Raw genomic sequence first — 139,126 nt, 5'->3', positions numbered from 1 at the left:
TCAGGATTAATCATACTTTTTTCATATTTAAAATTCTGCCATTTTGAATTTGCAGAGCATGAATCCTAAGAACATAATTCATCACACTTCAATAAGCCTTATTGTGCTTGTTCGATAAATTTGTGATATTCATTAATATCTAGATGTATAGATTTGAGATGAAATGTACATCATCCCATTTATTTCTATATCTGCTTTATCCAAATTACAATGGTAGGGAAAATGGGTCCAATACAGACAGATAAAAAAAAAATAATAATAATCCCACACTCATAAATACCAGTCAATAATTAACCTGACAAGCATGTGTCTGTGCAGCGGGAAGAAGCTGGCATACAGGGTGAAAACACAAGCAAAGCAAGAGCATGCAGACTCCCCAGAGGAAGGCCCCAGACTGGATTTATACAACCACCTGCCTCCTGTAAGGTGATAGTACTAATTACCACACCACCGCACCTCCCTGAACTTGTATTACGTAAAACAGCCATTCAAACTGTCACACATTACTCTAATCTGGTGGTCTGGAAAGAAAAATGGATTCATATTTTCTTTTTACAAATTAAACTTACATTTATTCTTCACTTCAATAGTTTTTTCAGCTTATTGAAAACCAAACAAAATGCCATGGCAATGGTAATTAAACTTTAATGTTTTTATTCGTACTCTTTAAATGTGATGTAAATAATCGCATTTGTTGATTTGAAAAATGTTGTCTATATTGTCCAGTATGGACTGCATATTTCTAGATTACATTGTAAGAGCCCCTCATTTCTCTATAAGAGCAATTTAAATGTATTTCAAGCTGACAGCGTTTCAGTTTGACTTGAAATGTGCAGATTGTTACGGTACTTCATTTCACAGTGGCAGGAAGGAACCGCCCCCTGTCACTTTGTGAGGATCAACTTTCTGCAATAGTAACCAAGACACCCTGTACCAACCCTGCCTTGAACCCTACCACTCCAAATTTAGACTCCATGGACACTGGGACAAACCTGATGTTATTTCAGTATCTGAGCTTCACCTCCATTTATCTGATTCACACTTTTTATTCTAATCTCCTGTTGCATTCCTCATATTTGTTTCTCATGCTCATTTCTAGTTTTATTCTTTCTCATGCCAGGTCCAACTACTGGCTTTTTGTCTGCATGCTTAAAATGTTGTCTCCTCCTCCTAGTGTGTCTTATGAGAACTTATTTACCACCAACTGTGCCAGACGAATGTTCCATCTATTTCCATTCATTATGTAATTGCAAGTTGATGTAAAACTCTGGATATGCAATTCAATTCCCAAAAGATCATTGTGGATTTAATGCCGTCACACTTAAACTGCAGAGAAACAACAAGCAGCTCCTATAGATGGGAGACATTAGGACTGGTCATATATCTCAAGCAAGAAACTGGGCTTCCAAGGGTGTGGACAGGCCCTGCCGATTTCTGCAACGTGCAGCACGGGACACACGCCAGGGCCGTCGCAATGCTGGCATGCCTTTACATGTGCAGTATAGTTTCCGTGACCTACTATTCATCCTGAGCTTGAAAAGTCAAACTGCTGCTCATCCACTGTCGAGGAAAACTGAAATACTGCAATAACTCCAGTTTCAGTGTGCGTGTGTGCGTGTGTGTGTGCGTGTGTGTGTGTGTGACACTCACTTTATGTGACACTGTCAGCATGGCGATCCCACCGCCTGATTTATGGTTGGTATGCAGCCCTACTTTAACCACCTGTGACTGGAAGATGTGAGAAAGAGGCCTGCATTAAAGGAAGGAAGAAAGAAAGAAAGAAAGAAAGAAAGAAAGAAAGAATTCACTGACTACACCATGGTTCTTTCAGTATGTTGCGTTCAGGGCCCAGTGTCTTGTTCAGAAAAGCACTGAACAAGACTACGATTTCACCACGAAGAGACTCAAAACAACTCCAAAGTGACACACGTGACCACAATGACAAACACAATGATGACGCAGCGATCCTAACTAATTAAAAAGACACACAACACCTCCCAAAGAAAACCCACACAAACTGAAAACTTTAAACACAAACTTTAAAAACAGACATGACAATTGCAATACTGTAATTGTGTGTTTATTTTTCTTGATACTTCCAAGTATCAAAAAAACGTTTTGAGTATGCTCATATTTTAAGTACCTCATTGTATTTTGAAAACTGAACGTCGCTACTGATCATATGCAATTTGGATGAATTTGCAAATCTGCATTTTTGTGGATATTTTAACATAGAAAATACATTCAATTTAAGAAAATAAAGATTTCCATCATGTAAGTTTTGTAAATTCTACCATTTACTTTCTGAATGTGGTGTAGTTGTTAGCACTCACGTCTCACAACAATCTCCAGATTGAATCCAGGCTTGTGGGGCTTTCTTTGTGCAGTTTGCATGTTCTCCTTGTTCCCTTGTGTGGGGTTCCTCCTGGTTCTCCAGTTTCCACCCACAATATAAAAACATGTTTTTAGGGTTACTCGATGACTCTAAACTGCATGTTGATGTGTATGCGAGTGGTTTTTTTTTTAATCAGTTTTCTGTATTTGTGATGACTGGTGACATCGTCAGTATCAGCTGTGAGCCTCTAACGATTGATAGATTATAATTGAAAAGAAACTAATGCTTTGAGCAGTTCTTTGTGTCTAAAAAAACAACTTGTAATTTAGACACATTTTGATGACTCTTTCCATACTGAAAGACACTCAAAAGCACCACAAACGGCATAATAGAAAGACAAAAAAAAGAGTCACAATAACAAGGACAAAGCAACATAGGCAACACATATGACCTTGATAAAATCTTACACCATAAACAACCTCAAGAAACACACACTTCTACGCGATCGACTTAAATGAACAGATACATGGTGTGATTGTGTACTTGTATTTTAACACGCGCACTATTTGCATTAACTTTACCTCACCTCACATTTTCAATGACTCGGTCAAAGCTCTCCTTTTTCTCCTGCCAGGCACGTTTATAGAACAACATATATACTATGTATAACCGGGGAGTCGGAATGGCTGCCCTAGATAGTCCAGCAGATGCTGACGAGGTCTAAAAGCGCAGCACGGGTTACTAAGCGCTCATCGTTACTAAATCCGAGGGTCCTTGAACGCATCACCGTCTGTGTCCTGTGTCTGCTGCTGTAGAGGGCTTTCTCAAAGCAGCAGGACAGTTCAGCTGGATCAGAGTCTGCAGGGTCCTCAGGACAGCTCAGCTGCAGACAGACTGCGGGGTCCACAGGACATCTCTCCTCCTCTCAGCTTCACCTCTGATTTTAGTTCAATAAAGATCCAGCTGCATCCAGATGACCGTGACCCAGGAGAGACCCATGACCTACTCCAAAATGAGAGGGGTTGTGTCATTTCTCTCAGGTAAGGATAGGAATAACTTTTCAAACTTTATTTATTCTGTTGCCAACAACAATATACACTAACTGACCTCTGTGGATTAAGATGTGTACTAAATACTAATATGGTATTTAAATTATGTTTCTATGCATGTTGCGTTTAAAACGATTTTAAATTGCACTCAAATTAAGTTTCATGACCTCGGTGAAGTATTTGAAAGTGATGCCAGGCATTTGCTGAGTGACTACATCTGTTGCAATCTTATGTAAGGGTCCGACCACCTGCCATCTCTTACAGCTCTGCTCAAGGGGAAGAAAGTTGGCTTGAGTGACTTCTTACACAAGCTTGTTTCAAGCCAGCACATCTGCCAGGAGTAAGTTAGTAAGACACAAAGAAAATATCCGTTTGTATTGTTCTGTTCAATCTTGTTAAAACTACGTTCTGTGTGTGACTGAAGTCTGGACACTCAGAAAATCCTGCGAAGACAAAGCAAGCTGAGGAAAGGGAAGGAGGAGAAAGCTCGTCCGGTGAGTTGAGGGGAAAAGGTTTTTTACAGGAGCGTGCCAAGTGTCGACAGGAGATGAAACTCAAATCTGACCTACTGACTGTCTCTCTGTGTCTTCTTGATCCTCAGTGCTCGGCGAACGGAGACGCCTCACAGTGAGTCATTCCCCTCAACACAAAGAAATAGAACGAATTCCTGTTTAGGAAATATATTTACCTTTCTTCATAGCCAAAGAAGTAATTGATGAATAGTGATATTGAAGTGGCCGGCATATTTTATAATAAGAGCAGAAAGTACAGACTACAGGAGGAAGGCAGAATGTAAAACATGAGCAGTGACATATGTAAAACTCAGTAGAATAAATGTTTCCCGGCAGGCTCAACCTAGAGCATCCTAACTAGAAAATAACCAGAACCATCTTAAACTGGGAAGGTTTCAAACTTGATCTGAATTGTGGAGAAAGCAATAGTCTCTCATACTGAAACTGAGAGCTGATTCTAGGTGAGAGGAGTCTGATAGCTTCTATCTCCCACTTTACTTTGAGAAGCACGTGAACCTCCAGTGAGCAGCGTCTGGTTGACAAGAGCTTGTTGAGAATCATCTGTGCAACATTAATGAAATAAAGCCTCCTAATTAATTCCTCACTGCTTCAACAGGATGAAACCATCAGACTTCGACTACCTCAAAGTTATTGGCAGAGGAAGCTTTGGAAAGGTGGGATTTGTTTTAATTAAAAAAAATGTATATTATACTTGCAAGTGTGGCCTTTTGAATCCTAAATGGAAGTTAACTGGGGAACCCAAACTTTTACAGGTGCTGCTGGCAAGACACAGAAAACAAGGAGGATACTATGCCGTGAAAGTGCTGGAGAAAAAGATGATTGTCAAGAGGAAAGAGGTATTCATCTATCTGCCCTTCTGTCCTGCCATCCGTCCGTCCGTCCGTCCGTCTTCATCCGTTGTTGTGTCGCGTCTTTGCAGCAGAAACATGTGATGGTTGAGCGGAGTGTGCTGCTGAAGGGACTACAACATCCATTCCTGGTGGGACTCCACTTCTCCTTTCAGACACCAAACACACTCTACTTCGTCCTGGACTATGTCAATGGAGGGGAGGTGAGTGTAAATAATTCACACGTGTGCCGGTCAAAACAAAAGGAGAAGCTTAAATGTCCAGACTGTTTCGAGTATGCTTGCAAAGAGTCATGGGGGCGACATGACCTTTTTGCACGTCCATCAACACTGGGATGCTTTCAGTAATGACGTGTTTTATTTGTCTCGTTGATTCTGTTGTGTTGCTGCATTTCTCTTTTCATTGCTTGTGACCATTTGTCTATTCGGCCTCAGCTTTTCTACCACCTGCAGAGGGACGGGTCCTTTTCAGAGTCGAGAGCCGCTTTCTACGCCGCAGAGATATCCGCGGCGCTGGGCTACCTGCACTCCCTCAGTATTGTGTACAGGTGTGTGTACACACCTTGAATTTATTTGTTCTAAAAAAAATAAGAAGAAGAATATTTGCACCATTTCTTTCAACACTATACTATAAAACAGAACCTTGCAGCCACAAAGATTTAATGTGAAGAACTGGAATGTGTGGATATTTTAAAGGGAACGGTTTATTTCGGAGTTAATCTTTTTGACTGTTAAATTGCTCTGAAGATTGAGTTTTAAGATTCTGGCATGATTAAAGTATGTCTCATCTTTTGTACTTTAAGGTAGTTTTGACACTTGTAGTGCAGCTCACTGTTCCAGACATTAATTACAAGGGGAAAAAAAAAAAAGTCCAGTGTTTGGTCCATTTTAAATTCTTTAGGAGAATTCCTTCAATTTATCCAACAAACCAAGTCCTTTCTTCATCACACACGAATTAAGTACACGTTCCGCACCGAAACAACAGTTTTTATAAGATGGAAGGATAAAAATAAAAATGTAGAACACACAATAATGAGAATAGAACACTATGTGACAACATTGACAACAATAAAGAACATTAAGGCACACAAAAGATAAATAGATAAATATAGGTAGACCAGTGTCAAATAGTGCAAACAGTACATTCGAGGGAATTTGCACCCACCCCTTGTGTTTTTTTTCTGTTTGTGTGCAGGGACCTGAAACCAGAGAACATCCTGCTGGACCGCGAGGGCCACGTGATGCTGACTGACTTTGGGCTGTGTAAAGAAGGAGTTGCTGTCGGTGGGATCATGCACACGTTCTGTGGGACTCCGGAGTACCTCGCTCCAGAGGTGCTCCAAGGCCACTCCTACAGCCCAGCAGTGGACTGGTGGGGACTTGGGACTGTGGTATTTGAGATGATCTCTGGACTGGTGCGTTTTAATGTAATATGATTCTTTATTTTTCTTGTTGTTGTTGTTGACATTTTTCATTGCATCGCTATCTGATTCCTATTCTCCCCCTCAGCCTCCGTTCTACAGCTGCAACAAAGCCAGAATGTTTGAGAACATCCTCCACGCCCCCCTGCAGCTGCGCAGTGGAGTATCTGAAGCTGCCGGCTCACTTTTGAAGGGATTGTTGGAAAGAGACGCCTCCAGACGCTTGGGGGCGAGCCGTGACATTGTGAGCGCTCGAATGATATACGAAGCGATAAGCTCACCGACACTCAATCACAGAGGGGTTAACTTTTAACATGTCCTCAGGTGGAGTTGCAGGAGCATCCTTTCTTTGCCTCCATCAACTGGGACGACCTCGTGGCCAGGAAACTCACCCCACCTTTCAATCCACAAGTGGTACGAGTGCGTCACATATCAGCAGCTTCTTAAAGACAACGCACAGTTGACCCCTTGTGTTCCCCACTCCCCCCTCTCCAGACGAGCCCCTGTGATGTGAGCTACATCGACCCGGAGTTCACGCTACAACCTGTGCCCGCCTCAGTGGATGGGAGATGCCGGGCTGCCGGGGCCAGCGAGGCCTTCCCAGGATTTTCCTTCATGAATCCAGCGGAGAGCGCGGCAGCGGTGCCCGTTTCATAACATCAACAAACCCTTCGGGGAGCGTGTTCATTCAAATATTTATTTTCTATGTCATCAATTATTAAATCATGTCTATTTTTACACCCTTGAGGAAAAGATTCTTGCAGCATCACCGCAATCCGATGCAAGTTTTATCAGTTACTCTTTAATTAAATGATGATATATTTTTAGAAAACTACTGTTATTTTAGTATCAATTCATAAGGACCAACCAGGTCACTGTGACAGACGTTCTCACACAGTCAGAACAAATTCAATGACTTTATTTTTAACACTTTATATGCAAAAAAATATATGAGTCATCTTATAAATCTCCATACTGCTGTTTACATATAAAGCGAACAAAGGCACTGAAAACTTTTCAGCGACTGCACAAAGCTTTTTCTATATGACATTCACATGAAAACACCACGGCGCCAGATGCTTTGCAACCATGAAACACAAGTCCGTCCCGAATCTGACTTCATGTGCGACTGTGAGCAGACTTAGTGGCGAAAAGGAAACAACCATCACTGGAGAAAGTAACGGCAGTCACTTGCAGGACGATAACATCTGGTCTGATCTCTTCTGCCTCACTTCACGAGGCTGTTTATGAAAGCGTTTACACACAAGGCCGCCCTCAGTTCATCAGTAGACGCTGAAGGAGGCGTAGGTCTGCTCACTCTGGCATGCGAAGTAAGCTATCAGTTGACCGTTGCAAATCATCAGAAACAGGCCGCTACCTATGGAACAGAAGATAAGTAACGGGTTGAAGAAGAAATAACAAACAACCGGACTCAAAAAGTTACAGCTGATCAATTATTGATAGGTTGTACATGATGGTTGTCTTACCTAAGGCCAGCCACCACTGCCACACTGTGGGAAACTCCAACATCACTGCAGCACAGGGAGCAAAAAGAAGCCATTTCACAACATCTTTAGTTTTAATGTGCACACGATTCGATCTGCTGTTACCTTCCTGCTTACCCAGGCTGGTGATCATTACATGCAGAAGTGTGACAGTGAGGGCGTAGTCCCAAACCCGCCTCCTCACCACCGCAGCAAACAACAGGCCGCTACAAAAGTAGGTGAGCTCCAAGGACAGGAGGTTCACTGAGAGAGACGCAGAGAAGACAGAAGATACTATATCTGTACAAAGTACACACTCACTGCTGATTGCTTCACAATTATCTCGTGTGTTCACCCAAGTATTTGGAGTTGGATTCAGCAGGTTCGGTCTTAAAGTCGAAGGGAATGAGCCCGTCAAAGTGATTCAACCTAAATGAAGAAAAACAACAGGATTAAAGTTTAAAGTTTAAATGAATCTCACTGTAGCTCTGGCATAATGTACTCGGGTCTTGACATTTGGTATATTTGACACTTTTAGATCTGCTGCAAAAAACGCTTCCCATGGTAATGAAGGAGCTGAAGGATATTTTTCAATCGGAAGGAGAAAATTGATGGATCACTTTTCACAGGCAAGAGTCACAGGGTTGCTTTGTGCAACAATGAAAACTAAATAAAGAGGAATTTACACAAGAAAAATTAAAACAAACTACAATGAAAATACAGAAGACACAGCTCTGATTTATGTTTACTTATCAAATTTAGTAGTCCCTAAGAAAGGACAAAAAAGCGCATGTGTCCTGGGGTTGATGGCCGCATTGTTAATCAATATGTTTATGTCTTAAGACTTTCATGCAATCTCATGGGGAACTTGTGGCTTTATTGCGTGTATTGCGTTTGCGCATGCGTGCGAGGGACTCTCACCTGAAGGCACCAAAGCACACGCTCCCAATCATGTAGAAAAGAGAGTAAAATATAACCAGACACAGTAGCAGGTTGAACAGCACGGTCTATACAGGGGAGGGGGAAGCACAAGGAGACGTTATTATATCGATCCCATCTGCCAGCAGCACATATTTTCCACGTAACACAACATGAACAGACAGACCGCAGCAAGTCTGTCGGCAGCAGAGTGGATTATATCTGCATATAACACCTGAAAACACGAGGCAGCTCATTATTTAATCTGATCGCTCATCATTCCCAAATCCGCTGCAGATTACAGAATATATTCTATCACGTTGTGTCGTGCTCTTACCTTAGAATCGACCGCTTGGCCTTTGAATGCCATCTCATGGCTTGCTCTGGATTTGTTTTTTCTATTAGTATTATTTCCAAATATTGCAGTAACAGCAGGAGGAGAGATGTTGGTGTCGGTGGAGGCAGACCGGCTTTACACGACCCCGCTAATCCCTCAGAAACTGGACTCCGTCTGCCATCTAGCGACAAACACAGGACACCATCAGCACCGCTTTTTTTTTTTTTTTTTTTTTTTTAAAGCCGAGCTGAACTCATTTCACCTCCGATCAGGGCGGCCTTTGTTGACTGGAAAGAAAGAAAAAATACACTTTCCCCCAAATGCACCAGCTCGTCTCCAGATGAAGTTATGCGCGTGGCTAATTAAGGAGAATGACTGTTTCCAAAGCCCGCATATTCTTTGGGAAACGGCCAGTATCATGCAGCCTTATCATAAAGGAGAAACACCCAGTGTGGGAGGGATTGACTGCTGCAGGTCTGCTTTGTGCAAATCAATTTTAAACCTACCCAACAAAGAATAAGTAAGATACCAATTCGATGTGAAATAACGAGCTGTCATAATATAATATATATGTTATGGGCGCATCAAAAAAATAAGCGCAGGGAGGGAGTGTCGTGAGAGAAAGGTGATGGCACGCCGTCTCCTCCACTGACATCTCTCCTGTTACATCACACTGGGAATGGGAAGTTTCATATTATCGTGGCGCAAAAACGCGGGTGTATGACCATTTATTGTTTTCATTGACACATCTCGCAGAAATCGGTTGACAAAATGACTGTAGATGTTTTGTTTTGGGGTTGTTGTATTTTTTTTTCGATGAGCCTGAAGCGGCTCCGGACTCACTGAGCATCACAAAACCAATTCAACTGGTCCGAGTTGGAAAATGTCACTTGTTCCGAGGCGGAGCTGGCGCTGCTCAGGACTTGGTGATGGGACAGTGTTTGGAAACTGGAAGGTAAACAAAAAAACAAAACAAAAAAAATAAACGGGCATAGTGTGAAGCAGCCGCTCCTCCACAGCAATGGAGACACTGCGGTCCCTGCGCTCCATTGATACACACTCCTACTCCTGCGGAGAGGAGGGGGGCTTCACTTCTTCACACTGTTTCGGGGCAAAAGGGGAATCCGAGCCCCGGTGCGGTGGGTGGTGTTTGTAATATCGGCTCCGGGCTGAGTTTTGGGCGTGTTGTTAGCGCAGACAGGCCCGGTATTGACCGCCTATAGTGGAGTGAACTTTTCCGAGCCCCAAAGTTGTCAGGCAGCGCATCTTGCGCGCATGCGCATCACTCTATCCAGCTCTAAATAAGAGTTAAAACAGAAACGAGGTGAGTTCCACAATTTACAAACAATACGGGGCGTAAATACTCATTAATTGCCGTTAACAGGGGCAAACGGAGGAAAAAACCCGACGTTCTTTTCGCTCAGGGTTAGTTCACATTATTTCCACTCTGATTTGAAACGGCGAGAATAAATCGTTTTTTTTTTTGTTTTTTTTTTCAAGTTTCTATTGCAGAAAATAATCAAGCAAAACAACGGTGGAGCTCGTCACAGTATCACCGCGTTATTGCGAGCGGGTGCGATTTTCCTGCGAATTGCGGGCGTTCGCGGGAGCGTTTTCCTCCTGTTATTAACCGAGAAACTTATTTATTACAGATTGTCCTTAGCTGGCTGCATCCAGGCACAATGCTACGGGGCTAGCCGCCTAGCATCCCCCTGTGTAAGTGGACGGAGCGGCGGCTAGCTGCCTGCTAGCTCCGCCGCAGCCTAGCTAGCTGACATTCCGTGACAAGGGGAAAGTGAAGGAAAACGGGCAGAGTGAATGAAAACACCCCGCCGGGAAATTGCCCCGCAAGCGTTCGATTTTGTTCGACGCGCGGCGGCTTTGCGCGATTTGTTTGAGCCGCTAACTTGAGTAATTAACATAGTTTAAGCGTGTTGGTGGCCTCTTCCTATGCTCCGCCATTTTGTACGAGACGAATGCTAATCATGGGCGCTCTTTCACTTTATTTATGGACAGAATAAAACTGAGACACGGAGAGCGGACTCAAAGTCAGCCAGGAGCCACCGGCCCCGGCTGTTGATCACTTTTCAAATGGTTGTGAGCGTGGCGCAAACGGAAAATGTCACCTTAATTCAGTGTTGAACCTGCGTCAGGACTAAAACGTTATATCGTATTATTAGACGGATTAAAACGCCCCTAAGTTTGGACAGTCGGCTCAGAAAACAGTGTTCTCCTCAATATTGATGAACAAATAATCGTCTCCGGCGCTCGTGACCAGGTAAACGGCTGTTTTTTGGAGATACTGTTAAAACAAGGAAAAGATGAACTTGTGTGGTAAACTTAAAGTTGACACATCTTTCCAGGTGCTGGTCAATGGTCTTCGTGCAGGTTAACTCCGATGAGGCCGTTTGTGCGTGCATTTGCCCGTTTGTTGTCCAGCAAAACAATATTATTATTGACTGTTTTGTCTGAAATCGAAGTGCATGGTGTACCCTGCAAGCCAGCACACAGTCGCCATCTAGTGGTGATGCTGCGCAGCGCTGTTTACAGGAGCAGGTCGACCTGCATGTCTGATGGGAGGCACTTCGTGGATGAAGCAGCTTCACTGTTGTTACCACAGACACACTCAACACAGCACATGTCCTCTGATCCCTGATTTTTTTTTCTACCCATATGCCTTCTTTAAATATTCATATGTCGGATAATATCTGTCTTGTTATTGCAGGTTGGTCATATCAGCGGAGTGGGAATGACTGACACTCCACCCAGTGATGGCCCCTCCCAGGGAGCAGAGTTTGACATGATGGGTGCTCTGGATTGGAAGGACGGTATCGCCACGCTGCCCGGCAGTGATATCAGGGTACGCCAGAGATTTGCTTTCGTGCAAAATAAGGGCAACGTTTTGAGCGAAAACACATCGTTTTTGCGTTTTCGTTAGAGAAAAGTTTTGCCATTACACAGCAATGTTTTGAAATTGATGTCCGTTTCCACAAAAATGGCAGGAACACTGAAAACTATGTACTCGCTTGGCCACGAGTGGGTGCTGTTGTTTATTCTTATAATGAAACCACACACCAGACCCGTTTATAACTGGCATTAACTTGCGTTTTGGGTGATCAGATCGCAAGTGATGAGCCCCGATGTTTATACTTTTCTGTATCGTGCATTCGTGTGATCTTCTTTGTCTATGTTCTTTTCCAGAGTTACTTTGTGAAGTTGAAAAGACTTTATAACCCAGACCGGCACTGTTGACATTTACAAATGATGTATTTTCCTGCGACGCCACAGTCCCAGGATGCATTTGCTACGTATAACTGTTCACACTACAAAGCCAATGTGGTCAGATGCGTCACTGATCACCTCGGGAAGTGGTTTGACTGAAAATGTTTGGTGCCTGTTTACACTTGTTTCTTGCCACTTGTGATCTCATCTGCATGTTACCGCCAAGTGTAAACGGGCCCACATGCCAGCACAGACAGTACGCTATAAACATTAACAGTGGGAGTACACGGATATCTGTATGGGCAGACGATCAAGTTGGATTACCATCAAGTCTACTAATGGACTGGGAGTCATGTCGCTCTGGAGGACAACATTTCTATCATTATCCATCTACTTGCGCATGTGTAGAAGAACTATTTACTACGGCCATTGTATGCATGACAGTAGCAGCGTTTCCAGCATCTATATGACAACGGAGTCGGAATGTCTTCAAAAAGTTCCAAGTTGCATTTTCAGAGGCTCGGAGCAGCGTGTAAACGGACACCCAAAACGCATCTAAAGTTCTGCATTTTGACTTGAAGACATTGTCATGGAAACAGGGCCATAGTCTTGGATTTTCAAGTGAGAGTGTTTACAAATAAATAACTAGAAGAGGAGATAGAATGGCCCCTACGTGAAAGTACAGCTTCATTCAGTGTTGATAAGGAAGACGGTGAGAGCAGTTTGGTTTTTATTTACAGTGTTACCATTAGTAGGTGAACCGATGAGGCAACATAAAGTCTAAAGATAAACGATCCACCTTCTTCACTGCTTCGTCCAACGTGGTCGCAGGGTCTTGGAGCCGGGTCTCAGCTGAATGTTGGCGAGGGCACGGAGTCACAGGGCAAACATGAAGAAAACACACATGCACACATTTACGTTTGTGGACAATTTAAGAGTAAAAACATTTAGTTCACACACGTTTTTTAGACTTTCGGAGGAATCCTGAGTATCATGGGGGTACGTACAGGGAGAACATGCAAACTCCACACAGTTCGCATGTTCGCAGTTCTGACTTGAACTGGGAACATTCCTATTTTCTTGAATATTTCAGGTTTTTGAAAGTGTTCCTGAAGTTGTTTTTTTTTTTTTGCCCAAGTCATTCACTAACCTCAGTAAACATGTCTTACTCATATTTCTGTCTTTCAGTTCCGCATGACTGAGTTTGGGACTCTTGAGATTGTCACAGATCTTGAGGTCAAAGGTCAGGAGGCAGAGCCCAAGCGTGGGACCTTGGACCCAGCACCGTCTCACACTCCCACCCCTCCACCAGAGAGCCAATCACAGGCCAGCACAGCTGCCTCTCCAGCCAATCAGAACAAGCCAGGCCCGTCTCAAGCCAAAGGTAGGGCATGTTAAATGTTATTATGCAGAATTGAGGTGTTTTGGTTTTATGCCGTACTGATGTTTCATGAGGTGCACGGCCTCAGTTTCAGTCCTCCCTGCTGTTCCTCTGCCCCTCCAGCTCCCGGCCCTGTGCTCTTGTCTTTAGAGGAGGGCCCCAGCACGGAGGGCCCCAGTGTGGAAGTCGGCCCCAGTGTTGAAGTGGGCTCTAGTGCAGACATGGGCCCCAATGGGGAGCCGTCAAGGTGTCGGGCCTGTGGCGGCCGCATGCCCAGGGATGCCCTCCTGCAGGGCAAGTTCTGCAGCTCCGCTTGTGCTCAGCCGTCCAGTGGCAGGTAAACTCCAGACCTGTTACCACTTTGTAGCTCTCTGCTTTGCCATTAGCTGTTGGTTTATCACCTGTTTTATTCATTTAAAGGTCATCTCCAGGAGAAGCCCGGGAGACTCAGGCGGTGGAAGGCGAGAGGCTGGGAAAGCGTGTGCGCAAAAAGAGGAAGATCTATATGGATTCTGGTGATGAAGAAGAAGAGAACCAAGATGAACCAGAGGTGAGCAGCGTCCGTCGCTGTTTCTCCCTGAGGGAGTCACAGCCCATTAGAGTACTCAGCACTGTCGTGTATGCACTCTGTTGATCAACTTGTTCCTTTTATTTGGCTTTCTGCAGGAAAAAGCCCGGTCTACCAAAGGAAGAAGAGGAAACAAGATGAGCAAACTGGGTACGTTAATCTGCTGATAACACAGAGGTCATTGGAGGAATTCTTTAGCCTATCTTACTGTGTCTCCAAATATTGTTAAAAACAAAAACTGTCAAGTGCTTTAGACTGTTGAATCCAAGGTCTTCAAAGACTTGAATGAAATCTTACAACTAACCTTCAGATTCCAGATGATTCTCTGACAGTTGTGGAAGCCTGGCTGCTCTCACATCTGGAGGTTGTGTTTATTTCTCTTTAATGACCTGTCGTATACCAATATGTCTGCTCACCGTTCAGTGACCGCCCCAGCAAGTAAGAAACGAGCGTGGAGCTGGCCCGCATACCTCGAAGAGGAGAAGGCCATCGCTGCGCCTGTGAAACTTTTCAAAGAGGTAAAAAAAACCAAAGAAGAGCCACTCGTCTATTAATCTGCCAGCTGAAATCTAACCAGAGCGTTGGTTCACCTGCACTGTTCATTTGTCTCGCAGCATCAGTCGTTTCCTCAGAGCAGGAACGGTTTTAAAGTGGGAATGAAACTGGAGGGGCTCGACCCGGCCCACCCGTCTCTGTTCTGTGTGCTCAGCGTCGCAGAGGTACGACAATATGCCATCTATATCTTTTGTTTGTTATAACGAAGGCGTTTCACTCACTGCACGCCGTGCCGTCGCTCCACAGATCCTCGGCTACAGAGTCAGGCTCCACTTTGATGGTTACCCAGAATGTTATGACTTTTGGGCCAACGCCGACTCGTGGGATCTGAAACCAGCTGGCTGGTGTGAGAAGTACGGACACAAGTTACTGTTGCCTAAAGGTAGGGGCAGACCGCACCGAGGAATGCATCCTGTCATCTGTCTAACTTTTGGGTGATTGTCCACTAATGTCCCGTCTGGGTTTTGTCTTGTTGTAGGTTGTAAAGATGGAGAGTTTAACTGGAGCATGTATGTGAAGAACTGTAGAGGGCAGCTCGCCCCAAAACACCTCTTCAAGAGCCTCAACACAGTGAGTTGTGTGTAAACGGTGCACTGCCATCTGATGGCTTTTTAACATTTCCGATAGTCATGTCATGCGTGTGTGTTTTCTTTCTTCAGTCCGTGACGCCATCTGGCTTTCGAGCGGGGATGAAGCTGGAGGCGGTCAACAGGAAGAACCCTCTGTTGATCTGTGTAGCGACCATTGCTGCCGTTGTTGACAACCGTTTGCTCATTCATTTTGACAACTGGGACGACACATACGATTATTGGTAAGCGCAACAGTGGACTTTTATAAACTGTGTGAAATCCCTTGTTCAATCAGGAAAAGTTTTACATTTACAGATAAAGAATTTCTGAGATCCGTAACAGTTTTATATGAATAACTGGGGGTGAATGACAAGTGGACGCTGCTGTGTGTCTGGTGTTTGACATATTTACCTGTTTTTGATGAAGGTGTGACGCTAGCTGTCCGTACATCCATCCTGTGGGTTACTGCAAAGAGAATGAGCTCACGCTGACGACTCCGGCTGGTAAGAAAAGCTCATGAAGTGTTATCTTGCACTGTTTTTTTTTTTTCTTTTTTAAAGATTTGTGTGAATGTAGATGGATCGATTTTGAATTGAGGCACTTCTATCTGAAGGACAGGCTGATATTAGTGCCTGTGATCATCTGTGGTCTACATCTCCTCTCCTCAGAGTACAAAGAGCCGGCTAGTTTCTCCTGGGAGAAATACCTGGAGGAGACGGGGTCGCAGGCGGCTCCAGCTCGAGCTTTCAAACCTGTATGTTTCCAGTTTTATACTGGTGTATCTCAAAAATAGTGAAACTTCACTATATTTGACATTTGTTCCACATAAACAGAAAATATTTAAGTCCTAATTACCTCAAATACAAGATAAAAAAAAAAATGCTTGCAACTTTTTAGTTATGATGTTAGTAATGTTGGTACACACTCGTTCAACTTGTGCTCATGGCTACAATCAAAAGATGACTCAGATATTCAAAATGAATAATTTACTCAATGTAAAAATATCTCACGAAACATCGAACCTTTCAAATTGAGATGCACCCACACACCTTTGACATACACACTTTTATAGACGAATGTATGCTCTGCGCACGATTGGTGTGATTGGTTTGTGCTCCATGTGCTTGCAGAGACCTCCACACGGTTTCCAGTTCGGGATGAAAGTGGAAGCTGTGGATAAAAGGAACCCAATGCTCATACGGGTTGCAACTATAGCAGACTCAGACGACCACAGAGTGCAGGTGCCAGACGTCTCCTCGATCATCAAGATGTTGTTGTTTTTTTCTACCTGCTCTGTGCTCAGCTTGTGTTAAATCTCTTGTTTTAACCGCCTCTTCTCTTGTAGATCCACTTTGACGCCTGGAGTTCAGAGTACGACTACTGGGTAGAGACCGACTATCCAGATCTGCACCCTGTAGGCTGGTGTCAGAAAACCGGACACCCACTACAGTATCCTAATGGTGAGACACACTTTATTTACCCTGCTTGCAACGCTGTCCTCATCCCTCCTGGTATTCAGGTCGCGGGTGAGTCAGCAGACTTTGTCTCTGCCTCCATTTAACTTGTGGATTTTGTGTTAGGAGAAAGCTATAATTAATTCAAAATGGTCCGGCGGTTGTTTGCATAGTTTTAGTCACACTCCCTCCGTTTGTATATTTTAGGCTCCAGTGATGTATTGACTCCCCCAGGACAAGGATGTCCTACCCCAGGATGCAATGGGGTTGGACATATAAGGGGACCTCGCCACGGGACCCACTACACGTGAGTAGAACACAATTTTATGCTCGTACTCTGTTACTAATTAATTCTCCATTCAGATTTCCAACCACACTCAAAAATGCCACGTTTCCTTCCCTGTTTTCCTCAAATCGTATGAGCTCTGCACATGACAATTCTAAAATATAACTCTGTCATTTACACTTGTGTGGGCTGCCAACAGTCTAGATGTGTTGCTTGTGTGTCTGTGGAGTTATTAATGGTCCTTTCCCACATGTATAAACCTGTTTTAACTCATCAACAGCAAAGTGACGAGGTGTTTAGTGACCGTCCCCTCTGCTTCCAGTCAGGTGAGCTGTCCTTACTCTGAGATCAATCTGAACAAAGAGGGTTTGCTGCCAGACCGCCTCAGCGGAGAGAAACCGCTGGCGCTCAGCGGACCTCAACCCCGCGGACGACGCCTGGACTGCAACACCAACTTCACCACACAGACACCGGAACAGCCCAACGGAGCCGAGGACGTCCAGAACAGGTCGGCCCCCGAAACCGTGAAACACAACGTCTAGACTCGATAGCAACACTTTTCACACAAGGCTTTGTGGAGGCCCGCCTGTGAGTGACGGTTATCTGTGTTGCTAGGAAACCAGTGGCTGTGGAAGTTGAGCGTTCAGGGTGCAACAGCCAGCTGGAGCCACTGAGTGGCGCCAGCGAGCAGAGTCAAAACGGGACCAGACCTAAGCGGTAGGTACCTGCCAAACATCTGGCCCTGACTTGAAGATGAGAGTGTTGAGAAACTTGTAACTCACGTGTTGTTGTTTTAATCAGGACTGCTCCAGTTCCAAAATATCTGAAAATGCACTATGTCAAAGAGGAGATTGGTGACGGTAAAGGTGAGCAGGCGAGAGTTTGTGAGACGAATGCCGATTGTCAGACGCTCAGCCCCGCTCACAGCTGTGTCCTCTGGTCTTCTTTTCTTTCGTCAGCCTCTCCAGACAGCGTCTCTCTCCAGCAGGCCCTCCACGAGTCCGTCTTCTCCCCTGGCATCTCCTCCTCTCCTCCCCACCGGGTGGCTCTCTGCTGGGACAAACACTGCCAGCTGCTGCCCGAGGTCCTGGGGCTGACGGCCAAGCGAGTGGCCACTTGGAGCGCCGAGGAGGTCGGACATGCCTGCACACACACACACACACACACACACACACACACACACACACCGTGTCAGCACATTAAAAGCAGACATACTCCTCATTCACTCATCCAACATGAAGGGAACCTGTTGTTCACTGCATGAATATTCAAGACGAGCTTTTCTGCTGCTCAACGAACAGACTTGGCTTTTTCTTCTGCCTGTCAATTTAACAAATGTGGTTCGATAAAACGCAGGTGACGCATTTTGATTCGCAGATAAACATTGATTGATCGACACCCTCTGGCTTTGGCGGTTTGCTGTAGCTTGTTTGTTTGTTCGTCAGGTGGCCGCTTTCGTCAAAGGACTGCCAGGATGTAAAGAACACGCTGCTACATTCAAAACCGAGGTAAGAACAAGAAAACCCTGCTGTCTACTGGCAGTGACGGTCTGTTTACCTGAAACTTTTTCAATAAAACGCGTCTCGGATCAGTATTTTCATGGAAAATATAAATAATCCCCGAGTATCGGCCTTGTTAGAAACCCCAAATATTAGTGCGTGCTGCTGATATGAAAGTTTCTTCACTAAGTCTACTGGTTGCCAGTTTTCTTTGTCAGTGACTACTCGGAAAACTCTCACTCATTCCCTTCACAGGAAGTGAGTGAGAGGCACTTATTTTTCATTTGAGAACAAGCGAAGGAAACACACAGCTCCTTCTTTCTGTGTGAATCACACTGCCGCGAGAACCTGCAAAATGATGCATACGGCACTAATACATACAGATGGCGGCAATAAATAGGTATTGACTCGATCAGTCCAGTATTTATGTGTTGATGCTGTTTGGTGTCTGTTCTCCGGCGAAAAGCAGACTTGAAATATCTGCACGTTAAATAATATTTTATCTACCAGTGGCAGGGAGCAGATTTTTCAGATACCTTGTTACTGCGTCGGCTTTGCAGTTTTCTGGTGTTAGAAGCATACATTTAAATATCATTAACAAATCAAAGAAAAATTTGGCTTTGGGTGCAGCTGGAGGAGTAGCAGAACTTCCTCTCTTCATGTTTCATATCTAGTTTGATTCTTTGTAGATGCACAACATAAACACCAATGAAGTTTGATGCTGCACATAAATCAACTGCAAATAAGCTATTAATGATGACTTGTGCAGTTTTGCAGTTTGACTTACTAGACCCAAGGAAATGCACTTTAAGTCCTTAAGCGTGAAGAACTGGGGGGGAGGGGGGGGGGGGGGGGCGGAGTTAAACAAATTTAAAGATGGTCAAAATATGAATTTAGTCCGAAATCTAATAAACTCTTACTTAAAAAAAACAATGTTTCTCTTTAGCAAATAGATGGCGAAGCCTTCCTGTTACTCACACAAACGGACATCGTCAAGATCCTGTCAATCAAGTTGGGGCCCGCCCTGAAAATCTACAACTCCATCCTCATGTTGAAGAACGCCGACGAGGAGTAAGACCTGAGCCCACAGGGGTCTGTCTCTCTCTCTCTCTCTCTCTCTCTCTCTCTCTCTCCTCGCAGGTCCCTCGAGCTCCAGCTCCATCAACTAAAGACATTCGAGGACACTTTCCTAACAAGTTCAATGTGTGGAGTCGCGCAAGAGTGAAGCTACACAATGGAAAACAAGTGGAAGCCATTAGCCCCAGAACATTTTTATCTGCCCTAACTCTAAGCTCACTTCTCTGATGGACAGCTGGTTAACCCGGGGGGAGTCGTTCATGATGCCATCCGTGGGAATTATTTAACTTATATTGTGTTTGTTTACTGACTCATTACATACACAAAAAAACTACATGCACCTTCAAGGCTTTCTCAACATTGTACAGGCTATGAATTGGACTCAGCGTTAAAGTTTGGTTGCATTTCTTGTTTTCTGTGATCTGTGAAAAAAAAAAGGAGCTGAAGCTCAGTGCAGATGGAACAAATGAGGTTGTGTTGGGAAACTGTTTGTTTTTTTTGTTTTTTTAAACATGCAAAATACAATCGAGAGGTTTTTGAACATGAAACCCAAGTGAAGCAGAAGCACTATGTAGTTCACTTTTCCTCCTGTAGGAGGAGGAAGTGGACCACTCCACACGCCCAAAGGGCAAGGGTGTTTGATTTGGAGTTGGCTGAAGTTCCAGTTGATTACGGGATAGTTTAAACTTTGTGTGTGTGTGTGTGTGTGTGTGTGTGTGTGTGTGTGTGTGTGTGTGTGTGTGTGTGTGTGTGTGTGTGTGTGTGTGTGTGTGTGTGTGTGTGTGTGTGTGTGTGTGTGTGTGTGTGTGCGCGCGTGCATGCATGCAAAACTGACTGTATTTGAGAAATACAGATGTAATTTGCTGCCATCCTGTGTGCGTTGTTAAAGATGGAGGACTGTTTTGTTACAAGCAGGGCTAAGGGCTGAAACAAGAAAACTTGCAGTCTTTAAGATTGAAACAAGACAATGAACCACCTCCGTTTTTCTCCAGGAGGGGGGGGGGGGGGGGCAACCCATGAATATGAATGTTAAATAACAACCTTCAGTTGTTCTGTTGATATTGATCATTTTGTTGTTTCAAACAGCCTCGCCGTGTAAATACTATACAGCTACAAAAGGACGGCCTCGTTCCTGACCAGAGTTTACTCCTGCTTAGTTATGCAAAGGCCTGACATCTGCCTCCAAGAAAGGACTTAGTGGCGGGGAACTGCAAAGAAAAAGCAAACCTCAATCCCAAGATTTTGAGAAAAAAAACAAACATTGTTAGTGTCTTTGTAAATCTGCGTGTATTTCAGCAAGTTTGAATGTGTACATCAGCAACTGTTTATATGCAAACGGCTTTTTATTTATGTATTGTAATTTAAGGGGTAACGGTACGCCGTTCTGGCTCGGGGGAAGCCGTGGCTGTTTCAGAGGAACGTGTGAATGAGCGAAAATAAATGAGATGCACACTCTCTGCTGTCCTCGTGTGACCTCAGCCGTTTCAACACAGAGGAAATAAACATTTGGGGCAAGTTTTTTTTTTTTTCTGTGTGGAGATAATGAACTTCAGCAGCATGTGGGGTTACCACAGTTTCTATAAATGTTGAATTCACCTCAGCCGTTGCTCTAAATGTGTCTCCTTCAAAGTTAATCAGGGAAGTCACCAAGCATGGCCGCGCTTTACTGCAAGTCTTTTCAAAAAGCTTTCAGTTGTTGTTGTTTTTTGTCTTTCCTATATCCCAGTCTTGAAAACGGATTTGTTGATGTTTTGTGCTTGTCTCTCTCTTTTTATTTATTTGTAATTTTTTTCAAGAGTATTTTAACACCGGTAACTATGGCCACTGTATTTTTCATGCTGTGCTGCTGGTGGCTTCCATTAAATCTGTTCATTAGGCAACAAGAGAGAGCACAATCAATGTAATTACGGCAAACATAAAAGATTGCTGGAATCTGTGATCTAATTGGCTGCAGACATATTCAACCTATTATGGAATTTGAATCAGCATACATAAAAATTTGAACATTTTTACATTTGAAGTACTAAACATGTATAAGACAAGCCTGTATTTTATAGAAAACATCAGAACGTTTGGCAGCAGTTGGGTCACAGGCTTCACTCACCCACATGGTAAACTCACTCACAACCCAGTATGCTCTGGGGAACACAACTGGTTCATATTTCACAAGGCCAAACACATGAAACTATCAATCAGGTTACGTTCAGGCTCGGGAACAACATGCAGCTGCAGCACTTTGCCGTCTTAACTCTTCTATTCTCCTCCACTGAGTTTTCGATTTCAGCCGACTGGAGACCTCGGTGAATATCTGACCAACGTAACAATAGAGCTTCAATTCACCTACACTGTCACTCTATGTAAATTAAGGACTTCTTTTTTTTTTTTTTTTAAGTTGAAAGCTTCCTGTAGTAATATTTACAAGGGAAGGGCAATGGCTCAAAAACTACTGGTGACAGTTCATCCAGCCTAAAAACTTGTGTCAAATCAACCACAGTGAGGGAGCAGGTGAAAGACTAAAAGAAACTGATTAGAAATGAGAGGCTCTACACTGTGCAGATTGATTGTTTAACAGAATCGATTATTAAATCAGCTCATCTGCTCAGGAGCTCCACATTTTGGGAGAAACTGTTGACGTCATGTTGCTTTTTTGCACCACCAAAACACAATGCCAGGTAAGTTATGAATTAAACTGAACATGTTTTCTGTCGAGTTCTTGGTCTGAGTCTGATGTAAATACATGAAGATGTTTGTAGTCTTTTGAGGGAAGCGTTCGTCAAAGTCCAGATTGCGTCATGCTGATTTTCCACAGTTGCTTCAGGACTCGGGAGTCCCAACTATTTTTGGGAATTTCAAGGCAGAAGCACTAGAAAGAAAAACATGTGAAGCACGACCTATTACATGATGTGCAGTATGTTAACAAACATGTTTAACTTTTTTTTTTTACTCCAAACATAAAGACAACTCTCACTTGTCCAATGACTCGCGCACACAGATTTGCTAATATGTTGTTGTTTTAAATGAAACGAGATGTCATTTCATTTACACTCGGAAACCGTCAGTGCCAACACAGCTTTACTAGTCATGCAGCAATTTTGGGATTTATAGAAACACAGAACAGTAGTTTTCTGGAGCAGTTGTGAGTCATTGCCACTTTATCACCTTCGGGGTCGTGGGGTTCTGGAGCTGATTCCAGCTGGGTGAGGACAGCTTATGCCCTGGACAGATCAGTTTAGAGTCACCAATTAATCACACATGCGTGTTTTTGAAGGAAACTGGAGTACCTGTTGGAAACACATGCAAACTCCACAGAAAAACCCGGCTGCTGTGAGGCGAGAGAACTAAACACGGCTACACCATGCAGCCTCAGGTGTGCATTAATTACTGCATCTTTACAATCATTTTGCCAATCATACAATGTAAAAATCAATGTGCATCAATTTATACATGTTATGATATCCTGGTTTGGATCAGTCAGGTTTTTTTTGTTGTTTTTTGTAACCCTGGAGGCCTCTCTTCCCATATGACAGGTTTCCAGCCAATCATGACATAAGCCTGAGATAGAAGTAAAGTTTATGTCAGACTGGCTGAATGGTCAGATGCCCATGAGAAGCTCAGTGAAGATGGACGTTGATATGATGCTGTAACTCCATTAAATGATGGGTGTATGATCATTTCTCATAAAATACCATCATTGCTTGACTCTGGAACAATACCGGAACATTTCCTTTCCATGCAGGAGGTAAAATGACTTTAAGGACAATTTGATCATGCACTTAAAAGTGGATGACTATCCATCAAACGTGTACGTAAAAAAAAAAAAAAGATAGTTGTTTTGTATTAAAGCGGGCTGCGGGTTTTTTAGTTCTTCTATATATGGTCTGGTCAAACAAAACCAAAACACTTGCAGGCGAGTAATCCGCAAAAGAATAAATAAACTGCCCATCGTGGGACTGGCCTGGATCAAGCAGATTCCCACGACCCCTCCTCTACACAAACACACACTCACACACACACACACACACAGAAACGCAGCCTGCAAAGGCGCACAAGCAGCGCGGACAGAGAGAGAGAGGCAGAGCAGCTTTGCACCACTTTTACTGTTTTTTACTAGAAACGCTTCATTTCTTGCTCTGCTGTTTCGCTACACACCGACATTCAATCCAAGGATGGTGGTGGGAAGAGAGAGAGAGAAAATAAACGACATAATCTGAGAAGAAATTAGGCACAACAAAAAAAAAAAGTGTTGGATAATCCGCGGATCAAAGTGGAGGAGTGGGAGGAAATAACGCAACTCGAGGGGATTAATTTTGATGATGCCGAGGAGCCAGTTTCTGCTTCGGATTTACGTCCAAAACAAGGCAAGTAACCCTCAGTGACTGTGAGCAGACTGCGTTAAAAAAAAAAACAGCAGGAAGTGATTTACTGTAGTGAGCAACAGTGCCGTCGTGCAGGAATGAATTTTAACGCTAAAGACGCAGTCAGGAGAAGCACTTATGTGAGATCCAACTTGAACGGCTATTCATCATCTTCATCATCTTCATCATCATCATCTCTGCGTCCTGCTGAATCGCCTGTTATGTCCACTTGCTTAAATTATGAGTCCAGTTAAGATCAATTACTGAGATGGTGAAGAAGGTCCAGAGCGAGGTCAGGGATTGATGGTGGTGACTTGAGTGGTTCACAAACAGTTCAGTGAGGGATGAAGTGGGGGGGGCTGAGACGAGTCTGTTGCCCCACAGAGACACTGGGGGAGCTGCAGATGGGTTGGCATCTCATTACCTCAGCCACATGTCTTATTAAAGCTGCTATTTCCTGTTGTGTGCAATGCAGTGTAAACTATCTGCTCTCCAACACCCTCCAGTACTCTTCCACCGGCGCTCCGCATTCACAGCTTTGATGTTTGAGTCTTGTGTTTTTCTCCTTTTTGGTCCCCTCCACTTCTGTTCAGTCTGAAGCCAGAGGATGACAGCTGCCAGTCCGGTCTGCAGCCCCACATCCTCCCACTCCTCTCGCTCCTCGCCGCTTTGCCTCCCAGCATGCCACAGACACCTGAGAAAAAGCGAGACCCTCCAGACCAAGCTGCACCTGGATTCCGGCCCCGGCGTGTGGCTCCTGCTGGGCGTCATGGTGGTGCTGGTGGGGATGAGCGTGGCCGTGGCGGGCTACGTCTCGGCGGCCCCGAAGCCTACGGGAGGCCGCGGCAGCACCCATGTTGAAAGGATGAAGCTGGCCGGCCCCGTGGTCATGGGGGTGGGCCTCTTCATATTCATCTGCGCGGCCACGCTGCTGTACGAGAACCGGGACCGGGAGGTCCGGCAACGGGAGAGCGACGACGACCTTGAGGACCTGAAGGGAGGAAGCTGCTGGGAGGACTCCCAGGATCAGCCCAGCTTCAGCTGTCAGGAGGAGCAGGGGGAGCAGGAATCCTGGGCTGCCAAAGCCCACGTACTCCCCCTCTCAGACCCTCCACTCCCTCATCCTCTGCCTGGATCAAAGTCACACAACAGCGGTGGATCGTCACCGCCGCCTCCGACCGATGCAGGAGATAAACATAAGGACGAGGTGGCGAGAAAGGATGAAGACAAGGAGGGAAGGTCAACGCTGCTGGCCCGGGTTCTGCACCACCAGGAGCCGAGTCCTCACCCTCCATCGCCCTGCTTCTCCGTCTCTCGCTCCTCTGTTTACTCAGACTCCTGCAACTCTAGTGAAATCAACTTCAACATATGGACAGACTCTCCTGCACAGCCTCAACACTGACTGTCCAACCCCGCAGGGTCTGCTTCTACCGTCTCATAAAATATGCATGATGGGACCAACTTTAAAGTTTCGCCATGCAGACACAAGACTATGCACTCCTCAATAAACACGCGGGATGTTTGTTGGTATGTTTTAGTGCCTCTGAGTGGCGCAGTTGCTCTGAGTCACACTCTGTGAAGGGTGTTTTTGTCCTACATCGTTCTCTGACTCACTCGCATTTGAAAGATCAGAGCTCCACTGTTTCAAGTCCACTCTCCTCGTTGTCTTTCAACTTGACCACAGCCTAAAAAAAAAAAAAAAATCCCTAAAGCCACTACAAGTTTGACCATATTTGGACGTGAAGAAGGTTTGCTGAAAAGTTATTTGGGTACCATACTGGGAGATGGACACACACACACGCACACACACACGCACACACACACACACACACACACACACACACACACACACACACACACACACACACACACACACACACACACACACACACACACACACACACACACACACACACACACACACACACACACACACACACCTTCACTGCAGAGCTCCACTTTTACTTACTGAAGAGGTTCAGTTAAGAGGATGAACCAGATTAGGTCTCAAATGAGTCTTTATCTAATCTCACACATAGCATAATCTACGCTTTATCTGAGCAAACTGTGTTTCGGCATAAACAAGAGAAGCGCATAAGGCCACACTCCTCTCACTCGACACCTACAGCCATGCTATAAATACCAGCTGGTGCTCTCAACACAGGCAAGATCTATTCCTTTTTAACTGTAATTCAACATTTTCTTTGAAACTCCCGGTGTCAGCTGCTCAGTTTCTTTTTCTCTGTTCTCGTCCTGTGTGATGAGGCGAGATCCGAAAGAACTTCAATCGGATTCTAAAGAGAAAAGAGCATCGACTTTACACACCAAAAAAAAAAAAAAAAAAAAAGCAAATTCCGGTGAGCCTGCTATGAGATATTCCTGACGTGGCTCAGCCGAGAAAAAGCGATCCAGCAAGTTGAGTAATTGAAGCCTCACTCTCCCACCATCAACGACCTTTCATCTCTTCTCGCTTCATCACTGGATTCCTACGCTTTAGTCAAATACTCCATCCTCCATCTTAATCCTTGGCTTCTGCAGAGCTGCGGAATCATGAAAATAGGCCAAAAACAATGCGGGGTAAAAATGTTAGCAGGTACAATTAAGCCAAAGTGAGCCTGTTTTTGAACAGGCAGAGGGGAAAATGGGGGGGGGGGAATTTTTTATTTTTTAATTATCGCCAGCGTTTTCTCCCTCGCTCTCTAATTACACAGGGGATCAGTCTGAAGGTTTTTATGGGATGTTCAGGACTGCTGAGTATTTCCTTGTTGTTCGGGCCCATGCTGGGATACTGCCATCCAGATGACGACTGAGACCAACGTGTGTACAATAATTTGCAGCCACACGTTTCACTCAGCAGAAACAGCAGCCATCTGTCTCTCGCCAACATGCTCAGCGGACGGGCTCGTGTAGGTACGATATGCTGTTTTAAGATGGTGAATGTATATTTCAGTAGCTTTGGTGGTGGTGGTGGTGGTGGGGGGGATGAGTTGGAGAGATGTGTTGGAATCTTGCACCACGCTGGAAGAATCCTCCTTCGCACTCATTGCTCAGAAAAGCAGCTCCCTCCTCGCTCTCACACGTACAGCAGTCCTTCTCAGTGTGAGTCGGTCCCATGTTTACATTTGCACAGGAGGATGCTTACCAATTAATCTCCATATTGTCATTTTGTTATACTGATCTCCACTCACTTGCTGGTTTATAAGATTCCTAAAACGCAACAATCCTGCGATTAAATCCACAATCCATTAAGAATATAACATCACACCTCCCCAGAGCCCAAGCTGTTGCCTTCACATTGCTTTTGCAAGCCGGAAACTTACATTTATTACATTTCCTCGCATAGACCAAAACAAAGCAGCATATCTTAACATTTATAGATGTTTGGCTGCCAGACTTGTGGCCTTGTTGATCGTAAAAACGACAAAAGATGATTAATATTTATCATAACTGTTGCATATAAATTTTTAATCATTGCGCCGAGTCAGCTGCATGAATAATCTTTGTCCCCTTTCTTCACATACACGGAGCATACATGAACTTTGATTTATCACGTGCCAAGCCCGACGACGAGGTCACATTTGGATGTGAAATCTTGTTGAATCAGAAGCTACACCGATCAAACGAGTCATTCCAGCCCCCTTGTATGCAGATAAACCTCCGTACGCCAACTCAGGATTCAAGAAATCTTCTCATGTCTGCATCTGTGTTTGTGTGTGTGTGTTTGCGTGCTGTGTTACATAAGTCAGCATCGCAGGTTTTATGCTGCTTTGAAATAAAACTGAATCGAATTCCCTCCTCTGCACCGTGTGTGTGTATTGATACATATCTGAGCAGACGGACACGAAGGAATAAGCGGCATAAGCAGCTTAAGCAGTTTAACCCGCGCTGACTCAGGACACAAGCAACTTCTCTACGGATCCTTATGAGAGGGAGAGAGAGAGGAGGAGGAGAGAGAGAGAGAGAGAGAGAGAGAGAGAGAGAGAGAGAGAGAGAGAGAGAGAGGAGAGAACCTCTGATCAACATTTTTTGGCATTAGCGAAAAAGGATGTGAGGATCAACAAACTCAGGATGCCAGTTCGCAAAATATACATCACCTGTAAAAGCAGAAAAGAGGACGTCCTCACATCACATTGGGTTTTTTTTTTTTTTTTTCATCTGAGCACGAATTTGACCCTTTGTCTACATTTGGCATTCAGTTATTAGAAACACAGGCTTGTGTCACCGCCCTGATTTCATGTGCATGTTACACTGTATTCTGTGTTAAAGCAAGGAACTCAATTGATATTTCCTGACATTTAAAGAGGCCCAACCTCCTTCGGCCTGCCAGAGTCTCTCCACTGGTGCAGATTTTGTTTGTACCCGTTTACCAAACCCTTCGGTGGCTGTGATTGGTGCCAGGCAAGTAGCAGGTGCATTCCTTACTAATCCAATTTTAGCTGAGCTTCCGGACATCAGAACAGTCCTCATGGTGGAGTCAATGGAAGAGGTATCCCGCTCAACATGAGGCTACTACTACTGTGTTTTTTTACCATCATGATGCTCACATCTGCACAAGGTAAGCCGACGGAGTGGCTGTTCAATGTGTATTCTGTCTCACATCAGCAGAACAACTGCATCTACGTTTAAACTTAGTATCCAACAGCTGGCCATAAGGCCATAAAGATGCTTCAGATTTCTGGAACTGTTCCACATCTTCACCCAATTTCTCATTTATTCACGTGCAGCATAATAATAGCAGAATCAATGTACAAAAGATTCAACTTGTTCGTAATTCATATTTGTTGATGGTCATGCTCTTTTTAAGTGGCAGTTTCATGATAAAACTTATAAACGAACTCAGCATTTTTAAATACAGACTTCAGGAAAACAAGTCCGTTAATGCTTGTTTTGTAGTAATTTGTTCAGTTGATTCATCTGTGGAGTATTTTTTATCAGTTTTCTTTATTTGTATTCCAATTTGCCGTGCTAAAAGACAAAGAAAATAGACAAATCTTCACATCTGGAAACTTTGCTCAAAGTAGCTACGGGTTGAAATGCTGCAGTTCTACAATAAATCCAGCTTTCGTGACGATTCAATTGAACAATTGCTGGAGCATTTTTAGACTGGTTTTAAGAGGTGTTGATTTAACTTTATAGTTCCTCTGGAGGATGTAATTTAGTCCAGCCTCTTTAATATAAAAGGGTGCACAAAATGTTCACTGACACTCAACACAACAGTGTGACGTGCTATTTTAAATCTTCCAAAATCACTGTACAGCTGAACTCAACCTCAAAGAGTAATAGAGCCTTCATTAAGGAAGTATTTATTGCACTTCTGCTGAATTGCATAACCCATACCACATACCTGGCGAATGAGTATAGATTAAGGCCCTTCCGTCTGTCCTTCCCTCACACCTTTATTACCTCGTGGCTTTTCTCACGTTGAACTCCACCTCATTACTGCTTTGTGCGCCCCTTCACCTGAGCTGGCATTAGCTAACGAGATGAAGAGGGATAAGGATTGTGAGAGTAACTGAAAAACATCTTACGGATGAGGGGGAGCGATTAGTCCCTTTCTCTGACAAGCGCCAATAGCAGCATGGAAGCCAGCACCAATTCAGAGCAGCCAACACTACGTAATACTGTGCTATTAATCATAGCTTTTAATCAATAATTTACAACCAAATTTGTTCAACGTGTATGGTATTTGTTTGTCGTTCCCAGATCTTCTGTTACACACATTGTGTCGTTCTGAACAGTAAAACACAGTGTGAATAACTAATTGTTTGTCCTCTTCCTACACAAGGTTTTCCAACCAGCATTCTCTATTAATTCCAGTATCTCTCTGCTAAGTAAAAACATGACACTGCCCAAAGACTTGGAGCGCTTGCTGAACAATGCAAGTCATCCACTCTAAGAAACAAATTCCAGACTGCAGCAGAATAATCAAAACATTTCTGAGTTGCTGGAGTGTCTCAGCAGAATGCTCATGAGTTTGGCTTGGTGTGCTCAAACACCCAAAAAGCAAACATGTCCACATGAGGTCATCACCTAAACCCTCCAAGGTTTAAATAAGTTCTTCATCATTTTCATTTGTAGCTGAATACTTTGTTTCTTTGGCATGCAGTCCTTTTAGTCCTGTTATCTATCATCTGATATTGTATTCCTCAGTTTGGCGTCATCCTTAAAAAGCTGTGTGTGTGGTGTTGTTTGGGTTCAGGAGAGGAAGAGGAGCAGCTGGAGCAGCTGATGGAGTCAGTGGGACTTGAAGAGGAGGAGGAGTATTTGCAGTGTTTCCGCTGTGACCTGGGCTTCTGGGACACCTGCTACACCACTGAAACCAACTGCAGCCTCGGAGAGCGCTGCTTCACAGGCCGAGGGAAGGCAGGTGTGTAAGACAAGTCGTTGTTTGCAGAGAATATGCATAAAATCAAGCTTTGGGAGAGTGTGAAGGGATTTGGGGTTGAAGTATGAAAACGTCTCCTACTCAACACACTGAATCCTAATATTTTCTGTTGCCAGCTGACGTTCTGGATGTAAAGACCCTAGGATGTGTAAAAATAGAGGAATGCAACGTAGAGACCACCGTGGAGCTCTTCACTAACAACACCGTCTTCATCATGACTAAACACTGCTGCGACACGCCCTTCTGCAACTCCGCACACAAACTTCCTATATGCACATTGTTATATCTCACCGTGGCTTTTCTAACTAGCTGTAACCTCATTGGAGCCTCAACGGGATCGTAGATAGCAAACATTCATTTATTGTTGTCAAAGAAACATCGTGAACGGATGCTGAAGGGCCCATATGGTGAAGAAAGATTGCCAGCTTCACAGAACTTTTGCACAAATCAGTAAGAAAACACTAGATGATTAAGCAATAACACAATGTGGTAATGTATAATATGATTACATCAATTCAGTTGTTTTTGTAACCGTGAATATTTTGAAACGTGCGTACATTGTTTAACCAGTGTTTTTGCTACAATATAAATTATTGCTACTTGTGTAGGATAATAAATGTGTGACTGTAAATCTGCTGTCGTTGTGTATTCTGCATACTTCGTTAAACGAAACCAACAAACTGACCGCAGTGCTGCAGAAACAACATTTGCGGCAGGAGGGGCGTTTAGCTGCTGTTCAACAGGTCTCCAGAAGAGGGCAGGAGTTCATCTTTCATGAAACTTTGCAGATCCAAATCTTTGTCCTCCAGGTCTAAGCTCAGGAATTTCTCCACCACAGACCTGCACCTAACCGACACACACACACACACACACACACACACACACACACACACACACACACACACACACACACACACACACACACACACACACACACACACACACACACACACACACACACACACGTGTTTCCCACTATTTTAGGGTTTTTGCAGTTGTTCTGTGTTGTTAGCTCATGTGACAAACCTCACTGTCTGCTCGTCAGAAGAAGCTCTGTCAGTGCGTTTGATGGGCCTGCCAGTTCTGTACAGCTCAGACACCTGAATACATACGAAGCGTACTGTTAATCTGCCTGTGAGAAACCGTGCATGAAGAAATGTGTCTGTCTGTATGTATGTTTACCTCAACTCCCCTCCGTACAAGGCAACTTGGCAGGCCTGCCAAAGTAGCAATGTTGGCAGCGTAGCTGGACTGGCAGATCCCCTCCTTCAGCTGGTACAGAAACACTAACTCATCTCCATCCACCGCTGTCTCCAGGGTCTAACACGCGTGTGAAGCATAATGTGAAGTGGAGTCTCATTAACTAATTGGTTATTTTCAGATGTTGGCTGTCAACATTGTTCCGCAGCACATCGGTTTACCGTCATTAAACCTCACTGAACAATCACACAAACACCTCAGGCTGCATTTCAACATTGTTCAGGCCCAGATAGTATGCATCATTACCAGGAGAGACAGAAGGCTCAAGGATGGGAGCAGGCCCAGCTGCAGCACACTGTGGAAGTTCGTAGCCAGCAGCACGTGAGGACAATCCATGACAGCCTTTGTAAGCCAAAAGGAAATCGACGCAGCCAGCAAAGACAATCCGTCGACCTGAAATGGAAAATTATATCATTAGCTTTGTTTGTGATCTGGGATTGACGCTGCTCTCTGCCCAAATCTTTTGTCTTAATTGAGGCTAAGCTGTTTACAGAAAGCGTTGAAAGTCTGACATTGAGTTGCTGCCGAGGATAAACCAGTCAAGGCTGATTGTGCCTATTAGTCACGAGAAGAAGGTCTTCACCTACCAGATGGATTCCTTTTGCTTTGTTCGAACAACAAAAGCAGATGCTACTTCTGTGACTTTCGACGGTATTCACTCACAATGATCAAAACCTAATTAATACTAAAGTAGGCCAAATATCACAGTATTCATTAATGGTGTAAACATTTATTTCACATAAAAAAATTATACTTTCTCTGTAAGAATTCTGAAGTTGTTGTTTGTTAATTGGGCCACAAAAAACGAATACATTTAGGGAAAGAAGCTATCAAATAAACTCTTTTAACTCGGCCCAGAAAACTGTCTGTAGGAGGTAGATGCTGACACTTCTATATCTGCATGTCTAAACAGCTGCTGGTGTTTTTCTGCTAATGCGTGACACACGCTGAGGTGAAGTGAGGATCTGCTGGTGCCGCGTCTCTGAAGTGAATAATCGGTTGTGACTGGTGAATGACTGTAACTGCGCTGTGTGCCCTTGTTACGTATATGCAAAGTTCTTACTGTGTTGGTTCCTTTTCCAAATTCATCAATGAGAACTAATGAGTTCCCAGAACTGCTGTTGAGAGCCTGCGCCATCTGGAGAATTAAAAGACCAAAAACTGTTAGACTTTATAATGTTTGATTGTGTAAGTGTATGTGTGTGTTAGTATCTGCTCCATAATAAAATGTAGACAGGTGGAGAGGGGGAGTATGGTTATCAGAAATTCGTGGATGTATGCTTGTGTGAGACACCTGGTTGAGGTCGATCATGAAGGTGCTGATGCCCACAGACACAGACTCTCTGCTCTGCATGCGGGTGAAGATACCGTCAACCAAACCGATCTCTGCGTCCTTCGCTGGCACGTCGGAGCCAATCAGAGCCATGAAGACAATCAGGCCCACCTTCCAAAATCAAAGTACAAAGGCAGATTGTCAGAGAATGTATGGAATTTCAGAAACAAATTTGTGCAGTTCTTCAAATTACATTTTCGAACGCTCAACAGGATTATATTGGTGTACTGTTCATTTATTCACTGTTCGTTTGGTGAGATACATTTTCCTTGATTAATGTGGAATAAAAAATGAAAAGATGATTTTGTGTGTTTAACATTGTGTGCTAGGTGAGAGTGCTCCTCCTACCTGTTTGAGGTATATGCTTTTGCCAGATGAATTGGGGCCAGTGATAATCTTGACTCTACCCTCTGACTCAGCGCTCTGGAAAGAATTGGCCACAAACACTGGACTGCACAGCTCCAACAGCGGGTGCCTGGAAACGCCAAAATTCAAAAATAAAGTACCGTCTTTCACTAAAATATTTCCCATCTACCATTTCAGCTCCCACCTGCCCTGTGTGATTGTGATCTTCCTGTTGTTTGCAAGCTTGGGTGAAGTGTAACTGTACTCCAGAGAAGCGCCGCTCATGGCCATCAGACAGTCAAGCTCAGCAGTAAGATCCAGAACCTACACATCACACAATTGTATTATGCTGACTGTCATTAATAGAGCAAACCTCTTTGAAAGATATCTAAAAAAAAACAAAAAACAAATGCATTCCTGAGATATTTTACCATGCAAACAATATTGAGATGGAAGCTGCCACATTAACCATATTTGAACAAAATGAGAACCCAGCGTCTGACCACAAAGAACATTGCGTTTAGAAAACTAGTGGAATATTACTTTTCGCTACAGTATAAAGTATTCCATTTTGAACCTTTTCCATACTATGCAATCTATAAAACAACAAGGTTGGGTGAGTGTGGGCATTTAGTTCTCAAAACAGCGCGAGGAAGAAGTATTGCTCCATAAGGTTTAATAAGTTTGCAACCTTAAGCCCAAATAAAGCTCTGTGTGTGTGTGTGCATGTGTGTTGTTTTTTTTAGATTATTGCCAAATTGCAATCTGCCTAACAGCTTCCCGGCAGCTTCTAGCAAGAATAGTGTAAACACAATAATGCATCATCTGACCTGAATGTTCATTCTGCCCTCAGAAACAACACTAACATTTGTACATTTGTCTCCGCAGTATGGAGAATCACAGCGGGAGACTAGTTTCAGTGCATTCATAAAACTTATAATCAAGACCAGTTTCATAATTCAAAATGAACTGCTTAAAAAGAAACGCACATATAATCAAAACAAAATCCACCTACACACATTCAAAGCATCACTTATCATGCCAACACTGTCTGCATCAGAGTGGGAGTCATGTTTTGAAAACTGGAACCCGGACATGGCCAGTGATGAACACCAACCTTATAAAGGGAGGTGCTCCTCTCAAGGATTGCGTTTTGCAACTGCGTCATTACTGCCGTCTCCATGTCTGAGAAACAGGACGCTTATAATCAGGAGCATGTCCTGAGAAGCACAATCTTGCTGTAAAAATATCAGGAACAGAATTGGGAGCAAATCTGTCAGGCACAAGACCTCTGATATCACAGTGCAAGTCTCCCAGGAGGTCGTCCAGCTCTCTGGTTCTCTGGCTGCGGTAGTGCAGTCGGTCTCCTGACAAAAACTAGCCCACACAAACACATAAACGTGAAAAAAAAAAATTGACCGCAGATCACACAAGCACAAAGGAAGCAATTTCCTAAACAGACAAAGTCACAAACAAACCATGAAATCAAGCCCTTCTATCTGAAAATGCTCTTTCTCCAACATGTTGGGAAGCCGAGGCACAGAGAGAAGGAATCCAATCTGCAGGGAGAGTTTGACATTTATATAAGTGAAGTTACAGGCTATGTATGGTCTACTAGAGGAACGCACGACATGCATTGTGTAAGTGGGCACACGTCGGACATATTATTAAAATGTATTTATGGGAAAGCTCAGTCAGCAGTAGTGCAGAAGTTAAGCTCAGACCAGCGGGATGTAAATAACACAGCAAGATGGGATTCGAGCATCCAGATGTTCAAGTTCTCTTCTGGCAACATCTGTCAGGAACGCCGAGAGCCCCATCATCCTCCTCTTCTCTGAAAGCCAGAGAGCAGGTTTAGTTTACTTGGCATAAAGAGAGAGCAATCTCCTGCACTTACTCTCATCAATGGCAGGATCCACGTCTGGTTTGATGATGAAGCGGTTCTCCGCGAGGCTGCTTTCAAAATCCACCTGCATGTCTCAAACCATTGGAAGCGCCTGAGGTCAGAATGAGCTAAACACCGACACAAATGAGGACGTTCTCTGTAATCATTGGTGATTTTGTTCCGAGCTCACGACTTGTCTGATGAGGTAGGCGACATGGTGGAGGTCGTCAGAGAAGCCGTCGCTGATGTCACGAAACAGCTGGATCGATTGTGGCAGATGCCGCACCGTGTCCCTGATACACACTGCACTGCACACAGTCTGACAAACATCAACAAACACTCTTTTACTAGTTTCCCTCACACAGACAAAGCTACATATTGTAACCTCATACCTTGTAAAGACTTTGCCAGTCAGTCACTTTGGTGTTTGAGAGAGACATACGCCGCAGAAGAGTCTACAACAGAAACATACTTGTTCATTAAAAGGTACTATAAGTGGTCATTGATATAAAGAAATGAAAGTAATGACAAAAATCATTACTGGTATGTTTCTGATGTTCCGTAAAGATGACTGCAGGATGTTTAGGCTGTCCGAATTTCGAGGCGATGTAAAGAAGCGTATAACTTCTTGCCTTCTGTGTAACACCTCCAAGTCCTGTGTGGGCCGCAGAAACCACTGACTGGGAGAAGAAGGTGGAAGTTACTTACACTGATTTGAATAAAACAAACTTCTCTTTTAGATCAGTGCAGAAAGGGAGTTTTTATGAATCACTCTTCTATGTATCTGAGCGCACAATGTAGGTAAACACAGCAAGAAACAAAAATATCTTTGAAAATATTGCTGACACTAAAAACAAAGATGAAGCATTGCCTTGGAAATGATAAGAAGTTGATATGGTCTTTCTAGAAGTAAACAGTGAAACAAGAAACATGGAATTCATGTGACAGACTTTGTGCCTGCGGGAGTTTCTTTATTGTTTGACAAAAACCCGTCTGAACATTCAATTTTAGTTGCTTTCTCTTTTGTTTTTAATGCCCTCAGAATTCCTAAATGTTTATTCTATATACACAACTATTAACCATGATAACTGTGCACTCACTTTCTTTTGTTTAAAGTATAAAATAACTTCTCCATGGAATCATTGTCTTTCACGTATCATGCAGATCATGTTGTTTTAATATAGCTCAGCGATGAACTTGGCCTTCATGTTAGCAATTATGGTAATTAAAGGGTTTCTTTTAGGAGGGTCTAAAAGAAACCAGGTATTTCAACAAGAATGTCCAACTTTCCTTTGATAAACTAAAAACAGGCCCTTTAGTTTTTGTCTTTGTTTAGACAGAATCAAGAGGTGTCTCACCGTAGCAGTCTGGAGCCAAATTTGCATCGACAGCGGTTCATTATCCCTGTTACACACAAACAGCGAGCAATTTCCGTGAAAGCAGCTGCATAACACATGTAAATAATGTTTTGATTTGTCACTTTTGAGTCACGTACCATAAAGACTCAGTCCTTCCTTTTCACCTGAATGCAACTTGTACACCGAAGGGTGGAGCTCTGACTTGAAGATCTGCAGCACACTGAAAGCAACACAACCTTTTCCTCTCGATCTGCAGATTTTCATCTGCTTCAAAATACTTTTAATTTGTACTATTTACAGTACTCCATACATTATTGGAATACCTATTTTGAATTCAAACCTCGATCAACAGTGTAATAGTATAATAAAGCAAGTTGGCATAAAATGTTATCTAAATCATAAATCTAAACAGCCTCACTATAGATTTAATCATTCAGTCAACAATTGAGATCATCAGGAAATGTGTATTGATTTTCAGAGACAAGTGATGGACAAATCTGACTTTGACCACTTACCTGTATGTGTCTCGATCAATGCATACCACACCTTTACTAAAGTGGACAGAAACGACAGATTTTCTTTCATGAAAAAAAACACCATTTTTCATTCATAAAAAAATCTGAATCAAATCAAGCACATTTGGTTTACTGGTACTCAAACAGTAGATATTCTATGAAAACACTGTGCCACAAATACATTCCCACTGTGGCATGCTTGAAAAATTTTAAAACCCATGTAGCCTTGAGAAGAGCAGTAAAAAAAAAATAAAAAATCACTTCTCATTGAAAAAACGCTGCAAAGGTCCTCATTAGTGAAAATGTGTGATCACAGTTCTGAGTGTGTGAGTGCTTGTGCGTGTGCATGTGTGTATGTGTGTGACTACATTAATGTGTGTCTCACAGTGTGTAGGCGTGGAACTGCAGGATCGGAACTCCAACACTGCTGTCTTCCAGCTCTACTCCCACTCTCCTCCTGTCCAGACATTTTAGCAGAGCGCCCACTGCCCTCAGCTAACCAAAGTGTGCACGCACGCATGCATACACATACAGAGAAACAGAGAGAGAGAGGGAGAGAGAGAGAGAGAGAGAGAGAGAGAGAGAGAGAGAGAGAGAGAGAGAGAGAGAGTGCGAGAGAGAGTGAGAGAGAGAGAGAAGTTATGGACAGAACGTGATCAGCTCAGCTGAGTGATGGACAGGACGATATGAGGACAACCGGCCAACCATAAGGGGCGAGTCAAAGGAGATGCAGGATGAGAGGTAGGACATCTTGTCCCTCTCAGAAATGCTGGAAGGGAGGAGAGGCACATGGGCAGAAAGAAGCCTCTGCTTACCAACCTCCACACCTGCAACATTTAAAGGAGATGCAGAATTAAACCATTATTTTCTTTGATAAAAACAAAGTTATACAATTTCATACACCAAAAAATGCAAAGAAGGACTAATGGAAAATATGGATGAATGTCTATTTACCAAAGTCAGCATATGGATAAGTGACCACTTCTGGTTTGTAGTCGGGATTCAAACCTGAAATACAACCGAGAGCCCGAGCATAGCATTGCGTCACAGTAGTGCACTCAGAGGAGGTTACATAAAACACTGTGTAACATCTACAGTCTTATCACACAAACTGGCTAGAGTGTGAAACATCCCTCATCTCACTTCACTCCCTTGACCCAGAAACTGCGTGTTCCACACAACATCAAAACAAAACTAGTTCAGACATTTTTGACATTTTGTTTTATTGTCTCTCAGAGCTCACCAAGTTGTTGCAGATAACGAGTCATGCAGCGCTCCTGCTTTGCACTAGTAATGATAACATTGGGACAAACTTCCTGAATGACTGCATGGAATGATACGGAAAAAGAGGGACATAAATTAGTGAGGTAAAATGTCTTAAAATGAGAAATGATGTCCAGTAGACAGAAGAGGTGAAGTGTTTACCTCTGGCCAGCAGGTGGAGCTCAAAGTCATCAGGAGTGTCGAGCATGTAGTGCAAAGATGAGTTCCCACTGTCATAGAAGCAGAGGCCTACCTGTCCGTGCTGTGCTAAAACACTGAGTAAAACCTGTAACAAACAGTAAACAACGTGTGTGTGTATGTCACTGTTGGAAAAACTAAAAACTCCGCTGGTCAGTGACAACGTGTGAACTTACTACTGGGGAGTCTCCTGTCTCTTCATCATCTCCATCAATTCCAAGGGGGGGAAATATCATCCCTCCTCCTTCGGGATGACTTTCAAGAGCTGTTGCCATGAAGACCTAGTCCTACCAAGAACCAACAACATATTTCTGTTCAATTTATTAAACCTACAAAGCCTGGCCAGGTTCATGTTGGGCAGATTGCATTGCTACTTAGGCCTTTTTCAACATGTGCTGCTACAGCTTATCATTAAAGGTTCGTACAGCTGAATTTAGATTAAACACACTAAGTAATCATATAAAAGGGTATTAGGTATCCTAAGTAATAGTCCCGCCTTCTTTCAATTACTATTTATCAGGGAGGTACCTAGTTGCTTATTAGCTACTTAGCTAATTGAGATTAGCCAAATATAGTTGTTAGCATTTTCCTAATCAGCATTGCCTTACCTGCTCACGCGTTGAGTTAGAGCTTTTGATAGTATAGTATGGCCTTATAATCTATAAATTCAGTTCAGTTCAGTTTTAAGGGAAATTGTATTTAACTAGGTTTTCCTCTCCAGAGTGCCATGTTAAACGCTAAGTGCTAGCACTCTCTTCCCGTTCAGCCGTTGTCATGGCAACGGTCGTGGCCTTACATAGCAATACAGACCCAAAATAGATTATTATTCCTGCAATTCAAACAATGATAACAATACAATTTATCATTTATCATTCTCTTTGTCATTATTTAACATTCCAAATGTAAAAGAACTTAAGATATTACTCTTTGGAAAATCAAAGCATTTTTGCTTGGTATATAAAATAAATGATTGTAATCCTTAATATCTTAATACTTTTTATTCTGGGGTCTCTCCTCTTTGTACAAAGTGCAGGAAGGATGTGAGTTCCGATATCAATGGCATCTGGAGTTGCCCTCTTATCCTTCAGTGTTATCTAAAAGTCACAGAACAAATCAATAGAAATGTTAACAAATACATTCAAACAAATCAAACAAACATTTTTTTTTTTTATATACTGTCTCTTCTAAAAAGAAGATGTGTTCTTTTCCTGAGGGTTAAATCTAGGTCACTGTCTATTAACCAGTGGTACAGGGAGCTTTTCAAGGTTCAAGTTCAAGACTACAAGGAAATGAAAAGCTGTTTGAGAAGTTGTAGGCACCATTCCAAAATCTTCTCCCAAATGACACGGCAGACCTTGCAGGTAAAGGTTGCTTTGATATAAAGTGGCATCCCTGCAATTCTGAAAGGTTAGGAAGGTGTTATTTTTTTTCTTCCTTAACGATGCATTTTGTGCACATTTTGTCCAAGCCACAAAAAACACTATTAAACAACAACAAACTTTCAATGAAAAAATACAAACAACTTTTATTCAAATTGAGTCACTCATTACATATCCAAGAACAATATGGCAACTCTAAAAATTCACTTTTCATGTTTACAAACAACTCTTAAATAGTTTAAATACACTATATACACAACTGTTTTATATTAACAGCTTATAAATAAGAAATTAACTGAGCAATAAATACAAAAAACATTAATTGACATCAATTTCATAACAAGAAAATGCAGAAGAAGCTGATTGGATAAAAAGTGCTGTGATTAATCAAGAGATTGGTAACAGTATCTTTTGTTCTCATTGTGTGTTTAAAGCTTTAATGATGAGGAAGCAGGTAGCATTGGAGAACAGGGGGTAGAGGTAACTTGTCAGTTTGCCACTGCTGCCCTAAACACTGATGAATAGACAATCCAGATAATGCCATCAGGGCTGGAGGATCACCTGAGAATGACAAGAACCATTACATTTTTTTTTACTTTTATTGCGTTCTACTGTATCTTAATATACTTTGCAATGTATACATGTGATACTTACATGTTGTACCATTCAGGTAGCGAAGTCGAATGTTGGCTCCTCCTCTCACACTGCTCACGGCTGGGAATAGCTCCACTCCACGAGGAAGCTCCTTAAAGGCCACACCCAGGAAGCAGCCATCCACAACAAAGCCCAGAGTCCCTATGTCTGCATCCAGGACCATCAGGACGCTCTCGGGAATGAGGAGAGGTGTTTTTACCCTCTTTGTGCTTTGTGTCGTGCTGCGCTGTGGTTTTAAAACCTCTGTAGCCTCGACGAGATTCCTCCTCTTTTCTGGAGGGTAAACCTCCAGAGTTTGACCACCATGCCAGAGCTGATTGGTTTTGAGTTCCCAACCCCAGGACTGCAAGTCTCCACCCACCAGCACGTTGTACCCCGAGGCCTGCAGAGGACAGTCCTGCTTTGACACGCCGAGGACGGCATGACTCCCCCTGTGACAGGGGCTCCACACCACCTCCCAGACGTGAAGGCCACTCCTCACTCCCGTCTCCGCCCTCACCCCGTCGCTGCTGAGCTCCGCCGGGGAGCGTGTCACCTCCTGTCTGCAGTGCGACAGCGAAAGATTAGGGGAGCAGTGGACTGGGCTCCAGTGTGAGCGGTGGTCTGTTGGAGAAACTGGAGCGGAGTTCAGAGTGATCGCCAGACGAGAGGAGGTCGGGACAGATATTGGTTTGAAAGCTGATGACGGTGGTGGAGGGACGTCAGCCAGCCTGCTGAACAGCCACACTGATAGTGAGAGACCCATTGGTGCAACGGCTGTCGGGGAACTGTGAAGAAACACAAACACTTTATTTTGGACTGACAAACAATTATCAGTATAGTAAAAGACATTTTAAATTGTCTTTGCTTCACGTTTCATGATAACATGTCGACATTGCAGTAGAAATTGGAGGCCTGTATTTGTCGATCATGGAAAAAAGGAGGTTTACCACCTTCCTTAATCCATTACTTCTCAGGCTGTTCATGCCAGAAGGCTCAGGTTTTCAATAACTGTTTGAAGGTCTTTCACTTTTAAAACAGTTGGACCTCTCAAGTTATGGCTTGCTACATAACGGTATGACAAAGAAAACTGCATTTTTGCACAAAACCACATCGGCTGTTTTATACAGAAACACAATAGTCTAGTCTGGAGTGTAGACGGGTGTAGTGGTGAGCACTCTCACCCCATACGGTGACAATATCTCCAGTTTGATTCCAAGCTTCGGGGTTTTTCTTTGTGGAGTTTGCAAGTTCTCCCTGACCGTGAGGGGATTCTCTTCACTTTCCTCTCACGGCCTAAAAAAGATTAAAGGTTGTAGTGTGTGTGTGTGTGTGTGTGTGTGTGTGTGTGTGTGTGTGTGTGTGTGTGTACTCTGTGATAGACTGCTTCAGTCCAGACTGTACCCTATCATTGCCCACAGTCAACTGGCATTATGTGTGCTACCTTAAGTTGTGCAAATTGATTTAAAAGGCGGATGATGGATATTCTAATTAGACTTCTCGACAAGATTGAGCTGGTAAACAAATCACAAACTTTCACACTGATTAGCTAAATATAGTCAACAATTTCCATCAAACCCACCTGTGTGACTGTGGGATTTAATATGCACAGCTAGAACATGCAAACTCAGCCTGGGCTCAAATTAGGGATACGTCAGCTTGTACAGCTATCTAATGTCCATCAGTGTTCAAAGTTAAATTCAGGTAGAGCACAGACATATAAGAACAAACCTAAAAGAAAAGAAAAAGCCATCTGAAGGTGGTTTCTGTTATTTCACCAGTTTAGAGCAACAAGTAAAGCAGTGTCCCACTGAACCAAATAAATCAGATTCTTACCAGTTTGTGTGAGTTTCGTTCCGTCCGGTCGGTGTGAGCAAAGTGTGTCAAGGCATCCCTTCCCTGTGTCTGTGTTTATACGACTCTCTTATCTCGCGCATCTTATCGGTAACGTAACCGCTGCGTCTGCTCCGGTGACTGGGTAACGATGTTTCGTGGGTCGACCTCCGGTTCGGGAACAGCACAGTCCATCATCTCAGTCAGCGTGACGCCAAGAAGACCTGCAGTGACAAGGACGGCGGAGCCCTGACGTTTTTTTATAAACAGCAAGAAGAGAGGAAACGACGCGTCCGTCATCTTCAGCTGTGAGCGGATCCTCTTCGTCTAGCGCGTCCGGTAGTGGATGTAAACATAAACAGCAAAACACACGAAGAGAATAAGACTGGGGCATTTAATGAGTAAGAAAATGAATAAGAAATAAAAGCCGAAACGACTCATTATTTATTTTAGAGCGCACATGCGCACCAGTAGCAGGGTGCGCGACGAATGGGGCGTTTTTTCACCCTGCGCGCCGTCTTACAGGCCTTACCTTCACCCCAACCCATTTGGCACTGGATTATGTTTTGATACGTTTTTATGGCTGTGCATTTGCGCATGTTTTGCAAAAGAAGTTTCTATATATTGGTTATTCAATATTACTGTGCATTTTTTTTTCTTTGCTTAGAATCTTGACCGCAAATACTATGCAAATGTTTGATGTTTGACTTTAGTTTTCTGGATACCCATGCCAAATTATGTCAGAGGTGACTAGACAGGAGTAAAATGGGAAAAGACAAACAAATGTTTGTTAATGCAGTCATTTCATTACAACCACTACTTTTTATAATGCATTTTGTAAATATGAAATCCTATGTCTGTAGTGTATCATATATCATAGACATGATTGTGTTTACATCATTATAGAAAATATCTTGTTGTAAGAGCAAATCACCCTTCTTCTGTACTCAGCTATGAGCTCAAACAATTCTGTATTGCCCATAACTTGATATAATTGTGTTAGGAACAAATATTGTGAGATGGATGACTTCTAAACATTTACTTGTATGACAAATCAGTTTGACCACAAACTTTCACCTCACATAGGAGGAATCATCAGGTTTTTTTCTGGGAATTTCGGGGAGCTTCAAGGTGAGTTTCTGTTTTCTCCCTGTGAGCTCTTTTCAGATGCTCTGATTTCTTTCAGTCCAAAGACATGCACGCATGAGATTATATCAGTATGTATCACATCACATGCATGTTGATGGTTTCTACTATTTAGATATTTGGACATAACCAACATAATCCTCTTTGTAGATCACAAAGATCCTCCTCAGGCACATTAAGTGACCAAAAGAAAAAGTCTCTATTCATTGCCCCTGGTTGTCCTTTAATGAGTCACTCTCCCACTATCATTTTTTCTTTCCTAACAAGGCCAATGGTGTCCAATCTGTGTCTTATAATTAAAAGCTGCAGCTGAGCACCACTATCTCGTCTAATATTACACATTCACGTCATGTAGAAGTGCAAAAATACAAGTGGGTCACGTCTTATCCACCGTAAGTGAGAAAATCACAGATTATTTATCTGTAGCTACAGTGTATGTGATTATTTGAGCACTGACTGAATTGCTGCATATCACACGATATATAAAAATAAAATTTGTGTTTATGAAGTAGATATGATAAGAGTGAGAATTGTAGGTTGCACTGTAGGTGCCTTTGGTTTGTTGAAGTTTGACAATATGTTCAATTTGATTTCCCAACTTTAAAAATTTGCACCAACAGGACTCATAAAGAAGCTTTATCAGCTAAATTAAAAAGTCAGCTAATCAAAAAGAATTTACTCACAGACATGAATGCTTGTCAATTCTACACATCATACTTACTGATGTGAAGGAAATGAAGGAAATGTGAAAAAGAACTTGACCATGAATTCAGTCCTTCGATTTATGCTAATATAACACAAATCTGAACACAAAAAATGGTGTGTGCTATTTTCAATGAAGGAAAAAAAAAAGTCCCCTACACTTGAATGCATTTTAAATGAAAAGTGAGCTCAAGTTTTATTAATCCTGTTGTGTATTTAGACGATCAAACAAAACACTGGTCGTGGTGTTAGGGGTATAAATATCAATGTATCACTTTAAGTCCTCAAACGTGACTCTGTTGGGTAATGCAGGATTAATATGAGAATGGAAAAATCAGTCCCCTTGCTGCTGACCATCAATGTTGACTCATAAGCATGTAACATCAACAACTTGTATGAATGACCACATATATTTTGCTACACATACGCCATCAGAAATCTTTGCATAAATATTTTAATGTACAACAAAACACTGAATACATCAGACCTTCATTTTACCAACAAAACATTGAAGATATAAACAGAAATTAATTTGGTGCATAGATCTGTCCACCTACGAAAACAATAAAAATCTCTTCAGAGTGGCAAAAAGAAGAAAAGCCACTTGTGACTACAAAAACCCAACATGTTTGACTTCTCATTACATAAATTACAAAAGCTGATTACAAATAAGTGTGCACTCACAGGCTATATTAAAACAAACAGTGCAACTTTTTCACTTTTTTTTTTTAACACATTCAAAGACACATACATCAACATTACATTCATAATTGATAATGGAGTGTAGTTCATGTTACTGTGCTTGTGTGCATTACATTTGAAGGTAAAGTATATAATACACTGCTCTCTAAGTTAATTATTTTTGTTAAAATATTACTCATGATTCACAAGTCACATTTTTCCCAACATTTTTGGAAACAGGGTTGTACTTTTCTATCCCAAACAATCAAATGTGAAGAAAAAGTTTATATTTAATAAAGATATTTATCAATTTACTGAAATTGGCACTTTACATACAAAGTGAAGCAATTAAAAAAAAAGAAGCAACCATTGAACTCCTTCCAGCATATCCATCGATGTCTGAACTTTAAGTTTTACTTCATAATCCTTCTTTAGGATCTAAGCCGTTCACCTTGAATTACTCTACCCGAGGATACTTTTTCTCGTATTTTGATTTTTTTCAGTTCATGTGCTGGTATACATAGTCTTTAATGAGGTCTTGGACTTGTGGGCACCGGCTGGTGACCTAGAACACAAACAGAAAGATTAATGATAAATGGACATTCATTACAGAAAAACAACAGAAAGTTTAGATCTCTAAAAAAAGGGATTGATGATAAATTAGTTAAATAAGGCGGGATAGCTGGAACTCTGGAAATGACTAATCTAGTACAGTCTAATAATGATCATTAAAAAAATCTGTTGGCAGCCTGCCGGAAAATCGCCAGTGATGGTTTTCTGTGCAAATCTAATTTTGACAAGTCCCAAACAGATAAAGCCACAGGAACCACCTGTAATCTCCAACAACTGCTTCAACGAGTAATGAAACAATGATTACACTTATTTAAGTGTCTTGATGCAGTAATTTAAGGGTTGCTACAGACTTCTAAGAGTGCTGCCATGTTCTTTGATTCTTTCAGTTGAAAAGCTATATGTCAAATGAACAATCGTGTTCATACCGGCGGCAGGTGACTTATGTAAGAGACTGTTCATGATGTTAATTTGTTCTTATGTCGCACCTTTTTTTTTCATCTTGTAGAAAATGAGTCCACCAACAACAAAGACCAGCCCAAGTACAAGCCCCGCTGTCCCCACAGCAATCTTATTCCTGTCTGCTTGAGTGAGTGAATCTGAAAACACATTCATCACAAACAGCATATTATAACACAGATATTTGTGTCTGATGTTTATCTTGTTCCAAAAGGTTCCGATAAAGACACCTCACTGTCTTACCCCACTCATAGAGCTTGGGCTGCATGAGGCTGGCGTGCTCCACCATGCAGAGGATTTTCTCTCCGGGTGAGGGTATGACCTCCAGCTGGGAGTGGATTTGGTAGAGCCAGTTTCCATTGGACAGCTCCTCGGTTGTCGTCACGTCAGAGGACACCTCGTGTCCGTTCCTCAACCATGTCAGTTTGATGTTTTTGGGATAGAAATTATAAGCGCTGCAGACGAGCATCCCTGGATGTGAGCCGCTCGCCGCCTCAACTGACCTCAGTGTGACCGAAGGCTCAACTACAATAAGAAATCCAAAATGACTTGGTATGCAACATAATGTTTGGATTTACAGCAAGAAAAGTTTATGATTTTTTTTTTTTTTAAATATACAACTTTGCTAAAAACCACATGAAAAGAGACACTTTGAGAGTATATGTGCAGTGGCTTTCAGAGTTTAGAGCGACCATCCTCTGGGGGGCGCCAGAGAGCTTTCAACAATATAATTACAAAATCAAACAGCCGATCAATCAACAATGTTAAGATGTAAAGTTAGTACAGCTAACAACCACAATACAGCTCAGATTTCTATGTGCAAATTGCTAGTCTTAGGGTTTTTCAGTAATTCTGTCACTGGTAATAAGGGTATCATTACTCTGTGGTGTTTTGGTGAAGAGATTCTGTATTTTTTTGTACTCCTCTTAAACACAGAACTGTTATTGCTCTTATGAGAACTAACTCCGTGAATGATAAATGTGGCAGGCTGCCGTATCCCGAAGCATTGTCACACATTTAATCTGCTATCAGCACAATCACCTGGTTTCAGGAAGACGTCATAGATCAGCTCACGGTTTGCTTCACAATTCTTTTTATTCTTCATGGCTTGTTTCAAAAACCCTTCGCTCTTGTTAAGCTCGTCAGCAATCTTCTGTGTTTTCTCTGTGTTGCCCTCATATTTTCCCAGCGTGCTGTTAAATTGGCCAACAAACACTTTGTTAAAGAAGAGCTGCTCCAGATAAACAACCTCTCGCCTGGAATCGAACTGGCAACGTATCAAACCGTAGCCAAAGTAAGAGTCTGCAACGTGAAGCACAACAAACATTTTCTGATGAATGAATAAATGCTGGTGTGTCAGCAGAATCATGGGAGGTCTCGGTTTTAAAAGGTGACTTACCGACTGTGGAAAAGAACACAAACAACAGCCACGGCACTAAGAAGCTGTGAACTTGCATGGTGGCGAAGCAAAATCAATCTGGAAAAGGAAATAACGTGATTGTATTCACAATGCGAGAATGAGGAAGTGAATCCACAGACCAGCATATCTTCTTAACAGTAGGTGTGGGAATAAGGTGCGGTACAGCAACGACTGGGTTGGTCACAGTGACAGCTTATTTACACAACACAGGTTGAGTGCTTGGTTGTATGTATGATTTGATTGGGTTCTGAGAGGTGTTTGCATGTTCTCCAATCGTGCTTTTCCTCTGGGTAATCAATATAGAGCACTTTTCATATAGTAAATGCAGCACAAACTGCTTGACATGTTATAATCAGATCTAATTCCTACCATAGTTTGGTTGTTGGTTTGCCTTGTGATAGCCGTGCCCCATGTGCAGGGTGTGTTGGCCTTTGACCATCGGTGACTGGAATCGGCTCCTTCCCTCTGCAGCCCTTGGTTAGATAAAGTCCTAGAGGAGATGTATACTAAGGGTTTTCACCAAAATCCTTATTTAAGTAATTGCATATTCTCATTGTTGCTGGACTCCTGAAACATTCTGGCTAGACTTGTAGGATGTCAGCTGGAAAGTGAAAATACTAATGATACATCACATTTTTTAATCAATTTCGTTTCCAAGCAGAAGCCATAACTATGCCGGGTAATTGAAAAGACAGATATTCTTAGAATTTGAACTGCCTTACAGTGGTAAAGGTGTATCCAAGGGATAAAGTAATCAATATTATTACATTTTAGATGATATCATAATTATATCATGCCTTATATTATAAAGCATAATAGATGCATGGATAGATTACAAAATACATTCTCACTGCCAGTGACGGATCATTTACAAGAGCAGGAAGAAATAATCGGTTATCAGCTCATTTCATAATAGTATATAATTAGATAATAGCCAAAGAATAACACCTGGTATGTTATTATGCTGGAAGTGACTTTCTTACAGACAAAAGACAACACGGTATTCACTGAGTAAAAATGCAACGCCTTCCATCCTTCCCATGCATGGGTATGTAGACCAAGAGAGATGCACAAGTAATATACACACTTACACACCTGAAAAACGATTTGGGATCGCCTCTCGCTATATGCAGAACATGCACTGCATGGATAGCCTCATTTCATGAACAAATGCAGCTCAATTCCAGTAAATTTCATTTTATTTAGAGACTTTGTTGTGCCAAGAGTAGCCCAGCCTAACAAACGTTTCTGTATTATGGGAAAAAGCCAGAGTGTCGGGAGCAAACCCACACAGGCCCAGGGGGAACATGCAAACACAGAGGATCCTACGTCTATTTACTGTGAGAAGGCAGCGCTAACCACTGAACAACCATGCTGGAGTGGCCAGTTCATCCAAGAATGTTGAGCATTTCAAGCAAAACAAATTCTACACAATGACCAGATTGTGAATTAAGACATTGGAAATCTACTCTGTAAAGTATTTTCATGTGTAATACTAAATAAATATTAGGATATGTCCGATATGTTTTCATACTAACACTTAGATATTTAGTATTAAGAAAGAAATGGAATAAATCAATTTCCTGAAAGAACTTAGACATTTTATTCATATATCACTCTTTAGAAATCAAGTTACAAAGTGCTTCTCAGTAAAACCAAAACAGAATCAAAAGAAACCAAAAATTTCAGGCCTCTTTAAAAAGCAAAATGATCAAAGAAATCCCAACCCTCACAACATACTTGAGTATATCTCAAATACAAAGTGATGATGTGTTAATTAGTCCCTTTACGATACAAAATATTCCAATCGCGACTCCCAGAAATCCGAGACTCAGGCCCACGCCACAGTAAATATCCAGGCCCACAGAGTGACTTTCATGAGTGATATCCGATTCTGAAAACAGATAAGTAAATTCATTAGTTACAAATCAGTGCTTAATAGCATGATGCTTAAATCCTGCGAGACGTCAGCTATGCTTTTCCAAGTTTTTTGTTTTTTTAATGAACCAATGGTTTGAACCAGCATGGGAAAGTCTGCCACAAAATCTACTTCACTCTGTCCGATGCTTACATCCATCTATAATTTCAAGCTTATCATTAGTAATGTACTGAAGGAGGAATGATGCAGGAGTGTGTGTGTGTGTGTGTGTGTGTGTGTGTGTGTGTGTGTGTGTGTGTGTGTGTGTGTGTGTGTGTGTGTGTGTGTGTGTGTGTGTGTGTGTGTGTGTGTGTGTGTGTGTGTGTGTGTGTGTGTGTGTTGGTGCTGTGTTATGGATGGTATTTTGTCTTGTAATAGTAGTTTTGTACTGGCTGCTCATTCATGTCAATGCAAAGAGATTGCGACCTGCATTGGACTTTCTCGTAAATGTGAAAATGATATTTTAACACTTTGAAAAAGCAAGACAGCATCTTAATCACCCCAGATTCTTGTTTTGGGATTCTCCAAAGCGACGTGCTCCACGGTGCATGTGTAAATGTCCCCTTTCCACGGCGTGAACGTCAGACTGGAGAACTGGTGGAAAGTCAGATCGCTGTTGGGATAATATCGACTGACCGAAACCCCCTCTGACACCGGCTGGTTGTTTTTGGTCCAGCGGACTTTGATGGCAGGAGGGAAGAAATGGTTTACAAAGCAGATGAGCGTGTTTTCAGATCCAAACTTGACTTCTTCAGCAGGGTAGAGGACGCTCTCAGGGGGATCTTTAAGAAAGTAAAAAATTTAATTAAACCTTCATCAATATACTGTATATTTACCAAGTCACAGCAGAGATTAAACAAGTCAAGAAAGTACAAGAAAGGCTTCCTACCTTTGTTTTCTGGTGGATGTTTCTCTTCTGCGATAAAGTATGTCATAACAGCTGAACATGTTTTCTTGCCCTTTTCGGCATTTATGAACACGTGGTCTTTGTCAAATACCAGAGTTGGATCGAACATGAAAAAAGCCGGAAAGGTGAAATCAACTGCACTCTTGTCAAAATCCACATACAGCATCTCCTCGGAATCAAATTCAAACTGAACTTGAGTTGGTCCATCCTTAAAACAACCAACTACGTAGGTGATTTCATGGTCAACTACAGAGAGAAAAGACAAGTGGGACAAAGTTATTAATAGAAATTCAGTAAAAGAACAAGAACAAACAACAGCATTCAACTCTCCATTGTGCAAGTGAGCAGATTTAGTAGCTTTATTTGGTAAATTGCAAATAACACATTATATTATGGGACAGTCGTGCACAAAAGTGTACACTACAGGATGAGGCAGCAAAATTGTACAACATTTAACAGAAATACCATTAATAAATTACCAAGACTGAACAACACTGGAGTAGATTGAATGTGAAGAAGATTCAGGTACAAAGTTAATGTGTTATGTGACTAATCCAGATTCAGATCAAATGCTGTTATCATATATTTTTTTAGTTTTTTTTATTTCTACCACTTCAGCAGTCTCAGCACAGTTGTTATTTTGTTGTTGTTTTTTTTACTCAATCTGTCTCGCTCTAGTTTTTGGACACTTTTAAAAACACATGTACAGGCAGAGCGATGGGGACCCATAACCTAATTATGGGATTGTAAACTAATCACTACACGCAGGTAGAATCCACAGTCCTCTCATAAACTGAATCATATGCCTCATTACTGATAAAGATTGCTGGGAAATTCAACACTTTGTTCACTGAAGGCTCTTGATAGCTCCAGAAGAGTTGAATATAAATCCAATCTAATTATCTATAGGAAAGGTAACCAAGAGCCGTTTTCCAGTTTTCTGGATAGGATATTGCTCTAAGTTATTATTACTATTTGCTTGTACTTCCATGTACACTCGATCTAATCAGCGAAACGTTTCTAAGCTATGTAGCCACACGAAAAGAAAATGGAATTCCCAAAAATACATCACAATTCACATTTCGGCTCGAATTGTGACCTTTTCAAAGCTTCCAGTGACAGATTATGACACATATTCTTAACGTAAACCTTTTCATAAACTTGATATTCACGATATATTGACAACATGGGCTGAATAACCTGAGATATTTCTATAGTCTTTCATTAGAGGAGGTGGCTCATTTAACGCAGAGACTTGATTAAGGTTTCATAGATTCATAGTGTGCTTCTATCAAAAGCCATGAAAACAAGAAAAAGGCAGTTTATGGCTCATTTGTTTGATTTAAAGTGACGAGTGAAGTCTTACTTTGAGAGAGCGCAGTGAAACTGTGCATAATCAGGATGAACGCGGCGGCGCGCCTCAGGTGAGAGCTGCAGGTCTTCATTATGACCACAAACTATCCGACCTGGAAAGTCTGAGGAAACCAAAACACAAAAATACAGACCGAAGAGTCTTTTTACTGGCGCACTTTTTTTTCTTCTTCTTTTTTGGCAATAGTTATAAAGAGAGAGAAACCGCAAGCAGGTTGTTCACTGACATTTGCTTTCTGTTGTTTCGCTTTCATTAGTGGGCGGGTCCCTGGTGAATCCTCGTCTCTGATTGGTTCCTGTGCTCCGTCAATCACTGCTCGATGGACCATAGTTCACTGGGGTTTCAGCCAAATGTGAAATAAGAGAAGTTCTGAAAAGGGAATTGATAAAATATAAGCCTTTGGTTACGGAGTATTCTTTGGCTTTTTGGAAACGAATAACCAATTCTCTGCAAACTGCTCAATGTATGACCCAAATTTACAAACGCAAATTAATGGACATGAAAGCTCATTTCATTTTATGTCTCAAAATAGTTTCAATAATATATTGTTTTGATCAGAGTCCTGGAAACAAAAGGCACCTCTACCTTATCTGCTGTTTTTAATTAGTTGAAAGTCCTTGCGGAAATTTAACAGTAGTTCGTTTTCACAGTATATCAGTGTGCAATCACTCTTACTTCCTTTTATAGGGTTCCATCAGACTCCCAGCCTTCAAAGTGCTCTCTCTACCAACAGAAGTAGGAAGCACGACCAAACATGATGTGGTTCAATTGTTTTAGTTCGACCTTTCATGGTGGTTCATTCCATCATACCTCGTTCACCCAGGGGACAGTTACAACAAGGCTCCTCTTTTTAACATTTATTGCAGTATTTACTTTACTGTGGAATCATTAAGTCAAACTTGAACTTCACCTCCATCAGATCTTGCCGCTCACTTGACCCTGGACTGTTGCGCCGACCATGTCTATGTCTCCTGTCAATACATCTATGGGTCTTCCTCTTCTCCTCCTTCATGGCAGCGCTGCCTAAATCTGAATTGAAGCACTGAAATTTCTCAATATTTATTTTTGTGTGTTTAGATATGATATGTGGACAATGTCATGTAACCTCATGACCACCCGATTAGATGAAGAGACAAATTCCAACTATCCTTCTTCAGGACAATTCACTGTCACACATATATGCATGTTTTTGTACCCAGAGAACATGTAAACTCCTCACTGAAAGGCCTGGCCCAGGTTTGAACCCACAACCTCCTCACTATGAGGCAGGAGCACTAAACACTCCATCAACATGCATGTAAAATAACGAAAGAAGAAACTTAAAACAAAGACGATTTTACTTTTATACTGACATAATGTCCCCAAATAATTAGCCAATTTTTGTAATAGTATATAATTTATTCAAGGGATATGACTCACATGTGTTACTAGTGTAAACTGCAATTACGACAGTGGAGTTATTATGGCAACACTTCCTTTGTTTGTGGGGTCAAATGACGGTCAAAACTTCTTGAGACGTTTAGATTATGTTAACTTATTTTAGTGTACTAACATATCTGATCTAACCATGTGAGTCTCCTATATTGCATTAGAGTTACAACAATGAAACAATACTTAACAAGGCTTATATCCCCTTTTTTTATTTACACCCATAAAATATGAAATTTAATTTGTGGAAGTATGTCCTATGTGGTGTTGTATGTGAATCCTATAAAGCAGAACTATGACCTGAAGTGAGTATCGCGATACAGTTACTGCTGCAGGATTACAACGAAAACTCAACATTACATTCAATGTTATTTTACCAAAATGTACTGAGTAATTTTTTATTCCAACAGATGTTTCAGAGGCGTTTCCATCCTCATTAAACATTTCCACAGGACATTTTTCTTGTCACTTTGAAGTCTGCTTCAATCTACTAACATTTATGTTTTTTTTTTGTTTTTTTTATGATAGGAGATTATTCAAATATTTTCTAACTACATAACTGAAAATAAATGTATCCAAATACTTACTCATATGGAATTATGACATAATGGCCCAAATGTACCTAAAAGTGGTCTTTCCAACATTCCTCAATTCATTTCTTTGTAACCCCAACAAAAAACCTTTTGTACCATCTATTAGTATGCATAATCTTATTCATGTTGATCAGCTAAAAATCCCAAGAGACCGTTGACTTCAGGATTTGAATTAAGACAGAAAAGCTGTGGAAGATCATCAGGTATCTATAAATGTATGTTCCTGAAATCATTTCCTCACAAAAGCCACCCGTTAGTGTTTTATTATTAGAGATTATGTCAGCTCGAAAGTTCAAACAGACTGTTGGGTCTCATGGTGGTGTAGTGGTTCGCACTGCTGTCTCATAGCAAGAATCTGGACTGTTTGTGGAGTTTACATGTTTTCAAAGATCAGCTACTCTGGTTTTCTCCTGCAAGCTAAAAAAAACTCAGTCACTCACGGGGAACTATAGAACAATACACTGGAAATATTGATACAATAAAGATTTGTAGTAGTGTTCCAGTTTTCTTTCTGTCCTCTACAAAGGTGGTATTGAACTATTGAGCAGAGAACAACTCATCAACTACTCCCTTGTCATAGAGATGAAAAAATGGAATTAGAGAAGTTCAAGAGGGCTAAAAACACAACACCAGACATCTGAAAGTCTCCGGGATGAGTCCAAAGCATTTGGACTGCAGCTTTTAGCTCTCCATGGCTGAAGTACAATAATGACACTGATATCTAAATACAGACATAAAAAAAAAACCAAGACTAACGTTTGCAAAAACATTTGGGGATAAAAATTTTACATCGTAATGTTCTGTGGACAAACTAAAATAAAGCTGTTTGGGGAACACAGTGAATTTTTCTTTTTTCTTTTCAGAAGCAGTATGGTAAAATCCTGGAGAATATCTGTGGATTAACCACACAGGTGAAGATGAAGCCCCTTCTGCAAGACAACAACTCAAAGCACTTCAGCAATAAAAAACTAACAACCCCCCCTCCCCCCCCCCACAACTTTCCGACTCTTCAAAACTGTCCCACAATGAATCATGATTTTAATCGCTTTGTTTTTACAACTTTCTTTACGGAAACCAATAAAGAAAGTTGTAATTTACCAATAGGGAAATGACTCATGCTTGCTGAAAGGAACCTGGCAGGGAGCTTGAAACATGCAGCGGACTGAAACAATCGATTTCTCCATAGATACCTGATATTCAAAGGCTGTTAGTCAGGTTCTAAATTAAACAATAAAAATTTCATGTGTCTGAAATTAATACATTAAAAATATAATAAAATTAATAACTATATTAATATATTCAAATCATTATTATATACAATAAAAGTGACCTGCTTATGTGCAATAAATCCCAAATATATCTCCATTTGCTTCACTGATTGAATCAAAAAAGCCTCATAATCGTTTTAAGCTTTTTTAGTTAGATATTTCTGAATATATTAAAAACTGTCGATTGCGCCATTTGGCCTGAAGGTGTCGCCAGAGCTCCGCGGAAGGCCGCGGTGCTTGCGTGTGCGCGGAGCCGCCTGTTGGTGCCGTTTTGGGGCATGTGGCTCGGAGGAACTGGGCCGTCTTCTTCCCTGACCCTGGACAGTCGATGAAAAAGCGGTGAAAGAGGCAGGGGGATGCACGGCGGGGCTTTCGGGGCGGAAAACCAGGAGCGCTGGTGCTGCTGAACATGGAGTGTCGGCTCCTGTGCGGATTAAACGCGGTTGTGGACAAACTGTGAGTTTTGTCGGAGGAGAAAAGATTTGATTTTCTACTTTTGTTTCTTCGCGTTTTGACTCTTCTCACATCTGCAACGATGATGATGCGGCGGCGGACTGCGGACCGGAGCTGGACCGCCGCTACCGTCCTACTCTGCCTTTTCGGATACCTTGTCTCCGGAGCTGCCGCCAAAACGTTACCGGGGGACTCGTCCAGCCAAGGTGAGGGACTAATTGAAGCTTTTTTGGGGGGGAATAAACGACATCAGAGCCGCCAGTTTGGAGGCTAACGGTTCCGCTAGCCGCTCGGTGCTGATGGATCAGACTGCGAGCTAACGTTAGCAATCTAGCTGCTCGGCTTTTAAACTTCAGAATGTTTTGTCACGCTGGTCACACAAGGTGCCCGGAATACAAGCACATTTTGTGACAACTTTATTCCCGTCTGCCGTTGTTGCATGAACTGATTAAAAACAACAACACATTGTTAGTGACTGAAAAGCATGTGTTCATGTTGTTCTGTGAGTCCAGCTGCTGTGATTTGTCTCCAGCTCTGTTGTGTTTCTCTGATTTTGAACTATTTTCTGCAGAGATGCATTAAATTGCATGTTTCTCTAGGGCTGTTGGTCAGTATTTCTCTATTTCGTGTTTCTCTACATTTGAAAATCAATTACACAAACCATCAGATTTCTCCTTATCACAAAACTTGATAATATGATGCTTGATATTGTTCTAAATATTTCCCCAAACTTTTTTCTAAATGTGCACATCCATGATAGATTTGTCATTTAAAGAAAACTCAGGGTGCAAATGTTCAGTTTAATAATGTTTTATTTTAAATGCAGTATTGAATAGTGCTTATGATATAACAATGCTACTGTGCATTCCTTGTTGCTTTACTCAATTCTGTATTAAACACACTGGACTGATTTGGTGCATATCTGTCCTTAAAATGGATAAATGCCAGACACCAATTCTTTAAATACATGCCAAATAGATAAATCAATTTTATACAGGATACAAGTATAGAGGGAAAAAGTTTTAAAATGCCAGAAGTATATAAAAATGATCTAGCTGGAAACAGTTTTTATTATTCATTTTTCAACATTTTTAAGCAGAAATGTGAAGAAATGTCCATTCTGGCTTATATGAGTATTTGCAGCTTGCCTTGTTTTGTAAAAGAACCAAATGTTTTGTGGATACGGCTTGTTTGACAAAGTGAGACATTTGAAAGGTGAATGGACTTCACCTATATGTGCTTAAGCAGTAACAGTTTTGTGCGTTAATCACATTCGCCAGTTTGCACACATTCACTCATCAGTGGTGATGGCAGCCATGCATTGTGCTCACACACCCATTCAAAGAAACTCCTCCAAAGTTTCCCAAAGAAACTTCACTTCTTGCCCTTACTTGTTGAACTTCAACATGTGGACGGCGCCAAACCTTTGGATTGGAGGATGATCCACTGAGCCACAGCTGCCCCATTTCAATACATCTTAATGTATTTTATACACTTCTGATGCATCTTTTGTGGTTGATATACTTAACAGTGCAAGCGTTTCCTTAATTGAACCTGACTGATAAACATCGGTTGCATTTAGTCTCTCGATAAGTCTTGATGCCCGTGATAAATAGGATATTGAGAGCGTATATGATGAACACTCCACTTATCAGTTCGGTAGAGTAAAACCTTGTGAGGTCTGCGCTCCTGTTTGCAGATTTATCAGACTGTCCCTTCACTGCAGCAGCTGGCACACGTTTGATAGCACTTATGAATCAAAATGATTTGTTGTTGATGATGCTCACATCGAATCTACATCTGTTTTCAATATCACAGTAATCTTGTGTTGCTGTCACTTTCGTTCTCTCACATTGAGTTGATCCTCTTATTACTGAAATTGTTTACAGCAGGAGTGTGACTTTAAACACGCTTTACTGTAAATCAGACATCCTGGGTGCCGGTTGTCTTTCATTCTGTAAGGGCAAGTCTTTTATTTTTCTTTCTTTTTTTACTGAGTTGTTTTTGAAAAGGCTAGGGTTAAATACTTGTCATCAGACACAGAGAACACGTTCTATTCACAACAGCAAGAGCCATTCAAGTTAAAACGGCAAAAAAATGCTTTGATAATTCACAAGGTTGTGTTGCGTTTGAAGTCTGTTCCAGCCTGCATCTCCCCACTGTTTTCTCTCCTCCTCTCTCTCCTTCTCTCTCCCTCCTCTGCTGTTCACTTTGCCTCAGATTGACCTTCGGCTGTCCCCGTGGGGTTGCGCTCAGGTCGATACAGAGGATTTCTCCCGGTCTGTCCGGCACACAGCGTAGACAAGCGGAGCCAGACAGGCAATCTGCACGCAGATATAGATCTCACCCGCATTACTGCCGCCTATAATAGGCATGGCATCGCATCTCCAGCAGACAAACATTTTGCTGAAGCAGGCCACGAGCTGCCAGGAAGCAGATCGGTCAACTCATATTGTCACCAGCAAGTCGACTGAGCATCAAATTGATCACGAGATGTTTGCGTTAGCCCTCTTAGAAGAGGCTTTGTCAGGTCATGGGAAAGCAGTACTGTGAGCGTCGCGGCCTCCTCAGCCAGAGAGGCGACCTTCTAGTAAAATGCTCTGCAGTGTTTTGACTGGAGTTTTTACTGAGGATAGGTGAGTCAGTTTTCCCATTGGCCTGATGATGTAACCTATTTGCGCGATCTCCTGCTGGGTTAATGGGATTGACAGTTGTTATCTCATCTTTTTAACCTAGATAAGGACAAATAGAGTGTACACCTATTGATAGCTTGTTTCTTTGCTTACTGTAGCTCCAATTTGTGTTTGATATTTTCCTTCAGCACTCTTGTGCATACCGCGACATATTGAGATGTTTATCGTCCTGGTCATTGATTCAGACTATGGATAATCTGTTCACATTTATCTTTCTTTCTTTCTTTCTCAAGATCACAGATGTTTGTTGTTTATCTGAAGGGTAAATAAAATGGCTTCAGTGTTACTGATGCTGTGCTGTGGTCGAGCAAGTTATGAGCTCCAGACACATAAAACACTTGTGGTGTTGAAGATTGCAAAGGCATGCATTGTGTGGTTGTCATCGTCTTGAGCTATAGGTTGTTCCACTTAGTTGTGCTATAGTGATCAAAGAGAAAATAGTTTTTCATCTGTTCATTTATCGTTCTGTGTCAAATTGTGTAACTGTTACTGAAGTATTATTGAAACTTCTTGAAATCATCAAGTTTCTCTTTTCTGAGTTGCAGGTTTATCAGAAAAAATAGCCAATATTGAATTGTATAGTATCCTCTTTTTCATATATGTTCTGTGTATATTGAAAAATGAAAAGATACCAACAATCAATACCGAGTGCTCGACCTTCCCCTTCTATTAAAAAAAGTTTTCAGAATTAAAAATCAGTGGAGTATAAGAGCAGGTCATACATTACATTACGTTACATTTTGCTTATCTTTTAATTCACAAGGTTTTAACAAGTTATCATTCCATTTCCTCATTATCATTCATTGCCGTTGTAGATTTGACACCTTCACACTTACTCAAACAAGTCTTATTGTCCTTGGATATTTTACCCAGAGTATCCAACAGTTGTGAGAGTGTGAGAACCCCCCCCCCCCCCCCCCCCCCACCTCACCCCCACCCCCACCCAAAATAGTTTTGTTTGTTTTTGCATGCAAGAGACCTTGATCTGTAACTATGTACTCCCTTTTGTAGTGTTTGTAATGCTTTAGGCGTCCTAAAAAAACAGCGTCAATTAAGATAATTTACAAAAAAAAAATTCTATTGTTTTGTTGTTGTTGTTGTTTGTTTGTTTTATCTCTCACCAGAATTTTTTTTCACCTTAGTGCAATAGAATAAATTTAGTACATAAATCAGGACCATTACTGTTGTTTCAAAGTCATTTCACCTGTGTGATATATATTCCGATTTGCCAGTTATACTGTAGCAATTAATCACTGTTGTTTGAATGTGGGATTTGGTACAAATCTTCTGTTGAGATATCAGTTTGTGTCTGTGGTCCATGCTTTCTGTTTTTGTTTCCAGGTTTCAGTTGAGCCGGAGATTAACAAATTATATGTTTCCAATGTTGCTCTTCTACTTAAACCCTTCTTTGACATCATTCTTTTCTAAGTTTGATTTACGTCACTATTTGCAAATAATAGTGGTGAAAGAGTCCCCACAGACATCCTCTACTAATGTTTGGAACCTGGGATATTATTGTATTTGTTAAAAAAGAAATGTGCGTTGGGATTTGAATGGAATCTTTAAATCCAATTTGAAATATAACCAAATCGAGCATCTAGCACCTAATATCTCATGTGAGTTTTTGAATATTAATAAAAATCCTTCTGACATTATGTAATTCTTGTCGTCCTACAATGAACCTCTTTAAATCAGTATGCAATAAACTGGGAGGTGTGCAAGAGCTATAAATACACAATCCCTAGATTTTGCCACATTATCATCGTGTAAAGCTTCTTGGAGCATTTCCATTAATTGGAGGCTTCAGTAATTTACTTTTTATGAAAGTCAGTTAGTAATGCATCAGGTCCTGACATTTTACTGCGTTTAATACCATCACTAGCTTCACTAATGTCTTCATCCTTCAGCTTTCTGTCCAACTCTTCCATGAACTCTTCAATGATAGTGCAGATGATCAATTTGTGAAGTAATCAGTCTATAGATTTTGTGCTATTTGGAATTTATCTAGTTCTTTATAGTCTTTTCTATTAAAGGTTGCTCTTACTGTTTAATTTTCAAAGGTCAAACTGTGCCAGATGTTTCCTCTTCGTCAAAAAAAGTTTGTTTTAATCCAAGTATATTTGATCCTGCTTTATCTGACTTTTTTATTTTTTTTCTCTGAAGTGCTCTTATTTAAAATTTGTGCCGCTTTCTTATTCTGTCCAATTTCCTGGATGTACAGTAAATGAGGTATATCTAATAATTATAATAATACTAATAATATCCCTCAGGCAAGTTTCCCAACCTTACGTTGTTGATGTGGGCCTTTGTTTCCATGTCAATGACTTTTCTTCCAGAGCTTCTCTTTGTGCTGCTGCTCCTCTTCCACTGTAGAGGTGTGAGTCTTTCTTTGTTTTATCTGGAATGTACAGTCCACTACTTCTTTTGTTTTGTCAACAATTTTCAAAATATCATCCATGCATGTGGAGCCCTTGGACCCTAGGCTTGTTATTGTTGTCAATATATCTTCTTAAGCTCTGATGTTTTCCGATGCATTCTGGGTAGCGTTGGCTTCCATATTGTTATTAGCCTAGATACTGTCTCTGTGCTTTGAGTTTCGAAGTCTGTTAACGTCCCCTGTGTTGCAATTCTTTCTTTGTCCTTTGTTGCTTTGCCCTGAGTTTTCATATTTGTTTCTTAGTTCTGCACTAGATACATTTATTTGTTCTGTAAAAAAAAACACCCAAATGGTCAGTGTATATTTAGAATTACCTTCAGCATGAAGAAGCAACAAGTGATGTTGTGGCTCATACAGATGATGAAGTCAGTCTGAGATTACATGAGTTCTATGAAATGTTTTCTAACAACTTCCTGCCAAGCTCCTTCAACAAATCTATTAACTGATGCTGCTATAAAAGTTAAGTGATGGTCACGTCAAATCCTAGATTCCTTATCTTTTAATTATTTTTAAGCATTAAGTAATAAAAACAAATGACAGGTCGGTATTTGAAAGCACTCCCATCTTCCTTCAGGGCTATTATTTAGATCAGTGGTAGTTTTAAAAAGATATATATTTGTTTGATAAAAACTAATTCATCTCAGCTTTGGTGTTAAATCTTTTAAATGACCAATTAGAGTTTTTTTGATTTGCCCAGCTGACCATTGTGAGGCAAATTGGTTTTTGCAGGTGAATCATTTAGCTGAGACCCAAAGCATGGAACAACTAAATGAATAAAATAGTCCCCCAAAATACCCCTCAAAAATGTGACTCACTCAGCAGGTATTCTTCTTACTACTATACTTGGTAACATGAGCTACTTTCTACTGTCATCAGAAAATTTGATATAATCATTTAAATCAAATAAAAAACTTTGTCTGTTAATATTGTTGTAAATTCATTGCTCCACACACTTTTTTTTTGTTTTCTTCTTCTGGAATCTCCTTGAACTCCACGAATGTGTGATGAACCTTTATATCATAGCAATGAGCACCAGTGTGGCAGGTACTATCATACTAAATATACACAAGTGAGTACTTGTGTACCAGCAGGTATTCCTCTTAAATTGTCGCTGAAAACTTGCACTAAAACAAACCATCTCCCACGCCCAGTGGAGGCCATCCATTTCCAGTTTATCGCACCTCAGCGTCACAAAACTGAAATGATTGGTTGCTTTCTAACTAAATTCAGGTTGGGAAAACATGCTCACTCTCCCCTCTCGGGTGTTTTTCTTTTTACTCTCTTCCAAACACCCTTAACCTCCCCGCTGCTTTGGCTGCTGTTACCTTGGATAATTGGTGTGAGATCGCTGCATTGGTCAGGATAAAACCCTTTGATTGCCTTCATTGTCCATATGGTGCTCAATACACACACACACACACGCACACACACCGGTTCATTTTCGCATAGGATTGTTACCTGCTACAAGTTTTGCTGCACAATGCCACTCTCCACTAAATCGGAAATGAAATCCGAGAAGACGTACGCCACCAGTGCAAACCAAGAATGACTAGTGTTTTTAGCATTTATGTGCAGGGAAGAAGCTTTTTCTATTGAAGTACATGACGAATGTGACACGATCCAGCATTTTACCCCTTTGGGAATCTATAAAGGATTGTCTGAACCGGTGTTGTTTTGATTCTCGAGTCTTTTTCTGCTGTATTTCTATTGGTCATTTGCAGCTGTAGCGGCAGGCACACGCAGCACTGTAGTGAAAAAAATGCAGTAGGGAGATTATCTCAGGCATTTTGTGGTCACACGAACGTGACAGCGGACGTCTGTGAACCCCTATCACTGAACACCACGATCAAATATATTGCCCCGTTTGTCTTTCATCTGGGAGCGCCGAACTCTGTGTGTCTTAAGAGGTTCTGTTTTAACTGCCGGATTGGGGTCCTGGTCTCTCTTCAGGCTGATAACCTCCTCCTCTGCTGTGAGTCGGAGCCAAGGGGAGACTCCCAGCTTGTTTAACAGTGAAGTCACCTCAGTGCTGATTTATTGGACGAGGGCTGGGAGGGGAGTGCATTCATGTGTATGTACGTGTCAGTCCGGACTCTCCCAGGGGAGTTCTTTAAAAAAAAATATGAGCGCAGCTGGTACCTCCAGCAGCGTATCAGTGGGAGTGGGACCGGAAGTGAGGACATGATCCATCCAATGCGCGCACACACACACACACACACACACACACACACACACACACACACACACACACACACACACACACACACACACACACACACACAGTCTCAATGCAGAAAAATGTTAAAATCCAACCTCAGTGGTTTACAGCAACAGTATAAATACAGAGAAGATAACAAGTGAATGTTCGGAGCAGTTTTTTCACACTTTGAGAATAAACATGTTTGTATGTGGTTCAAGATTGGCACCTTCCTTTTCCAAATCACACTTTGTACTAACCACTATGTATCTTCCACTTATTCAAAGCTATAATTTGCTTCTGAGCTTTAGGCTGCACTCAGCCTGAACTACACACTTCACTTTGTCAGATTGGTTTCTCGCTGACCGAAGGATCCCTCTGTGGGGGAGGGGAGTTTGTCTAGCCAGGGGTGTATGTGTGTGTGTTGGTGTGTGTGTCACAGTGGCTGGGGTTGCAAGGAAGAGTTATGACTGAATTCAGTTTCAGTGAATGGTGGAGTCAGTGGGTATGTTTTGGTAAAGGGCGGAGGAGGAGGGGCAAACCTTTCAGTGGTGATTGAAAGGTCATGGCAGGTCAGTCAGCAGCCAGGGATCAAACATCAGCCCCATGTAGCCATGTATGCGAGGACAGAGGGACAGCGTGGCTTTGTCAACTAGTAGATTTGTTTAAGTCTGGTGATGGTGATTTTTGTTTTAAATTTCAAAGTTCTAGTCAAATTCGCTTAGAAGATACAACAGTAAATAGATATTGTTTGCTGCTCACACTTATTCTGCTTATGAGCCTGACTGTCTTCAGGCCGCTGGATTTACTTTGATTTGATCTCTTTGGAAATGTGAAAAAATGCGATGAACGGCAGCTTCTGCCAGCAGATCTTCGATGTTATTATGTGTTCTTGTGTGTAAGAAGCTCATGGTTGACATGCTGGACACAAAGCTCAATTTAACTGCTTTCTGGAAGTGTCTTTAGATATTCTTGATATTAATGGTTGAGGAGTGAAATACATATGCTAAATCCTGTCAGGTTAAAGGCTTACAACAATCCCTGTGCACATTCTGTGGTCTCGATTAATGGTGGGTGTTGATTAACTTCAATCTATTGAGCTGCTTCTTCTCTTTCCACCTCATCGCCCTCTTTACTTTCTTCACGTTTTATATCGTCCAGAATGACCAGCACCAGGAACAAAGTGAGCATTGTTGATGATTGAAGAACAGGTCATTAATTCTCTTTAAACAAAATAATGACAAAGGTCATTTAGATGTGTGTGGTGGCCGATTGGGTTGTTGTGCTTTGTGTGTATTTCTAATATTTCGACTACTACATTTTGTATTTCCCTGTCATTAACGGCACCATGGACGTCGATGTGTGGTATATTTTGGATCTTTCATCAAACACATGTGTCAACCTTTTTTTTTTTTTTTTTTTTTAATTCCTTCTCTCTATTGGAGGTGTTTATACGTGCAGTTGTTTTTCCCGTAAGGTCCAAGGCTTCTTTGAAAGAGGGAAATGGTCCATTGTTTTACAGAGGAAGTGCCATTGGCCAGAATCCACTAAATGGTCAGAGCGGCCGTCTCGTTGAGTGACCAGGATGTAGCAGGAAAGGCACGGAGTCCTGGCACAGCGACTAAACCCTGCTAATGAGACGACTGTGTTTAAGGCAGCTGTCATTTAAACCAGCGTTTCATGTCTTCTTATTGTCGTGTGTTGCGAGGGTTTGGACTTAATATGCGGGCGTGTTCCCACTCTGTACCATTTGTTTGTTTCCAGACGTGACGCTGAAGGTTCACCTGAGCGATGCCAGCACCCACCAGCCCCTGAATGGAGCCACCATACAACTTTTCACCAACCACACGCCTGTAACCACGGAAACCTCATCAGCTGATGGCAACACCTACCTGCACTTCCCCTACCGCCTCGGCACGCCGCTGGTCGTCATTGCAACCAAGCAGGGATATGTGCCAAATTCTGTGCCCTGGACTCCCTCCAGGCTCCCTGGTAGGAGGGTGTGTGTGGGTGTGGGTGTAAAAGCAAGATTGGCTTTAACACAAATGCAATGAGAGTAATTGGAACTTACCCACATTCAGGGAGGCAGTGTTTCCCTGAAGGATGCACATGCTGCTTATTGATTTTATGAGCGCTGCCAGGTTTGTGTGTGTGTGCATGAAGTAAAAATAGAAGTTTTAGCCATGTGCGGCGAGCTAATGATGAGTGGAGCGCTCCATTACTAATTTATTACTTTATATGTCAAAACTCAGCAAGGGGCCTGCATAAGCTTCCCTTTCACTCGCATACACACAAAATACCTCCCAGGAGTCCCCACTCGAGTGTCTGCGAGTGTGTTAACGGAGGGAAGAGGGCGGTTATTATAAGCCAGCAGAACGGCAGCCAATTGGATTATCACGCTTACCAGCTCTGAACAATGAAAGAGTGAAAAGAAGGAAGGAAGAGGAGAGAGGTGCAGTTTGCTGGGTCAGACTTGTGTCCTGTGCCGTAGACAGGATGAAAGCTGCACTATTAAAAATGTATAAGGCTGCTTTAACGACCTGTTATGTCTGATAGTGATCAGTAAAGTGGCCACATGGATTGCAGTTTGTTTTCTTCGCCGAGAGTGAAATTATTCTCTCTGTCAGTGATGTGTTTTACACACTGTTGTGGCTTTGTTTCTCTTCCAGTGTTTTCCTCCATCAGTCTGGACTTGCTGCCAGAAAGAGCTGCAACTCTGACTGTGTATGAAGACAAGGTGGAGATAGTTTCAGGCTTACAAGGTAAACATGGCACCGCTGCATACTTGTGATGTATTAACACTTTTTAATGGATCTGATAATAAATAATATTTGACCTCTATGGGCAGATTATATATCAATAATAACTTAAAAAAATGCTCTGAATAAGCATTGGCATGAAGGATTTTTCTCATATTCATGTGTTGTTAATTTATTGTCAGTCAGAATATGATTGTGTTTTGTTACATAACAGAGGGCAGGTAGGGACACTTCTATAACAAAGACAGATTAGTAGAGTGTAGCTGCTCCAAATTGGAACTTTTTTGAAGAAAACGCTGGATTTTCATCCGTTTTCTTTTCTTCTCCGTTCAGAATTTTGAAAAATTGACATTAGATTACAAATTTAATAAAAATTTTATTTGCCTAACATGAATAAGTGCTACATTTTCAATACATGTAGTAATTCCACTTTATTAACTGTCATAAAAACACTTTTTGTGAGTTGATCGGTTTAAATCTAATTTGACTCAGGTGGTGAGGCAGCCAGACCTCGAGGTCCTTTGGCTTTCAACCATATCACAAGATCACAAGATACTTCTTGTCAGATGAGGAACATCCTTGTGATACACGGCACTAAAAATCTAAAATATGAAACCAACTTGAATGGAGGTCTTGAAATGCTCAGAGGAGTTTAACTTGTAAGTTTTGCGCTTTCATAGCCACGGGTCAAACGATTGTGGTATAGTCGGAAAAGCAGAAATGGTCTTTTCCCCCTGTTTGTTTAGTTTTATAAACCTGATGCATCCTTTGCAGTCCCAGTGTGGCTTTACTTATTTATTTTTTTTTTTTTAAATTGCAGTGTTTTCACATTGATGTGTTCTGAAAACTGTGACATATAAAATATATCCAAAAGTCAATCAAATAGAAGCTAATGCCTCCACAAGAATAAACGCCCTGGAGGCAACATTGAACTTAGAATTTTAGGTTTTCACCAGGTTTTTCATGTGGCCAAAGATTGGTGACCTTTACAAGAATGTTAGGCGTCTTCCAGTTTGGCATTCACTTCAGAAAGGAAGGGGGGAAAAATGCCATATTTAGCTGCTGACTGAGCACATTTAAAGTATTTCTGCTTGCAATCGTAAAAGTATTTGTTCTATGTATTTGTAATGAATTTTGTTTTTTACCACTGTGCTCATATTATTGACTTTCATGAGTCAGACTTCAGCACAGACTATAATGAACTTTCAGTTTTTAACAAAAAAATACAGTTTCAAGTCTGACGAGCACAATACGAATGTCACGTTGTGAAGTCACAGCAAATCGAGGCAGCGAGCCGAACTCCTCTGCCTTCCCTCATCACAAATAAAAATCACGAGCGTGTCATTGTTAGTCCGCCTCTTTGTTAAGGTGTAATTACATTAGATAAGGCGTTCTCACTCAGACAAAAATCAATCGAGGGTCTTTTGTCTAGTGCGTCCCTGACTGACAGGGGGGTAATTTAATGTGTCAGCTGTGTTGTCTGACAAAAAAAAAAAAACACATCCCACATAAATACACAGACACCATTATCATGTAAACCTCTGAGTACCCGCTGCTCACAGCACGTGTCTCCAACCCTCCGTCCAACACACTTTGATTGTCATGATGCTGTGAACTTGGGCACTCAGGGGTGAGATAAACCTCCGCTTGTGGCTTATGGAAAGATAATGAAAGAGGAGGAGGAGGAGGAGGAGAATACAGTATGTGCGGAGAAGTGAGGATGTGGGTGGAGCAGTCGGAGAGAATAGGGGAGAAAGGGGGATGGGCAGAACGGTGTCCAACAGAAGGAGGAACAGATGAGGTGAGGGGAAAAGTGGAGGGAAAACCACAAGAGTTGAGGAAGGGAACACAAAGGAGAGAAACTGTGTTATTTCCTTTCATGAAAACCGAGTCGCAGAGAAGGAAGTGGCATCCACACCTGAAAACACGTTTCCTGGCAGAAACTTTTCGTCGCCTTCGTGCAGACCCAGAAAATCATGTTGAATGAGTGAACAGCGGCCTACAGCTGGATCTGTGTCTCACTGCTCAGGAATGTGCGCTCAGCACAGTTGGACCACAATGACATCACCTTGCTGAGTTCAGCTACATGCAGTTTTTATTTAAACGTTTATTGCATTTAATCTATAACTCGTTAATGGGCGGCAGAAACTGGATGAGAGGCAGCAACAGCAAGGAATTAAAAGAAACCCTTAGTTGCACAGGGAAATCTCAGTGAAGAGCATCACACTGTCAGCGAGGCTTCATCATCATCATCATCATCATCATCATCATCATCACTGTATTGATCAGGAGTGGCCTCCATCAGACCAACTTTGCTGGCAAAAACTGGTAAAGATGAGGAAAATTGCCTTGTAAAACATCAATGCGCTTTTTTTTAGTTTGAAGCTCAGATTCACCATCCTTAAATTGTTTTTGTTTCTGTGATGAAGTTAAAAAGCCACAAATGTCTTGTTGCTTTTACACTTCCAAAAGTTTTTTTAGAAACTAAAAGCTGCATATTCTGATTGCCAAACTTTATTTTTTTAAATCACAATATGGAATATTTTTAACATCACGATGTCTTTTATCTGATGTCTACTGTGCGTGTTGTAGGAATAGGTAATACTTGGTACTTACTAAGAAATAAACAAATTGTCAACACTGATAGAAATTGAAAACAGCTAAACTGATGACAAACAGGTACTACAGTGACTCACTATTGCTGCATAATGCACAAGAATGACATAATACAATAATTTATCACTATTCTACTGCATCTTAAAATTGAGGTCACAATAAATGACAGTAAACAACACATTGAACTGGATTATTTACCCTTGTCAATGTTAAGAAATTTAAAAAGTCAGTTTTTCTTTGTGCCTTTCAGTCCTTTCCCACGTCTCAACGTGATGTGTGGTCTCATGCACCTTTTTTCTACTGTTCACCGTTATGTCTGAGTAATAAAAAAAGAAAAAAAAAAGCACTTGTTCATTGCCCAGTTAATCATTTGGAGTATAAATAGTAGTAAATTGTGCATTTGTTGGAGGCTATTTTGAGCCATGGATCACGGAGCATGTGGTGTGCTAGTATTTATGGAAGTGAGACGGGGTATGCAAGGCTGATGGTGGTGTTTATGTTACTGAAGAGAGATGTACAGCGTACGCTGTGTCCTCTAGTATAAAGGACTAATCTCAGTCAAGACAAGTTCTCAGGATCGGTTTGCATTTGTCTTTTCACAAGTGTTTACTTTGTGAGGTTGTTTTTAGGAGATTTGTGTTGGTTTCTTGCTAAGAGAGACAGACAGCATGAGGCTATAGAAAATCAAACTTGAATCACTATATATTTATCTATATTTTTGGAGCATGTTAGGACTGAGAAAGAAGTCCTTGATGCCTTTTTTTCGATGTACAAGTATGTCTCCAAAAATCTTGTTTGGATAGCTCACTGACTGGATTGATTTAAGATACAAAGTAAACAACTGCAGCCTTCTGATTAGATTTCAACAGATACTTTTCTTTCAGTCACACCCTTTCATAACCTTCCATCTGCTATAAGATGTTTGTCATAAATCACATTAAGAGCATTAAAAATGGGTCTTGTACATGTATCAATGTATTAATATTCATAATGTAAAGTGTAACAAGTGCAGTTGAATTAAGAAAACTCAGGGAGGTGTGAATACTTCATGTACCTGGAAGTTTGAGTTTCTGCAGTGCGGTTTCTAACATTTATCTGTCTGTCCCTCCCGAAGGTTTAAGAGGCCAGCCCAGCGTTCATTTCCTACGCAGAGCTCTCAGTCTTCCTTCCAATACGTCCTACACCAACCTGACCGCACTGCTCACCGTGGCGAGCTCCCCTTCACACATCCAGCACTTTCCCCACCTTCAGATTTTCAGAGGCAACAGCACAGGTGAGGCTCCGCACAAAAGAAAGCACCATCCCAGAAATGGGACCCATGAAGGCTTGGGTGCAAGGGGATAGAGGAGAAATCTGCCGAGAGGGGGTGGGGAGTGAAGGGCAGCGGTGCATCGCAGAGATACTACCCTGGAGAGGCCTCTGTATCTGACCTCCTGAAACACAATAACCCCAGTGTGGGCGCCCTGTTCTAACACAAACCCCGTGGCCGCACGCTTTCAGGCAATCTTATCCACGTCTTGATGTGTGTATTGTATAAATTTGTGTGTCCTTGTGCCTCCTTCGGCTTGAGTGCCTCTCCAAAGCTGACCCTCCCCTTATCATTTACTGCCCCCCCCCCCCCTGCAGGCAACACAGGCGTTCCACTGCTTTTGTGACACTTTCCAACCTTAGTCTCCTGGTTGTTTTTTTTTCACTCTCCTCCCTGTTTCCTTCTGCCCTGCCTTTCCCTTGTTTTCTTTCCTGTCTCTTCCCCTTGACGACTCTCCTTTATCCAAGCTGTTTTGTTTCCCTCCCACTCCCTGCCCCATGCCGTCCTCTGCTTTCTCCGCTCCCCCTCCTGTGCACCTTACTCTCGCTCCCTCTCCCTTTCACTGCATTTTTTCCTCTGACGCTTTCTCCTCTTGTACTCTCACAGGCACAGAGAAGTTTGAGCTTACTCCCATCGCAGCGATCTCTGTGCATCTATTGGCCAGCGATGGAGCGGAGCTGCAGGTGAACGGACCAATCACAGTAACGGTTCCCCTGCCGACTGACAGTGGCTTGAAGGAGAAGGATCACATACCTGCCTGGAGATTTGACCCACGTTTGGGTATGTATTTGGTGAAAATGTGAGCTTTTTCAGCTTTTCAAGGAAGCTGGTATATATTATTGTGCAGCAAATTAAAATGTTTGCAGTGTGTTTGCAATCGCAGTCACAAATGATGTGCTAGTAGTTTTTTACTCACTTGAAAATGCTAAATAATCTATTTTGCACAAATATGCTGTCATCTCAAGAATCCTGCAAAATACAATTCAAAATATGCTTGTAAGAGCTTTTTATCACATCTATTCATGTTAGAAAGCTAAACTGAAGTAGCCTGAAATATTTCACTTAACTGTTTACCTGACTGTGGTCAACCAGATGCCGATGATATATCAAACAACAATGACTGGTAGTATGTACCATAGCTGTGATGGAGAATAAGTTCACATTTGATAAATATTTTAAAGTAAATATTGATTATCATTTCCCAAGTGCAGTTTGAAAAATGCATGTTCTTGGTTGATCTTATTTACTGAATCCAAATTGCAAAGGGAACTAAAAGGAGCTAAATCGGACGGGCTGCATTATGTTCTGATATGATGCCTTTCTGCTGGTGTTGCATGATGGATACGTAAGCATCATATCACATTAGCCTAAAACGTTTGCACAGACCTATATCTATGTTGTCATCCCTCAAAAATACCTCAGAGCCTTTTTCAAGTGCAGATCTGTAATATATTTACTGGAGTGTAAACGAGGCCTTCCTCCATTGGTAAATGATTTGTCAAATGATCACAATTCAAGTATTAACCCAACCACGTGCTTATTCAAGCGGTGCAGGCAGCTCACACTTTGTAACTGCGTGTCAGAGGGATGAATGGAATTATTCATAAGGTCATAAAAAAAAATTACCAACGCCACATTAATCTGCAAATCAAAGTACTGCTACACAGCACCAGTTTGGACCATGGATGCTTAATCTCCTCTGGCTCAGTTTAATCTTGAACTGAACTAAACCATACCAAAAAGCTCTGTCGTGTGGCGCTCACGCTGTATAGACACTTTAAGTCACACTGGGCCTCCTGATTTATTTCAGCAATCTTCAGTCTGCGTTGTCAAACGTCCCCCTGCTGGGACACACCCAGTTTTACCGAAAGACAGCGATTAGATCACCCGTTGAGTCAGACTTGTTTGCACTGCAAAACATCCCAGCGCTTGTACATTAGAGTCTTGTTTCCAGAACTATTGTGTCTCTACATTATATCTGTGCTCTGCTATTCCTTCAGGAGCCATAAAGTTTATTTTAGGAGTGGAATGTCCAATAGTTTGTCTTTATCTGAGGCTGAAACAGTCATTTGAGCAGAAGACATATTTATAGTAGACTATTGTCTAGCCTCTTGGAGGAGCAGCAGAAACAAGTCTTAAATGCACATTCACCACATAATAATTTAAAACTACCATGTTAAAAAAATTGACCTTCACAGTCAGTAGAAAGAAAGCTCCACTGGTATTTATCTGGAAGTGTGTTTATGTCCAGAAGGTACATTTATCTTTGATCTTACTTGGCTCCTAAACTGCTGAATATTACAGTATGTTGACCAGCTAATTGTTGTTTGTGCTGTTTAAAATGAAACAGACGGGTTGGACCCGTGAGAGTGGACTGGGGCGGTAGAATCGAGGGGCTTAAAACCTTATACAGATATATAGTGACACTCTCTCCATAAAGCTCAGCTGGGCATCAGAACTAGGATATAACTCTCTGCAGAGTTAGCAATACAAGCAACTCCACAGGCAGTCCAAGAAAAATGTGTAGATTTCTTGTGAAATTTACAAATGTTCCTTTGTATTAACAAACTGAGGCATAAAGCAGTCACAGCTGATTCAGACCACATATGGAAGGGAATTAATGCCTCTTGTCCTTGAGAAAAATGTCTCACACATTAAACTATAGTTGCAGGTGAGTTAAATTTCTCTAGATCCAGTCATAATATAACTTCAGATAAGAAACAAACAAAAAGGTTGAGCCAGTCCAAAGTCAAGGACACATAAAGAATCTATTGGAAATAGTTCAATCTCTGCAAAGCCTATTTTCTGATTGAAAGGCTCAGACTCAATGCAGATATTTTGAACTTTAATACTAAATATAACCATTAAGAATTGTCTATGAGATGATTTCACAGAAATGCACCAAGGACAAAGCGTTGAACTGAATAATTACCCACATGATTAAGGATGTTAAACTCTGGTCTCATGTCTCTGATGGTTTAAAGATGTCAGGTTCTGTTTTAAAGAGCCCAAAGTATCCACATCCTGAACTTATAAAAAGGCCTTTGATAAAAGTCTAAAAGAACACACACGCACGCACGCACGCACACATTTTTAGCTTCTACACTGCCTGCAACAGAAAGTATTTCCACAACAGGAGTCGTCCCCGGACCCCTCTCCAGGCTACATCTCATGTTCCTTAGCAACCCACCAAATAAGTAACACAACAGAAAGACACAGCTCTTGATTGAGATTCTTTTCTGAGCAGTTCACTGTGGGTGTGTGTGTGTGTGTGGTATTGTGTGTGTCAGACGGAGGATAATAAACGGGCACAAAGTAAGAACTTTGAAATCCATCTGGTGCCTTCAGAGGACGACTGAAGCCTGCCGATAAAGAGCCGTTTCACAAAGGAGCGTCTTTTGTTTACGAAGCGTGCACATGGACAACACAGGCGCACATGGAGAAACCTGTTTCTCTTGTCCAACTGACAGCATCTCATGTTTTGGATATGATGCAACAACAAAACAGATCGAGTGGACCTGTTGAGGGTGCCCCTGTGTGTTTCTTTAATAAACAGACACGCCTTCACCCGGGAGGGGTTTGATTATTCAAAAAACTGCTGCCCCTGCCATGAACTGATGAGTATTCATATGTGGCTGTGTTGACTTTGCATCTATGTCTGGGTTGGTTTGTTGGGGGGGGGGGGGGAGAAGTGATATATGGGCTGCATTGGCATTATTAATGTTTGCACAGGACTGAGTGGTTGCCAGTCTGTCAGCGCTGTATTGTGAAGGCAAGCGTGGGAACAGAGTCGGTCAATGTCACAATTAAACAGGTCAGCTTCACAGAAAGACTCCCCTGTGGACAAGATTCAGAACGGACATGGGTGAATCCTGGCAGGGCTTGGTGTGTTTGTGTGCATGTTGCTGAGTCACACAGCTTCTCTCATTTCTCTTTGCCTCTATTTTTTTTTTTTTTTCACCTTTCTCTTATCTCTCCTCCCACTCCTCCTGTTTGTCCACTTGGGTTTCCTCTGCTTGTGGTGTGTTTTCACATCTCAGCATCTTTTGTGTATTTGTCTTTCCTCTTTGAATATCCTTTGTTTCCTGCGTTCATGATGTTTATGTGGATTCCCGACCACTTCATGTTGCAGCATTGTGTAAACATAGAAACAAAGTGGCTCTAACCATTTAGGCCCCGAGGATAGGAAGTGTAAAGGCACAACTGAATCTTTCCTCTTGGAGCTGAATTGCTGCAAACCAATCAATCACTGCCTTTGGCTTTTGTAGTGGTTTTTTTGGCTTTGGCGAAGCCTGAGCTCCATTGTGCTGGGCCTTAACCAAGTCTGGCACTGGTATTTTCATGCTGCCTCCTTGTGGATGAAGGCAGTACTACCAAACACTTTCTTCAAATTGAATAATTTGTGTCAGCAGTTTTCAAGCTGTTTTGCACAGATATGCAGGTATTGAAACTGCCGAAACAACACATTTAGTTTCCTTATGGCTTCACCTTTATATTGGCTTTTTGTTGTAGTAGTTTTCTCATGCTATGAGCAGTAATTGATTTATTTTTTTTACCTTCTGTCAGTAGTGACTTCTCATAAGATGTATTTATCAATCCGAAGTCTTACCTCCGGGCGGAAACGCTCAAGTTAAATGGTAAAAGTTGAATATTGGAGGTGAGGGTATCGGTTGATGCTGAACACTTTGTAGACTTATATACGGTAGTATTGCATACACAGCACCACTGTTTGTAAGTGAGTTTGTTGATGTTAGTAAGAATCTGTATCTTCTTCTCATCACCATCCTTTGCAAGCTCTAAATGCTGAATAGAAAAACGGAAATAAAAGTACTTCTAATGTAACATGTGATGTTTTCTTAAGGCTGCTGATGTTACGGTCGTACAGTAATTTGCTGACAGTGTCAGAAAGTCCTCAGCACCGGACTTGCTACACGACACAGCCACTTGTCAACCAATCAACATGCAGCGAAATATGATGCAGCTATTAATGCGACACCAGCACAACAACAACCTAAACAAATTGACAGATTGTGATGGAGATGAAACTTAAACATTCTAAAGTTTCTGCATTCACCGGTCTAATTTGAATAACACAAATGAATCAAAACGTATAAGCCTCACAGGAGAAGCGTAACAGTAATTTCCTACAAATGCTTACACATTACACAAATGATTTGTAATGAATGTAGTTATTTTCTTTCCATTACAGTTTTTGCAGGATCCTTTTGTAGAGATATTTCTAATATAGGAATAATGGTAATATTGAGCTGTATGATTGTGTGTGCAGGTGCCTGGATAAAGAGCAGTCTGGGTGATGTGCATAGGGAGGGGAACCAGCTCAGTCTGACTTACATTGCCCCTCAGTTGGGTTACTGGGTGGCTGCCATGTCTCCCCTACACTCAGGTGAGAAACCGCATTAACATATAATGCAGAGTTGCATTTACTATCCTGTAGCAAACTGTACAGTGCGTTTTTCTTGCATAAATAGCTATTTTACATCACAGATTTGTTCTGCAAGTTGATTTTTGTGAACATCTCATGTGTGTCCAACAGGTCCGGTGGTTGCAAAGGACATCAGCACATACCACACTGTGTTTCTGTTGGCTATACTGGGAGGCATGGCACTCATTCTGCTCTGCTTGCTGTGTCTGCTGTTGTACTACTGCAGGTGTGTGACACAATCTCCACAGCGGTGCGGTCTGCGCCATTCATTTTTCAACCAGAAGTGTCCAGATTAGCCTTCAACAAAGGTGGAAAATACACAATAACACTTTCAGAGCAAGATTAAAAGTACTAGTTTTCATAAAAGATTGTATTTAAAATGCTTTCAGTCTGCATGTTGGCCAGTCTGTTTGGATAAGGCACCAGGAGAAGTTGTCCCAGTATTATCTTGTAGGATGGTCATTAAATCAAACAAACCTTGCTGTAAATATAACTTGTTAAATTTGGCATTATCAGAAATTAATGAAGTTCATTAGGACCAATTTCTCATGATAATATCGATATAAATGCAACAGCGATACAACCTTCCCAATTTTCAGTCTATTTTTCCTGTTGTAATAGCAGCACTAGTTGGTAAATCAGTTTCCCAAGGGCAAAAAAAAATGACGCCTATGTAATAGTTGCGAGTGTTTGTGTGCAGCTACAATGTTCACATTTCATCAACAAAGTCACGTGTTGGCAATGGACTGCAAATGTGCCCTCTTCTCACTTATAAAAGCTGCTCAGTATGGCCAATCAAAACAAAGAACCCAAAGTATTAATGTCTGTTGTGTCTCTGTGTTGATCAGACGTCGCTGTTTGAAACCAAGAGGATCTCATCGCAAGCTCACAGTTTCCTCCGGTCTGGACAGCAGTAAAAGGGATCAGGCCACCTCCATGTCCCACTTGAACCTCATCAACAATGAGGTCTGTCTGACTCTTGGAGTGGAACAAGGACCAAACTATTGTGTTTGTAGCCCTGTAAGAGAAGTTTCACACATACTTCTGACGATCAGCATTTCATCGGACACAGATCTTCAACTAAATTCACATGATCTCATACACTCGAGTCACATTTGATCGTGCATATCATTCCATTTATTACCATCAAACCCTTTTACTACTAAGTTGCTTGGGTCAAAAAATGTGCATCTGTTTACTTTACAGAATCACTTGCTCTGTAAAGGAAGTTCCTTTACAGAACTTTAACACACAGAATGTATGTTTTAAGTTAACCTGGTGATGTTGAATCAAATGTCATGAATGTCTCATTGTCTTGAAGGTGTCTCCTATTTTGGGTTCTGTGACTTTTTACTGAAAGTGTTTTCTCTGTTGTTGTCTTTAGGTGCATCTAGAATTAGTTTCCACAGCAACTGAGCCCGACATAACCACTCCGATGCTGAAGCCTTCATCATACGAGCACCAAGACAATCAACGTCAGCGCAGCTTAATGCAGCACAGCAAACACAGCCGCTCTTCTCTCGGCAACAGCCTCGGCAACCTGACGCCTCGCAGCAGAGACTACCGGCAGTCTGCAGAGACGTTCCAGCTGAAGGCCGCGCTGTCCTCTGGAACTGACCGGGGCTACCGTCAATCATACACTTCTGTCTGCTCCTCCAGCAACCACATTTCATCATCGACAAATCACGGACAGTTGTCGGCTACACAGCTGAGCAGTGTTGGGATTATCGATTGCATCTCCCCGTCTTCTCCTCCACACTCCCCCAGCAGAGGGGAGGGAGGTGAGTGCAGGGCTCCTGACTACCTTCTGTCCCGCTCTGTTGACCATCTGGAGCGTCAGTGTCCTCAGACTCTCTCCCGGCCAGGCCAGCTGCTCTGCTGCGGCTCTGTGGATCTGCTGAGCGGAGGTGAAGGCTACCCACGGGTGCGTCCCACGCTGGTGATCCCGGCACATTACATGCGCCTGCCAGGCGAGCACCCTCTGTCTGGTCAGGCCCTCCTGTTGCAGACCGACCAGCAGAGTGACTTGGAGACCATCCAGGCCGAGCTCAATGCCTCACATTCCCAGCAGCCCCTGGGACAAGCCCCCACTGAGTGCAGCACAAGTTCCATCAAGCAGGGTGACGGTGAGCGCCTCGGCCTGCCGGAGTCTCTGTCCATCCCAGCAGCGCTTGGGGAAACGGCTCTGGTGGAGATAAACAGTGAGGACACCTTGTTGGCCGAAAAGACTTTAATGGAGCTCAGAGGGGGGAAGCCGCTGCCTCACCCACGAGCCTGGTTCGTTTCCCTGGACGGACGCTCCAACGCTCATATCCGCCACTCCTATATTGACCTCCAGCGGGCAGGGTGCCAAAGCAGCACGCCGGGTGCAGGAGGGCAGCAAGGTAACGGCAGCGGGAGGAGGCACGGAAACGGCAATGACGCCAGTTTGGACTCTGGTGTGGACCTGAATGAGCCGCGAATGGGACGAAGAGGCAGGGACACCGAGCGGGAGGAAAGAGAGGTCGATAGAGACACGCCTAAGAGTGGCACGGCAGCGATGGCTTACTCTCAACTGGTGTATATGGACGATCTGGATGGGGGAGGCAGCGAGGAGGAGAAGTGCAGCCCGCTGGACAATAAACCTGGAGTCATCCTGTCAGACAAAGCAGAGGGTAGCAGAAAGGGTCAGGGAGAGGTGGAGGAGAAAATAGCGGAGGGAATACAAATAGAGGAGGAGCCACCCTCACTTTCCCCCACATCCCCAGGCTCCCCTCCTCCTCTCCCCACTCCAGAGGGAATGACTTTCAGAACTGATCACACGCTGCTGTCAGTCTCCCCGGATGATGAGGCAGTGCAGGAGGATGCAGAAGAGAAAAAAAGCCCCTGGCAGAGGAGGGAGGAGCGACCCCTGCTGGCCTTCAACCTCAAATAGAAGGAGAGTTTCACATTGTTGTTTTGTTTTCTCCCAGGTTTGTCTCTGCAGCAGTCCAGTCCTCATTCTGTGCTGAAGTTTGACATTGGATTAAATAAAACTATGGTTCTACCATTAAAGTGCAAAATCATTGCAATGCAATTGTGTAAAGAGCATTGAAAAATTGTTTGGCTTTAAAAAAACTGAACTGATAACTAAAACTAAGACCTTTCTTCACATAGTCAACAAGCCATTGTGAACAGAGAAAGGAGACATGAAGCAGAGACATCTAATGCAGTGGTAAGACTACGATTTCCAGATATCAACAAAAATCATATTCAGACTGATTCTTTAATCTCTTATCAGCATAGAAACATATTTTTACTTTCAGTGAGACTTATAAGCAAATGCAACATTTTTTATAGAAATCTTTAAACTCTTGCTTTCCAGTTGTCTGTTTGTCTGTATAATTATCTTTAAAACCAAAACTTTAAGTGCGATATTGGACAATAAAACCATTAAGAATTGTGTGAAACCACAGCAAAGGTTTCTTTATACTAGCAAGATTTAAAATGAATTAATTTGGTTTGTTTATATCAAATCTGCTGTGGACTGTGTTCACTTCAACTTATTGTTTAAAAATGCACAGAGTGAGGACTGGATTGTGTCCAGCCTCCCCTCATGTATAATCCAGTTATCGGGACACATTTGGGCCTGTCAGTTTTGCTTTGAGACAAACTTGTAGAAGTGGGAATCTCCTTGAAACACGACTCCTCCTGTTCCCAGGCTACATCGTGAAGAGTACATCTGATACAACTGAAGCCCTTTGTTCGTGAAATAGCACTGAGGACATGATTGAGCACTGGGTTTCTCCTTCTCGTCCGGATTTGAATGATTCTGCTCTTTTATTTTTTTTTTCGTCAAACGAGGGCCTTTTTCCAAACGACCACTGCTGAACTCCACTTGGCCATCCTGGTGACACACTATGTACACGGACCACACGTCGGGCTCCGCGTACACGCTGCCTGAGAGGATACAAGTACACTCAGGAGGCAAGAAATTGAGGGTATTTTATGCACAACGAATATATGCCTTTTTTTTTTCTTTTTCTTTTTTTTTTATGAATAGCCTTGTAAGCATAGAGGAACTGTGGTAGAAGCAGTTGCTGGGTGGTTGTCATAAATCGAAAGGTACAGGAGCCTTTTTTCTCGAGCCATATTGGTCTCAGTCCACTGGCAAAACACAGAAACAATCTACTCTCAATTTAAAACTCAATATTCCCGTTTCTCCACACGGACTGATTTTAGAACTTGTGGACGACGGCAGGTGATCTTCCTCCACTCCAAATCAAAGTTTGTGTTTCAGGGTTTTCAGCCAGAGCAGTTTCGTGTAATCATACAGATCCTGTGCTTTTTGAATGGTTTGTAGTACGCTGCTAGAGTTTAATCTAGCCAGCCAGAAAGCTCCGTTTTACCTCGTCAGAGGAAATGAAACCACTATCTGCTCTTTAGCATATTCAGATAATGTGACACGCCGCTCTGCAGAGTGGGTAACCATGTGATGCCACTACAAAACTCATGTTCCACCCTGAATAAGTTGTGATAATATTGAAGGTTTTTGTAATTGTTGAGCCACTGACTGACATATTTCTTGCTCTGAAGGCTATGCATCACTTTTATATGGCTGCTTGAAATGCCTTTTTTTTGTTTTGTTTTTTGTAATTTTAATCACTTTGATTTTAAATGCCAACATGAAGTATTTTATCTGAAATTAGTTTTTTGTTTTTTTTATTGTGTTAAGGGCTTTTCCTCCTCACTCGCCTTATTATTAGAGCTAAAAAAAAAAAACTAAAAAAAAACAATAATACGTACATAACTGTTTACCTGAAAGCTGTTTTTGCTTGCTGTGCTTCACCTTAACCATTCCCCGCGATCCAAGTGCCTTTGAACAGCTTCAGTCTACAGCAAATGTGTGGAACAGATTACCGTGTTTATTTCTAACCTTCTTTTGCCTTCAGCTTTCCTCCTCTACCTCAGTCCTTTCTCCCTCGCTCTGTCGCTCTCCTGCTTGTGAAAGAAAGCATGCAGTAAACTTTCCTCGGCACTGGCGTATTACAAGCTACACTGCAGACATCTCGAAGATTTCTACCAGCTGCTGCAATCGTAAGATCCTCTACAGTAATCAGCAATCTGTCCCCAAGGAAGCGGTTCAGGATTTGCAGAGGTTTTCAGTGTTGTGCAGGATAGAATGAAGCTATAAGTGCGGCTGTATGTGAGGTAAACTGCAGCGCAAGTCAGTGCATTTTCTTGTTTTTTTTGGTCTTTTCGGAGAGTGAATGTTTGTTCTGGATGTGTGCATAATGTTTCCTCTGTGATGCTGCTGTGTTGTCAAGAATGATCAACATACTTCCCATAGAGGTTCATATAGTCATAGCAATCATTATTCACAGTGTGTATAGCTCTTTCCCGACATCTGCCTCTTCAAACTGATGTCCGAGTTGGTGTTATCGAATGGACTTTTCTCTCTTAAAACCCCACAGCAAGATCCACTTCAATGGTGGAGTCGCAATACAGCAACCCGGGTGTGTAAGTTGGTTGTTTGCATTATATTTGAAGCCTATTATTCTGAATAAACAGCCAAACTGAAGTTGAGTGTGTGTGTTTGTTTGATTCAGGAGCCACGTGCAGCCTAATTTGCGGTCAGACTGGCTGGACCAGTGAAATGACAGAATGACAACCTTGAAAAAAACCCTTTCTTTCATTAGTTTCAGTGCACTAAAAGTTATTCATTATCAATCAGTTCAGGAGGGAGGGAGGGGCAGTTTTGTGTGCAGACAGAAGGAGTCTGCCGGTGTATTGTTGTACACAGCTGAAGCTCTGCTCACTTTTCCCCCACTGAACCCACCAGCCATCAATCAGATCACCGCAGCCTGTTGAGCCACTTTCTTTTTTTCCCCATTGAAGCGGTGAGTGCACCAGAGTTGACGTGTGTGAGGTTTGCAGGTGCCTCGAGCAGAAACTCACAAATCTCATAGCTCAATCATAAGTATTGCAGTTAGACTGACAACAAACAGGGTCCAAGTAAATGCAGCCAGTGTCTAGCCCAGGGACTCTTCAATACATGTACAGGGTGAGATGGGAGTTAAACCACCAACCTTGGGAATGGAAGACGATCCGTGTTACCAACTGAGCCACTGCATTATAGTTTCTTTCACATAGTGAGGGTGACGGTTTCTGTAATTTGTTAATTTGAGTTTAATTTAGGCTGCTGAGTGACTCACTGCCTTCTATTGACCAGCCGCCACTGGTGGGGATGATAAGAAAACTGAGCCCCGTATGCTTGACAAGAATGTCCCAATCAGAAATACCACCTCACTTTATCAGAAGAAAAAGTACCGTTCAACCCACATTTCCACTGATCAAGAGAAGAAACTAGTTTTTGATACATCAAAGTTTTATTTTAGCTCCAAATCACAATGTTGCTTCCAGTTTTAAAGTGTCCTCTGCTGTGAGGACGCTGTCGCCTGGCGAGCTCCTGTCTCAGTCGTCCTCCTCCTCCTCCTCCCCGGCCTCCCATAGGCAGATGAAGAAGGCCCTGAGGGACTTGAGGGCCACATCTCATCCCTGCTGCTTATCAGGATCTGTGCTGGCCTGCCACTTGTAAAAAGCATTGTCTGAGATCACGCCCTCGTCGGCCAGCCAGTCACAGAAGAACTGGAGGAGATCTGGAGAGGACAACAATGTCAGTTTGCTGCTTCTGAAGATACTTTAGTGTGTGTTGAATCTGATTTCTAATGCTTAACGAGTTGGTTTCATGTCAAAGAACGAGCCTTTTCATGCAAGGTTACGATTTCACTGACACATTCACCATGACTACTTCAAAAAGCTGTGAGAATAGTGCAACTCCTCAGGATTAAACTGAATTTAAATGCTTTTCTTTTTCCTTGTACTCCCAAGTTTTACCACTCAAATGGAGGAAAATCATTTCTCCCCACATTTTATATTTTGTACGGTAAATCATGCAACTATTTTCTACAACTATTAGAAACTGCTTAGTGAATCCACTGCAAGTATCAATGGTGCTCATGAAACTAATGTAATGATCCAGAGAACTCAAACCACCATGTGGTGCTCCTGCTGGAAAGAAGCATGAATGTGCAAGTGAACTTAATCTTCAGCTTCACCTACATTGAATCTAAATAATATCGACAAAAGTTTGTCCTAATAACTTTGACACATTCTGGTTTTGTGATTACTATTTTATTCTACCATGAAATACTTTTTTTTTTGTTTTTTATCAATTTGGTGTCATATACAACAGTGGTATTTAAGTATCCAGTCGTAACATTCAGTTTCAAACTCAGGATGTGCATTTGAGTGTGCAGTAGACTCTATGTGCTGTCTCTCTCGCCGCTCTCTCAGTCTCTGCTCTCCCACTCGCTGCTCTCTGTCTCTGCTCTCTCTCTCGCTGCTCTCTCTCTCGCCGCTCTCTCATTGTCTGCTTTCCCACTCGCTGCTCTCTCTCTCTCTGCTCTCTCTCTCTTGCTGCTCTCTCACTGCTCTCTCTCGCTGCTCTCTCACTTGCTGCTCTCTCACTTGCTGCTCTCTCGGTCTCTCTCTGTCCTTGCATAGCAGCTGCTTGTGTGCTTTTCTTAGACTTTCCTGCTCTTCCAGTTGAGCCTCCTTGTGGATCTGATTAATGGTTTTTGGACCCAGGCCAGATCTTCTAGAGACCCAGTTGTTCTGAGGGAAACAAATGTTTTTTTATTAGTATGAATCAATGAGTTGTGTCGTATTCTGCAGTTTCAATTCAGAGAACCAAAGCACATTCAGCTTGTGCTGGGTGAGACGTGTTGAAATCATACATTTGTATTCTAAAGACTGAAAATGTTCACAACTTTTCAAAATCCGTCAATGTATCTGACTGAATATCGCAAAAAGACTGGGGTTCTTTTTGTTTTACATTGCATTGACTCCAATCATACTTTTTTTTCTAAATGAATTATAAACATTACTTAGACTTCAAGTAGATGGGCAATCAAAATATGAGCAGTACACAAATATTGTGTTTCAGGACGTTAAAGAACTCATATAAATGACTCAATGTAGGGTAAAGCATGAGCTCTGCAAGACTTCAGACTCTAGCAAACATCTAAACCAAACACTCACCGATCTCAAGTCTATGACGTCCTGGAGCAGGAACCTTATTCTAGAGGACGTCTTTTGATTCTTGATGATCTCTTTAATCTCATTATAATACCGATCCATTTGAGGCTGACAGAAAAAAACACAGAGAAGGTGAGACATAGTTTTATTTTTGTTTTTCTGTTTCATAACAACAAACAGCGGATCAATTCTAGACAGAAACCCTCACTAATGTCTCGGCAAACTGTGCTGAATCCATAAATCGGCTTTTCCAGTCCCGCCTTGGCTTTCTCACAGTCGATGTCCTTGTCGATAGTTGTGACTAGTTTGCAGACACTCAAGTGACCCTTCATCATGGCTCTTCAACAGCTTCCCCAAACAGTTGAACCGATATTTTACTGAACCGACTTTATATTGCCGATAGAGCTTCTTCAAGGTCCTCCTGAACCCTCTTGCGGTCCGTTGACTAAAGAAAACAAGACGAGCAAAAATTAATACTAATCAAATATTAATATTAGCGTTGGTAATTTATTCAGACATATATTTACAAAAGTTGAATCAGTACATACCGATGTAGCCAAGTCCAGCTCGTTCTGCTGTCTCTTAAACTCCACATCGCTTTCTCTTTCTCTTTGTGGAACTCCTCTCTGCAGCGCCTCAGCAGCAGGCTGGCAAATCTCACAGTGTTGTTCGGGTCGTCCCTCATTGGGACGTTTACCTGTGAACCTCAGACAGAGGTTGAAGTTTGGAGAAGAAGCGAAACCGCAAATAACGTTTGATATTGAATACCCCACCACACTGGTGTTTAGAGTGCTGTTCTCTGCAGTGGGGCACAAAGCATTTCTACCTTTATAGAACTGTTTCAGTCATCCATCTTCTTTTTTAGAAGAAGGTATTCTTACCTTCATACCGTTTAAAAGTACTCCTTAGACAAAAGTTTTTCTGAGAGGATTATTCACGTTGGTTGGTCAAAATATAGACCAGAAAGCAGCGCATTGCAATAATCGAAGCCACTGGAGATAAAAGCATACATCAGCACCTCTGTGCTGGGCCAGAGAGAGAAATGGGCGGACCCTGGCTACGTTCCTCAAGTGATTAAATCCTGTTTATGTTATATTCTTAATATGGGGAATAAAATCCAGCTCAGAGTCAAAGAGAACGTTCAGGTTTTTAACACACTGTGTGTGTTTGTGTGGTCTTATTACAAAAACAACCATCAGTGGGGGATTTTGCTATGGGCGAAGTGGGCAGCTGCCCAGGGCAAAAAAAACAGCCAGGTCCGCCACTGTCGACACTGTAAGGATCCCTGACATGTAGGTAGGTAGGGACCCCTGGCTTGTAGGGAACCCAGATGTGTAGGGACCCCCGGCAGGTAGGGGACCCAGATATGTAGGGACCCCCAGCATGTTGGGACCCTGGCAGTTGAGACCCATGGTAGGTAGGGAACCCAAACATGTAGGGAGCCCCGGCCTGTAAAGACCCCTGCATAAGTTTCAGCTCCTCTGCCATGTGTTTCAAATCGGAAACCAGCTGATTTCCCCGCTGCGGCCTGCAGGCGGCGCCCTTTCCTTCGACATGTTCTTTGTTTTTCCATCTCTCGCCTGCTGCCTGTGAGCTCTTATTATACGGCGGCAGTGTATCTTTTTTTTTTTTTTTTTTAAACTAAAAGAACATTTTTTTTTTAATGATGGCGGAGGACAGTGAATCCGCGGCCAGCCAGCAGAGCCTGGAGCTGGACGACCAGGACACCTGCGGGATAGACGGAGACAACGAGGAGGAGAACGAGCATATGCAGGGGTGAGGGTGGCCTTTCCGCTCCGCTCCGCTCCGGCTGGACGAGACGCAGTAACGTTTATCCCGGCAGCCTGTTCGTGTGCGGCTACCACGGCTAGCTGGATACCGTTAGCCGACTCAAACGCACGTTAATGGCGCGTTTCTTCACGTGCTTTTAAAAACGCTGAATGGCACGAGAGACGAACGATAGCGCGAGCCGCTCGTTAGCTAACATCGAGTAGCTCAGCTGTCATTCGTTGCTATGGTAGCTAACGTTAGCTCCATGTATGTGTGCGTGTGTGTGAGAGAGAGCGAGAGAGAGAGAGAGAGAGAGAGAGCGAGAGAGAGAGAGACTGACTGACTGACTCCGTCCACTGATACCCTGTGTTGTGTGCATGCAGCAGTCCGGGGGGAGACCTGGGGGCCAAGAGGAAGAAGAAGAAGCAGAAGAGGAAGAAAGAGAAGCCGAGCTCCGGAGGAGCCAAGTCTGACTCTGCCTCAGACTCTCAGGAGATCAAGGTGTGATGGTGGAGTTAAAAAGACTCGGCCCTAAAACTAACTGGACGCCAAAATACTTTATTACTTTATGATAATAGTACCATAACTTTATTTCCAGGTGACTACCAGGCTTACAAAGTGCTTTACGATAACACCACACTTTGCAATAAAAACACCCAGAGTTTTGAATGATTCCAAAAGCACCACTCAGTAAAAGCTATGTGATAAAAAACTAAAGGCCCAGTCATGCTTTTTAATCAACTAAAAGGAAACTACTCGTGGATCTCAGGAAAATTCTACAAGTCACAGAGGGCCGGTGGAGTGCAGTGATTTGGACACTCTTTGTTTGTGTTCAAAGCCTTTTAGTCCTTGGATGTTATGTTTGTTGATGCCAGAGTGAAGAGGAAAAACAGTAACCAAGTCTGTATAATATTAAGAGGGTGACAGATTCTTGACGGACCCTAATCGTCATTTGTGAAAGCATCCGTTGTGTGAACGACAATCAAACAAAGGAAAGGAAGGAAGCGGCCCATAATGCATCTGGCATCATGATGATCTATCAAAGTTCAAGCTTAGAATCAAATGAAGACAGTAGTGTTATTCAAGTAAATTTCAATGGTTGTTGATACTTGTCAAAGTTGATTTGCGTTGTCTTCAAACTGATTTATCCCTTTGCCTATACTAAGAACCCTGGGTTACCCATTCAGAAGCTGCAGGACATCCAAAGAGCCATGGAGCTGCTGTCCTGCCAGGGTCCAGCCAAGAGTATAGACGAAGCAGCCAAGCACAAGTACCAGTTCTGGGACACCCAGCCCGTTCCAAAGCTAAGTAAGTGTCCGCTTGGATTCAATAGACTGTAGTGTTTACCTAAAGAACATTAGCATAGAACATTTTTGTTCCAGTCAATGTATGAGACATATAGAATACAGCAGTATATGGTGTCCTAAACTCTCTAGTACAGGGGCCTGGAAGTTAGCATGGACACACAAAAAAATTATTGCTTTCCACCATGACAAATACATCCATAACACCTCATTCTGTTCAGGGCTGGGAGCAGATGGAATCGATCTTCAACCCGACAGGTCACACAAATATGACAATGCAAACACAGACAGACATACTGTACATACACATGAATGTTCACACCTTCAAGCAATTTATAGTCACCAATGTAGCTTTTGAACTGTGTTAGGAAACTGGAGAAAAACATACACACACATAAAGAACATGTAGAGACTCAAAAGCCTGGACTTGTGCTCAGGATACTCTCACTGTGAGGTTGTATGCGAGTTCACTCTTTAGTGTTTTGCTCATACAGTGAGTTCTGTGTGTTTTATAATGAGTCTGCCTGGTAAACGTGGAATCAACAGAAGCAAAAGTGTACGGCGTGTGTTTGCGGCTCCAGGTTGCTGCTGTTCAACGTGCAAAGAGAGGAAACTTTTGAGTCCTCCTTCAGAATAAAAAGAGCCGTGCTATTTTTGCAGATGAAGTTGTGACGAGTCACGGGCCAATTGAAGCCGACAAAGAAAACATCAGACAGGAGCCATATTCTTTACCTCAAGGCTTTATGTGGGACACTCTAGATCTCAGCAACGCAGACGTAGTAAGTGCAGTGTTCTTCTGAAGTACACAAATACTCATAATCACAGCAGTGACGTACCAAATAAATAATAAATGCTGTCTTTGTTTTTTTTTTTCAGTTGAAGGAGCTGTATACATTATTAAATGAAAACTACGTGGAGGACGACGATAACATGTTCAGATTCGATTATTCCCCAAACTTTCTCAAATGGTAACCTTTTGAATGACCGTCACTATCATGTGTCGCCCTGTTCTTCCTCCTACTAAACCTTCCGTCCGCTCTCAGGGCTCTGCGTCCACCTGGCTGGTTACCACAGTGGCACTGCGGAGTCAGAGTGTCCTCAAATAAGAAGCTTGTTGGTTTCATCAGTGCCATCCCTGCAGATATACGCATCTATGACACGTGAGCTCTCCTCATTTATCATCGTCGTGGATGACATGACGTCCTGGAAAACCGCTTTAAAGTGACGCGGAGTCCATTTTTGTCGTTCCAGGCTGAAGAGGATGGTAGAAATCAACTTCCTGTGTGTTCATAAGAAACTGCGCTCAAAGCGTGTGGCTCCCGTGCTCATCCGAGAGATTACACGGAGAGTGAACTTAGAGGGAATATTCCAGGCAGTGTACACAGCTGGAGTTGTATTACCCAAACCTGTGTCGACTTGCAGGTATGCTGCGCAACATCCAAATACAAAAACACATTGTGGAATAAGACGTGAGAAAGACAACACTCCGTAACACTTTTCTCCTTTTTTTTTTTTTTGCTTTTGCTTTAGGTACTGGCACCGTTCCTTGAATCCTAGAAAGCTTGTGGAAGTTAAATTCTCCCATCTGAGCAGAAACATGACCCTGCAAAGAACCATGAAACTCTACAGACTACCCGATGTAAACACTTGGCACCAGTCGACCCATGACCACCCCGTAGTTGCGTTAAATGACAGTGATTCATGTGCACTTCTCCTGCTTCTCTTCGTTCTTCTCAGAGCATCAAGACTCCGGGTCTGCGACCGATGGAGAAGCGAGACGTGTGCCAGGTCACCGAGCTGCTACAGAAATACCTGAAACGCTTCCAGCTCACTCCCTCCATGGGAGAGGAGGAGGTGGCTCACTGGTTCCTACCACAGGACAACATCATCGACACATATGTAGTAGAGGTGAGGAGGATTACTCTGTAGCTTCAGGATAGTGATGCGTCTCACCTCCCTGCTATTTAAACCTGCCTGCTGTTTGTCTCTTTCGCAGGGTGTCGATGGCAAGCTGACAGATTTCACTAGTTTCTACACTTTGCCCTCGACTGTGATGCATCACCCTCTCCATAGGAGCCTGAAGGCCGCTTACTCTTTTTACAACATTCATACTAAAACCCCGCTACTGGACTTAATGAATGACGCACTGATCCTGGCCAAACTGGTAATGTGAAAGTCGACTGTAACATGCATGTCAATACAACATTGAAACGCTGGTGATTCATGTCAGGGAAGATGGGAACATGCTTATCCAACTGAAGTCTCCTTTATATCAGGGTTTTTATTTTGGTCTGGGAATTATGCAGGATTCATCATGACTCTCATCATGTGTGTGTTTAACAGAAAGGTTTTGACGTGTTCAATGCCTTGGATCTAATGGAGAATAAGGTGTTCCTGGAGAAGCTCAAGTTTGGCATAGGAGATGGAAATCTGCAGTATTACCTCTACAACTGGAAGTGTCCTCCTATGGACCCCGATAAGGTGGGCAGTGTGATTTATCTGAGATCATTATCAGGAAAAAAAAATTCCAGATTGAAGTTGTTCTAGGTAATATTCTCACTTTTATGTGAAGCTGCGTAATCGTTGCCTTCTGTGCTTAAAAGCTAATTTACATAAAGCCGTGCTGCAATACATTGAAATACTGGGTACACAAAGTAAAAAGAGTATCTTACGATTATACAGTAATTTAAAAAAAATGAAAAATATGTTCCTCAATGTGATTCTTGTTGATTAAAATAGTAACTTCATTAACCTTGAGTGTGAAACTGCTTACGTTACATGCCAGAATGGAAATGGCAACACATTTGTAAGGAACGAGCATTTGTGGGATGAGCTGAGCATGAGTAGAGTGGATTTGGCAAACAGCTTTTGAAGTCTGCAGAAAGAGAACACACTGTCAGCTTAACTATCTATTACTTAAAAATGAGATTCAGCATCATCCAACCGTGATTAGTTAATTTTATTCTCTGATCTTGGGGGAAATAAATTATTGCTAAAGCACGAGTTTCTTATTTCACACAACACTGAGGTGTGATTTCTGTGAAGTTTGGTGTGTTTCAGAATGTTTTAATTGTCAACACAGATTTCGTCACATTTCCTTCTTAACAGCACCGCGCTGTGTGTGTGTTTCAGGTTGGCCTCGTCCTCCAGTAGCAGGTCCTTTCACTGCTGCTACAGACACACAAGTGGTTTTCTGCCACCTCTGGATAAACCTTACCTGGACATACAGGTCGCCCTACGCTAGACAATGAGAACTACAACCGTTAAAAACCAACCTGGTGACCGAGAGGAGGTTCCCTCAGCACTCCTGTCATCAAGAAACATTCTCAGTTCACCCGGTGGTGAAATACTCTTTAAAAAAAACAAACAAAAAAAAAATCATCAACATCCTGAATGTGACATCCTGCTATGCCTGAGATACTCATACAGTACAACGCTCCAGACGCGCACACTCGCATTTTGAAACACACTGGTTTGACGTTCAAGAGGATGCCTTGACATTGTGAATTTTGTTTAGTTCTTTCTCCTCCAAAGAGGCTCTGTCTCGCAGGGCCGGCATGTCATTTACTTTAACTGACATGGTCGGATATAAGTGATAATCAACAAGTAAACATGGCCCAGATTTGACAAACATCCGCTTTCATTCTGCATCTGGCTGTCCAGACAGTTAGTCCATCACGTTCCCTTTTCATATCATCGTGGTCGGACGAGTGTCTCCGCTGGCTGCGTTCGACCTCAGTAGGTCGAGAAAAGGGGAGACGATGTTTCTGCCACAAGAAAATATCTCAACTGTTAAAACTACACACATTAAAAACACAAAGAACAAAAAAATACGGGATCGCACTGAAGGACTCATCCCAGTGGTGCATTTATATACATGTTTTTGTTAAGGAATATATAGTTATGTGTACATTTAAAGCCAGATCATATTTATTCCTGTAGTTTTGGGTGTGGGAGGGCAGATCCAAAGTATTCTCCTCATATATAGAGTAGAGGTCACTAAGTTTGTTCAGCGTGGATCCAAGTTATCTTTAATGAAGAATGTATTGCATCAACAAAGCACAATTTTTTGAGTTCCTAAACAATTAAAGGGGTAAGATTAAAAAGCAAAAACAAAAAAAACAACCTGTTGCAGTATGTACTGGAAAACCTTTTTTCAGAGTTGGATTCTTTGGTGTAAAGCTATGGAGTTGATAGTTCAAGACGGCATTTAAACCATATTAACTGTCATTGTCTTATTGACATTTGTAGTAACAGACACTGGCGGGTTTTTTATTTTGCATGTCAACGCAATGTCTGTTTGTTTTGTAGGCGAAAAGCGAAAGCAGCTGAGTAAAGTGACATGCTGTCTGCATCAGCAAGGCAATAACACAAGTAATTAAAAAGTTTAAAAGGGCAGTTTAAAGTGGATTCTATACAAAAAAAGATGGGGAAAAAAAATTGTGTTAAATACAGGTTTGTTTGTTGTTTTTTTTTAAAGTTAAAAAGCCAAACGTTACATATAAAACAACTGATGCATTTTCTTTGTGTGAATTTGGTTGTTACTACTTTACGTTTAGCCATTTATCCTCTCACCGGCTGTAAGACTTGAAATCGGGTCTGAGCTAAATTTAAAGGAGAAATGAGCACAACCTCAAAAGAAGCATTTAAAAAGAGCAGCTACAGCAGCCGAGCTTCGGAAAAAAAGTTTGATGGGTGTCCACCACAGCTGGAAGTTTTGTCGCTTTTTCTAAGCCCATTTTTTATTACCTTCTCTGCACTTATTTTTGAATCATACTGTGTTTTGTGTGTCACAGAAAGTCTACTGTAGGTCTTTTTTTTTTTTTTTGTGTTGTGCTGCTAAACGTGTGAAACTTTTTCTGATATTTATACCCCTTACCTTCCAAAGTCTTAAGATATCTTATTCTGTCCTCCCTTCCAGTATTTTCTTGCAAATTCCACTTGAACGAGCTTGTTTGAAGGTGATTTTTTTGGGGGGTGGGTGGGGTGGGGTGGGAGGGGTTCAGAGTGTTGGGCAGTTCTTTGAGTATCTGCCACTTAGTTGTGCGGTGGATCTTTTATGTTGAAAGCCGTCTTTTGATCTGAAATAACGTTTCTGTTCTTGTTTCTCTGCATAGCTCGAAGCAAAGGCAGCTCCCATGCGTTCTTCTGTATTTATGTCATTTCCCTCCCTTTCTACGTGAGCCAGTAAGAAGGACAAACCGTGGTCAGTCAGTGTTTCAGAGTTCAATTATTATAATTTTTTTTACATCTGAAAAGTTCTATTCACAGGGACTGATGTTATCGGCAGTGACCCAACACTGAAACTGGGTTACTGAGTCAACGTGTGTGCCTTGTGGATGTTGTGTTGCCTGCAGCTGTTTGAATGAACTACGAGCATGTCAGTCCTGCTGCCGTGTTGATCTTTAGCATTGATGTTCCGAGCCATACCCTTTAGTCAGTCAACCAGAAGTACCTGCCTTATTTACAAGATTTCTTTTTTTTTTTTTTTTAAGAATTTGAGGTAGGGGAAGGGATGGGGGGGGGGGGGGGGGGGGGGGGGGGTTGTACTTTGAGAAATGTCATCCAGCTTTCTCTCACTGAAGAACAAATATTTTTATTCAATTCCATTGTAAGCTGTGAAAAAGCTGAAGAACTTGTACCAGCATCATTTAGACATGACCCCGTGCAAATAACAATCTGTTTCAACACACACGTCGGCTATACCAGCATGGATAATTGATTGAATAAACTCACTTTAAAAAGGAAGACGGGTGTTGTGTAACTTCTGTATGTCTAACACAAACACAACCTGTGTCCCATCAAGGGCTGCATATGAAGACCTGCTTTTCTGTTTATTTGCAGCACACCAAAGGACACAACTAAGTTCATTGACTTCTCATGACGGTGCTTCTCAGAATCTTAACATCTGCATCCAAGTCATATTTACTTTTACTCACTAAACTTGTATACAAAGATCTTTGCTTTCTACTCTTTGTATTTAGAAAAAGAAATAGTTAAATAGGTGAGATTTGCACAGATAATGTAAACATGCATCAGCAGTGACCCGATTGGACTTCCTGTGTCTGATCAAGTGGGTATGAACATTACGAGAGCCATACAAGGTCTAAGTGGTTAATACTCTTACCTCACAGGGGGAATATTGCCAGTTCAAGCTCAGCATGGTCTCAGGAGCTTTCCTTTACATAGGTTGCATGTTTTCCCCGTGCTTTCTCTATCCTGTTGCCGCTCAGAGACCAAAAACCGATGCTTTTGGAGTTAAATTAGTGAATTGCTTGCAATTGTGTATGTGGAGTGCACATCCTGCCGTCATTCTTATGGAGCTTCGCCATTAGAAAGCGCGAGAACTACTCACCTGACCTCTGCTACTCAGCTGGAATCCATCTCAGTCATAACATTTATATCATTAAAACTTTTTTAATTCAATAAATCCCTTATAACTCAAAAAGTTTCTTCAGTTGAATAAGAAATAATTTTATTTACATCAGTGTTTTTTGTTACTGTGGCGTGTCAACATAGAGTGAAAAATGACCCATTGAAGTTTATTACAGCTGTGATAGAATTGTGAAGTAATTATTGAATGACCTCTTCAAACCACATACTGAACACTCTCTTCAGGTACATCTATAGGCAGTCCAATACAATAGATGATGAGACCCTTTTTTCTGGATTTTTAAATTTTTGTAATTGGTAAGAGTTCATGTCTCAAGAAGTCTCAGTGAAAATAATCTGAAAAGGAAACATTATTCTCTGTGAACACTGGGACATCCCACAAAAATAACATTTTAATTAAATTACATCAAATTAAAAAGAAAACAGTTGTGGTCTTTTTGAGTTTGTCTATTTCTTGGGCTTTACTTTTCTTTTCTTTGCAGGATTAGCAACAATTCTCTTCACTTTGAGAGGCTGCAGCGGGCAGGAGGGCAGAGACTTGCTCCCCTCCTCAGATTCACTCCCCAGCTTACGTTTCTCGCCTCTCGTTTCACCAGCGTCCTTCTTCTCCTGCCCCTCAACAGGATTTTCAGGTACCACTTCAGCTGCTGCGCCTTGTAGCCACGCGACGTGTAGTGAAGGCACCCGGGGCCTAATGACATCAACGACGTCAGTGAAAACCTCGTCCTGTGTGGAGGGACACTGTCTGAACCCCAGCGCGAGGACGCTCTTCAGCCCCAGCGGCTCCGACACGCTCTGGCTCAGACGAGGCACCTGGCAGGCGGGCACGCCTCGTGTTGCACTCAGAGTTATCAGGTGACTGGTCATGTGTGTCGGTTTGACAGACTTGCACACGAGCACGAGCTTCAGCTCGTTCCTCTCCAGAGCCTTGGTGACCTCGTTGATGCCGATGGCCAGCTGTCGTCTGGCGGCGGCGTTGGTCCAGCCGTTTTTGACAGGATCTTGTTGTTGTGCGTCCTGGCTCACCTGCAGGTCGGGCTCCGGCACGGCGGCGGGTTCCTGCTCTTTCTTCTTCCGCCACGGCCGAAACACTTTCACCTCCTTCTTTTCAAGGCCTGTGGAGATCAGTTTGTCCTTCACAGTTTTCAGGATGAAATGCATGTCCTCTTGGGGGAGTGGGCTCCACTTCTGGGCAAAGGGTGAAGTGAAGGAGGTTTTGACCGGGGTCTGCTTCTTGCCCTCCCTCTTAGCCGACTTTCCTGGAGTCGCCATGCCTCTTTTGAATTCATGAGCAAAGCAAGAAGAGGAATTAGATATGTCAAAGATGCTAAGCATGACAACTGACAAAATAGCAACTGTTAAATATTACACACTGCATATTTATACATATGCCACACTAATTCAGTTTAATTTACAGCATCAGAACTTAATGTGTTAAAAAATAAACACTAGTGAAAAGCCTTTTGAAAATATATAAACAAAGTCAGCTGAGTTTAAAAAAGGGTCCAGAATACAAACAAAGAATTATTGCTTATGTTATACTGTTTAACAACGCCCATTATTTGTGTACAGTGACATACTTGTTACATGCCAAAGATTTGTGTTCGTGTCAATTACAAATTACAGCCAACATTGAGATGAATTGATTGTTTTCGAATGCAAAGTTAATGTATGTTTAAAATAGACTTAAATTTACAGTCTGTTAGGGTTGACTGTGCCCACGGTGCAACATAAGCCAGAGAAGAAATCTAACTTGTATCGAAAACATATACAATCAAATGAAAAAAAATAAAGGTACTCACTCTTAACTTCAATAAAGCTGCAATCCAAACACGTTTTTTCCCGCTCTACTACCACACAGTCAACTACGTTTTAATGATCGTTGCTTTCAGAGACCTTTACAGCAGATCAACAGCCTGGAAGTGTTTATTTTAGATCCGTGTTTCCTTCACACTTCAGCACGGGTTGGTCCACCGGGCGCCGCCATATTGTTTCAAATCTAAAAACTTTATTTAAAAGGATGAATACAAAATATCACTCCATGGCCCCTCCTAGTGGCAAGGGGCTGTACGACACCATAATGTATGAATCAAACAAAACTTGTTTTTGATGTGCCATTGCAATAATACACCATGGATACTACATTTGTTTGGGAATTAATTTAGTTGTAAGTAAAATTAAAACGATTGAAAACTTAAGAAACGTTATAAATGGAAGATACAAACGGACAGATGGATGCTGACCATGTCTTGGATCTGACACCATACTCCTCTTTATGTATCATCCAAAAATGCTCACAAAATGTCTTTACTTTGTCTTTACAACGATTAAACATCCGATGTATATGTAGTGCAGTGTTTCTCTTCTGAATAATGTTGGCAAACATGTCACTCTTTCGTCCATCCATCCATCAGAGCTGTCATGCTTATAATAAGAAATAATTGCCAAACACACGTCAAGAAAAAGAAAGAAAAAAGAATGACAATCCACGTTTCTGCAGTAAACTGACAGTTTATTGACAAAAAACAGAAAGACTAATTCTATGTGTGAAATTGTATTTTTGTCCCTTTTAAACTTAAACTGCATTAAACGTTGATTATTTCAATATGCCATAACTCCAGCAGACTGCTGTCTCACCCCACGGTATTACAGCGTGATTGAGATGCCTGCAACCAATCAGCTGCTCTGCAGCGTTCTGGGCCCGCCTTCACCGGCCTCTGATTGGTTCACAATACTGCATCGATCAGCTGTGCTTCAATTACAGCTGCGCAGAAAACCCCCCCCAAAAAAAACCTCCGGAACAAACGCACCAGCCTGAACTGCGAAGCTGCACCTGTCGAGATGTCCCTTCAGGTAAACGATATGCAAACACACACAAACGCTCTTTGTTTTTCCATTTAGCTCCGGTGGTTAAGCGCCTCCACGGCTGTGCAGTGAATAGCGGCTCGGTTTACTATAAGAGGCGTCATCCATCTTTGAGGTGGTTGCTGGGTGGATGTGAGGAAAAGCCTTCCTAAATCTATTTTGACCTCTGTGGTCCTGATGCTGCAACTGCAGTTCACCCATCACCAGAGAGGTTTATAATAAAACCAATTCACTAAGTCAGAATCATTGTGCATGGTTAGGAATATCAAACAGTATGTGGCTCAACCTGAACAGAGACAAGAATAAATACTTCACTCACACAAATAGTTCAGTTCTTCACAAACAGGATTAATCTACAATATTGAAATGTAAGCAGTATTATTTTTCTACATATCTGATTCGACGGGGGTTAATAGTGTCTATTTGAGTGAAAACGGTTTCCAGTGGTCTATAATTATCAGTTTTGCCGTGTCCCAGATCCTTTAGACTGCAGATTATTCAAGGAGGAACAAAAGCAGCAAAGTGCTGAATAAAAGCCCATTGTTTGTCTCCAACTGGTGCAACAATCGGTTTCCCAGGCTTTACCCCATTCCGAGAATAGTATGCACAGTTTTCTCATTCACTGTTTAACTAATTGATCATTTAATTTCTGACTCACAAAATTTTGGAAAAAAAGTGAAATACTTTTGCCTTCTCTTGGCAAGTAGCTCTGTTAAATTCATCTTAATAAGTACAGACACAATGTTATTTGATCTTGGCAGGCAGACTTTGAGAAGGTGGCAGACGATGTGAAGAAGGTGAAGACCAGGCCTACGAACGAGGAGCTGCTCGACCTGTACGGCCTTTACAAGCAGGCCATGGTCGGAGACGTTAACACTGGTATGGGTTCACTCCAGATGATCAGGTCCGCTCGGATGAAACATGTCCCCTAAATTTAATCTGAACTTACTGACCCTTTTTGCCTCATTTATTCTGCTGCAAATGCAGATAAACCAGGGCTCACAGACCCAAAGGGAAAAGCCAAGTGGGACGCTTGGGACTCCAGGAAAGGTAACATTTAAAAATATGTGTAGATGTGCAAAAGCTGACATAGTTTCAGGTGTCAAATCCATTGTATGGAAACAAGGGCATGTGTGAAAATATTGTTTTGACGTGATAATCATGAAGAAAGGAATACATCTCTTTATCTATTTTGTCAACATATACCTTTTTCTTCATTAGAATTTCATTTATAAGTGAAATTCCTTAATTAAAACTGTTACAAGGATAGCAGCATAGATAGATGGATATTTAAAACTCAAAGCATCTAACTAGCACAGAAAAAGTTCAGCTTTTTATTACCTATGACTTTTAACAATATCAAATGTCTTTTTGTGTTTGTAATTTTTGTTCAAGTTTTACCTGAGAATTTACAAGTTGTATTGATTTATCTACTCATTTCTGTATTCTTATTTTGTTTGTGTATATTGAACACGTCTGCACAATTAGCATGTCTTTTTTTTAAATTCAGTATATAATCCCTTGATTTGGACATCATTTGGTTTTCATTTGTTTATGCATCATGTCTAATATTTGGAGTTTATTTGGTCTGTGATGTGACTTTTTTTATTTATAAATAGCAAATAATTAAGAACTACTCATACCCCTTGGGAAAATTCCTTTTATCACATTATTTCTGCTGAATTACGTTACATAAAGATTTGCATGTATTTCTTATGACTGTTGATCATTCATATGGTCTTAATACAAACTTTTGCTCCATGCTCTGAAGATATGTTCATATTTTGCTATTGTTTGTTGAAATGTGAAGAATAGGATAAGTGAAGTTGTGTACAACATTCAAACCTCTATTGCAACAGCTTCAAAAAATATTACATATAGAATGTAATGAAATTACAAATATTGTGTGAATGTCAAGCGAGTATTATGTAAGATACATGCAAACTAGGTGAATTTTCTACCTCACTCTATCTGTACGTTTACGCAACATTCATTTGACTTATGCAAAGTATAGTAATCCAGTTAGTTCCAAGTATAAATGTGTTTATTTTCTCACATTAGTTGCAAATGGTCAGAACCCAGTGAGTTTTTGTTTCAACAATGTGACTGCACTGTATTCTGATGGGTCGTTTATTGTTTATACTATATTTTGTCTCCGTTTGTCAAGTGGATGTTAAGATATTTTGCTGAAATGAGTTTTACTAAGCTGTGGCACTAATGAATTTGTAAACTATTTTCACTGCCGGCAGAATAGTTCAGCCTGAACATAAACGTTGGAACAAAATAATACTCCAACATTTAGACAGGTGTAAAACAGGATGAAATTGATGCCCTAATGGTATTTAATCAATTTCATTGGTATGTTTGTACTCTCTTAGGGATGTCCAAGGATGATGCCATGAATGCCTACATCACGCTGGCAAAGGAAGTCATCAGCAAATATGGGATGTAAGACTTATGATGAACAAACTGGGAAGAATTAAAGCAAAAAATATCTGAAGACTATGAATTAACTCACTATAATAAAGGTGATGGTTATATAACAAGTTGCCTTCTGCTTTCAGAGGCCAAACTTACTCTGAAAAAATGTGATTTAAAAGATTTTCCTTTCATATATATGTTTTTCTTTTTAAACGCAGTCTCATTAATTGCATTATGCAATCAGACACCTCATATGCAGCCTTTAATATGACAAATATCAATGTTGCTAATTTGTTAAATACTGTACTTTGTATTTTAGGTTGAATAACAACACAATTAACTACATACTCTCTATTGTGAAACACTTTTTTGACAATTAAACTGCTTTCAACACTATTATTTGTCTATTTTTTTTTTTTTTTAAATGGGGACTTCTTTTCGAATTAAGTTGAATTCTGTTGTTGTATGTGGAAACGGGTTGGCACTATTGTGAATTCTGACGAACCACAGACACCAACTAATGGTAAATAATTCACCTGCAGTCACGCCCTTGACTAACCGTATGGGATCTGATGCGTGTCAATGTGGTTTTATGACTAGTTCAGATTAGTTCATGACATCAGGTGTAGCAGAATATAATGAATCCTCAGTTTTTGGAGGAGATCTACCTAATCAACTGCAGAAATGACTGTAACAAGCAAAACATACTGATGTGACTACTCTTTTTTTAAAGACCGGTTCGGACGATGAAGGAAGTTGCTTGATTTAAAAAAAATCCTGTATGGGCAGAATATGTGATCTTTTTTTGACAGAAGTAAAGAAAAAAACACCTCAGTAATGTCAACTTAAAAACAGGCATCAACAAAATAAGGTAAAATCATCAGAAAATGTTATTGCATAGTGTCACGTTCACCGCTATGGGCCGTTTATAGTCGCCAGTTTGCTGCAAATTTGCATTTGGACTATGGAAGGAAACTTAAGCGCCTGGTGAAAACCCAAACACACACCGAAGACTCCCCACAGAACGGTCTTCAAGCCCCTGGTCAAACGTGGTTTGCATCACTTAGCTGCATTTAATTGCAATATTGCTGGGTGAGTGATGAGATTGTCCCATTTACATGAAAACTGACGTGTGGTTTCATTTGCAGGAAGCAGATGAATGGGGGTTGATTGTGTGAAAGTTGTAGATGTAGTTAACATTTGCACGAGTGATTAATAATCAAAATAAATCATCCCCTCGAATATTACCTTGTATTGATCATAGTTGTGAGGGGTCTGCTGGAGGCGCCTGCCCCGGACCCTGCAAACTGCACACACGTCAGTGCACGTCAACTCTTTCACGCGCGCTGCTTAAGAAAAAAAGAAAAAGAAAAAGAGAAGTGGGTCAGCTGCCCGCGCATGCGCAGTTGTGAAGGGACGGTTCCTGTGCAGAGTGGTTCAGTAGGGGAAAGGTGAGCGGAGCTGCATCTGCGGGACATAAACAGCGACTGACTCCTCCAGGCTGCACGCACCAAACGGTCAGACTGTCAGTTCCGAGCGGATGCTGCTGTGAGCACAAGGTGAGCTAAAGGGAAGTTTTATTATTTCCGCCGCGGACTCCAGCTGTTTGTGGGACGTTGTTGTTGTTGTTGCTGATGGACGTGAACAATTCCGCTGCTTCGCAATAAACAGGTGTAATGTGGAGCTCCAGCTGAAAAGAGGTGAGTTATTTATCTTTATGCTAAATATAATGCTGAAGCCAAGTTCTGCGAACGATATTTGTGGTCATAAAGCAGCTGGTTAATGATCCGTTTACCTTTGGCAGCAAGTGGAAACAGCAGAGAGAATGTAAAGCTGCAGAGCAATAACTTTACTGCTGATGGATGTTAAAACCAACACACACACACACACACACACCCGGAGAAGTTTTATTAGATTGTTTTGAAGATTTTCTTGCAGATAAAGTTTCAATTATAACAACCATATCTCTGTATTTACACATATTTACTGCTGTAAAACAGTGCTGACGGTGTTTTGGATTCACTTTAACCTCACAACCTTTTTCAAACGTGCTTGGTTTCCTGTCTGCATTTAACTCTTGATTGACAAGAAACCGATCAATAGAAATAATCAAATCTGATCACAGACTTTCAAATGTATAAAACTTTTTTTTTTTTATTCAATAGAGATTTTATAAAAGTTTTGCCAATTTTGCACTATATTGACATGAGTGGAAATCTCATTTTTAATACCCATGGGACCATGGGCAAAGGCAGGATACAATCTATACAGGTCACCAGTTCATCATGGGGCAAACAGGCAGGCAAGGACTCACATGCCTTCCTAGAGGCTATTTGAAGTTCCCAGTGTGGACTGAGGGAGGAAACTGGAGTACCTGGCAAAGTCTCAGGCATACATCAGTCTGGATTTGAATCCGGGGTTTGCTTGTGGTGAGGTGAGCTTGTTGTCATCATTTTATGAACAGTCTTCATCAAGCCTGATGTACCGGCACATCTGAAAAATGTGAATGTGAAGTTTGTTTCATTAGTTATTTTAAAACTCATATTGTATAGTTTGAGGCGTGCCGAGTTCTTAAAAATAAAATGTCTGTTTCTGGTCTTATTTACGTCTGGTCTGTGAGAGGCAGTCATCAACTATATGGTCATTGGATTTCACTTTTAGTGCTTTTCCACCGCTGAGCAGTACCCAAAGTGTTAATCCCATTCACTCATTCACACACAGATTGAGACGGCTGCCATGCAAGGTGCATAAACCAGCATTTGGGGCTCAGTGTTTTGCTCAAGGACACTTTGACGTGTGGACATGGGGAGGTGGAGAGTTGAACCTACAACCTCCCGATTGAGAGACGACTACCAGCCGAGCCACAGCCGCCCAAAATGAAAAGTGTGCACGTCTCACTTTTTTTTTTTTTTTCTGCAGATGTTTTTTATCCATGATGGCAAATAAAGTTCTGAAAAAAACCTTCTGCTCCAACATACCTAACTTAAATGAATGGATGATTTAATCAGCATCCACAGGAGTCTGATAATGTGTCGTTTATTGGAATGAGGTGTGTTGGAGCAGGGAAAACACTCTAAACAGGAAGTGAAATGTGTTGAGAAATCCTGATCCAACTTGCCTATTGTTGCACAATCCATTTTTCATTTCCCACCATGTTAATTGGTCCTGTTATGTCACATCAGTGATATAAAGCTCTGGCTTCCAACATGGGGTCCTGGGAGGGGAGGCTGCCTGCTCCCTGTCCTGAGGAAAATTGTTTGTGAACCACTGATCTTCTAAAGCAAGCTTTATTTGTGTTCCAGGGGGAAAAAAAACATGGAAATGTCAAAGTCTCTGCCAGAGCGGACCTTCCAGTACCAAAGCTGTCTGCCGCCCCTGCCTGTGCCGTCATTGGAGAACAGCCTGTCTCAGTACTTGGATGCAGGTGGGATGTGCTCTGTCCCTTGAGCACTTTGCTTTTAGGCCTTTTGAGAATATGTACCTTGTACTTTAAATATGTACAAACTGTTAATCATTGTAATTTTGTCTATCTGAGAATCCATATTCTTCATAATAAACAGAAGCGGATGCTCTTGCTTAACAAGTTTTGTTTTCTGTATCGCTCCAGTCCGCCCCTTTGCGTCTGAGAAGGAGTTCAAAGCTACAGAGGACATCGTGAGGAAATTCCAAGAGGGAGTCGGCAAAGAGCTGCACCAGAAACTTCTTCAGAGAGCGACGACGAAGAGGAACTGGGTGTGTAACTGAGCTCTGAAGGACTTCCTCTGGTCTGCTGTGTTTGGGATGTCGTGCTCATCTGCCCGTTTTGTCCACTGGTCAGCTGGAAGAATGGTGGCTAGACGCCGCATATCTGGAGGTCCGCATCCCCTCCCAGCTGAATGTGAACTTTGGTGGTCCAGCACCCTACCTGGAGCACTTCTGGCCCCCTGCAGAGGGGACCTACCTGCAGAGGGCCAGCATCAGCATGTGGCACACGCTGCAGTACTGGGACCTCATTCGCACGTAAGATACGCTCGTTCACACGTTGAGTGTTCTCTGAAATTAACTCACAGGCATTGTGCTGACTATTTATGGTCTTCCAAAATATGTTAGTACTTATTTGTGTTCATTAGCTTTGCAATCTGTTAATAAAGTAATTAATAAGAATGTTCCTGTGAAAAAATGCTGCAAATATTCTTCTTTTTTTGTTATTACAAAGTAAATAACAAGAAGGTAGATTAGTGTTTGGTGACTCCACCTTCTAAACACCACTTTAATGTTTTAGTACAGTTGCACACAGTTTTTGTGGAAAAATCTGCAGGAAGGCGATCTCAAACATTTTTCATGTTTTTCTTTTTTTTTTTTGGGAGAAATATACTTAGTAGGTTTTTAACAACTTAACAAAACACACACACACACTTGACTCATATATACATTATGACAATCAGTCAAAGTCAAACAGATGTCAAGCTCAGGATACACGTCATGTACTAATCAACTGCATCAGTAAAGAAAGTTGGTGAGTACACAGATGGTAATAGAAAGAATATAAAGGAACAATAACAATTTGTGTCTACAGCACAGTGACTCTTATATTGGACACATTTAGTCCAATATATGCCAGGAAGGGTTCCCATGTTCTGTGGAAGACATCATCTTTGGAGTGTAATTTACATGTTAAGTAGTCCAGCGAAATATAAACAATTATGACTCTCTGCCATTGTCCCTTGGAAGGGGCCTTGTCTGTGAACCAGTTTCAAAGAATACACTTTCTGGCACAAAAAGTTAACACCTTATAGAGTTCCCTCTTATATCTGTCAGTCATAAAAGTATTGGATATACCAAGAAGTAATGACAGTGGTCCACCATTTGTATTAATGTGGAGGATTTTGTTAATTTCTTGCTCTATGATGCCAAAACTGCTAGATTTTCCTACAAGTCCAGACGTAGTGAGTGAACGTACCGACTTCTGTTTTACACTTTAAGCATTGTGGGGATGAACTGGCGTTACATTTATGGCAGAGGGAGGGAGAAATATGCGCGCTTTGCAGTAACATTAACTAAACTGACTTTACTCTGTTACAAAGACTTAATATTTTTGCGTTCTTCCAAGCATCATCCCAGTTATCATCTGTAACACCAATTCTGAGCTCACTCTCCCATATGCCTTCCAAACATCATGTACTTTTCGTGTGAGTCTCTTTAAGTGTGTTGTAAAAGGAGCTAACAGAGTTGGTATTTTTTAAGTAACATAGACAGATTATTTATGCCTCTCTCTGCCCAGCAACGGAAATGAACTGTTTGTCCAGGTGGAAAATCAGGGTTGTCACATAGAGGAGTAAAGACAGATGTGAAACTCGGATCGTCCCTCCATTTTTCTGACAGCCTGCCAGGCCTTGACCGTAGAGATCGGAACTGGGTTTGTGCAGGCGACATTTAATAGTGTGTACTTCTTGATAAATAAAAGGTTTTCAAAGAGTATTTAAACATTGAGCTTTCAATATCAAGCCAGAGGGAGGAGGTTTCGTTCTGTATCCAGTCCGCGATAGGACGGAGATGAGCACTAAGTTTCGGATGTCCTCTCTGTAAATTTCAAGCCTATCGGATGCTTTTCTGACTCAATTACTCAAAAGCTAAGTGGCACTTTTTCCTGCACAGAAGTTAGAGACAGTTCTGTGTATTTTTATCTTTGTTTTGTTCTTTTTGTGTGTTTCAGAGAGAGGCTGGCTCCTCAGAAAGCTGGTAAAACCCCACTGGATATGGACCAGTTTAAAATGCTTTTCTGCACCTGCAAAGTTCCCGGTGTGACGAAAGACACAATTCTCAACTACTTTAAAACTGGTAAAATAAACTCTGCTTCAGTGTTTAACCTTCAATTATACATACAATACTATATATTTTTAAAATGATGATTTTCTTTATATTAAATTAAACTTTCATATTGCCAATAACAACAAAGTCATCTCAACACACTGTGAAAAAAAGCTCCTCATGATATGCTCCGGTCCCCATAGTGAGATATTATAATCAATGGAAGTTGGATATCGGCCCATAACTTGCAATAGTTGTACACTTTCGTATATTTGATGTACTATCCAAATTCTTCTCCATATGTGAAATGATTTTCCCAAACCACTGTGCCATTCTTTACATGCCTCCTTTCTAATGACAAGACAACCCAGCAGTCTTCAGGCTTGTAACTTATAATTATGATTTAAGCTGTTCTAATATATACTAATAAGCCTGAAGATGTAAAGACTAAATAAACCTCGCACACCCACATCTAAAACAACAAACAATTATACACTGTGAATCTGCCCTAAGCCTGTATTCCAACAGTGAAATAACAAGTTATTGTCAGCACATCTTGTGACTTTTGAACTTTTTGCCGTGTCACAGAGAGCCAGGGTCCCTGCCCCTCCCACGTGGTCGTGATCTGTCGTGGACGGCTCTTCACCTTTGACGCACTTCACAATGGACAAATCCTCACTCCTCCAGAGCTCCTCAGGTATTGGTTACACATCACTGCAGACCCTGCTGTTTGGGCTTGTATAGAGTTGCAAAAGCCGAGAAAGTAAACACTTACACTTGCTGTCTAAATAAAAACAGGTTATAGCAGGAAAAATACCATGGGTCAAGAGAAGTAGCATAAATCAAACAAATTCTGAATAGTTTCCTTTTTAAAGTGTTACATTTCAATCAGTTTATCCCTTTAAAAAGAACAAAATCCTCCTGAGTCGTAAATAATGCTGAAGGTTAACATGAGAAAATCTGAACCCAATGAGAAATAAATAAGAAATAAAATAGAATTTTTAAGAAAATCATATTTAAGAAGATCTTTGTAAAGTTTCGTCTCAAATACTAATATTTTAATATTTATAGCTGCTGCTGACGAGGCAAGTATCATTACAGCCAAGTGTGCACACTCATCAATTTATCTCTCCATTGGTTCTCTGCCACTTCTCCAGGAGTCGATTTTAATGAGCTTCTCTCTGCAAAATGGAAACCAGCCTAGACTGATGTGTCGATTCATCTTTGTAGGCAGCTGACCTACGTGAAAGAGCGCTGTGAGGCAGAGCCGGACGGGGAGGGAGTGTCTGCTCTCACCTCAGAGGAGAGGACTCGCTGGGCAAAGGTACGAGTGTGTCATTTAGATCCGCAGGACCGATAGTGGCTGATTTACAAGTTTTCATATTACCTCGAGACATTAAGAGGGTCAGCTTTTGGTTTTCGCTCTCGTTTGCAGGCCAGAGAACATCTGATTAACATCGATCCGCACAATAAAGTGATCCTGGAAACCGTTCAGAGCAGCCTGTTCACTGTGTGCCTGAATGATGAGAAACCCTACTCTAGTCCAGAGAACTACACAAATGTATGTACTACACACCACTGAGATGCCTGTGGCTTCACGACTCAGCCGTTTTAATGGGGTTAAAGGCTCCATGTGTGTGATTCTTGTACAGATGACTGCGGAAGCCCTGACCGGTGATCCCACCATCCTCTGGGGCGACAAATCCTACAATTCGATCGTGTTCTCGGACGGCACTTTCGGATCCAATTGTGATGTGAGTTTATTTTGTTCATCGCGAGTGTGTGACGCAGTCAAGATATAGAGAAACCTTTGAGAAGTAAGATTTATCGGGATCAACAGTGAGTCCAATCTACATCATTTTTAATGAACATGTAAAACCCAACGATGTGTTGCAGCATGCGCCTTATGATGCCATGGTTCTGGTGTCTTTGTGCTGGTACGTGGACCAACAACTGAGAGCCACCGAAGGCAAATGGAAGGTAAACATTGGCAGTACCTTCATTCTGTGTTCACGTTGAAATGACCTGCTGAGTGCTTTTGCCCGATTCCTTGCTGTTTAGGGTTCAGATGCAGTCAGACCCGTAGCTCGTCCCGAGGAATTGGTCTTTACGGTGGATGAAAAAGTGCGCAGTGACATTGGCCAGGCCAAACAGCACTTCCTGCAGTCGGTGAGTCAGCGTGACATCATAAAACCACATTACAAACAGACATGCAATCCAAGCTGAGTCACCCACTCTTGCCTCTGTCTTCATAGTCACGCAATCTCCAGCTTGTGTGCTACGGATTTACCTCATTTGGGAAAACTGCGATCAAGGAGAAGAAGCTTCATCCGGACACCTTCATCCAGCTGGCGATGCAGCTGGCCTACTACCGCTTGCACAAACGGTTAGCAGTCAGTTAATTCATCCGGGTCGCATAATCAAATACAACTCTTGTGAGTCACATCTAACGTGACCGATGCTTCCTCCCTAAGGCCAGGAAGTTGTTATGAGACGGCAATGACTCGCAAATATTACCACGGCAGGACGGAGACGATGCGACCCTGCACGCAGGAGGCTGTGGACTGGTGTAAAGCCATGGTGGACCCCACAAGAGATGTGAATACAGTACTCAGCAAACATTTTAGTTGTGAAGGAAAACACTGCAAAACAGAAATGCTTTCAAAAGTAGAAGGCATTATTTACTCTCGGTACATTTACACAGCTTTTGAGGGGAAATCTGCAGATTTTACAAACAGGATAATGAACCAGTTAACATCTGCACTTGTTGGCTGAATGAAATCTCTCTAGCTATTTTCCACTCTGACCTGGTGACCCACTAATTTCACCCCCTGGGTCACCTGGGAGCAGGTTCAATCAACCTGTGTATGTTCCACAGCTGGTCACCGGTCGGCCTCTGATTGGCTGCTGTGTAAACAGTGGATGTGGTAAATGCTTAAAGTTTGTTCACACTGTTTTTCTTAATGCAAAAGATAGTCCTTAATGACATTGGCTGTATGTGTGAATCTTGGTTTTCTTTAGAAATGTTAATCATTTTGATCCTTTTCTGATTGTGTTAGTCAATAAATAGGTTGCTCTTTGATTTCACCAGCTGCAATAAGTTTGACAGTAGCATACAGTGTGTGTGAGATTGTCTGCTGTGGTGACATCGAAGAACAAAAATGACGGTAGAAGACGTTCTAAAGATGGTTCCTCATCATCGTCCCTCAGGTTCACTCCAAGAGGAAAGCCATGCTGCTGGCCTTCAACAAACACAACAAACTGATGGCTGAAGCTCAGGAAGGAAGAGGTCAGTTTAATATTCATGTGTCTGCTTCAGATTCTTTGCTGCGTCTGACTTCAACTCTTGAATGAAGAATGTGTATTTAGTTCAAGTGAAGCTGAGGAGATTGATGTAGGTGCGAGATTCGGGATATTCAAGTTAAAAAGAAGTTATTGGTCATTTGAAATGTAAGATACTGCTGTAAATGTCTAAAGTCTGTAATATAGAAATCCTTATATATTTTTTTAATAGTTGCTGGTGAAACACAAGAAATCGGTGTGTGTCACGTGGTTTCAGTTCATTTAATTTTGTGACGTTGGCAGGTTTTGACAGACATCTTTTTGGACTGTATCTGATCGCCAAAGAGGAGGGACTTCCCACTCCCGAGCTGTTCTCAGATCCCCTCTACGCAAAGAGGTACAGCCTTTAAAGCTTGCGTGTTGAATGAAAGCGATATGGTATCAGCGGTATATCAATTAATAATAGTGTCCATAAGCGAGTATTGAGTTCTACAAAGAGCTGCTTGTTACAAACACCCTGCCTATAGTGCAGGATGAAGACATGGTGAGACAGAAGCTCACATTCACACCTAACAGAACCTTTAGTCACCAGATAACTTCTAAAGTACGGTTTTACTGTTGGAAGAAACTGGAATCCCCAGAGAAAACCGATACACGCATAGGGAGAACATGTCAATTCCACACAACCTGAATCCCCCATAAGGCTGGATTGTTTAACACTACACTGCTGTGCAAGGTCGTATGTACACAAAAACTGTTTGTTTTCTGTATTCAACATTGTGTTTTTAAAGGCTCTTAAATGCAAAAGTTGATTCAAATAGAATTTCTGGTGACTAGTAATATTTCATCATATGCTCTGGCACTGTGTTGGCTACACGTGAGCAGTATAATTATCTTTCTGTACTGAGAATAGTTGGTATTATACATGTAAATATAACAGTAAAAATGTTGTCTAATGTAGAGACCACATACCGTATATAAACACAAAATTTCAAGTTTGCATTCATGTGTTGGGTCTGTCCCTGAGCTGTTTTCGTGTCTGCAGCGGTGGCGGTGGGAACTTTGTGCTGTCGTCCAGTCTGGTGGGCTACACGACAGTTCTGGGTGCGGTGGCTCCCATGGTGCACCGCGGCTACGGCTTCTTCTACCGCATCCGAGACGACAGGTGGGCAGACCACATGTGAGCGCGTTTTAACGGCGCCGAAGCCGTCGGCTTCTTCTTTTTAATCCACGTGTTCGTTCTCCTCTTCAGGATTGTGATTTCCATCACTGCATGGAAATCCTGTCATGAGACAGACGCCGCGTCGCTGTTCAACCTGTTCAGTAGCTCCCTGCACGAGATGCTCCACCTGGCCACGACCTCGCAGCTATAAGCGCTTCCACGCAGAAGATTTTAACTATTATCTTCCACTGCTCTGTCCGTCTGGGAGTATAAATGCAGAAGTTGCTCACTGTGGGTTAACAGCGAGGGCTTGATGAGCACAAATCAATGCAAATGTGCAGAGCCTGGTCAATGAGGCCATCTTTACTAACTGGAACATTAATCTCTTAATTAGTTTTTCATTTTATTGTGAATTTATTTTTCTAATCTTTATTTTTTTCTATCTATCCTGATTTTTCAGATTGTCACATTTTTTTACAGCATTAAGTCACCTTAAGCTAAATGTTTGTCCTGAATGAGGAATGAGTGACAACTAAACTAAAATGTCTTCTTGTTGGAGAATAACAAAGGGCCTTGACTGGTGGCGTTCCAGGAAAACTGGTAGAAAGTCGAAATAATTAAGCATCAGATTCATCATAGGATTTTGTCATTTTCTCTGTTCAACTAAGCTTTGTTTGTGTTATTTAACTTCTATGAATTTAAATACCAATCATAAAAAAAATCAATTATACCATTAAACCGGTGGAATTGATCGCCCGTTTGATCCACTTTGAAACGATTCCTAAACTCAGAAGTAAATACATTTGTAGGTAATAAATCTAAGAAGACTGACTATTTGTTTCAACACGCATCACAAATAATCCAATAATTTCAAACCGTTATAACTGACTGGACAGTTTTAGTCTGTTTTCACAAAAATTGCAGTGAAAAACAACGAACTCATTCAGCCGACGTTGCTGCACACTGGATTTAAGGGTCGCATGAATGAGTCAGTCCACACTGATGTAGTGGAAATTAAAGGTTAACATATGTGTTGTTGACATTTTTATGTCTCCTGCACAACTGCCTCATCAATACACCCCGAACCAAACTACAGCTTCATCTCCTATTCAAACTGTGAACCTTCTTTGTATTTTAGAATCATTAAACATTCTTTTTTAAATTATTCTTTTTAACTAACAATTAACTTGTTCATTATATTCTAACTGATCGAGAAGCAGCTGTTCATTGCCCGGGTTTTGGAGGTAAATTGGACAAAAATACAAAACAGCTTGTCCATTTAAAGCTGTTTTTCTATGAATATGTCGATCCTTTCTTCACTCGCTCCAGGATGAGTTGTTTGAACACGTTCACTGATTCAAACCCTCAAAATATGACCTCTGACCCTTTCAGAGGTCAGTTTTTTCTTTGTGTGTTCATTTCTATCAAGTTAAAGACACGTGAATGTTATCTTGGCTTTATCTCGGTATAACTAAACCATTTGTCGTCTCCTTCATACTCCACTTGAAGCCTTGAACTGATGTGTTTGCTGACTAAGCTTTTATGAATGGTTCAATGTCTGAAGATTGTACCGTTTTTAATTCTGAACACATGCTGCAAAAACCTCAATGATTGTGTGTCATGTTGTAAATATGAATCATCTGACAAATAATATTTCTGAATAAAACTGATTCAAAAGTTTGAATATAAAACTTTTAATAGTCACGCACTGCACAAGCACATTCTCCCAACAATATCAGAGATGTAATGAGATACAGTACATTGGATTTTCCATAGTTGAACTCTTCAGGCACTTTTGCTCCATTTCTTTCAGACTGACTGTCAGTGAAATTGTAATTTAAGACCTTGCATAAATATACCTTAAATATATTTCCTTGATAATACTTTATCACATCACCGGTCTTACAGGCACATGTGACAATCCCTTGACTTTACATTAGTAACCATTTACACTCAACAGAAGGTGGCAACAGAAATTAAAACTTCTATTTGCAATGAGCTGCTCCACCTTTAAAAAAAGAAAAAAGTATTTCCTGATTTGTCGATAAAGGATGAATACCTTCACTGACAAATAAATCAAAGCTTTTCATTTTGAGGACAAGTTAAACATGAGTCAAAGAATAGTCATGTTACAAAGGCACCGGGCTTCGAGGAGGAGGAGAGAGAGAGGACAGGACAGGTCTCATTGATCCTTCAGTGAAGTAAGAAGAGTTACGAAGGAGCTGAAATGAACCCTTTCAGTAGGGAATGCCCAGCTGGAAGATGGCCAGTTTGCATACTAACAGGAGTAACCCACCAATAGCATACATTCCCTATTTGGGAATTCAAACTGAAGCGCGTCACACAAACTGCCAAGATCTTTTTCGTTTTATTCTTTACAATTTTAGCTCATTCGTCATAACTACTGTGTGAAATTACTCAGGAAAATTTTCTGACCACATAACATTGGATATTTCTAGCATGAGGCTATGGTTATCAAAGTGTCAAAAAAAATGTCTGAAGCTCTTCATTTTAAATGTAGAGAAAAATTAAGAGTGAACTTTTCAATCGCATATTTTTTGACAAGATAAAATATCTTTTTGTGACAGATAAACTGAACGTCTTCTGTCCTATAGACAACTGAACATGCTTTTTCTGGCATCTGAGCAGCTTCTTTAGGTGAAACTTACAAGCTCACAAGCTCAAGCAGGTCTAGTTGTCTTTATTGTATAGTGACGTCATCACATGAGCTGCTATACCGAGAATCTTCACAGGAAAACTGAGCAGAAATATGAACAAAACATTTACAGGTAGGCTTGACGCACAGCAGACTTTCTATTTGGTCACATTGAGGAAAATGTGACTTTTGGTCATCAAACCATGAATCAGCGTTCACGACAGTAGTAAAAGTAAAGCCTATTCAGTAATCAGTAGTCTTTATATATGTATTACCAGGGTGTACGTTGCAGCGTGTGAACTCTGCTCCACTATGTTTACATGAACTGTACACATGTGATGCAGAGTGCTGAAGCAAACTGCAACCCACGACTTGAAGATCATCATTTCCTCCTGTGGCCCATCTGTGTGGTGACCAGCATGTGGTAGACTCCCTTCTTTGCCAGCAGCTGCTGATGTGTCCCCTGTTCCACCACCACTCCTCGCTGGAAGACGGCGATGCGGTCTGCGTTTTGGATTGTGGAGAGACGGTGGGCCACCACGATGCACGTCCGGCCTTTACTGGCCTGGTCCAGAGCGTCCTGCACCACCTGCAGTGGCGCAGCCACCAATTGTTAATTCCACACATTCCCAACAAAACTTAACATTTCTCTGTATCTCTGTTCCAAAGTTTCTGTTTTTTGTCCCTTGCCAGCGTCACATTTGAAAAGAGTGAAGGTTGAACTCTGACCTTCTCGCTCTCGGTGTCCAGTGCAGACGTGGCCTCGTCCAGCAGCAGCACCTTGGGGTTGCGGAGGATGGCCCGGGCGATGGCGATTCGCTGCTTCTGACCACCCGACAGCTGCGTCCCCTTATCGCCTGCTTGTGTGTCGTACTTCTGCTCATACAAACACAAATGACGGAAAAACGTTTTAAAACGTTACAGCGGATTATCAAAGCGATGATAAGAGTGTTGAAGCTTCGATGTACACCACACAGTGCCCTCTCTCCACAGACATTTCAGCTTGTGCTGCCGACATACTGATCATAGAGCATCTTCCTCCAAATACCTGACTCCAGCTGAACTAAATTAGTAAAGCAAAAGTGCTACAACAGCATTAATTAGTACATCATGGATAAAACAGATTTAAAGGAGATTCAAAGTCACGAAGGAACTACTTTCAATGTTCCTGAAACTTTTTATTTGAAGCTGTTAGTTACAGTTTCCAAATCCTCCTGAAAAGTAACTAAACAGTGCTGACAACTCCTGACATCCCACTCAATGTCTCTTATCACCAGTCTCCGTGTGGTCCCACCTCTGCCTCTAATTATCTTATCAGCCTGATCTGATTGTATTGATCGTTTATACAGTAACTCTCTGCCTTTCTCTTCTTTTACAGCCTCTTATCTGTGAGGCGCTGTGAATTTCGCAAAAGCAGGATTTCAATGTCATTATCCCCAGAGATAATTCTTTTGGCTGAGTTATACAAATCGTAAGTGGTAGATGGAGATTATCCGATTATCCAAGTCCAAATAAAGGATGTCACCTGTGGAAGTTCGTGTATGAAGTTGTGAATGTTGGCGGCTTTGGCGGCGGCCTGGATTTCCTCCATGGTCACGGTGCGGCTGTTGTCCCCGTAGGCGATGTTTTCAGCCAACGTGCAGTCGAACAGCACCGGCTCCTGGGAAACGATGCCGATCTGGGATCTCAACCAGAAGATGTTCAGATCTTTGATATTCATATTGTCCATCATCTGAAGGGAAAACAATGAGGCAGAAATGACTTTCAGCAGAAAGATCTTGTCCAACATCACTCCTTTCTCTCTCCATCTTCTGACTGTAACTTTCCAAACACAAAAGACCAACTGGATACGGCAATGACTCAGTACTATGAGCTCGACTGTACGATTGTACTAGTAACTCCAACTGCTCTTTGGCATTGTTTTGTTTTGGACAAGTAATGAAGCAAAAATGAAATAAAATATAAAAATGGTTTCTTACTAAGCATGTGTGGGATTAAAGTCTAGGTGTCACATTGTCGTTCAAGACCTTTTAGGAGGCCTCATCCTAACGGTTAGTGCAGTAATCAAGATAAAAACACACGCATGTGACTTAAGAATCACAGTGTCTCAAGGTCCCGTCTACAACGTGCGACTGTTATAATCAACCCCCTGAGCAGTTAATGATTAGCTGACTGAACGCAGGTGAAAAGTCTCACCACTCCGCCTTCTCTGGCGTCATAGAATCTCTCCAGCAGCTGGATGGTGGTGCTCTTTCCACAGCCACTGCTCCCCACCAGGGCCAGAGTCTCGCCCTTCTTCACCTTCAGATTCAGCCCTTCGAGGATGGGCACGTCGGGGCGTGAAGGGTAGTTAAACTTCACAGACTCAAAGCTTACGTTACCGTCAAATTGGTCCTGGGGTTTTGGGAAGGCGACAGAGGAGTGAAGAGTTAACGTGTGTTTTGTTTGACGAGCTGCTCTGCGTGTATCGTGCGGGGCTTTTTGTGTAACGTACCGGCGACTTTCCCTCTTGTGAGAGATTATCGATATCGGGCTCTTTGTTCAACAGAATCAGGAGGTGGGCTGCCGACAGTTTGGCCTTGGCGTAGTTTGGAGCGAAGGAGTTTGCCTCTCCGAGAGCCATGGCGCCGTAGAGAACAGCTGAGATCACACTGAGAGAGGAAGCCACCTTCACATTAGCTTTATGTCACGCAGATCACAGTCGCTGGTGCGTTAAATGAGATTACGCAAGGCTACGCTCGCACCTGCGTGTACAGGGGATTCATAACAGGCTTTTTGTCAATGAGTTGATGAGGTGCGACGTGTTTTGACTTTCAAATCCAGTAAATAAATCTGACAGATGAGGAAATATAGAGAAGTGTGCACTGTCTCCTCATCAGAGTGTAAATATTGCTTCTTTTAATTTGTTACATAAATAATGAGCCGAGTGTTTGAAATAAATAGGACTAATGTGTGAAATAATGCAGCTGATTGCTGTTTGAGTGACTCATGAGATTAGAAATCTCAGGCTTCAGATCCTTATTAACACAGATTGACAATATTTTTTGATGGGACCACCTGCTTTTTAAATAAAAAAAAAAAACACTTAAAGTTCTAAAAGGTTTAATACAATTGAAAGAACTGATTTGGGCATCAAACAGATCATATTTATGGCACTGTTCTCTCAGCTCAATCCCTCAAAAAATTAATAATTTTTCTGTTTCTATATTTTTATTACACCATACAATTATTTTGGAATAAAATGTATTACATACTGACTTGCTTAGATATACATGTGTTTGTATAACAAGCTCTGTGTAGGAGGGGGATTCATATTCCAAAGTTTTATAGTTTTATTATCTCTGAGAGGTTGAAGCTTCTGAACTCTGGACTTCCTCCTTATGTAACAGGCCTATCTCCTAGAAACAATTACATATAATTCTGAAGCGTGTGTGTGTGTGGCGGCTCCTCGTAGCTCCAGGTGCTTTGTGTGTCCACGCTTTCTGGATCTGATGCCCTTTCACATGCTTTGTACAGGGATAATGATTAACTTCATGTAAATAACAGGATGATTTCACTTGTTCTCTTCTTCAAGTCTGCTGTGTTGGAGGACACTGTCGTAAAGCAAAACCGCTGAACACAGAAAAGAAATATAAAACACTTGTCTGGTGTTTTGTATGAGGTTTTTAAGTGTCATAATCAACTCTTGAAAGTGGCCACTATGCCAGTTTTACCATGCAAGATTTGAGTTGTTTTTCAAACATTCCAGTGTTTCTGATATACAGATAAACTATTTGAATTATTTTTTTTTTTGACAATTTTTTTTAATCCCTATTGGATTTTTAGTTTTTTTAAGATGCACTTATAAATCCATGTTAGAAATATTTGTTTTCATTCTTTTTCCCTAGTCTGCTAAACAAGATATGTGACACAGTCGTGTTGTCTGTTAACTCACAGGAAGACGGACTCAGCATCCAAGCGTCCCTGTGTGATGAGCCAAGCTCCGAAGCGGAAACATCCTGCGTAGGCAAAGTAGATCATAGCCTGGGAGAAGGAGAAGGTGAACCCGTACACGTGGGCTTTTTTCTGGGCGTTCCTGTACAGGGAGACACCACAACATTTTTTTACTTTACACATACATTGGCTCATTTGTGTCTCCATCACTCAGGTGATCTGTAGATAAAATGTCGACAGCCGTACTTGTAAGGCACCGTGAGGTTTTCCTGATACAACGACTCAAACTTCTCCTCTCTTGTGAGAGACACGACAGTTCGGATATTCTCGATGGCCTCCGTAGCAATCTGTGGAGGCACGTCAAAACTCATCACAAAGTTTATGTTTTTACAAACGCTGCTCATCACAGGCAGCCTCGCTGAGGCACACGTCTGTACTGAGTCTGTACCTTCCCAGCCTTCTCCAGCTCCTTCTTGTCCTCGGCAGCGTGTCCGGTGAGCATTTTCATCCCTACGGCTCCGGCCACAGCGATGATGGGCACCACAGCCAGGATGAGCAGGGTCAGCTCCCAGCCGTACACCAAAGACAGAATCACGCCGGTGCCCATGTTGGCAATGTTTTGGGCCAGTGTGGCCAGACGAACTCCAGCGGCCTTATCAGAGGAACAAAGACCAGTTATTTAAGCTGGCGATTCATTGTGTTAGCCTTGAGTACATTGTTTTCTTGTGTTGTTTGCTGATGTTTTACCCCTTGAACTTGGGCTGCGTCAGTAGCCAGCCGTGTGGTGAGAGCTCCCACGCTGTTTTTGGGGTTATCAAACCAGCCAAGATCCTTCAAAAAAAAAAAAAATACATATATATATATATATATATTTTTTCACCAATCATAAATCTGAAAATAAATAATTAATGTAGAAAAGCAAAAACTTTTAAAATATGACATATTTCCCAAATATTTGAACCTCTCCAGCGGACACATCAGTCTAAGCTTAATCATTAAATAGTTAGAAACTGAATCAAAACTCTCAGCAGGATCCTTGTTTTCTGTTCTTTGACCCTCAAGCATACCCTGAGTTCCTTGAGTATCATAAGAGGAAGCAAACCTGCTGCAAATGATTAATTTAGTGGCGGCCGCCTGTACAACACTCATTCCTGATATCTTGTTTCAGTGCGTGGTAACACACCTGTCTCATCATGGACTTAAAGGCCTCAAGTCTCAGTTTCATTGTGAGAACCTCTCCAGATTTTCCAAAACAGTAACCCTGTGAAAGACAATGTATACAAAGACGTTATAAACACAATTTAGCCAGGTGAATGTGACGAGTAGTCATGCAGGAGCTTGAAGATTTTTCTGAAAGTGGCACCTGGAGAAACATGGTGATGAAAGAGACGCCGCCAATGGCGGCAAACATCAGGGAGAAGAAGAGGGACCTTTCCCTGACAACTTCATCATCTGGGTTGGCGAAAACCTGGAAAGAGGATAAAATGGCAGGTTTTCAACTCTTCTGCATCTGCTCAATGCTCCCAAATAACCCGAGAAGCGAACACAACTGACAGTGATGATCTTGGAGAAGAGGATGGCAAACAGAGGCTGCATCACTCCGTTGATTGTGGCACAAATGGTCCCCAACAGGATGAAAGGCCACTCGGACTTGTTGAGACGCATCACTCTGAAGAACGACACGGCGGGAATATTTTCCTCCTGCAGAGGCGGAAAAACAGCCGAGCCTCGTTATCGGTTCATAAAGTGACTTTTATGGAAACAGATCAACACTATAACTGGATAGATGGAGCAAGAAACAAAAGGTGTTTTTTTTTTTATCGTGAATAAAGAGGATCTGACCTTGGTATAGACTAACATACATCATTTTCCAACTGAATTAATGATATTTGTTTTAAGCACAGCAATCCATCGCTTTCTTTATGGAGAACAAAATACACTAACTTATTACAAGAATAACAGGATCTGATGTTGATGCAAACTGGCAGAAAGGAAATATTCATTGTAGCTGCAGTTATTTTACTCGCTGGACAAATGGGGAGACGCAACTAGCCACACAGTCCGCGTGTGCAGTGCAGATCACCTCTTCTGTCTTTTCCTCGTCATCCTTTGATTTTTCTTTCTCCTGTTTTCCTCCCTCTGAGACGGCGAAGGAGGAGCCCCTTGTGGACTTCCTCCTGAAAAGTCCAGATTCGGTCACAGACTTGTCTAATGGGCTTTTCTCCTCTGCGGACAGCTCGTACTCCTCCTCCCCCTCCTCGTCTTTGTCAAAGGTCTGGGATTGGGACGAGGCGAGGAGGAAACAGTGAACGCAACATCAGAGAAAGAACAGCGACATACAGACGAACCCGCTGTGGTTCATACGTTACCTGCATGGTGACCAGAGTGTGGTAGACGCCCCCTTTCTCCATCAGCTCACTGTGTGTCCCGATCTCCACAATTTCACCTTTCTGGAAGCCGGCGATGAGATCTGCATTTCTGATGGTGGAGAGGCGGTGAGCTACGACGAGCGTGGTACGACCCAGCCGGACCTGCAGGCACACACACACACACACACACACACACACACACACACACACACACACACACACACACACACACACACACACACACACACACACACACACACACACACACACACACACATTTCATGAAATTACATTAAGTTATATTTGATCCACTGTCATTGGATAAAGTCTACTGATGAAAAGCACTGCAATCTAATCATAAACAGTAAATCAGTATGTATGTTAGTCAGCTAAACTCAAAGACCTTTTCTTTTCTTCCCAGGTTAAAAAAATATTTTTTTCTACACTGATAATCACTCTGTGCATCAGCTTTATCTAACCCAGTGTTATAAAGGGCTCTGGAGCTGATTCCAGGTAAATATGGGTGAATGCTGGTAGACCCTGAACAGCATCTGAAGAAATAAAACACTTATGCACGGCAGTGGATGAACATGCAAACTCTAAACAGAAAGGCTCCAAAGCCCTGAGAAACCCATCGATTAAAAAAAACAAACATTTTAGCATCTGTTTTTCTGTTTTAAATGAATTGTTCCCAAAAGCTGTTTTTCTGATTGACGAGTGTCAAAAAAAAAAAATATCACAAAACTGTCAATCTATAGGTGGCGATTGAGAAACAAAAAATCGATAGATAAAAATAAAGGACATTTTATCAAAGCAGATTGTGGTAAACCTCACTGAAGACAGAAATCACTAAAGAAAGTATTGCAGTTCATAATAATAGGACAATGTAAAACATTTGTTTTGTGTGTGTACCTTATCAAGTGCAGCCTGCACAATGGTCTCGCTCTCAGCATCGAGAGCAGAAGTGGCTTCATCCAGCAGGAGGATTTTGGGGTTGCGTACTAAAGCCCGAGCGATGGCGATCCTCTGCTTCTGTCCTCCACTCATCTGAGTTCCTCGGTCTCCGACCAGCGTCTCAAACTTCTGCTCAGAAAGACGAGTCTCATTGTCACCAGATTCACAGACACACAGACGCCACATGGGAGTCTTGAATCCAGACCTACATCGGGAAGCTGCATGATGAAGTCATAAGCGTTGGCCTCCTTGGCGGCTTGTTTGATCTCCTGCTCCGTCACACCAGGACGGCCGTATCTGATGTTCTCAGCGATGGTGGTGGCAAAAAGGATGGGCTCCTGGCTCACCACTCCGATCATTTCTCTCAGGTAGCGGATGTTAAGAGACCGGATGTCGTGGTCATCGACGCTCACCTACAACAGTCCCGCCAACAATTAAAGCAATGCAGGTAACTCCACGCTGACATTCTGTCTATTCAAAGTGTTTTTATACTTACTTTCAACCATATAAAAATAATTTTTAAGGATTTAAAAAAAAAAAATCTTTTTATGGTTTTTGAAAAAGTTTTTGAAAACTTTCTAAGTTGAATCACATCAAGCAAAGTGAATGGGAATTATATAATTCCCATAAAACTGGCAAAATATAACTTAAGTGAAACAATTGTTCTATAATTCTTAATATAATGTGAAGATGATTCTGCTAAAAAAACAAAACAAAAACATATTATACAGCTTTTCAATACTTTGACATGGTTGTTGGTCCCAAAATATTGTATTCAAAGTTTATTGCCTCAAATCCAACTTTTCTTTGATTTTCAGTCATTTGAATATTGGATCATAGGAGCTGCATTCAGAATCTGCTATGTCTGTGTGAGCTGGACTGGCTCAGCCCACACATGCCCATCTTGGGAAGAGGAGGAAGTATTCTTGTGGTGCAATGTGCCAGAGCAGAGCTGCCTAATTGTGGGAGGGTCAAAGGGAGGGCCAACCTTGATTGGGATTGGCTAAACCCCCGATGACACTATATAGGGTTTGATTTCTGATTGGCTGGTTGGACCAACACACTTTTTAAAAATTGAAACAAGCCAGAAATAGAGAGATGACAGACTTTCTTCACTTCTGGGGCGTCATTTCCAGATATGAGAGATGATTAATTAATGTTGGAATACCATCAGAAAGGGAATTTTTTGGAAAGAAAAATGTGCGGAATAATTGTAATTGTGTTGTATTCCCTTACGGAAAACTAAAATGTGTTCCACAATGTTTTGAGTGAAATTCATCATTACGCACGGGGAGATAAAGCTGTGCATGCATTATTTAAGAGGTGCCACTCACGGATCCCTCGTGTGGATCGTAGAACCGCTGCAGCAGCTGGATGGTGGTGCTTTTGCCGCAGCCACTGCTGCCAACTAAAGCAAGGGTCTGTCCACTCTTCACACTCAGACTCATGTCATCCAGGACCTACCGAAGATAATAAAGTCAATTATGATCAGTTTCACGCAGATAGAGTTCCTCTTTCAGATTCAGGGACACAGTGTCATTGGTTACCTTGACATCCGGCCTGGACGGGTAGCTAAAGCTGATGTTCTTGAACTCTATGTTTCCTTTGACTAAGTCGGGCTTGAATCCGGCATCAGAAAAACTGTCGATGACCGGGTCCTGTCGAGAAAGGAGTCAATGAAACTTGAAGCTCTGGTGCTGGTTCGAGGACGCAGTCGGATTAAGAATGTGATTCTTATCATAACACTGAAGACACAATAGAAGGAAGGCTGTCAGCCCTGCCGGTCAGAGAGGGTGCATTCAATATGGCCAATGTTTATTTCCCCAGCTCATTGTGTTTTCTCACACGCACGCACACGTGCACACACCTGCTACTCGCCTCTTGCTGACAAAGTGGAGCTCTGTGCTGTTGAGTGATTGCAAGCTGTCTCATGTCCCACCCTTTGGTACTTCAGATCTGACAAGAAAGTTTATCTATGAAGCACCTTTGTGCTTCACTATAAAAGACAAACCATATAACAGTGTCACAAAGCAAAAAAAATCAAAAATCCTATAAAAAAATTGCTGTCACAGTGAAAAACACAGCTTGAACCCTGATACTAATAAAACAGATGAAAGAGATTTCTCATTTATCAGTTTGGGATGAGGCTGTTTGAGGCGTTTGTAAACAAATGACCTTATCACTTCACTTAAACTAACTCAAATGTGTCGTCCACGATGGACTAACAGGAGCGCTACAAGCTAAACTTGGCGCTGATCCAGAAAAAAACAAGAGGCAAGACCCCATGTGTGGATTTGTTAAATATCTTGGTTTACCTGTCTGTGGCTGAATGGAATGTTTGAAACGTCAGTGTTGCTCGGATATAAATGAGGCTTCCCTCTGCACAAATATCAAACAATCTCGAGGTCGATGTTTACATTTCTTAAGTCCGACTCCAGTTCAGTAAAAGTGGCTTCACAGTAAGTACATGAAGGGGAGAGCCACGGCTGTGAACCTCCACCAACCTCTTTCACACAGCAGGCGCTCCAATTAGAGCAAAACTCAACGTATCATGACTGACTGCAGGTTGTCGGCTGCATCAAAGCGGCTCCACAGAGGGCCAGAGCACCGCGGTGCATGCCGAGTAATGCAAAGTGACGGCAGCAAAGAGAGGGGGAACAAAGATCGGTGGTGTTTTTCGGTGTTCTTCGGTTAAAGAACATTGTATTTCTTACGTGATCGATGATGCTGTACACTTTATGTGCAGCCCCCCGGGCGCTGGCGAAGTTCTGGATGTTGGGAGAGGTCTGTCCCATTGAAAATGCTCCAATGAGCACAACAAAAAACACCTGAACACACAGACACAAATGTTAATGACACAAAAAGCCTCTCTTGGGCTAAAAAGTAAGAAAATATGACACAAATTCAGAAGGAAATCTACTTACAGTGAGCAAACTTCCTATCGTGTACTCATCAGCCAGGACGAGCGTGCTGCCGTACCAGAAGGCCAAAGCATAGGAAAGGTAGATCATCATGAAAGTGAAGCCCATGGCAATGTTAGCGGAGATAGCTTTCTTTATACCCATCCTCTTTGCATCCTCTAAGTTTTTATGATATCTGGAGTGAAACACACAAACATACAGATGTTAAGCACCACAGGACCCATTAGACCAGGATAATATTGGGTTAATCTCTCATAAAAGGCCGATTAAATTTTCATGGATTTCATTTGGTTACAGCCCCTTTTCTGAAGCAACCCTTCGTCTCATCTGCACGGTTGTTTTGCTGTGGTGAGAAGAAAATCTGCCCTCTTTGAAAGCCTGCTTGGAACATTTGTATGTCACGTCTGAGAGCACAATGATGAGTCTTTCACACTGTGTGTCTTGATGGTGAAGACTCAGTGGAAAAGAGTATAGACGTGTGTGCAACCACACCTTTTAATCTCCTTCTCTTGACCGCTGAAGGCGAACACCGTCCTGACGGCGGAGAGCACCTCCTCGGCCACCGCTCCAGCTTTGGCGTAAGCAGACTGCTCTTTTGTGGTGAAGGACGTCAGCACCTGCTCAGATCAGGAAAGATGTGAATTTGCCAGGAATAACACCACGTTGATGAATCTATGACCACCGTCACGGCGAGAGACGAGCGACTTACCTTACTGAAAAGCGCGGCTGAGATGGCCAAAGCCGGGCTCACGGCCAGGATGACCAGGGTGAGCTTCCAACCTTTGATGAAGCCGATGATGAAGGAGGAAATGAAGGTGGTGAAACCTTGAATCAGCATGCCCACCTTGTCACCGATGCCTTCTTGTATCTTATAGACGTCACTGTTCACGCAAATAAAAACAGGACAACCATCACTATTCAATTCAATTCATTAAGATCATTGCCTGATGCACGGCGCCGCCAGTGCATCAACTGAAAGGTGATACACAAAAGAGGTCTGAGTCATTTTGTTTGCCACCCACTCTGTGAGACGTGTGTTCAGCTCTCCCGTCTCGTTGACATCGAACCAGCCGATGTCCTGCTGCATGATGCGGTGGAAAAACAAGGTGCGGATGCGCTTGACCTGTCGCCCAGCCGCCAGCGTCCAGAGGGACACCTGCAGGTAAGCTGCCAACAGAACGACCGCGCCCATGATGGCGTAGTTTATGGCAAACCTGTGAGAAGAAAAGTGTGTGTTGCATTTGATTTGGAGCCATTTCACATCCAACAAGGACATTTCAGTCTGTAACTATAATCTTACCCCGTCATGTCCTCTTCTAAAGTGCTGTTCATCATTACATGTGACACATCTGTGGACAGAAAGGTATCAAAAGACATTAGTATGGTACCTTACAGCTGATTTAAGTTTGTTGTATGGAACACAACCTGTCTGTGAAAACTCACTTGGATTGAATTGGGACCCTGCGTCCCCTACGAAGCTGTCTGTCATGTCGCCAAAGACGATACACATAAGAGGAAGCACCACGCCGTGGGCCATGGCCATCACCGTCCCAACAAGGATCATCAAAATGTCCCAGCGATCTGCAAACCTGAACTACGCGCACATAGAAACGAGAGAGAGAGAGAGAGAGAGAGAGAGAGAGAGAGAGAGAGAGAGAGAGAGAGAGAGAGAGAGAGAGAGAGAGAGAGAGAGATCAAATAGAAACTCTTGAATTGGGAAATCAGGAAAAAAAACTAAAAAACTTCAAACTGTAAGCAGCCATTATGTTCTCACTGCGGGAGACTGGTGGAGTTCACCCAAACAACGGGAGGATATGTCGTATTCCCATCCTCTCTCATTGCTTCTCCTTTCACTTCACACACGTACACACACGTATACACACACACACACACACACACACACACACACACACACACACACACACACACACACACACACACACACACACCTTACCACAGCGATGGGGCCGACCATGGGTAACTTTGGCTCCTTTTCTTTCTTCTTCTTCTTTCCATCCTTTTTGTCGTCTGTGTCCCTCTCTCTAAAGGAGTAATAATTAAATATAAAAACAACGCAAATAAGTCAGTATTACTATCAAAATACACTAACAGTACATACAGCGTTTTAAACATAGAGTATTCTATTGTCAGTATCTTATCAGTGAATTACTTCAGTGTTGAAGCGATCATTGAGGTTTGTTTTACTTTTGAATTATTTTCCAGCCTAAAGTACATAATAATTAATTTTAAGTTATAAACTGGTACAAGATGTGTTCATGTAGTTCAAGCAGGTGTGGATGTAACTAATGACAAATACTTATATAACTGTAAATACGTAGAGATTTTTTGCAGGGTTATTGTATTCTGACAAGTTATGTATGTATTTTACTCACATTAAAGCACAACCTATCTCTTATAATGTAAAATACTTCTTTACAAATCACAAAATTCTAATTACTAATCAAACATTTTCAACAGTTGTTTTTTTTTTATAAATAATTTCAATGTAAAATTCCTGCTAAAATGTGTTTATCTTGATGTCATTTTTATTCATTGTTTCCCAAAGAACTTCACGCGGGTTAATTAAATGCGATAACTACGCAATTGAATTAGGCATTTCATATTTTTAGAAAGGTGTCACTAACAATACCTTTACTTATATTTTAGCACAATTTAAACATTTGTACTCCAGTGGAAATTGTAATATTTTCTCCAAACTCTTAGTACTCTAAGTCCCTCAATTTTTTACTTTAGTCCGTTACTTTCCAATAAAGCTGTTCAATTTGAGGAAGTAGAGACTTGAAAGTGTTTTTATTACCCTAGATCCCCGTTCTGCTGGTGTTTAGATGTGGACAGTGTTTTCATCTCGCTCTTCTCGTCCATGTCTGGATCCTGTCACGAGAAGAAGAAGAGAGGTATGTTTCCGCTCCACCACCGCTGAATCCAAACAATTTACACCAACAGACCTAAAAATAAAAACCTCTGCAACAACTACAGCGGCTGACCTTGGTCCACAGTTGGTATTTAAAGTGATATCAGCACCCACAGAGAGAAAGAGGCGATACAATCCTCGTGCGTAAAAAGAGAAAGACGCACCGTGTTTGCGCGCCTGCCCGGTCCGTGTCGGAGCTGCGATGATCTCAGTGCAGATTTAAGACCCTCACACACCCACAGCCACTGATGTCCCTCCTCCGTCTCACTCTTCCGCCCTCCTCACGTGGCTTTCAAACGCTCTAAAACACATATCCACTCAAATACATCCACCTGAGGAACATAGCTCCATATTTTTACATGTTCGGGACTTGTTTTCTTTCTTTCTTTCTTTCTTTCTTTCTTTCTTTTTCCATCTATCAGATGGCCATGTTTCATTATAGGAAGCTTCGTGGGAAATAAAAATGCAGAGTCATACCTCAAAAATCTGAAAGTGACAGCATAAATCAACAGATTTTACTTCCTCTGTCGACAACAAGCTTTAGTTTGTATTTCGATTTTTATCCCTTAAAAGCTGCAGTAGCTTCAGCACTAATCATCTATAGTTGTTTCTATACAGCAAAGGTGTCCATACTATGGCACGTGGGCCAACTGTGTCTCCAGAAATACTGTTCGTTAAATGTCATGTTTAGTACTGTATTTTTAGAATTCAACCAAGCACACATTGATTGAGGGTGCACAGTGACGACCCATCCGGTGTGGGAATTGAACCAGCAAACATCAGATCCCATGTCTGCTTCGTCAACCTGTAACCAACCAAGACTCAAGTACTCAAGAGCTCATGGACCTTGTTCGAGCAAGAGTTATTTTGAAGCTGCAGAGAAATATGTTCACTATTTTTATTGTCTTGTGCCCACAGCTCAACACACAATATGTATCTCTATAGTGAAGCTACAGCCATTCGATCGGAGGGGGACAAAGCTTTTTCATAAACCATATGATGTATACTATTCTAACTTATCTTCAATAGTACAGTAAATATTGTCTGAGAATTAAAGTCACACATCATTGAACTTGTGAGATCCTACATCTGAACTTAGTTAAGGAAAATGCACTTCAAGTAATCAATAAATCATATTATACGTTGCTTTAACGATTTAAAAGTTTATTTGTCTATCTATCTATCTATCTATCTATCTATCTATCTATCTATCTATCTATCTATCTATCTATCTATCTATCTATCTATCTATCTATCTATCTATCTATCTATCTATCTATCTATCTATCTATCTATCAATTTATTTATTTATTTGTTCATTCATTCATTCATTCATTCATTTTTTACAGTTATAATCCCCCATACATCATCGGACCATTGCATGATTAATTAAATTGTGAAATAATTATATATGTTTTGGAGTTGTTGTTTGTTTTGTTTTTTTACATAAAATGAATTGGTATATTAAAACAATTACGACACAGTTAATGACACATTTATGTATTTAATTCCAGCTTTAATTAATTAATGACACATGTAAGTACTTATTTAATGGCGTCTTTATTTATTTAATTTTGGCACTTATAGTCCTCCATACATAACTCTGTACAATGACGCATATGAATTTGTGTGAGAGAAAGAATCTGACGACTCCTTCCACGTCAGACCAACACAACCAGCGAGACACATGTTTGGTCTTTTGCTTTGAGACTTCTCTTCTCTTTATGTTCCAACATGCTCTCCACTGCTAATGATAATGACGCTGAATAACGAGATCAGGAACTCCTTCCCTTTCAAACTCAATTTATTATTGCTCAGCACTCTTAAAGTACATTACCTTTGTCCCATTTCACTCTGCTGTTAGTTTGAATATGTTAACTTATCATCTAATTTATTCCACTGTGTATTTTATTGTTCGTTGACCTTGAGTGTTCAGAGAAGTGGCTCTACAAATTAAATCAGTACATCAAAAACACTGGGTATATTTTTACTTTTAGCAACGTAAAAGTTTTATAAAATCAGATGCTTCATATGAATTGTTTGTGGAAGTTGTAATTTGATAAAACATTGCATTTCATTTATACTTTTTTGGTCATGTAGTTCAGTAAAGTAAACATTTGATCATGATATAACTTCATAACTTCTCCTCCCACATGTACAAAGGTACATTTTGTATGTCAAGTAATTGACACATCTCAAACTTTGTGTCAATAAATAAAAAAATAAAATACTCACACTGGCAACCTTAAAAGGTTTTACTTTGATTTTATCTCCAGTTAAACTGACATTGCGTGACTCACTGATAAAAGTATTTCAACGACTGCAGTGGTATAGTATGTTGTCATACCCTGTTTGCCACAAAACTAAAATAAACTACACAAGAGTTACACGGATTGAAGATCTGTTGTAACATTGGAGTTTAGTTCGGCAGCATGTTTGCTAATCTTCTCGCAGCAGAAGATTTCCTCTTCTCCCACAGCGTCCCACAGTCTCACCACAACCGGTGCAAAGGCCATCACAGTTATGACTGTTTGTCTGAGGTCGCATTGAAAGTTGAAGTTTTATATGTCTCGTCTTCTAAAGCGCTGACAGGCTGAACACAGCGTTGAATTACCACCACAAGCACATTAATACACTGGATGTCACTCCTCTTGTTATGTTTTTGTTTGTTTGTTTGTTTGTTTTCTGTTGTGGTAATGAAATGACAAAAGTACAAGTGAAAGTCATTTAAGAAATTCTCTCTCTCTCTCTCACACACACACACACACACACACACACACACACACACACACACACACACACACACACACACACACACACACACACACACACACACACACACACTTATTTGATTCTAGTGTATCCTATTCGATTCTATTCTATATAAAAGATGGAGCCCAGAGGCTGCAGTTGCAGTTTTTGTTTCTGGCCACTGGAGGGCGCCTTCCACCTTCACCGAATTACAAACATATTTTAAGACAGTCTGTGCTCCACTAAACATATAAGTGTATGCAATGTCCTCAAAAGCACACGATTAAAGCAACTTTTAAAAGATTTGTTTCGTCAATAAAAGTGACATGAATTGACACAATGGTTTTTCCACATCACCACTTCAAGTAGTAAACAGGATCAGGAGGTAATTTCAGCACCACGTGATGAAGAATATACAACTTGTATAAACATATTTGAGTTGTAGGAGAAAAACTCATCATGGTGGTTAACTTATTCTTGAATTTTGATTAATTCATTTTTGATTCATTTAAATTCAGGCAACAAAAAACAGTAAAAACTGCCCCCCTGACCAGTGGATCTCATCACTACCACTTCAAGCCCACTGTCACCCCTTGTTTGGAAGTCAACCACACCTTGTGTACAACTGCACTGCTGGTTTGAATCAGAGCCCCCTCTAGTGGAAGATATAAGTAACATGACTCCTCTCCAACGTTTTAACCATTTTGCTCTTTCGAACAGTTGTGTGAGTTTTCATGTAATTTCTTCGTTTCTTTTTTTTTTCTTTGCCTCATTTTTACTCTTTATTTTTTTGCCTTCGCCAATGAAAGTTGAGAAGGTTATGTTTTTGGCCACGTGCATTTATTTATTTATTGGTATGTATGTATGTATGTATGTATGTATGTATGTATGTATGTATGTATGTATGTATGTATGTATGTATGTATGTATGTATGTATGTATGTATGTATGTATTTCTACCAACGGCAAGTATCCAGAAACACGGTTGTGAGCACATTGACTTGGGTTGTGGTTTATCTGTTTTATCCACTCAAGTGGCGGCTGGGGAGAAAGTTCTTAGGTGGGTCTTAGGCTCTTCATTATCATTCAATTCCAGCCAATGTTAACTCAATTTAAATACAGTGCATTAATAAACCAGATTACAATTTATTTTCCTTTTTTTTTTAGTTTGAGAGAGGCCAAAAAGAATTGCAAAACAAACTGCTTTTTAAACCCTTAGATTTTAAGTCATTAATAAATATGAGCACATCTAAACATTTATAAACATTAGCAAACCTGGACACACTTGCAGAAAATTCTGAACCCATTTCTGTTCGTGTGCATTTAATAACTATGATGGAGAAAGTTGAACCTGACCTGGAGCCTTTCAGCCTAAATTTCTCTTTTCCCGGTGTAAATTAGAAGAGATGTAACTGAGTTATAAATCTTGTTGTCTTCATCTCAACATCTCTTAACAGCCAGAACAAACCAGAGCTGACGATTAAGCGTTGCCCCAAGTCGAAGACATCAAATGACGCTGATTGGTTTAATTTTATATCAGTCACTCTGGTGTTAATCAGTAATTGGTGAGATCGCTACTAAACCCCGCCCCCTCGGGGCAGCTTTTTGCAACGCCCCAGGCTGCTCACACGCGCACTCACACACCCAAACACACACACTACTCACTCTCTCTCTCTCTCTCTCTCTCGCTCTCTCTCTCTCTCTCTCTCTCCATATATATATATATATATATATATATATATATATATATATATATATATATATATATATATATATATATATATATATATATATATATATATATATATATATATATATATATATATATATATAGTTTGGGCTCCTCCTCCAGCTCCTCCTCTCTTCTTCCTCCTTGTGGACGGACGCGGCTGCAGCGGCTCCACAGCGGTTCCTGCACCGGGCGCATCATCAGCGGAGCCGGAGCCGGACATACAGCCGGACAGCCGGGCGCACACACCGGCCGCGGATGGCGTCGCTCGGCGTGGGGCTGCATCTGATCCGCAGGCGCGGAGCGGGCCGGAGCTCTGCGGTGGAGAGGAGGAACCTGCTGACCGTGTGCAGGTGGGAGACACAGAGAGAGACAGAGAGAGAGAGAGAGAGGGAGGGAGGGAGACCCTCATGTTGGGGATGAAACTGCGGCTGAAGCATGACGCCAGATTTTATCATTCAGAGCAGGAGACGCGCATTAAGCGCTAAAGATCTGCATAATGTGAAGAAAACATGAGCCACTGTCTGCAGGCTGAGTTAAGACAGAAACAGGATTGAACGAGATGTAGGTGACTGTCTCTTATTCAGTAAATCCATCAAAGCTTTGTCCCACACAAACACCAGCTTTCATCCATTTGTAATATTAATGCCATCACCTTTTAGTTACATTCAAACTCAAGTGGAGGAATAACAGAGGACTTTAGAGGCTGAAGCAGGGGTTTCAAACATCCTGCCTGTGGGCTGAAACTGGCCTGTAATAGGGTCCAGTCTGGTATCACGTTACAAAGTGTAGAAATTACCAAGAAGATTTAATAGAATCAACACAGTTTCTGCTTTATTTAATAGATAGCCCACTGTTTCTCATGTAGCAGTCCTTAAAAACTATTTCTACTATTGCTCACAGTGTAAATAACATGCAAACTGAAGGCTGTAGAAATTGTGTATCTTCAGAAGCATCCAGCTTTTACCAGGATTTAACTTGAACAGAAATACTATTGTGGAGAGGATTTCTTATCTTTCTGCAGATCTGGACGAAAGAAAGATAAAATCCAGTCTTTAGTACGATTTTCAGTTGCAACAAAGTTAAAAAGAAAAAAAGAACCAACCCTAGAGGGCATGTTTTCATTTGATGTTTCTCTCTATTGTGCCCATTAAAATGTTAAAATCAAACTAATTTTTCTTGGTAATTCTAGGCTTTTTTGGGTATTGTGAAAACACACAAAGAATTTCTATTTCTTTGCACTTAAAGACAAAACATTTGGTGTTGTGATTTTTAAAAAGATGTTTTGCTCTGACTCTGGCCACCTGTGACTATTAGATGATATTTGTCAATGCCAGGAATATTATGTCCCTACAAAGCCATTTTAGGACATTCGAGTGTAAAGATTTGCTGAATAATTTCGGTCTTATGTAGAATATAAGCGCCGACGCCGCTGAGGATAATGCTGAGGTGTCCATACACGTGTCACTTTGTCTCCTCCTGTCAGCTGGATTGAAAGGCTCTCCTCTCACAGTATTGATTTGTGGTTCGTTCGGTGTTGCTGGCAGATGTCAGCGGCTGAGTGACAATCCCACTGGTACACAAGAACAAGCCCAGTCTGAAGATACAGTTTTTTGTATTGTGCTACTAAGATAAGCCGAGTTGGCTGATTGTTGGCCGGGAAGAGACGCATTTTCAGACCTGAGGCTGGTCAAGTGCCTCTCGAAACAACTAGAACAAATATCTCATTATTTCCATCTTTGCCACCTGCAGCTCAGTCCCCTCCCGTGTCTCTGTCTCGAAATTCTAAAATACATCACAGTAAACCTTCCCTTTTACTCTGCCGCGTTATCCTCCCGACACACGTCAGGTAAACAAAGGCAGTTTATCAGCTACAGGACCCACAATGCACTCGTAACCCAACAAAATAAACAAAGATGAAAAATCATACAGCTGAGCCAAAGGTGTGTTGTGACGTTCAACCGATTTTCCCCTCCTTTCTTTAACTCTCCAGTCAGATCAGCAGGAGTTTTGTTGTTTGCTAGACTTCACATTTGTCTAAAACGAGACTGTAAACAGCAGCCTCTCTGATTTTAAGTGAATAACAATAAAGCAGTTTAAGCATGGTGGAATCATCAGTGCTGAATACCTCACCGTTTATTAGTTACTCTGAAATGGATAATTCCAACAAGAGGATATCATTGTGTTGTTTGTGCCCCCCTTCACCACCTCCAACTCTTATGTTGTTCATACTTTTTCTCATGCCAAGTAGTAATTTTATTTAAATTTTTTTTAAATTTCCTATTTTTCACATGTTCTGTTTTGATATGGGAACTATGCCACTTCTCTCTCTGCGGTTTGAAAACTGCCGTATTAATATTTGTGTTACGTAAACTAAACCCGATGAGCCGTCCAACTGATTCTCCTGAAAATTTGCCAGAATTCGTCCCAAGACCGTTTTCATTATTTAACACTCATATTCACATGATTCTTTTCAAGGAAATTCAGATTTTTGCTGCTTTGGTGTCTTTCTAAAGATGTTTTCCTCCAAATAAAATGTGCAGCGTGCTGACAAGTACTTTTAAATTTACTCTGGTGGATTAGACCTCCTCTCAAGTTGACACTGATGAAGATCTGCTGACGTTGCCAATTTCATTATGCTAATGGAGGCTGAAAAGAGTGTGTGTGTGTGTGTGTGTGTGTGTGTATATAATGTAGTGATCGTCTGCAGCAGCAAAAAGCCGAGTTTGCATCTTTAGACAAGAAATCACAGCTAAAATGTTTTTTAAAAAATCCTGCCGTTCAACTTCTGAAAGGATTTCAGGGTTTTCCTTCTCCACAAGCCGCCGACATCTAAAGATAAGATGAAGAGGACGCCTCCTGCGAGGTGAAATCTCTTCAAGCACAAGTTTTCTTGAGCGATACGAAGGGATGAGCAGCAGGTGTGACCTCGCAGGATTTGCATAGAGAGGACGATAATGACACGTTCTCACCTCCTCCAGCAGAAACAACAAGCATGTCTTTGAATTGTGTGGGAGGCCTGAGCACCTTGAACACACATTCTTTTCCTCTCCCCGAATTATTGACTAACCCCATGGATACAGGAAGAACATGCAAACTCCACGCAAGCGAGCTTACGAATCAATGGAAACCAATTCAGTCTGATCGTTTGCACCTGTTCTTTGCTCTTTTCAATCTATAATGTTGCGAATGGATATTTTCTTGTGTCTCATCACATCGGTTGTCAGATCTAACTTCCATTCATAAAACACGAGTCTGATATGTAAAAAAAACCCCATTTATTTCTTTTCTTTAAAGAGAAAGAGTGGAGGGGGAAGTCAGTTGTTGTTGTCAGCTCCCGAGCAACGACGCTCTCACCACTTCAACCACTTCATAACTTGTATCTGACTTCCAAAAGGCGTTACATGTGATCTGGTGTTTATCTCAGTGAAACCAATAACATCCTCGCTGGAAATACATTTTCGAGTCTCGGTATATTTGGCCTAGTATCAGTGATTGTGATTATTATCTAAGATGTGATTAACTTGATGACTGTACTCATGAATATAAACTAAAAATGATCAGTATTTTTTTTTGGGGGGGGGGGGCTTGTTTGTCAGGAAGCTCACAGCCTGTGGTAACCCTGCTGCTAAGCAACAAGGAGGAGTCGGGGAAGCAGTGTGAGATTTGAAGTCAGATTATTATTTCTTTTCCATGAAGGACTGCACAGTGGGGCCGCATTCATAAAACACACACACGGTGATCCATCGCAGCCTTGTCCATTACCTTCCCTTCCTGTGTTATTACGTGGAATCAGATTAGGCCGAGGCTGTGATGGTGGGCCGCACAACGCGACCGGATTTATCACAGCAGATTAATCAAAGCCTCATTAGAGCTGCGTGTTTCACATTTTCCATCATTCACTCACAAGGCAATAACGAGAAAGGTGCTTCATCAGAATGATCTTTTTGATTTTTTTGGTAAACCGCATTAGGAGTGATCGGCACCAAACACTTTGCTTCGCGTGTCTTTGTCTGTTCCATCATTCTGTGTGGATTCACTCAGCAAAATGAACCAGGTTTTATGGTTTAGATGAGAACAAGAGTCTCTAACTCAAGTCTCCAAACAGCAAAGCCGACGTTTCCCATAACGGAACTTGCATCACTCCTGCACCCCCCCACCCCCGCCCCCCCTTTTTTTTACATTTGAGCTGGTAAATGTCACTTTCCTCAGAATGCACCGCCCTCAGGCACCGTTTTTAGTGCAAGCTCTCGACATGAAATTATTGCTTCATTCCCAAATAAGATAAAATCCAGCTGAAAGAAACTTAACCAGTTTACATATAACATTGATGATTTTGCCCTTTAAGAAATGCGTCATTGAATCGATTGTAATGCCAGTGTGTGTGTGTGTGTGTGTGTGTGTGTGTGTGTGTGTGTGTGTGTGTGTGTGTGTGTGTGTGTGTGTGTGTGTGTGTGTGTGTGTGTGTGTGTGTGTGTGTGTGTGTGTGTGTGTGTGTGTGTGTGTGTGTGTGTGTGTGTGTGTGTGTGTGTGTGTGTGTGTGTGTGTGTGTGTGTGTGTGTGTGTCTTCCATCATGTTAAGGTTTTCAGTGAAGACTCTGCTGGACCGCTCATGTTTCGAGACAATAGATGACACATCTCCAGAGTTTGTGAACTTCGTTTCCATCCTGGAGCACATCCTCAGTCATCGACTGAAAGGTGAGAGAAACCAGAGAATCACAAAAACAGAACTGGTTGAAATAAGGCACATTGTATGTCTCCTTGATGGGTCACATCCTGTGTTGTACAAATGCACGTGTGCATCTTTTCAGGTCAGACGACATGGTTTGGCTACGAGAGTCCTCGGAGTTTCTGGGATTACATAAAAGCTGCTTGCAGTAAAGTACCTCACAATTGCATTCGAAGCATCGAGAGCATGGAGAATGTGCGATCATCCCGAGCCAAGGTGAGGCGAAAAACCCCAAAGAAATACAAAGTGAAACACAAACAGAGGTCCTGCTCAAACAACACATGATTCATTAACTAAAAACTTCAAGATGTAAGCCAACTTTAAAGACACGAAGTCACCCTGACTTTGAATCTGAAAGTATCACGACCCACCGTGCAGAACTGGGCGTTGGAGATTTCATCTTACTTTACATGATCCTCTTAGAAAAAGAACAAAAGAAGCACAGTTTGAAAAAAATAAAAAACCAACTTGAACTGCACAGATTTTCTCTTCTTTCAGCTTTTGAAAGGCGACTGATATGTGACATGAATATAGAATATATTAGAAACTGTTTCTCGTGGGATCTTCCTGCCCTATCATTTTAAAGTCATGCAAGCAAGACGTTAATCCAATTTGAGACATGGTACACCATGTCATCTTTATGTCGCTGGCTGTACACGTAGATGAAATGTTGGTCCACCAGCAGCTTTGTCATATTTCTCTCCGCAGGGCAGAGCGTGGATCAGAGTCGCCCTGATGGAGAAAAGACTCTCTGAGTACATCGCCTTCGCTTTGAGGGACTTCAGAACCACCAGGTCGAATTCATATAAACACGAATCACATACGTATTTGAAAATATTTATATCAAAACAAGTACACCTGACGTTACATTTGCCCCTTTGGATGCACGCTACCCGGCTCTTCTCACCTGCGCCATTCGATCTGAACTGAATGAATGAATGTGTGCGGTTGTTTATTGTAGGAGGTTTTATGAGGACGGAGCGATCATCCTGGCGGAGGAGGCTGGGCTGTTAGCAGACACGCTGATCGGACTCAACACCATCGACTTCAGGTACTTATCACAAACTGTCATTTATTTATTTATTTATTTTTTCTGTTAGAATCTTTGAAACATGAACTTATGACCTGCAACTGACTGTGACAACGCTGCAGAACACTTTAACAGACTTGGAGGGGGGAAAAAGAAAAAACTTAAAATAAATGACTTTGGTAATGAGCAGAACTTCTGGAAACTCTAAAACCATTGGGATTTTTAAAGTGTCACTGACAGCATCTAATGGTAAAATGCATTAAAACATGAAGTTCAACAGGTTTTAGTTACGTTTGTCGAAAAATCATGAATGTTTCCTGTGTTCATTTATAGATTTGTCGTCATAACATTAAAACTCTTTTTTCACTGTACAAGACCAGATTTCATATTTCCTGTCAATTCATTTGTAGAAATTAGCACAATAAGTCATTTTCTTTCTTGGCACAGTTGCTTTAGCTACAAATGTCAGATTGAAACGATTTTTTCTAACATTTCCAAGGATATGTGGCTGATTCGACACAGCCTGAGCAGGGTATTAATGCCATACGTGTCTGGAAAACGTGTGTTCGGGGAGAAACGCACTTTTTACTGTTGTGTTAATGTGTTTTAGCCGAGTTCTGCAAAATCCACACAAAGAAAACAAATACAGATGATTGCAAGTGCATGTATTAAACAAACCATCACAGAGGGATCACAAGAAAACTTTCAGAGTTAATTTATGTACCATTAGAAGTCCTTTGTGGATCTTATGGGCTGTCAGAGAGGAAACTGATTATGTGCTTTCTTCTCTCTGCAGCTTCTGTCTGAAAGGGGAGGGTCTGGACGGCAGCTGCCCCGCTGTGATCGATTACACACCATACCTAAAGTTCACACAGAAGTATGTATGATCAATTATTTACCTCAGAATGTTCATCGTTAATGTGTTGTTGGCTCTGTCCATCATTTATGTCTGCTTCATCTAAGTAACGGTGAAGGCAGAGAGCTCCCTGCACCGTTTGCAGGATTTAGACTCAACAACTCTATAACCACTTACCGTCAACCGTGTAGCATTTCGCTTTTTATCTGGGAATAACGTTGAATTCAATATAAAAAGTCCAGCATGAGCTAACTAACGTGAAGCTGGCTGGGGTTTTCTCCTGCGCAGTGCCGACAGCATCAGCAGCGACGAGGAGGAGATGAGGACCCTGGGAAGCAGCGGCAGCGAGAGCAGCACCCCCGACAAGACGGCCACCGCCGCCTCCATCTTCACCGAGCAGAGCAACTTGGTCAGCAAGTGCAAACGCTTCGAGCAGAAGTATCGCACAGCCCTGGAGCAGAAGGTAAGATTGTCTCTGTGTGTTTAAGCCAGTTTGACGTTTTGCCGTGCTTGCTTGATAACTTGCAGCTCAGTTGGTGGAATTCCAGGAAGAAACTAGTGAAACAAGTGAACTTTCAGCTGAATGTAATATTGTGCAAATGACCAGGCTTCACTCTGGTTCAAAGTGAAAAACAAAGTCTTCAGAGGTGCCTCCGTGAGAAACCGATCAAACAAGTGAGAATCCGGAGTGTTTGTTTGCGTCAGGGTTACCTGGAAGAGCTGGTCCGTCTGCGGGAAGCCCAGCTGTCGGAGGCCGTGTCTCACAACAAGGCTCTTCAGCAGAGCCTGGCAGACGCACACCTCTCCCACACGGTGGAGAAGGAGCAGCTCGAGTACATCATCCTGGAGCTGCAGGACCAACTGTGAGTCCGTTCGCCTCCGTGTGCTGCGGCGTGCATGTGAGGTCACCCTTGATCAGCAGGTCCAACTGTGAATTTGACATTTAGGACCCAGCGGGAAGCCCGAGGACTGCAGGTGGTTTGTTATTTGTGTTGCCAGAGGATCAATAAGCACTCGAGAGTTGTTTTTAGGTGAAGGGAAAAGGTGCATCAGCGTCATATCTTACAGCACGAACATTCATTGAAAGCGAATGACAGTTAGTTAATGGGATTTCCTTCTTGAGCTCTAAAAATGAAGCTGTAGAATCAGGTTTCAGATAAAGAGGAAAAACCAAAGTGACAGAGAGGGTGAGATGCTACAATAACGGGAGTGACACAGAATCAATAGTTTAATCAGGTATTTCCACGTTATGAACATTTTGGAAATTGTAATTAGAATTATTACCCACTTTGACGACTTTAATATAATTAAATGTTGTATATTTGATTTTCATAAAAAAAGTTTGAAATATCAGTTGAAGTGGAATAAATCTAAAATATACTTCACTATTTGAATTGTTTGAGATGTAATTGTAAGTATTTGACTTGAGATGAGCCAAAGCTGTACGATGTCATGTGCTTGTAAGCAAGTGTGAGCTTATGCAGCTTGACAGACCTGCAAGTGTGAAAAAAAAAAGAAGTTTAAAACAGTTTAGAAAAAGAAATCTTGCTAAAAACAAGATTAGTGTTTCTCCCTTGAAAGTGCCGGAGAAAACAGTAACTATGAACACTGTTCCAAAGATCCTTTTTTCAGATAAAGTATAATTTTGGTATCTTCTGTTTCTTGATATCGTTACTAACGTTCTCACGGTTGTGTTTATTCAGGACTGTATTAAAGAACAATGATTTGCGGTCCAGACAAGAGCTGACAGCCCATCTGACCAATCAGTGGCCGTCTCCGGACGCCTTGGACACCAACGCTGTTGCCTTGGATACGCTGCTGTACAGGAAGCGTACGGGACAGTGGGAAGAGTATGTCTGTGTTTTTTTTAAATTTTTAATTCAACCAACAGCATAAAGACATTTTATCTTCATGTAACTTACAGGAAACGACTCGGGCAATAAGAAGAAAATAAATAAAAATCAGTTTAATCACACACTGACATAATGCTCAGGCAAGACGGCCACTTTCACAGTTTTTTTATCATCACAAAAGTTTTTTTTTATTCTTGCACATTCGTATTGGGTCATTTTAGGTTTGTACAATGGTTTTACACCCTACGCTCCAGAACTAGAAGGCAAATTAAGCATTTACCGTATTTGTATTTCAAGTCGATGCTGAATTAATTCAATGATTTGATATGTGAATAACTTCACTGATGGTATATTGTATTTGGGTTAATTGCGGAAGGGCCATTTTCAGACACTTCTAAATAACAACTGCTTTTACACAGGTAATGATGGTCGATGTTGCTTGAGATTGGTTTCAGTGGCGTATTCACCGGTGTAATGTTGCTCAGGCTAATGAAACGGCTGGTGAAAGATGTTTCATCTTCACTAATGTGTTGGTTAAACCTTGGACACCCACAGATGTTATCTCAGGTTTTAAATTGGCTGAATGTTAAAAACGTGTTGGATATTTTACATTGAACAGGAACGATTACAAAAATAATTTAGACCCTAAACAAGTTGTTTTCAACGTGCGAGAGGATGATTGTCAAGATTTCTTCCTCAAAAATGACAAGAAAACAATCATCCCCTCAATACACGATGAACAATACCCCCCGAAGACAGAACCACTGTCCCACGCCATCTGATTTGTTGCAGAACCGCCCACGACGCTGTTTAGTCATTTTCCTCTGACACGAACGGTGTTCAATCATTTAACGGAACGACTCGTCAGATGTTGCTGCTGAATCGCCTTCCATGTATTGATCCTTCTCTCCCTCATGGCAGAAAGAGTTTCCAGAGTCTGGAGCAGCTGTCTGCAGACATGAGCCTCTCCCAGACGTCCCTGGAACCGTCACACACTCTGAGTTTGGAGGCCCCGCCCGCGGCCACACAGTGGCCAAACCAAGGTACGCCTCCTCACACGACGGATCCACCTCCACCCCGACCGGGACATTAACCCTTCACTTTTGGCTTTCAGCTAAAGAGGAAACTCCTTCTCTGCGAGGCCTGTGCGGCTCCCTGACCTCAGTTGCCAGTTACAAGTCTTTGGCCAGCTTGAAGTCCAGCGAGTGTTTGGCCAGTCCGGCCACAGAGATCAGCAGTCCAGGCGTCACTCCTTCCTAGGTAACCATGAGCTTTAAACTCGCTCACCACCACGGGCCAGACAATCCAGGAACTTTCACGACTTATGTGACAATTGATTTTGTGTTTCTGAAGCTTTACGTTCTTAGTGTGGAGCCGAGAGCTTTAAGAGAAGCAAATCTTATTTCCTCGCTGAGAATCGGGTGAAACGAAGTTCTGCACCCGGCTTCATCGCGCTGAACAATGACCTGCTGACTCAGAAGTTTAAAGCGTGATTATTTTGTTTTGTCTGTTTTTTAATCTGTGGATGAATTCTGCCATTTCTTGGAAATTCGTTGAAATTCCAGACGGTTGATCTCTGACTTGTCACGTCACTTTAAAGTCTTACAAAAGCAAGTTTGCGAGTCTGTGTAGTCTGTTACGTTTTTACAGACCACAACTTTACTGAAAAGGTAAAATACTGCAAGTTCAAGCGTGATCATGGATTATTTCCTGTAGTTTAAATAATTCATTCATACCTGTCTGTTCTGTTCCACGGGGGAATTGTTTTATAAAAGGTGATTGTAGCTGTTTTTGTCTTCACGGGCTCAGATATCAGTCTTTAGTTCTCAGGTGTGAAGGTTCTCCGTCCCCGCTTTGTCTCCAGTGTTATATTGTCAGTATCACAGTTTAGTTCTCAGGTAAGATCACTCACTCTTCAGTTCTGGTTTTACATTAGGCTGAGCTTTATTCCCTTTAAAAAGGCAGTATATTGCCATGAAGGCTGGTCACCTTAAACTCTGTACAATGACTTGTGTTAGGACTCGGTGAGGATTATCTTTCAGCAGCATCATGTCCTTTGTGTTCTTGACTGGTCGTGTACCCGAAGACATTGAACTCATTACTTTACCATTTGCCTTCGGCTTGCTCCAGCGGTTGTTTCCACAGACAGCAAATGTTTTACTGGATTTATTAGATTTTGTTTTTTTAATTATTCATTTTGAATAAACTTCACTTGCCAAAACACTAACAGTTTGACTTTTGTGTATTTTTTTCAGCAATGATATTTTTTGTTTAATAATAAAAACAAATTGACTGTCGAACATTTGAGGAGTTTTGTTTCCTCTATAGTCAAGCTGAGGGGAAAGAAAACAAGATTAACATGTACAACTCAAAGATTTGTAATATAATGAACAAGGCAATTATTTTCCTATGATTTAATTCAAAATGAGAAACTTTCGAATATCTTTACACTAGCAACCTTCCTGGTTTATTTCTAGCTAATCAAATTGAAGGTATCTCAGTGTCTGGTCAAGAAAGAAAACCCTCTGATTAAATATTCAGAGGCCATAATTATTTTTCCTAACTGCTTTGATAATTTATAGATTTATGCAGCATGTAGAAATAGCCTGCAAAAACTCATTTAGAGGCACTTCTGTCCTCTCAGGAAGCCAGCTCTGTATCGGCTACACTGTGTAGAAAAGCACACTAGTAAAACAAAAAATAAACAAACGTGAAGCTCCTCT

The 139,126-nt window shown here is 41.8% G+C and overlaps 16 protein-coding genes across 16 annotated transcripts; 9 read left to right on the top strand and 7 right to left on the bottom strand.

The window, feature by feature from the left end:
- The first annotated feature begins 3,148 nt into the window (after positions 1–3,148).
- Positions 3,149–6,928, top strand: sgk2b (serum/glucocorticoid regulated kinase 2b). Its single transcript, XM_080471585.1, has 12 exons — positions 3,149–3,375; positions 3,649–3,724; positions 3,809–3,878; positions 3,986–4,011; positions 4,513–4,570; positions 4,670–4,753; positions 4,837–4,968; positions 5,200–5,312; positions 5,960–6,179; positions 6,274–6,429; positions 6,510–6,599; positions 6,681–6,928. Exons 1-12 carry the CDS (start codon positions 3,309–3,311, stop codon positions 6,840–6,842), a joined length of 1,254 nt encoding a protein of 417 aa, XP_080327711.1. The 5' UTR covers positions 3,149–3,308; the 3' UTR covers positions 6,843–6,928.
- LOC308114587 (putative transmembrane protein 244) lies at positions 6,862–9,082 on the bottom strand. Its single transcript, XM_080471587.1, has 6 exons — positions 8,925–9,082; positions 8,591–8,676; positions 8,025–8,098; positions 7,808–7,933; positions 7,673–7,717; positions 6,862–7,563 (listed from the first exon to the last, which is right to left on the bottom strand). The coding sequence occupies exons 1-6, from the start codon at positions 8,955–8,957 to the stop codon at positions 7,469–7,471; spliced, it is 459 nt and encodes a 152-aa protein (XP_080327713.1). The 5' UTR covers positions 8,958–9,082; the 3' UTR covers positions 6,862–7,468.
- A 1,117-nt stretch (positions 9,083–10,199) lies between these two features.
- On the top strand, positions 10,200–21,053 carry l3mbtl1b (L3MBTL histone methyl-lysine binding protein 1b). The gene is made up of 22 exons (XM_080471760.1): positions 10,200–10,248; positions 11,650–11,784; positions 13,335–13,530; positions 13,651–13,864; positions 13,948–14,077; positions 14,194–14,245; positions 14,519–14,613; positions 14,710–14,814; positions 14,897–15,032; positions 15,129–15,220; positions 15,310–15,461; positions 15,646–15,722; positions 15,888–15,973; positions 16,350–16,460; positions 16,565–16,679; positions 16,881–16,980; positions 17,282–17,467; positions 17,575–17,676; positions 17,761–17,825; positions 17,919–18,091; positions 18,405–18,467; positions 19,405–21,053. The coding sequence occupies exons 2-22, from the start codon at positions 11,674–11,676 to the stop codon at positions 19,531–19,533; spliced, it is 2,490 nt and encodes an 829-aa protein (XP_080327886.1). The 5' UTR covers positions 10,200–10,248; positions 11,650–11,673; the 3' UTR covers positions 19,534–21,053.
- A 2,486-nt stretch (positions 21,054–23,539) lies between these two features.
- Positions 23,540–25,633, top strand: LOC308114679 (uncharacterized protein). The gene is made up of 2 exons (XM_080471759.1): positions 23,540–23,893; positions 24,484–25,633. Exon 2 carries the CDS (start codon positions 24,498–24,500, stop codon positions 25,290–25,292), a length of 795 nt encoding a protein of 264 aa, XP_080327885.1. The 5' UTR covers positions 23,540–23,893; positions 24,484–24,497; the 3' UTR covers positions 25,293–25,633.
- Positions 25,634–27,812: 2,179 nt separating this feature from the next.
- Positions 27,813–33,150, top strand: LOC308114678 (protein Bouncer-like). Its single transcript, XM_080471758.1, has 3 exons — positions 27,813–28,445; positions 30,090–30,257; positions 30,392–33,150. Exons 1-3 carry the CDS (start codon positions 28,391–28,393, stop codon positions 30,616–30,618), a joined length of 450 nt encoding a protein of 149 aa, XP_080327884.1. The 5' UTR covers positions 27,813–28,390; the 3' UTR covers positions 30,619–33,150.
- On the bottom strand, positions 31,001–38,707 carry msh5 (mutS homolog 5; the record flags this gene model as incomplete). Its single annotated transcript, XM_080471297.1, has 25 exons — positions 31,001–31,121; positions 31,302–31,375; positions 31,458–31,595; positions 31,782–31,928; positions 32,599–32,673; positions 32,830–32,979; positions 33,217–33,343; positions 33,419–33,537; positions 34,331–34,398; positions 34,503–34,590; positions 34,692–34,772; positions 34,938–35,047; positions 35,111–35,183; positions 35,289–35,417; positions 35,491–35,553; positions 35,640–35,778; positions 36,457–36,502; positions 36,594–36,676; positions 36,972–37,007; positions 37,357–37,466; positions 37,677–37,798; positions 37,926–37,979; positions 38,215–38,295; positions 38,397–38,520; positions 38,609–38,707. 25 exons carry the CDS (start codon positions 38,705–38,707, stop codon positions 31,001–31,003), a joined length of 2,457 nt encoding a protein of 818 aa, XP_080327423.1.
- Positions 38,708–39,934: 1,227 nt separating this feature from the next.
- Positions 39,935–42,759, bottom strand: LOC308114967 (SPRY domain-containing SOCS box protein 2). Its single transcript, XM_080472243.1, has 3 exons — positions 42,281–42,759; positions 40,466–41,232; positions 39,935–40,372 (listed from the first exon to the last, which is right to left on the bottom strand). Exons 2-3 carry the CDS (start codon positions 41,208–41,210, stop codon positions 40,248–40,250), a joined length of 870 nt encoding a protein of 289 aa, XP_080328369.1. The 5' UTR covers positions 41,211–41,232; positions 42,281–42,759; the 3' UTR covers positions 39,935–40,247.
- A 1,804-nt stretch (positions 42,760–44,563) lies between these two features.
- Positions 44,564–47,400, bottom strand: LOC308114182 (H-2 class II histocompatibility antigen, E-S beta chain-like). The gene is made up of 5 exons (XM_080470868.1): positions 47,235–47,400; positions 46,877–47,137; positions 46,079–46,360; positions 45,865–45,975; positions 44,564–45,371 (listed from the first exon to the last, which is right to left on the bottom strand). The coding sequence occupies exons 1-5, from the start codon at positions 47,290–47,292 to the stop codon at positions 45,334–45,336; spliced, it is 750 nt and encodes a 249-aa protein (XP_080326994.1). The 5' UTR covers positions 47,293–47,400; the 3' UTR covers positions 44,564–45,333.
- A 1,038-nt stretch (positions 47,401–48,438) lies between these two features.
- Positions 48,439–51,724, bottom strand: LOC308114419 (H-2 class II histocompatibility antigen, A-U alpha chain-like). Its single transcript, XM_080471289.1, has 4 exons — positions 51,447–51,724; positions 50,063–50,326; positions 49,674–49,955; positions 48,439–49,149 (listed from the first exon to the last, which is right to left on the bottom strand). The coding sequence occupies exons 1-4, from the start codon at positions 51,523–51,525 to the stop codon at positions 49,007–49,009; spliced, it is 768 nt and encodes a 255-aa protein (XP_080327415.1). The 5' UTR covers positions 51,526–51,724; the 3' UTR covers positions 48,439–49,006.
- Positions 51,725–55,029: 3,305 nt separating this feature from the next.
- Positions 55,030–80,179, top strand: fam171a1 (family with sequence similarity 171 member A1). The gene is made up of 9 exons (XM_080470647.1): positions 55,030–55,400; positions 64,286–64,513; positions 65,191–65,283; positions 69,011–69,169; positions 69,812–69,985; positions 74,493–74,609; positions 74,760–74,874; positions 75,497–75,614; positions 76,033–80,179. The coding sequence occupies exons 1-9, from the start codon at positions 55,277–55,279 to the stop codon at positions 77,560–77,562; spliced, it is 2,658 nt and encodes an 885-aa protein (XP_080326773.1). The 5' UTR covers positions 55,030–55,276; the 3' UTR covers positions 77,563–80,179.
- Positions 80,180–84,236: 4,057 nt separating this feature from the next.
- Positions 84,237–90,198, top strand: nmt2 (N-myristoyltransferase 2). The gene is made up of 12 exons (XM_080470692.1): positions 84,237–84,482; positions 84,860–84,977; positions 85,643–85,784; positions 86,441–86,559; positions 86,657–86,748; positions 86,824–86,940; positions 87,032–87,202; positions 87,311–87,419; positions 87,518–87,688; positions 87,777–87,944; positions 88,124–88,261; positions 88,913–90,198. The coding sequence occupies exons 1-12, from the start codon at positions 84,370–84,372 to the stop codon at positions 88,931–88,933; spliced, it is 1,479 nt and encodes a 492-aa protein (XP_080326818.1). The 5' UTR covers positions 84,237–84,369; the 3' UTR covers positions 88,934–90,198.
- A 2,038-nt stretch (positions 90,199–92,236) lies between these two features.
- rpp38 (ribonuclease P/MRP 38 subunit) lies at positions 92,237–94,168 on the bottom strand. Its single transcript, XM_080471899.1, has 2 exons — positions 93,976–94,168; positions 92,237–93,449 (listed from the first exon to the last, which is right to left on the bottom strand). Exon 2 carries the CDS (start codon positions 93,443–93,445, stop codon positions 92,621–92,623), a length of 825 nt encoding a protein of 274 aa, XP_080328025.1. The 5' UTR covers positions 93,446–93,449; positions 93,976–94,168; the 3' UTR covers positions 92,237–92,620.
- Positions 94,169–94,907: 739 nt separating this feature from the next.
- acbd7 (acyl-CoA binding domain containing 7) lies at positions 94,908–97,854 on the top strand. Its single transcript, XM_080470820.1, has 4 exons — positions 94,908–95,026; positions 95,800–95,917; positions 96,026–96,088; positions 97,417–97,854. The coding sequence occupies exons 1-4, from the start codon at positions 95,015–95,017 to the stop codon at positions 97,488–97,490; spliced, it is 267 nt and encodes an 88-aa protein (XP_080326946.1). The 5' UTR covers positions 94,908–95,014; the 3' UTR covers positions 97,491–97,854.
- Positions 97,855–98,871: 1,017 nt separating this feature from the next.
- crot (carnitine O-octanoyltransferase) lies at positions 98,872–109,696 on the top strand. Its single transcript, XM_080471807.1, has 17 exons — positions 98,872–99,018; positions 100,762–100,883; positions 101,067–101,191; positions 101,277–101,458; positions 103,152–103,276; positions 103,835–103,943; positions 104,477–104,570; positions 104,682–104,807; positions 104,899–105,000; positions 105,143–105,226; positions 105,308–105,415; positions 105,502–105,632; positions 105,721–105,844; positions 106,457–106,535; positions 106,832–106,925; positions 107,574–107,693; positions 107,781–109,696. The coding sequence occupies exons 2-17, from the start codon at positions 100,775–100,777 to the stop codon at positions 107,899–107,901; spliced, it is 1,833 nt and encodes a 610-aa protein (XP_080327933.1). The 5' UTR covers positions 98,872–99,018; positions 100,762–100,774; the 3' UTR covers positions 107,902–109,696.
- Positions 109,696–123,406, bottom strand: abcb4 (ATP-binding cassette, sub-family B (MDR/TAP), member 4; the record flags this gene model as incomplete). Its single annotated transcript, XM_080471296.1, has 27 exons — positions 109,696–110,935; positions 111,076–111,222; positions 111,872–112,078; positions 112,543–112,740; positions 112,841–112,997; positions 114,281–114,421; positions 114,526–114,626; positions 114,728–114,931; positions 115,027–115,110; positions 115,463–115,540; positions 115,643–115,747; positions 115,834–115,980; positions 116,363–116,554; positions 116,649–116,810; positions 117,561–117,731; positions 117,812–118,015; positions 118,937–119,062; positions 119,150–119,260; positions 120,317–120,430; positions 120,527–120,698; positions 121,016–121,140; positions 121,233–121,404; positions 121,546–121,737; positions 121,824–121,872; positions 121,946–122,117; positions 122,478–122,565; positions 123,342–123,406. The coding sequence occupies 27 exons, from the start codon at positions 123,404–123,406 to the stop codon at positions 110,729–110,731; spliced, it is 3,891 nt and encodes a 1,296-aa protein (XP_080327422.1). The 3' UTR covers positions 109,696–110,728.
- Positions 123,407–128,070: 4,664 nt separating this feature from the next.
- Positions 128,071–138,628, top strand: rundc3b (RUN domain containing 3b). The gene is made up of 11 exons (XM_080471012.1): positions 128,071–128,288; positions 132,518–132,633; positions 132,747–132,880; positions 133,373–133,458; positions 133,626–133,715; positions 134,491–134,571; positions 134,839–135,013; positions 135,256–135,413; positions 136,254–136,400; positions 137,325–137,446; positions 137,518–138,628. The coding sequence occupies exons 1-11, from the start codon at positions 128,194–128,196 to the stop codon at positions 137,661–137,663; spliced, it is 1,350 nt and encodes a 449-aa protein (XP_080327138.1). The 5' UTR covers positions 128,071–128,193; the 3' UTR covers positions 137,664–138,628.
- Positions 138,629–139,126: the final 498 nt, after the last annotated feature.

This window comes from Lipophrys pholis (genome assembly GCF_963383615.2).
Source record: "Lipophrys pholis genome assembly, chromosome: 9".
NCBI lineage: Eukaryota > Metazoa > Chordata > Actinopteri > Blenniiformes > Blenniidae > Lipophrys > Lipophrys pholis.
Note: the sequence above shows the minus strand (reverse complement) of the source record. Positions and strands in the feature narration are given on the sequence as shown.

Bases quoted from the DNA above. Each gene is read 5' to 3' on its own strand.
- sgk2b (XM_080471585.1), top strand. From the start codon at position 3,309: ATGACCGTGACCCAGGAGAGACCCATGACCTACTCCAAAATGAGAGGG. The intron at 3,376-3,648 runs GTAAGGATAGGA...CATCTCTTACAG, and splicing joins GGTTGTGTCATTTCTCTCAG to CTCTGCTCAAGGGGAAGAAA. The intron at 4,754-4,836 runs GTATTCATCTAT...GCGTCTTTGCAG, and splicing joins TGATTGTCAAGAGGAAAGAG to CAGAAACATGTGATGGTTGA.
- LOC308114587 (XM_080471587.1), bottom strand. From the start codon at position 8,957: ATGGCATTCAAAGGCCAAGCGGTCGATTCTAAG. The intron at 8,677-8,924 runs GTAAGAGCACGA...TCCCCTGTATAG, and splicing joins GCCAAGCGGTCGATTCTAAG to ACCGTGCTGTTCAACCTGCT. The intron at 8,099-8,590 runs GTGAGAGTCCCT...TTCTTCATTTAG, and splicing joins GTGTGCTTTGGTGCCTTCAG to GTTGAATCACTTTGACGGGC.
- l3mbtl1b (XM_080471760.1), top strand. From the start codon at position 11,674: ATGACTGACACTCCACCCAGTGATGGCCCCTCCCAGGGAGCAGAGTTT. The intron at 13,531-13,650 runs GTAGGGCATGTT...CTGCCCCTCCAG, and splicing joins AGGCCCGTCTCAAGCCAAAG to CTCCCGGCCCTGTGCTCTTG. The intron at 15,033-15,128 runs GTAGGGGCAGAC...GTCTTGTTGTAG, and splicing joins CAAGTTACTGTTGCCTAAAG to GTTGTAAAGATGGAGAGTTT.
- LOC308114679 (XM_080471759.1), top strand. From the start codon at position 24,498: ATGACAGCTGCCAGTCCGGTCTGCAGCCCCACATCCTCCCACTCCTCT.
- LOC308114678 (XM_080471758.1), top strand. From the start codon at position 28,391: ATGAGGCTACTACTACTGTGTTTTTTTACCATCATGATGCTCACATCT. The intron at 28,446-30,089 runs GTAAGCCGACGG...GTTTGGGTTCAG, and splicing joins GATGCTCACATCTGCACAAG to GAGAGGAAGAGGAGCAGCTG. The intron at 30,258-30,391 runs GTGTGTAAGACA...TTCTGTTGCCAG, and splicing joins CACAGGCCGAGGGAAGGCAG to CTGACGTTCTGGATGTAAAG.
- LOC308114967 (XM_080472243.1), bottom strand. From the start codon at position 41,210: ATGGGTCTCTCACTATCAGTGTGGCTGTTCAGCAGGCTGGCTGACGTC. The intron at 40,373-40,465 runs GTAAGTATCACA...TGTCATTCTCAG, and splicing joins CTACCTGAATGGTACAACAT to GTGATCCTCCAGCCCTGATG.
- LOC308114182 (XM_080470868.1), bottom strand. From the start codon at position 47,292: ATGCAAGTTCACAGCTTCTTAGTGCCGTGGCTGTTGTTTGTGTTCTTT. The intron at 46,361-46,876 runs GTGATTGTGCTG...TTCTTATTGTAG, and splicing joins TGACGTCTTCCTGAAACCAG to TTGAGCCTTCGGTCACACTG. The intron at 45,372-45,864 runs GTGCGACATAAG...TTTGTGTTCTAG, and splicing joins CTACAAGATGAAAAAAAAAG to GTCACCAGCCGGTGCCCACA.
- LOC308114419 (XM_080471289.1), bottom strand. From the start codon at position 51,525: ATGAAGACCTGCAGCTCTCACCTGAGGCGCGCCGCCGCGTTCATCCTG. The intron at 50,327-51,446 runs GTAAGACTTCAC...TTCTCTCTGTAG, and splicing joins TTTCACTGCGCTCTCTCAAA to TTGACCATGAAATCACCTAC. The intron at 49,150-49,673 runs GTGATTAAGATG...ATCTGTTTTCAG, and splicing joins TCCCAAAACAAGAATCTGGG to AATCGGATATCACTCATGAA.
- fam171a1 (XM_080470647.1), top strand. From the start codon at position 55,277: ATGATGATGCGGCGGCGGACTGCGGACCGGAGCTGGACCGCCGCTACC. The intron at 55,401-64,285 runs GTGAGGGACTAA...GTTTGTTTCCAG, and splicing joins GGGGGACTCGTCCAGCCAAG to ACGTGACGCTGAAGGTTCAC. The intron at 64,514-65,190 runs GTAGGAGGGTGT...TTTCTCTTCCAG, and splicing joins GACTCCCTCCAGGCTCCCTG to TGTTTTCCTCCATCAGTCTG.
- nmt2 (XM_080470692.1), top strand. From the start codon at position 84,370: ATGATGGCGGAGGACAGTGAATCCGCGGCCAGCCAGCAGAGCCTGGAG. The intron at 85,785-86,440 runs GTAAGTGTCCGC...CTATTTTTGCAG, and splicing joins CCAGCCCGTTCCAAAGCTAA to ATGAAGTTGTGACGAGTCAC. The intron at 88,262-88,912 runs GTGGGCAGTGTG...TGTGTGTTTCAG, and splicing joins CTCCTATGGACCCCGATAAG to GTTGGCCTCGTCCTCCAGTA.
- rpp38 (XM_080471899.1), bottom strand. From the start codon at position 93,445: ATGGCGACTCCAGGAAAGTCGGCTAAGAGGGAGGGCAAGAAGCAGACC.
- acbd7 (XM_080470820.1), top strand. The intron at 95,918-96,025 runs GTATGGGTTCAC...CTGCAAATGCAG, and splicing joins GGTCGGAGACGTTAACACTG to ATAAACCAGGGCTCACAGAC. The intron at 96,089-97,416 runs GTAACATTTAAA...GTACTCTCTTAG, and splicing joins CGCTTGGGACTCCAGGAAAG to GGATGTCCAAGGATGATGCC.
- crot (XM_080471807.1), top strand. From the start codon at position 100,775: ATGGAAATGTCAAAGTCTCTGCCAGAGCGGACCTTCCAGTACCAAAGC. The intron at 103,277-103,834 runs GTAAAATAAACT...GCCGTGTCACAG, and splicing joins TCTCAACTACTTTAAAACTG to AGAGCCAGGGTCCCTGCCCC. The intron at 104,571-104,681 runs GTACGAGTGTGT...TCTCGTTTGCAG, and splicing joins AGAGGACTCGCTGGGCAAAG to GCCAGAGAACATCTGATTAA.
- rundc3b (XM_080471012.1), top strand. From the start codon at position 128,194: ATGGCGTCGCTCGGCGTGGGGCTGCATCTGATCCGCAGGCGCGGAGCG. The intron at 134,572-134,838 runs GTATGTATGATC...TCTCCTGCGCAG, and splicing joins TACCTAAAGTTCACACAGAA to TGCCGACAGCATCAGCAGCG. The intron at 136,401-137,324 runs GTATGTCTGTGT...CCCTCATGGCAG, and splicing joins CGTACGGGACAGTGGGAAGA to AAAGAGTTTCCAGAGTCTGG.